The following is a 144,179-nucleotide window of genomic DNA, read 5'->3' as shown; positions in this document are numbered from 1 at the left end:
AAAGAGCGGCTAAGCTCTGCCCGCCTGCATCCAGACACAAAGGCAATGGAAAGCTGAGGCAGAAAGCCTGACCCGTAGCATCGATCGTGAGGGACTTCAAACAACTTAACATTATTCGATGACACCTCTACGATGCACAGAGGTTACCACGGATGACTTCAGAGTTTTATCTGTTCTCCGCTGCTTGTCGAGGGGTTTAAAGCACAGACCTTTAAATACAATGCTCCTGGTTTGAGTGTGGTTAAAAGACTTCATTACACATGTCACACGTCGATCCCCTCATTTCTCTACCGTCGATTGTACAATAAAGTTATATATTAGCCCCTCAAACACTTAACACAGATGCCATGTGACAGCATCGAGCCCTTTACAGGCGCTCATAGAAAACTGTACAGCCTTTCATTTGTCAGTGAAAGACATCAATGCAGTGCTACACATTCAAAATACAGTGTTCACCCTATTTTTAGTCTTTACCTGCTCAAAGCACTCATTTCTTTGTTATGTTTCCTTCTCACATGTTCATCGTCATGCCTCTCTTCCTTTGTTTAAAATCCCCTACACCCTCCATCTTTACTAACCCTGCGTAATCTTGGCTAATGATCCTAATGGGATCCCATCTAATTTGGGAGCCTGATCTCGACCCTGAACCCTGTGAGTTAGGAAACAACAGCTACCTCAATATTTAATAGAAGTGTGTGAGCGATAGTAAATAATAGTGTGGCATCAGCTGCTGTGTAGATTGTGCTTATGATGACGGGGTGAAGCTGTACCTCCAGCTCAGTGTGTAATAGAGGTTGCTGCAGTGTTAGAGGTCAACGACCCGAGGCCGGCTGTCAGACTGCAGCATCAGCACAGAACTCTCATCCCTCTGCAGTGCTACGGCATCGCTACTACTACTGTGCTGCTCTGATGCATGCACACTGCAGGTAAACAAGGAATGCCACTGGCAGAGAGAAGGCATGGAGACAGAGTGGAGGGAAAGGAAGGCCAAGGAGGTGATCAGAGGCAGGAGGACGATCAAATATAAAGAGAGGAATAAAGAGGGGAGGAGGGTGCATAGAGGATCGGAAGGTGGCACTGGCAGAACAATTGCTATGGTCCTTTAGCACCCAAGCTTTCTCTTAAGGGTCGGAAGGCTGGCGTCACAAGAGGGCAGAAACAAAGATTGGTCATATCGGGGGGAGAGGATATTTTTATTATCCTGTCATTAGCAGACGGAAATAGCAAAAAATAAAGAGGGAGATTGCAGGGGAAGCAAGAGACAGAGCTGAAGAAATGTGTACTCTTGTGTTGGAGAAAGAGAAAATGTGGGTGTAAAAGAGACAAGAATGAAGGTGTTGGGCAAGAGACAGAAGTCTCTGCATGTTTCTTACTGACCCTGTGTTATAAAATATAGAAGGAGCGGGAGAAAAACAAGATCTGACAGAAGGCTGCGAGTCAAGGCTTGGCCTTACCGTCAACGCTCAATAAAACGTCTGCACACACACACACACACACACACACACACACACACACAACATGAAACAAAGATGACAGGGGGCAACAACAGATATCAGTGGAATTGCGGAAACACAGCCCCGGCGTACGGTAAGTGCTTGTGTAAGAAAGTGAAACACGGTTTCCCCCGACCTCAGCAGTGCTCCTGACCAGTGACCAGGTCAGTGCTGAGCGGGACAGTACGTGTGTTTGTGTGTGAACTGGCCGGCTGTGACACAACATCAGCACAAACTGTCTAAAAATGGCCCCACATTCCTGAAGCGCAGTCCGGGTCCTCTCAATGCGTCCTCTCGGGGATGTCCCATAGAAAACAAGTCGACTGCAGTATGAACTGGCTTCAGCCAATTGAGGGCACAAGATGGCACTGTGTGCAAGAGTCAGCCCTTAAGTTGATTCACCAAATGCAGAAAAAACACAGTTCAAATCACTCTTTCATTCGCTAACTCATAATGGATTTGTATGCATATTTTTAATAGGGTTATTATGTCAATGTGGCCACGACCGGCTAAATGGTTGGACACTCCCTAAAGTTCATTACATGCTGATAGAGGAGCTGCTGAAACAGGCAGTGTCATCTTAAGCCACACACACACACACCACACACACACACACACACACACACACACACACGATGACGTCACTGACTGGCACCGGCAGCTGCCACTTACATGTATGCTTGTATAGGTGTGACGAGTGTGTCGCAGCGTTCCTCTACTTCTATCCTTGCGAGGACCAAATACAAAGTAGTCACAGGTTTAGGTAACAGGTTTGTGTTTAGAGTCGGCATTATAGTTGACTAGTTTAAAGGTTAGGGACATAATTTAGTTCGTGGAAAGATCTCAAAATGATCGCTGTGTGTGTGTGTTTCAGACAGGGATGTGAAGGTGTGGCACAGTGTTGAAAGTCCCCGATGCCCATGTGCAGTGAGAGGTCATCGTCACTGATCGTTTCAGAGATGTGGTCACCTGATCTGGTCACACACTCACACCGCTAAATGTCAGAGGACCTTTAAGACATGAACATACAGACGCACACCAGACTTACACATTCAGATGGTGCCTGCAGACATTTACATAGAAGTGTCCAATTTCCCCGTCGGACTCAGACTAAATTGGCGTCTTCCAAGAAGCACATGCATGCTGTGGATCCGGTTCTACCGCGCCGTCCTCCTGGCTTTGCATACAATGAAAGACGCATTTCATATCTGCAGATCATGAATGAATAATTCCCTCCATTTTCCATTTACCCCCATGGCCTAACAAATCTATTTTAACATAAATGTCACTCCTTCTTTGTGGTGCAGTGGGGCAGTGTCTGAAACTACATACAGTATGTAAGTGTGTGTGTGTCTATGTCAAACAGTAGGATCTTTAAAGCAAACAATGATTCATGCCATGACCTCATCAAAGTAAACACATGACATATCCTGCTCTGTAGAAAAAACACTGCCGGGTTCTTTGTTTGAACTTGGCAAAGAGTAAAAATGTGAATGAAACGTACAAAAAAAAGAGAAACTCCCCGAGTTCGCCCTCTGGGTACTCGGGAAAACAATCCACGCGGTGAGTCACCGACTAAGTTCTGGGATCTGCTGCGGCTGTCGAGACAGAGCACACGTGAAACTTTCATGTTCTTTCCTTTATTTTGAAATGATTTGTGGTAACTGGAGATGTCTGTGTCCGGAACAATACTATTACGAAAACTGTACGGGGTTTCCCAAAGTTCTTACCAGTGTCTTTGCCCGACGTCTGCCACCACTTTTCTTTTTTTCCACACAATCACAGGAATACACGCCCTTAAATCTTCAAACTCATCCTCGACTCACGGATCATGACAGCCTCAGCCTGCGTCATAAGTGGAATGGACGGGGATCTTCTATGTTGCATAAACGCATTAGTTGATCACGTGCAGTCTCCCCCTGTGCTCGGCAGCAGGGGACTCAGCCAATCCTCCCAATTAAGAGCACAGACAAGATCACAGATCCAGCAGCTGGATCTCTCCATCGCTACGACGTCATTATAGCCAACAACAACAATTGGGCTACTGTTCGTTAACAGTTGCAGATATACGAGAGTGGAATTACAGGTGTGAGACTGTTATCTTTAAGCTCATACAGTAAAACAACAGTTTATTGTTTAAAGTGCCGCACATCACAACTTCCCTCATTTTTCAAAATGATCATTTGCTTTTCAAATTGTTGTTGATTAATTTGCTGTCGATCTACTTATTGATTCATCCACTAATTGGTTTAAAGCTACATCAGTGTCATTGATTCACCACCCTTGGTTATTTTTTTACATCAATGATCAGTCCCTAACTGGCTGATAAGGATGCACCAACCCAATTCCCCCCCCCCCCCGTGCTGATTCTAGTATCGGCCAGTACAAAACTCTCTTACTCCCAAAATGTCTGGAACTCATAATTAGATTTTGTTAGCAGAACCACAAAAATGCTGACTCGCATCAACCTTCATGGCTCTATTTGTGTCCTCTCACACAGAAACTACAAAACTTGAAACATGCTCGTGAATTTAAATACGTCCGTTCCTCCACATTCTGCCATGTGACAGCTTGTACGAGTAACTTCTGTCACTGCGAGGAGGCTTGCTGTATTCTCTCCACTACTCTGGGTTCCATTGAGGTCTGTCCTCCATGCCTGCATACATGATGACGGGTGCTTCCCCAAGGCTGGCTGCCGGCAGTGAAAACCTCTGGTCCATCTGTCAGGGCCTGCCTGGCCGGCTGTCCTTGTCACAGCAGCAGGGATTAGCCAGGCTTAAGCCAAGAAACCGGCCTGCCCACCTGGTCGGGAAAGGCACGAGGAAGCCCCATCCCCGACTAAGCCTGTGCCATCCCTCTCCCAGCAGAGGTCCACCACCACCACCACCACCTAACCTACTGTATCCAGCTCTCCCTGACCCACATTAATAGAGAGCATTAATAAAGAGGTTATGGAGGGATGGAGCTGTGAAAGGGAGAAGAAAGAGGACACCGTTTTTGATTGCTGCTGCGCTGGTCATGGATGTTCATTCAGCTCAGTTAACTGAAGCGTTGGGAGCTTCTATGAAAGAGGGTGAGTGCAGCGCCTTGGGGGATGCAGGCTATTAGTGCTCAATGGGATGTGAGGCGGGAGGCAGCCAGGGAGGAGGCGGAGGCAGCAGCACAGCCATGAATACCCTCAGTGCTGCTCTCCCGCTTCCTGCATTCACTTCCCCAACAAAGAGCCACAATGGTGTCCTTTGCTGTCTTGGCTGGTTGAGGCGGCTCCTGGCGATGCTCAGAGCCATGTGGGGGGTAGAGAGGATAGTGTGTGTGTGTGTGTGTGTGTGTGTGTGTGTGTGAGGGGTTAGCTGGGAGCCGGCTTTAACATCGCACAGCCCGTCTGCACGTGCCCAGCCCGCGGCCTGCCAGTGGCCGCACAAAAGGGATGATGTCATGCTTAGCCAATAACAAAAGAGTCTGGGTCCGTTGGGCCCTCCTCTCTCACACGGATAGTTCCAGCTTTATCCAGCCGAGCATTAATCGCAAGCCTTATCCTCTTTGCTGGGGGTGGGGAATGGATAATAACAAACCAGCCACGGGGCAACACAAGATAGGGAGAGGAAGAAGGAATAAATGATGACGGCATGTCGTCGGTGGGGGGAAGCTGCAGGCTGTAGTTGTGGGAGACGGACAGACAGTCATGAGATCGAAAGTGAGAGAAATCAAGAGGAAGCACGACTCCATGGGGTGCCACAGCGTGAGCCCTGCCAACCACAGGGCCCCACACCGAGATGGACCCAATAGACCAAGCTTTGAAACACACTCAAGAACAACCAAAACCTCTCACACTTCACAGCTCTCCAGCTCCTGCTTTTGTTCCTGTTTCGGTCTAAATCCGTAGACTACCAGAGCGGGGTGATGCATCGTCACCACCCGAAAAATAAAAGCATTATCTAAAGCAAAACTGAATCTGTTGGTCGGGATGATCACACATTTCTGAGACGCAGGATCTCCCATGTGGCCTTCAGGCGTCGCAGCATCTGTGGTGTGCTGGTACCTGCGTAACTCAGGCTGGCAGAACACACCAATACAAGAGTTCTTACACAAGATCGTTGTCCAGCTAACAGTGGTACATTTTGGTGAGAAGAAAGTCATGCGGGTTTGACTGCCAGAAGCCAGGGCAATAAAGCTGAATTAAAACTAATTGGTATAACAGAGAGGCGGTGAGAAACAGCAGGCGCATGGGGACTCTCAGCCAATGTACCAATTATGCAAACGCTATTAGCTGAACCGCAGTTCATTTGACGTGAGAAAGTAACAATAATCCACAGTTCTCCTCCATTTAACCGTCTGACCATAAGGAAAGTGTCAGTCACCTACAAGTGTGAACTGTCATCCAGCAAGGAGTGCAAAGCAATAATCTGAAGCAATAATGTATAATTATTTGCCGTTTTGTGAGCAGGGCGTGTTTCTGGTGATTAAAGTTCTCTTGCTGAGCACCAAATGGAAATACAGAGTCAGTTTGTTCTCTGCAACTCCGGGGACTGGTGCCGTATCTAAAGGGCACGAAATGGTAGCAGGTCATGAACCACATTCATAAGTAGATTTGACAGACTGAGGTGTTGCAAGTCGGATTCCTGGCAACCAGGAAGTAAAACAACAAAAGCAATAAATACTGCCATTTAAAACCCAATGTGTCACACCCGACAAAGACATTTCAATCACCTGTTATGTGTCATCGGCCACTGTGAATCAGCGTTTTACAGCTTTGGGTGCACTGTGCTTAAAAAAATGAAATACCTAAAAATAACATTTGGTGAGTGAGTGCAGCCGGGAAGAAGAATCCCATCTATCACCTCCACAGCTTTGTTGATGAATTTGTCCCATCGTGAAAAACTGTTGGGTGAAGTATGCACGCCTACGAGGGCACAACATACATCGCGCACATAATCCCCCCCCCCCCCCAGGACAGGCCATGGAAAAAAGGCTGTCATATTCGGAGGAGAAGTCATGGAAAACAGGAGGATCCGATTTCAGGGCCACTGATAAGCAACAAACATACAGTACGCCCGCCTGCCCGCCAAATATAACCCCACTGATGTGCAGCAGGCTTGAGCTAGCACAGATGAGGCTAATCCGGATCCACGACAGCAAAGGCTGTTGGAAATGTTTGGAGATGTTGGCGAGGCAAAGTCTCTCCTCAACGCCCAACTTGTTCCAGCTACTGGACTTCCTTTCTGTCATATGCACGACACACACAACATGTCTGTACAACTTAAGAGAATACCCTGAACTTTAACCCTTGAACATAGAGCTGTAGACCAACATATTGCCCGTGTCTCTACGTCCATTTAAACAAAAAAGTCTCTTTGCTGTATTCCTGTTTTCATTCCCGTGCGGATTCTGCTACTGATGCCGAAACAAGCGAGATTATGCGGACGTGTCCAACGCTCTGTACTTTAAATGCACCATTTCAACTAACAACCCGCATTTGCAAGAAGAGTCACTTTATTTTTCTTTGTATGTCACAGGAAAAATGATTTAATCCCAAAAGTCTACGAGTAACCATGCCTTTTACAGTTGAATAATCAGATCCCTAACTGGGTCTTGTTGGTCTGGATAAAGAAAACACTGCATTAAAAAAAAAAGAGACATAAAAGGATAAACTCCATGTTGAACATTAAAAAAAAAGAGACATAAAAGGATAAAATCCATGTTGAACATTAAAAAAAAAGAGACATAAAAGGATAAACTCCATGTTTAACATTAAAAAAAAAGAGACATAAAAGGATAAAATCCATGTTGAAAAAAACAGTACAGCATTTTGGGAAATGCACATATTTGCATTTGAAGGATGAAGAGTTAGTTGAAGAGAATACGAACACTCAAGTACTCTCATGTCCATACGGTCATAACAGGGCTACAACCAGCAGCCAGTTAGCTTAGCTAAGAAAGACTGGGAACATGGGGAAACTCCGAAGCTCACAACTATTTGCCGGGATAATGTGGCAGATTATTAAAATGGTATCCAGTTTCTTGTCTTTATCAGCAAGCTGGAAGCTTTGAATCCCCCCCCCCCCCACACACAAAAAGCATCAACTGTCAGGTCTGCTCACCTTCACCTTGCTGTTGGGTTGCAGCAGCTCAGTGACGGACACCTTGTCCTGCTGCAGTCGCCTCTTCACCAGCTTGGAGCAGCACACGTTGACCGCGCCTTGCACGTGCGACGCATTGTACTCGGAAAAGGTTCTGCTGTCGATCACCAGCAAACGGCCCGTTCCTCTCTGGATGAGGCTCGCCAGGCGCTTGATGTCCATAGCGCTTCGCTTAGTCGGCCCTTTCTCGCCCGCCATGATGTAGGAGGGCCGGAGCGGTCACAGACACGGGTGGGGAGTAAGGGATGGGGCGTGGACGTAGAGCGGTGGATGAGAGACGAAGTGGTGGAGGAGGAGGAGGAGGTCAGTGGAGGAAGGCTACCACCGAAGCAGGTGCTGAGAGATCCATGGTGCCTGTAAAAGGAGGAGACAAAGAGAGAGGAAGAAGAAGAAAAGTCTGAGTTTTGAGATGCTGATGATCAGACATCACGGCCACCTCTCGTCCCGAGCTTCAGCCAACTCAGTGCAACAAATACAATCATTTAAACCCCACTGCTGCAAAGCAACAACGACAGAATTTGCGTATAAATTTCCAAAACCACAGTCAAGTGCACGTTGTATTTTTATGCATCGTATTATCTTTTACTGGCAGACTTCAAGCACCAAAAATAGCCACAATGCTAAAGATGAATATAAAAAGTTATTTAAAGGCTTCAAAGCCAACTGAATCATCCCCTGAGATGTATCAGTCCTGAGATGTGTAGAAATATCACACATCCAAACACAAAGCCTAGGACTTAAGATAGACACGGACATCAATAAAACGTGCGTGTGCGTCGGCATAAGTGTGTGTGAGGGCTGGTTGTTGTTGTTGATCGAGGGTCTCTCGGTAGCTCATGAAACAGGAAACTGAGGGCGTGAGATAAATTAAGCTAGGGGAATTCAGAGAGCAGGTCTGGACACAGGCAAGCGGCCCGTCTGACATCCTGTGTATGCGTGTGTGTGTTACAGAGAGCCATCCATAAACCTGATGAACTGCCTCCTCCTGTCTATTGCTAATCACTCTGATATTTAGACCTGCTCACGGTCACCACAGCGCTTGTACATTTAATGTGACACACACACACACACACACATGCAATTACTCATCAAGGTAGAGAGATCATTGGCTGCATGTGCAAAAGAGTGCTATGCTACACACGGTCGTTGCAAAAAACCAAAGTGCCATTTGTTTGAACATATCAACAGAAACCCTGTGTGGATCAAGGACCATTTCCTTGGTTAACCAGGTGTCATGCGACAAGTGAGAAGGTCAGAATGTGAATGCCGTCGTGTTGTTTTATTCATCTCGGAGGCACACGGCGTCATGAAAAAACGAATGGGCCTCCTCTCATTTACCCCAAAGCCTAAATGGAGGGTTAAACCGCGGTTGAAAAGGGAGAGTACGACATGATAGCAATGTGCAGACAGACAGCGAAGGGAGATGAAGTAGAAAAACACAAAACTACTTAACAGAAGAAACACACGATCAACTGAATAACACCAGCAGTATATATGCTCAAAAGAAATCACAGAGCGTGAAAAGACGGCGTGGAAATGGCATTATTTCTTTGGCAGGCAAAAAGAAATGTGTCACGTTATGCTAATAGAAACAGAAGAGACCGGTCTGTGTGAAGCAGAACAGTGGTGAGAAGGTGGGCGAGGAAACAGAGACGGAGAGAGAGTAAAGGGAGAGAAACGGCGTCCTCTGATCGGTAGTGTGTTGGGAAGACGTTCAGGCAGCTCTGCAACTCTTCACCTCTGTTCTGACACCACTGCTGTGGAGAGAGGGGGAGGGGGGGGGGGGGGGGGGGGGGAGATGAGGGCGGTGGGGGGGGAGATCGCTCCAGCCTAGCAACTCGGCCAGCTCAAGGTAAGGGAGGGGACAGTTGTGAAGATCGAGCGGGGAGGACAGAGATGAAGAGAAAGGAGACGCATAAAGGGAGAAGCTGAGCGACACACTGAGAAGCGAAAGAGGATCTTTTGCTTAAAAACACTCACAAACTAACCCGCAGACGACTGCACCAAACTTAAAGAGACGTGGACGCGGAGCGGGTCGTGTTGCAGTGCCATTCATAACGGCAGAAGGACGCGCATCATTCCTCCACGGATCACCGAGATATTCGCTTTCCGTCACCCACTGCCGAGGCCTGTATCTCCCACAGGCTGCTGGCCGAGCCTGAACATAGATGCACACATGCTGCTGCTGCTACCGCTTGGCAACCTGCCTGATGCAAGAGCAGCAGCAGCAGCAGCGAAGGCATGGCTGTGCAGACAAAAACAAGGCACACCAGACACATGTTGGACAAGACAAGAGAGTAAAGTCGGACAGTGAAGACTTCTTTTAAGAAAGCAACGCAGTTAATCCAGTTAACCTCATCTGCCCGTCTGTGTCACAGTGATGACTGGATGCGGATTTCTGCGTTAACACAATGCGTGACCTACAGCGACACAGCACACATGCAGACATTCCCTCACTTTTCCCCCAATGTGCACCCCCGGCAGCTATTCTGCAGCAACGCCAGTGCTCCCCTACTACAAACAGCCGCTTGCATGCTACATTACGACCTGCCCCATCACCTGTTATATCATACCTTTTATGGTGCGGAGCCCTTTTAGCCGAGGCAGCCAACAACACAGCTTCCAGGGGTGTGAATCTTTCTCTCTCTCTCTATTCTGTCCCCCCCCCCCCCCCCGCCGCTGAGCACATCTGACGCTGCATATGTCTAATGGCGACAGCTCGCCCCACCACCCGCCCCTCTCACTTTTTTCTCTCTGAATCCCTCCTTCCTCCTCGATCACTCTCCTTTCTTGCTCTTGTGCAGTGAACAGGGGGACGGGGAGGGGCGGAGTGCGCAGGTTTACATGTGCGGCGGTATAGTGAAAGGGAGAGAGAGACCGGTGCTCTGCATCCTCTACGCCACTAGGACGCTCTCATTGGGCCCAAGATGGGGAATAAAGAGCGGGGATAAGAGGAGGGAGTGAAGGAAAGAGAGAGAAAGGTGGAGACGGGAATCAGCATATGGAAAGGGAGGGGAAATAGAAATGTTACAAAGAGGGAGCGCAAACCTCAGTATGCTTACTCAGCATAACGACCACAAACACGACCCCCTTATGCAAAACCATCTTTCTTCCCCCCCCCCCCCCCCCCCACCACCCCAAATAGGAAAAGAACAAACAAGCCCTTCGCACTAAAATAGGCAGCAGCCAGGAGCTCGCTGTGAGGCTCTGGCTGAACAGAAGGAAAACAAGCAGAGAGGAGAGAAGGCAGAGAGACGGAGACAGCGTGTACAGGCCCGGAGCAGATTCTGTTGTTGCCATAGAAACAGCCCCGGTTGGTGAGCAAGGGGGTACGGGGAGGGTGATGGTGATGATGATGATGATGGGATGCTACTGGTGCTGATGGTGGATCAGGATGCAAGAGGGGGGAGGTTGGGGGGGGAGCTAAAACTGACAATGCTGCACACACACTTATGTAAATTCTCACAACTCGAGCTGTATGAACTGGCTCAAGAAACAACAATATACGAGTGCTTTTCCAAAAAAAACTCCGAAGACTTTAGGCGGACAAGGTTGTGTGCATCTTGAAGATGAAGCGATGCAGTTACACCTCGGCTCGGCAGAAGAAGCCGATCAACGGGTTCATTTTGAAGGATTTTTTAGTTTTTATGCTGTTGGGGAATTTTAAAATGTGAATTTACCTACGGTGACTCAGAGGGAATGGAACTACCAGTTGTGCATCATTAAACGCAAAAGAAGCTTACACATGTATCAACCCATACTACAAAAAAATTGCCATTCTCATGTCTAAGCTGCTATACTGAACAGGTGCGATACTTTTTCTTATTTACTTTGTTTCAACATCAACAGACTTCACTGTTACTCTCTGATAACAAAAGAGTGATAATGAAAGAAGCCTCTTTGTAATGAGTCAATAAAACAAAAAAAAATTGGGGAAGTAACTTTATCTCCATAAAACGGAGACACTTGCAAACAAGTGCAAAACGTCCGAAGACTTTCGGCCCTTCGTACAAAACAATGAGCGAAGCGTGACGATAGCCCAATAACGCCATACTGTGGATTGATTGCCATATCAGACATCGGTGAGAGAAGCAAACACAAAGAGAGCAACTGGAGGGCAACCAGCGCTGATGTAATACCATCCAGGTTATTCATTAACTCGCTGTATCACGTCACCTGTGGCCAGAGCCTGGAGTAGACCGATATAAAGCCGGCGCTTCGGTTTATACAATGGGAGACAGGAAATGTTTTGTTTAGACCACAAAGAATTACATCATCAGAGCACCTCACGCCCTTCACCCGTAACACAGGCTCTCTCTCTCATGAACGGAAAGCTTGCGTCTGCGTGTGTTTACGCACTTTCTTACATGCGACCACAGCAAGGGACTCCGCAGCCAACACCGTCAACACGGGGCTGCTGGAGGATTATAGGGCCGCCGGTTTACAGTGGAGAATTAAGTAACAAGAACAGATTGTGTTTGGGTGTGCTGGTATGCCTTCAAAGCACTGCTGGATTAGTTATTAGGCATCAGATATCTGGTCTGATAAGAGCATTTCTAACCCATTTCCTGACAGCTTTCGTTACATTCGCTGATTTCTAAGACTAAATTAGTCTTTGAAATAAAGGAAAATAACCTTAAATTGAGGGCTTTCAATTTAATCCTCTTGACTGATCTCATTTTCCTAAAACCCGAGTTGCTGTGTAAATATTGCCTGTTTTTTCTGAATAACTCAAGTATATTTAGTTTACTATCACATAAGAGAAAGAAAACCCAGAAAATCATCAAGTTGAGAAGCTGGAACTGTAATGTTTGGTTCGTTTCTAGAAAGAAAATCACAGTTAATGGATTATCAAAATGGCTGCAATTCAATTTTATGTCAATAGACTAATGGATAAAATCTACTTGAATGAACTGACTTGAAATTCAACTGCAAACCCTTATTTATGAATGCCTGTGTGTCTGATAGCAATATACCCCAGCAGCTGGATGTGAATAATAAATGTGTTGTTATAACAAAAAGCTTAGAGTGACAGGCCTGAAGTGAGCAACAAGGAAATGGGCTCCATGAGGGAAAAAAATAGTGTAACAAGAGAAGTGCTGTTACGGTGATCATGTAATTTGGACAAAATCAATTCCTGGTCAAAGCCATGTTGGAGCAGAAGCGTCATCATACTGTAAACAACATAACCTGGTTTAAAGCCTTCTGGTGACCTCTAATCAATACGCTCCCAGTAGGCTGCTGCAAACGGCCGGATCATATAACAAGCTGGGACTACATAGGAATCTAACATAACAACAATCACGATATAGATACTGATGAAAATAATACCAAGAATACCTGACATGAAATACACTGCCTATAAATAGCGTATAAATAAAAACGTGGAAAATCCACTCATCCTCAGATATTGAGATGGGGCGCACAAAGAGATACATGAGACATTGTGGCCCGTTTAATAACAATGATGGCCGGTAAGCGGTCATAGCGCACCATAATAAACCGACCTAGATTAGAAATAAGAATAGAACACAATGCGGACTAGCGGCCATTGCCTTTACAAACGTTGCACAATTAGCATCAAGCAATATTAAAATACACGTTTATGTGCAGGTTCACTGCGCGTTGTCTGAGTGGGAAACCTGCACTGTATTGTTGTGACGCGTGGATATGTCTGCATGCGAAAAATGAACCACGTACTCCATTGATCGGACGATGATGATTTTGAACAACAGCGCTCAAATTAAACAGGGAAATATATAAAACATGTATTCTACCTACCTTGAAATGGTCGGACGGTAAATGACCAGATGTTGGTCAAAATAGAAGAATCGATAACTTCAGCCTGGACGGGTTTAATTCCCATAATAAGACGGGAGCGCACATAAAGGGGGGAGTGCACGCTGACAGGCTCGCCGCAGCGGGGGGTGGGGGGCACGAGCACAGATAGCGAGCAACCACTGCTAACGTGAGCTAGCTCTGTGGGCAGCAACACACTATAGATAACAACACTTCTCGTTCATACGAATGCATACACACACGCACGCGCGCGCGCGCACACTCACCTCGGGCTCCACGCGGCTCCTGTGTATTCAACTGGCCTCCGTGTGTTAGGGGGGAGAGCCGCGGTGTCTTCATGGGGCTGGCCGGTGTTTACCTGGCTGTGTGGCGGGGGACAGTGCAGCTGACGGAGGGTGACACCGCCAGGAACAAACGAGACATGAAAGCGCGGTGACAGGCAGCAAACCTCCCCAGTAGTCGGTCAGCTCGTGGAGGGATAGATTCGCTTTGCTAGGTAATAGCTGTGCATGTGTGTGTTGGGGAGGAGGAGGGGGGGCTAGTTACAGAAGGTGCACTTTAGCACTTTCTTGAACTAAAGCGATGAGGTCATGGTTCAGTATAGAGAGCGGAAAAAAAGGAAAAAACTATGGGGTTGACGTCACCTCGAGCCAATCAGCGCAGGCGGCTCAGGGGAGAAGGCTCAGGGACCGGGTGACGTCAACGTTGTGATCCGCGGATTAAATGGACAGTTCGGTTTTTTTAAAGGAGACGCGCAATAACTCGTGCAGTCCACAGTCTATGGTGCAGTCACTGGGCTGCCATTACAAGAAGTCAGTCCCAGTGAGGAAAAAACAAAACAAGAATTACTACTAACATGAGATTGTCTTTCCAAGCAAATCAGCGTCATAATGTGCTGATTATTATATTATTTCATAACGATCCCTTACAGGAATGTTGCTTTGAGTTGTTTATTTGTTTCACACAGATTGCTACAAAAATATACAAAGGCTGACTTTGTGTTTTTATGTGGACACAATAAAGCCCGACTTTCTCACAGGTATTGCAACATTACACATGTTTTATAGGGATTTAAAGGCCGTACACACCCACACAGGTGTTTTCAATTACCCTGGCTGATTATACCTCTAATTAGGTGGAAATTGGGTGAGGCTATGCTGGGATTTACATTATGTCACTGTACTAAATATAAGTTTAGAGGTGTAATTTGTAACAACAGAACTAACAGGAGAGTGAGGGAGGATGCCAACAGAGCACAGTCTGTAGCTCACACGGCCCTGAGAAAAGCTCTAAGCAGGGAACATAAGTGAAAACACCTGTGTGGGTGTGTTGTCGGTATGTAGGGACTTTAAGAGACATCAAGAATATTAATAAAAACACATTCTGATCTTATATATGGTAACATAAATTTACTTATCCAAAGTATCACATTTGTACTAACCACTAATAAAACAGTTGAAATAAGTGGGTGTTTGAATTCAGTGTCATGAATGGACCTTTTCACTGCAGACATTTTGACATGTTTTAGTAGGAAAAGCACAGGTGATAATGATAACATCCATGATGGCTCAGTTCCATTGTCTGAGCTATTCCAGAGATCCAACATGCCTCAGTGGAATGCATACCGGTAATGCTACTAAGTGTTATCATTATAGTATTTAATACACCTGGGCTTTTCCTTACTATGACATATCAAAATGTCTGCCTTGAAAAAGGCCTAATCTCTTTTGTTTGATTGAAAGCCTTTGTTCTGTTGCTCTGCCAACTACACGTGTCAGTGAGCTCGCTGATGAATGCAGGATAAAAAAAAGCTACTGGCACTATGTGTAATTACATTGTATATACTGACACCAAGTGGTAGAAATATTTAACTGCACTCTGTGGTGCAGTAGTGGATATCACGTCTCCAGAACACAAAGCCAATATAGCTTTGTCATCAATCTTTAAATCTCAAAGCCATATTTCGATTACAAATTTCATTCATATTTTTTATTTATTACCACAGTAATCAGCTTCACTGGTGCTCCGGTTTAAAAGGAGCTTTGTGTCTCGTTGAGTGATTGAGAGTCACAGAGAGAGGAACACAGATTCATGAAAATCTACCTTTATTTGGATGCAAAAACTCACAACTTAAAGCGATACTGTAGCAGGGAAGATGAATACTGATTGCTGGTTGGTTGTATGTCTGATTGTTTGGCTATTTCGTCATCCCCATTTTGATCACCGGAGGAGGACCAGGTAGGTAAGCATAGAAAATAAGCACTCAAAATAATAGCTTTTTCAATCGAGTAGACTGGACATTATCAGAGGATTATGTCAAAAGTCTAACAAAAAATTGTAGCTTTTCTTATCCATCCCAGTCTTATTTTCCGGTACAAGTTAATTTTGGCAGTTTAATTTGCTAGTTTATTCGATGTCTGTTAATTGGTCCGAGCCCCACACAGTTAACTCCATCCTCTGATAATGTTCATGACTGTTGATTTGATGCATTGAGTCAAGATAGAAGTTGTTTTAATCAGATTTTTGTTAGAAAACTGTCTTCACTGTTTTAGCTGCCTTACACATAGCAATTATTTCTCGTGTTGTCAACTGAGAGGGGCCTATAGAGTCACAGATGGAATCGAGTGGGGACTGCGTAAAAACTCAGTCTGAGGTAAAATTTTCCAAGAAAAACAATAAAAACATTCACAGAAAGCAAAGCATATTAAAGCAAAGCCTAGAGGCGTAAAGTAATAATACTGAAGACTGAACATAATCTATTTATTTTCTTCACCGTAAGGTAACTTAGGTAGTTGTCACATTTTGTTCTGTCAAATCTTGCAATATAAACCGATGGTTTGATCCACAGTATGAGCTACATTCCATCATGGTGTAAACGGAAATATACACAAGGCATCTACTCGAAAGGATTGTATCAAAATGTTCTAAAAATATCTCTGGTTGGTGTCACAAAAGCAAACTGTATCAAAAGCATTGGCCGAGAGCAAGCAATATAATAGGCTGAAACCCTTTTACACAACAAAAAGCAGGACAACCAATCACGTCGCTTTGATTGTGGACCTATGGAGTCCCATACAGCACATGCAATCCATTAAACTCAACACAATCAAAACACAATACGGGAAAAAAAAGAACTTTTACAGCTGAACATCAGAGACAACCTCAGTTGGTCTATTGTGCTTCATACAGATTAGGTCTGGCCTGTCTACAACAATCATGGGCTTCTCGCTTCACGGATGTGTTCAAGCTACTGTTGAAAGCAGAGGCATCACGGAGCACCCGACTCCAAGGGCGATAATGATGGGAATATGACATTTGCAAGAAGATTAGCTTTATGTGACCGTACGTCATCAACACATGCATTTCATTTTCTTAATGCAACGTTTTGCTTCCCTGTGCATTACACTTCGCTGTGTGTACATGTCTACTGTAAACATCATGGGCCATGAGGACTGCACAGGCAGCGTGGTACAACTGTAATACTGTAGATTGCACATAAATCCTAATTATTTAATTAATAACCTATTTGTTATACATTCCTATGTTCCATAACATTGCACATGCCTTTAATGAACACTTAGCACCATGCAACCTGAAGATGAGGTGGCTCCTGAATGCATCAGAAGTTGAAACGGGCCTTCTATCATGTTTTTTTATTGTTGTTTTTTACATTGAAAGTGAGAGTCAATGAGAAAAGATGTAAGTTAACTTAAATTCCATGTGAAATTTTACATCTATATGGTGTTTAATAACAGGCTGGCATTTGATCATTTCTCCGTAGATTTGAATTATGCTGGCATCACTGCATGGGCCCTTATCATCGACACTATACTTTGGGAGACGGAACTTCAATTTCCTCCTTGCAAAGTGACACCGCTGCAGGTGAACTGATTATACTTCAGCTCCAGTTTAACCTTTTGATAACTGTAGATACAATATGTGAGGGGGCTAAATACTAAATGAGGCCTTGATGACTGAGACTCATTAACAGCAATATGATTGTTTTTTGTTTTAAACAGTGCAAATGAAAGGATGTCAGGAGTTGGCTTGGATTATTTTGGGGCCTAACTGTTACGACTCCCCAGGACTGTGTGGATCAATTAAGTGTCTGATTAGGAGTTGATCCCTGTCTTTGTTCTGCTCATGGACACACAGTACGCACATATTGTGTGTCAACCATTCAGTCCTGTCTGAACGAGCCTGTCTTGGGTGAAGGGATCTACAGGGTTGGAACTTGTTAAAGGGTGAGATTGAGATGATGCTAGGTACAGTGGTGCATACCACCGGAGGCGGTACAGTGTACAGTGGTGTGTCTCGGTCTGGGTGTGGCTGTAGCGCTCACTCTACTCCTCAGCAGCGTGAGGCAGCTGCTTCTCATACAGGCTGAGGACGTGATGCACAAACTGGTACTGCTCGCTTGTCTGGATCATCCCACCCCTGAGGAACATACACAGAAAGACACACACACACACACGCACACACACACACACACACACACACACACATACACACACACACACACACACACACACACACACACACACACACACACACACACACACACACACACACAGACAGAATGGTTGGTCAGTCGGTTCACCACATTGGTCCAGACTGAGATATCACTATTGTATATGTCTCAACTGTTAGATGGATTGCCATGACATAAGATAAAGCCATTTGAGTTCTCCACAGTACAAATTATTTTAACTTTGATGACCCATAACGTTAGCTCTATCACTATCATCAGGGAAACAGTTGAATTATTCCATAATTCTGCTTTATACCTGTAACATTCCTAACTTGTACTTTGTGTTCATTTTCAACAGCAAATGCTAGCATGCTAAACGTATGCCTGTTGAACATCAGCGGGTTAGCATTTTCGCTGTGAGCATGTTAGCAGGCTGACGGAAGCATTAAGCTCAGTGGCAGAAGCCAGTCTCACAAAGCAGGTAGCAGAGCTGTAGACTCTCATTCTTGTTTTTAGTACAGAGTACGGATAAAGTATAAGGTCAAAGTATGCTAGATCTTATGGCATTCTGTCTTTCAATTTCGTGTGAGACTATTTGTTTCTGAAGATAGTTTGTAGCTGTAGCTCAGAGCTTTGTATTTGGCTCTGTCTTGTAGTAAGGAGCAGTTCACCCAAATTTGAAAATTACTTTCTTGGTATTGTAATTCAAAACAGTGATGAAACCGACCATTCAACACAACGGACCAGGACATTTTGACTTGTCAAACACAGGTGTAAATTATAACACTGCAGTATAATGGCTGCATTCTACTTGGGTGTGCCTGGTTCAGAGCAAAGTTATTGTGCTTGTAAAATAGCTAGAATGTCTTACCGGGACTCTGGAATAAAGCCAGTTATTAGTTATTAGTTTCAGATGATTTTCTTGCTGTAATAAGTTCCAAAGTCTATTATGACCGAAAGATCTTGAAATGTTTTGTAGTTTAAAACAGTTAAGGCCACATTTGTCTCATTAATACTCTGGCTAACTTCAAGGGCTTTCTCATGACCACTTTACTCGGCTGGAAGAAAACGTTTAGAATTACGCTGCATATCGCAAGAAGGCTGTGGACACACTGGTTGAAACTTTCAATTTTGTTGTTGTATTGAAAATTAAGCTCACCACAACTTTCAAATCACAACTCGTGATTTGAAACCAGATCAACTGAATCTACGTAGACTGTAGGCTTTTTTTCCGACAACAGATTTAGATTTGATGCCAAGAACTAAAGAAAGACATGAGCATGGATAAGGGCTAAGAATATCTCACCTGTCCAGACGGAGCTGGCAGGTGGTTCTCAGGATGTCAACCACACCCTCAGTCCTCAGCTGCTTGCACAGGATGGAGGTGGCAATGAAGCAGCCAGTTCGACCAATTCCAGCACTGCGGATCAAAAGTTAGAGGGGTAAAGGGACACAGGAGAAAATGGATGGATTGGTGTATTGATTAGCACACCATTCATTTGATTAATGTCGAATCCTCCTCGGGGAAATCAGACAGCAGAGAAATGGAAGAAGACAAATGCTCTGCTCTGCCAAGTGGTTTCTATCATAAAAGTAAAAAGTGTTCCTCTAACATTAAGCTGGGCAATTTTCCCTATGCATGTATATTATTAAAATAGTGTTAACATAGGCCTTTTGACGCAGCCATGGGAACACATTTTAACTATGTATCTTTCCTTATATTTCAAACATGCCACTTTTGTACCTGCAGTGGACAATTATAGGGCCACTGGAGGGCGGGGCTTCCTCTCGGGCCCTTTCCACTTCCTGCACCAGTTCCAGAAGAGGTGGAGCCTTGTCTGGAGTCTTCTGATCAGGCCACGAGGTGTACCAGTACTGCTGCAGACTGCGCTCCTCTCCCCCACACTGGCACACACACACACACACACACACACACACACACACACACACACACACACACACACGCACACACGCGCGCTCACACACACATAAACATAAACACAGAGACGGGTATTCAGACAGAAACTGATGTGATCATGTTGCGTACACACGTAGACGAGACAGACACACTGAGAACGATTTCTGATCAGCCTGTTGCTCTGCATGCATACCCAAATTGTTACCTTGGTGTTAGTTCCTACGACAACAATGAATGCTTTTGAAGAAGAGGTTTTATAGTCTACTCCTCCCTTTCCCGTACTGTAAAATAATCGAATCCATCAACTTGCCGTTGCATTTTAAGTCACATTGGTAGTGTGGCTCGAAGAATGGCAATGTTGGCCTGTAGATCCACCTCTTTGTCCACACTCAAATCTCTCTTTTTCTAATTATGTGATGAATTGCCATGACATTTGTTCGAGACATTTATGGTCAATGATGAATCACAAGGACTCTGGTTATTCAGTGACCTTTCCTCTAGTGCCACCAGGTTTAAATTGTAGTTTTAAGTGAAATGTTTTGAACTTTTGGATGGATTGGCATGAAGTGTAGTACACACATTCATGTTCCCCTCAGGATGAATCCCTGAACTTTTCATCGGTACTGTCGTCTGGTCATAATTTGTCTTTGTCCAAAAGATGGCTAACCAGGCGACCACCTCCAGGTCTGAAAAGAAGCCAATGCAGAAGTGTCTTAAACTTGCGTGCTTTACAATGGACATCAGGGGGCGACTGCTCTGGCTGCAGAAACAAGTCAGATTGTTTCGAAGTCTAAGAAAATATTACCCTAATTCTCACTTGATTTATTACCTCAGTAAACATTATAAACATGAGATTATGGTCTGGTTTTCTAGTTTAAAGTCTTCTTCAATTCAGCATGATGCCAAAATAGTAATTTTGCAATTGGTTTGAATTCACACCTCAACTTGTTTTCACCAATGTTGTGCACTGTATTTGCCCTTTTTGTGAGTTATTGTAAACACTCTGTCTGTGTGTTACCTTTAAAGTAAACACCCTCAGACTGTAGTCATCCTCCTGGGTTACTGTGACGACAGTGATCTCGATGCCCTCGTGGGTCACAGTGTCCTCAGGCCAGTACTCTGCACATTTCTGCGAGACACAATGAACAGTCAAGTGGAAATGTTTACCCATCCGACTATCAACTTATCTTATCCGTTTATCGATTAATGCGTCCATCATCATCGTCGCCCTGCCTGACCTCGTTTTTCTCCTCCAGGTTGGTGATCATCACTATGATTGGGCTTCTCTCCTGCCACACCATCCTCCAGAAGTCCCCCACTGTGTTCACGGTGGGACCCTGGGTGGCAATGTAGGCACACTCCTCATCCCCATAACCCTGCAGAGCGACGCACGCACGCACACACACACACACACACACACACACACACACACACACACACACACACACACACACACACACACACACACACACACACACACACACACACACACACACACACAGAAACATGCCCAGTCTTATATACATATAATCAGTTACTACCAGTCGTCAGTAAGACACATTGAGAACACAAGATTTTATCCATGGAGCATGAATGAAGTGGCTACATCACAAAGCTGTGCACAAGAGCTTACAAATACACATATTTTCACTTACTTTGAGAGAATTAGCATTGATGTAAGTAGTGAGGAAATCGTCTTCATCCTGTGACTTCAAGATCACTCTGCTGTGTGTGTCTGGTTACCGTGAAGAAAGGGAGACAGATTTGTTGTAATTCAAAAAGATGACAGCAGAAGAAGATGCTGTGGTGCTGTGTCTCAGTGTGAATATCAATATTCTGGTGCACAGAGACAGACCTTTTACAAACGCATCCGAGCTAAATAGTTGATGAGCATGTGAAATTATTCAAGAGGAGCAGCACAAAAAAAAGCAGTTTTCACAATATTTACAGCCGCACAATCTCTTTTGCCGGCTGTTCCGACTCGTGTTGCAGCTGTACTCACTGGGTAAGATGGTTTTGTAGCGGTTCTTTCTCACCAGCCCTGGGTAGTTGTACTCCTTAGGGTCCACAAAGTTCATGGGAGTTTCCTGCCGATGGACACAGAACAATGGGTGCAATAACAATCAGTCCTTGCAGAAATGAAGGGGAAGTCCTAACGATGCCTTCTACTGTAAGATAACTATATCCAACATGAATTAAGTCATCCACTGGCCTTCATTGTGTGTGATGTGATTCTACGAACTACTTGTGTGTGGTCTTGAACGTGCATCTTTCTGCCTAGCAGACACTAGGATCCTCTGAGGGTTTTCGTATGCAAATATGCCTGTATCTATCCTTCCTTCGCCCACTAACACACAGTGTAAAAGCTTACGGGTGTGTGCAGAGCTCCGCTGGGTGTGTGTGTGTGTGTGTGTGTGTGTGTGTGTGTGCAGTAGTGGCTGTCTCTATGTGTGAGTGTCAGCGTACATCTTTTCCGGTGTTCATCCCTGTTAATTGAAAGCGAGTAGGTGGGTGAGCTGCTGTTGCTGCACCTACATAAAACTCAGCCTGCAGGCTTTGGTCATCTATGGCCCGTGTGTGTAGCATGGCAGGGGTCAAGGTGTTTGTTCCCTGCCGGAGGTACTCCTTGGCCGTCTGGTCTCTGGGGGAGAGCTGTCCTCCGTAGCCGTAGGGCTCAGTGCAGCCCGGTGAACACATGTCCAAGGTCAGGGAAACATTGGAGCCCCTCCTGTGTGACACATATTGAATCATACAAATGTATTTAGCTATACGGGTTTACCCATCTGCAACGTGCATTGTGGATTTAAAATCCAAGTATGCAACGTTTGTCTTCCAGATAACAATGGCAACAAATAAAACTAGTCACAATAAAACGTTTGTCCGTCAATTATTTCCAAAAATACTCCCAGCCCTCTGCCGCCCGCCCTAACCTCTCCTGAAGCCCCACTGGTGTGACGGTGAGGGTGGCGGCGTCTCCCTCCATCCTGGTGTCGGTGCCTATTTCAAAGACCGGCGTCTGGGGCTCAGGGTCCATGTCCAGCAGATCCTCCTGAGCGTCTGTCCACTCCGACAGGGTGAAGGAGGGCTGGCGGCTCACAGACTGACGCCGGTCACCAATGTCCCGCGACGCAGTTCCTGACGACCACAAGCCAGTGCCGTAACGCCACTTACACACCATGTGGACAACCTGCAGAGAGGTTAATGGAAGAAAGCAGTCAACGTGTATCCATTCATCAGCCAATAAACACATCAATCAAGCAGGAAACTGGCCAATCTGCAAATCGAGAAGTGGAAAATCCAGTCAATCTAGTTTCTTCCAAAGTCTTCATGGTTCTTTATGGTGAATTACAAAAATTCAACATCTACTATATTTCTCACATTCATGCGGAAATAAATGGGCAGGAATTGACTGGTTTCTCCAGCGTTTTACCATGATAACACAGATGGCCACGCCAATGCCTGCAGTTCCATAGACAATCCAGTTGTGCTCTTCGGTGTTCACAACCTCCCTCATCAACACGATGGACTGAGCAGTGCAGAGAGAAAAAGACAGGGGGAGAGGCAGTTAGACACAGACAACACTCGAGTCAGCATATCGTCAAGGTTTCTTTTTTGCACTCTCCGTCCAAAACAAACAGCTCTATCGGTGAGTTCCAGGACGGACACTTACGTCCATTCCAAAAATCGGGTGGCAGGGCAAGATGAAGCCAAGGTAGAAGTCAATGACCTGCAGGGCTTTGTAGATGGAAGAGAGAGGTCCATTTCCTTCCACCACAAAAAACACCCAGTACCCCTGGGAGGGAGAGAGGGAAGGCAGACTGTCACCGTGAACTCACCGGTCATTCATGCACTGGTAATCAGGCAGCGCTGTGGCTTCTCTCAGGTGAAAAGGAGCCGAGAAGAAAAGAATATCGGCCTATCGCGCAGGCACAAAGAATATGTAAACTGACCTCATGCAGAACTAGTGTCATAATCATTGCGGCGTTTAAAAAGCCCTAATTTGTAATATATTTATTACATATGGTAATGCAAGTGTCAAGTTCTAGCCCAAACATGGAGGTGCTTTGGTTGTCGACCAAAGCACCTTGGAGACAATGTAACAACGCACATGATAAGAAAATCTGTGAGGCAAAATAAGGGTCAAGAGAGAACACCTGGTGCTCAAGTAACTATTGCATTGCTAATGTTGCAGTTAAACTACTGTGGATTTTACGAGTCTGTGCTGAGCTGAAAACCAAAGCGTGTGCAGGAAGGTCATCATAATCGAATTTAAAGCTGACATTTGAGAAATACATCAGACAAGTAAAGATTTTCTCCACTGGTTTCAACTGACGGCCATTCGCATACCGTGACTTGGGAGATGGCGAACAGTGCAGCCCAGCAGTAGATCTCAATCACCAGCGCATACACCTTGTGCATAAACACTTCCTCTCCCTGTGGGCTTTGGCCCCCTGCAGGTCCATCTTTGCACTTTGGGAGCCTGTCTTTTTTAAGGGCTCTGTCGCCTATTTTATCAGTCTTGGTGGGCTCATCTAGCCAGACGGGGTCCTCGTCGGGCCTCAGGAAGATGGAGTCCTCAGTGTGGGATCGGGTGGAGCTGCTCAGCCGACGGGTCATGATACTCCTGTTAAATGAAGATCGTCCCAAAAAAACACTGTTAAAACAAGATAAATACAGTGTGTGCTTTAGTTGTTGCTTTAAAGGTGGTAAATTCAATATGCAGTCGCTCTGGAAGAGTAGCCCTGTGGTTCCCTTCCAGGTAAACGATGTTAGCTCTATCTGCACTGTTGCCTTTGTTTGCACCATTTGTGCTGTTAGCACCGTTGGCTGTTAGACGTCAGCGTAGCCATCGCCATGATGAGAGCTGTGTGGGGATGATCCATCAATCATTGATCTGCTCTTCATTTTTAAACAAGCACCTTTAACCCCTTATGAACACAAAAAGTCCACTGCGGGTAAAGTTGTTTTCTTTCTTTTTTCTTCACAGTTTTAGATTATAAGACATCCCGCGTGAATAAAATGAAGACATATCACACTTTTGTCTTTCATAAGCAATCACACTTTAATGCTTTTTGTCTTAGTTGCTTTACTACAGAAAAAAATTCAACCAAATTACGTATTGATTTCTAGTTCAATTACATGTTGCCTGTGTTTGTCAGGTTGTGTTTTAAATGAGCGTGGATATGACAGAGAGAGTTGTGTTTGTTCCACAGGCCTATTCAGATGTACAGCTAAGCGGCTTGGAGTGGCTCTCATCCCCGGATCCTCTTGTCTCCCTCAGATGGGACTCAATTGGGTGAATGTGTGTGTGCGTGTGTTTGAGAGAGAGAGAGAGCGAGAGAGAGGCGCTATTGTGGAGAGATGAGTCAGGGGTAGCGTGTTTACAGCCCTGTCCGTCGCCTTGGCAACAGAGTGGCTCTCATCCCTCTCATTCGTCCTGAGCATTATCATCTACTGACAACACACACACAAACACGCACGCACGCATGCACACACACACACACACACACACAAAAACGCACGCACACAATCACACGCACACACAATCACACACACACACAGTCTCTCTGTATCAGTCAGAAAGTGTATTCAAAGCCCTTTTCCGCCCTGCACTTTTGTCCTTCAACCATTAATAAAGGTGTTTTGTACATTTTGCTGATCACCACCACGTGGTGTGTGTGCGCGGCTGTGTGAATGCGGAGGCCGGTGAGAGTGGTGGTGTAGTGTTTTATCTGAATGTGTTGCTGATGGCTAAATTTGTCAGCAGTGAGTTTGGAAGTTGTTTTTTTTCTTCTTCAATTTAATCAACTAACAATGCAGACGAAAATGACTTTCCAGTTGGCTTACTGGGATATCAAAACACTGAACAGCCTGTCACATGACTCACCTATGATAGATGGCAGGGAACTGGTGGGAGTCAGATCACATGATCAAGATAAATCCTGTATCCCGTGGCAACCAGCCGTTGTCAGCCATTGTCTGGCAGAGTCAAATCTGAAGGACAGAAGACAACAGCCACACACTACATGTGTTGAAAACGTGAAAATAAAGAAAAGAGAAATATGTTACGGGTCATCTAAACACATACGGTAGAGACACCTTGGGACTCAAACTCAACTGGTTCAGGTTTTGAATCTTGTTCCATCAAAAGATGGATCTAAGTAGCACCCTTGTCAGCTCCCAGCTGTGGTTTCATGAGCGGAGGATGGTGATGTAAGGTGACACAGTATACTGTCAATATTTCTCCCCCTCTCTTTCTTTCTCTGCCTCTCCCTCCCTCCCTACGAGGCGGGGATGATTTGAGCCAGACTAAGCAGACACCCTCAGAAATACATTTAGATTGCTCCAGTTGAATCAGTATGCATGAAGTCAAGCCTTCTCTGCTCTCCTCTCCTCTCTCTCATCTCCCCTCCTCTGCTTCTGTGCCACTGGACCCTGTTGAACGAATGAGGTGAGCTCAGCGGAATATGAGACCACACCAGCAGCAGGAGATGAGTCTCAGTGTGTGTGTGTGTGGTGTGTTAGAGAGAGAGAGAGAGAGAGACAGTGCAGGTGTTGACCAGAGGGGAGCTGCTTTGAGTCCTTTTCTATCTCTCTTTGCTTGCTGCGAAGGTGGTTTTGAAGTGATGACGCCTGTTAGGCCGCCCTGTAGTCTTGGCAACGTGCATACATACAATGTACACACACACATATAACGTACACACACACATATAACGTACACACACACACACACACACACGCACACACGCACACATGGATTGTGTTGTATAAGAGGAGCTGAGAAAGTTCAGCTTGCTTCCGTTTTCAAACAATAGCTGGACGAGGAGATGAGTTGATGGCGGGATGAATGGGAGGAGAAGCAGCTCTCTTTATGTGTGAAGGTTGTCTGAGGCAATGACGCAGTGAGGTTGGCGTTTTGGTAACTGTGGCAACCAACATATACTGTAGCACACACACACACACACACTTTGGCAGACACACTGCATGAAAAATAAAAAGCACAAACATACATCTGCACTGGGAGAGCAGTGACAATATTCACGTTTGTCGAAAAGAAAATACCGTCCTCTCTTTGCTTTGATTCTTTGAGGTAAATATCTTTGTTGTTTCTGTTGCTCGCTTTGGCTGCTGAGTGATCGCTTGGTGAAATGTTTGGTACATTTTTCCAGGGCTGTAGCTCGGATTTTACAAATACTGAGGTCATGATTCACACCTTTTCACAAGACACCGGAACCAAACGTCTGACGTTTGGTTAACCATCGTATTTTACATCCCAACATGTGTCAAACTCTCTTCTCACTGACAGGAATTCTAGAATAAATACATTCTTATTTACATACATTTTATATAAAAAACTAAAATCAGTCCCCCAAGCACAGGAAACATTACTGAGGACATGACCTCAGTGTCCTCGATGGTAAATAAGGCCCTGCATTTGACCCTTCTTTCTCTTTTGTTTTTTATTTTATGTTTAAAATGTTGCCTGTCAGTTTCATGTATTTTAGCTGTAAGATGTTAACACTGACAAAAAAAAACCACAAACCAAGACTCACTTGTTTTTACAATCCATCAGACGGAAATATTCTACATGGAGCCTCATTTGACACACATTTGGTACCTTTGGAGACTTTGGGATCCCCACGAGAATTTAAGATAAAGTTCTGTGGGTTTGAACGATGATGATGATTCTTATAAACACCCATAACTGATAACAAACCGGCTCTTTTAACCTCAGACACAATGTCCCTGTCGATTGTTGGTGAGCTCACAATAAAGTTGGTATTCAAAATGACACAAAATCAGAGCGTGGCGGACAATACCAAGCTGCAGTAACGAGTCGTAGAGGGAGGCAGTTTGCCGTTACACCTTTGACAGTCTAATGACACGTAAACTCCAATTAGCCATAATCCAGTATTCTGGGAAAAATGTATTCATGTCAAATTTGTCATGAATCCTGACAACAGATTCAGCCTCACTCCTCACTGAAGGTCTACTGTCTTTGGGTCCTTACAAACACCACCCCCTCAGTCTTCAAATAGAGTATGTGTGTAGAGTTTCCATTGATCTGCGTCCATTCAAAGCACCCAACATCCAGCTGAGTCTGAACGGAGCCATACAATAAGCCCCAGCAGAACCACAGGACCAGGAAGCGCTGTCTGCTGGCAGCTGTGTAAAGCTCAGTTCCTGCAATTAGGAACAAGGGGAATTAACCTGGTTTATTTATTTTTTCTCTTTTGGTGACAGCTGGCTCGTGTTTTAATGGACATTCCTAAGGCTCCCATCAGCGTGTCCGTCTGGAAACATAATGTGTTCAAATCTGCTCCATCTTTATAAATGTGCAGGATTTGTTTGCACTTTGTCCCTGCCATTACAGCAGAACTCTCAGGCAGAGCAGCATTTCCTCTTTCCAGGTGAATCAAAAGCACGTCGAGGTTGAAGTATCGAGCGCGTTGTCGAGGTGCTGAATGTGGCAGGGAGACGGGGTAAGAGGAAGCTCTTACTGAAAGTGATGACGGGATGGTAACTTGAGAGAAAGTCACGAGGGCCAAGACCTGCCTTGTCAACCTTTCTCTGGCATACACACTCACACAGATAACATCCTGGTATATCAATACACACATAAGCTCACAATGACCTTAGAATGAAATACCTAGCAAGCCTGCAGCTTCCTCATGTACATCCCAGAGACAGATAATCAATCAGCTCTATTGTTTACATACACTCCTACAAATTCTCAGAGCAGCTCCAGGGCCATTTCAAAGATGCATTTTATTAACACACGTACAAACTTACAATGCAGCCCAAGCTATACTGTATGAATAATTGAAATGTGCTGCATAGGGAATTGATTCACAGGCTGCTGAAGATACATATGGATTCCCGGTGACAAAGGACTGTGTTACATGATTGCACTGTATCAAAACACCAGTGCAGGAATGGCATTCTCTGGCAGTCATTCATGTTGAGACAAAACACCGTTCATATCCCGTACATGGCTACGGAGAGCTAGAGGGACCACACAGTGCAGAGCTGGATGGATTAGTAATGAGTCACCCAGGGAGGTGGACTGTTGCATCCCGCTCTGGTAACTCCCACATTGTCACAGAGACATGATACAACACAGAGGAAATCAAGCTTCGAATAATAATAGATGAGAGAGGAAACACTCAGTGAGAGCAGCGCCAAAGAACCGACATGTTGGCAAATAATCAGTTTTGATAATGAGAAAATGAACACGCACATACAGAGGCTACATCACACATCCCTACCTAGTCACAGCCAGGGAAGCGCAGCAGCCATATGAACAGTGGGGGCTTTGCTGAGGAATTGGTATTCACCTCATGTCGCACAGCCACTGAGGGGGAATGAGGGAGAGACGGAGGGAGCAGACGAGGGCTGGAACAGTCACTCACCCAGAGCCCTAAGTCTGGTTAGGATAAGTCCTCTTACCTGGCTGAGCCCGTCTTCACATCGCCATCTGCTGCTCTGCTCCCGTTGAGCCAAAGACCAGGAGCCAAACACCAAGAACCACGGCAATCCCTTTACTGCTCCTCTGTCTGGGAGAAGAGGGAGCGTGTTTGCATGTAAGAAGGAGACAGACTGACAGCGAGAGGCAGAGGACGTGTGTGAGGGTAGGAAAGGCAGAATCTGAGAATGTGTGTTCGTGGGAGAAATAGAGGAATTAAAAAGTCTGAAGTGTTTTCTTTTGTTTGTATCCTGGAGGGGAGAGAGAGAGAGAGATCCACAGGCGGCAGCTTCGTCTAGGTATATGCAGCAAGAGGCTGTACGGTAGGTAGCCTTGGCAACAGAGCCAGAATGAGGGAGAGCGAGCGAGGGAGCTGGAGAGAGAGACAGAGAGAGAGCGAGTGTGAGAGAGAGACTCTGTGTGTCTGTATGTGTGTGTATTAATCACATTGTAGGCACATAAATCTGTTCACACAGCCACATTTCTGAGTCTCGCCTCCAAAGCATCGCTCCCACATGTTAAACAATTCAATTTTGGGGTTAAAGGACGAAGCTGGTGATATTCAACATTTCAATTTTTGTCAACAAATCCTGTAAAAACACCAAATCCAACGGCAAATGTATCCTACTAACAAGTTTTATTGTGTCACCAGTATCACAGCCCTCTATGCCATAGACCTCAATCCCACAAACTGTTCAAAACCACAACGCTGCACGGGGCGACATGTTTCCTTATTACCAGGAGTTTATTTCAAGTCAATCCCACATACACTGTTCTGCTGTCGTAAATACTCATTTATCCGCATCTGAAAATAGACTTTGGTCTTTACACTGGATTTGCTGACAATAATAAAGACAGAATGTCTCGAGCCTTATCTTTTAAGGTAAGTCCTTCTGTCTGTGTCCCCCTAAGTGACAAAAACACGTTTCTCACTCCTGAGCCCCCCGCCCACTCAGCGTCATTCTTTTTCCGGTCGCCATCATTTTTGTCGTCCCCATCATTTTTGTCGTGTGTGATACTCTGCCTCTCTCTCTCTCTCTCTCTCTCTCTCTCTCTCTCTCTCTCTGCCTCTCTCTCTCTCTCTCTCTCTCTCTCTCTCTCTCTCTCTGGCTCTCTCTCTCTCTCTCTCTCTCTCTCCCTCCTTCCTGTCTTGCCATATGTTAGCCTGTCCCTGTCAGCTCTCTGAACTGAGCAGCAGAAAACAGCCAACAGTCATCTGATCAACACAAATACTGGGAAACACAAACACTACGTCACTTCTTTTTTTTTTTTAATTCAAATTAGTTTCATTGACATGACCATATAGCATTGCCAAGTGTTGTGTAATGTTCACAATGTACTTACACGATAATTCTGAATGTAAGAATAAAAGACAATAAATGGTATTCACATCATGTATTGTACATCAGTGTACTACTGTATACATACTATAATTTAAGAAACATAAATCTTTGCAGACAAATAATTGAATGCTTAAATAATTAACTGAATGGCCACTATGGTGCAGTGGAAACAGGCCAGCTGTAAACATAACATATGATCACATCCAGCAGCAGACACAGAGCAACATTAGCATTCATTTGGAGTCGTGTTTCTGGTCACCTGGCAAGTGAGTCTGTTCTTCGTCTCCACCAACTCCTGAGGCAAGTATCTGACTCTGCAACATCATCCACAACGTTCAACAGCTTTGTTGGCTATTTGGTGGGCAGGTAGCGTACAGCAGGAGCAGGAGCTTCTTTTTTAGATTTTTTAAATGATCTCTTTTTTGATGATCATTATTTAGACCACTACTATTAAAGTCGATTGTTAAACTATCTCCTTCTATTGAACACACTCTCTGACTCTTTCTCTCTCCCTTTTGCCTTCACTATTTATGACCCAGAGTCCTCTCCTCTCCGTCCATATATCTCTCCCACACAGCCTGGCCTTCCCCCGCTCCAATCAACTAAATGAACTCCTCTGTCCTTCCTTATCTTCTCCTCCTCATCCCCTTTTAAAATGACCTCACACACACACACACACACACACACACGGTGAGTGTGAAAGAAAGAAATCATCTCACTTAATTAATAACACGGGAAAAAGAGGCTGATATCCGGCGGCCTTGAGCCGTCTGCTTCTCAGCTGAAACATCAAACTGTTACATCACTTCCTCATTTTCTCTCGCTGCTCTACAAACTGACACGATTTTACTGTAATGTGGTGTTAATGTAAATTCAAATTTAAAGCAACAGAATCGTTGTTACTTCCTGGAAAACTAGAGTAAATAAGTTACAGTACGCATATAATTTTACCAGCATCAAAATCACCAACACTGTCACAAAACAAAAACAAAAGATGATGATTACAATTTTTGGAAACTCAGTTAAATTCTTGGAGATGATGGAGGAGCAGCATTCCACTAGTGACAAATGGAGGCATCTAGTGGTCCTAATGGCTCACTGCCGGAGAGTTTAGCCAAGCGACGTTTAGACTTGAGAGTTTTTAACAGGTTAATTGAGCTCAAAGCGTTCCTGTCACTAAACCCCTGCCAACCTCAGATTTGAATGTGTCTCATCACATCACATCCAGGTGATGATGGCAGCTTGCAGCCTGCCTATCTGGAGTTATAAAACACAGTCTAACACAGACAGACAGGCCAATCTTGTTGCACATTTGCATTGAGAGTGAATCAGGGAGCTGATGACCGCAGTCTGCTGCAGTCGGCTTGTTTCCTGTAGACACATTGTGACACAGTGCTAGATCTGTGTGGAAACCATATTCACTGGAATGCTGAATGAAATATAGTGAGATATATTCAGTCAGTCAGGCTCAAACCAAACACAAATCATCACAAGTCATAAAATGTTAAAGAGAAAAAGTCCAGTCATTGTTACTGATACAATAATGGTGTCATTATACAGTAAGGTACAGAAATAACTATTTTAAATGAAAATCATTAGGAACTAATTAAAGCAGAACTGATTTTACACGTCAGGATCAATTTACTGATCTATTAATGGGGACGTGTTACTGAGCCTGAGGAACAGCTGTGTGGTCCAGTTGCACTCGAGAGAGTTTTCTAACATCTGAGACTATAATCCCTGATGTGCATCTAAGTTTGGGCCTGGAAACCACAAATGTACGTAGAACAGATAGCCTGTGTTGAAGAAGGTTGGGTGGCTGCCGGGGTTGGTGTGGTGGGGATTACGGCTGTCTTCTGGGGACCACGGTTCTGGGGCCATTTGTGGGAATGGGACCTGGCTCACACCTGTTGATGTCTCAGGGGTTTTGAGGGGTTTGGTCGCAATCTCTGTCTCTTTCTGCTCAGGTGGGCCTGGCCGTGGTGAGTTGCCAGGGCTTCTGGACACTCTGGAAAAGGTGGTGGAGAGGAGGACACTGAAGAAATTGAAGAAGCTGTTTAATTTGTTCATTTTGGAATACCTTTCATATTCCAGCATGATCTCATTCCCAGGGCTTCAGACATTTTGTCAAGGCCCCTGCCGTCTGAAACTGGCGCACGGCAATCAGGAGGGGTGACGCAACGCTACGCAAGCTGATGCAATGTATTGTCGGCTACATAACATACAACATTTTACTTAATTTGAACCCAGAGAACAATCTTTTAACTAAGATAACATAAGACAATCCTGAGTCCCACAGTGGGAAAAGTGATGCCAAGGGGTCCTGAGTCCTGACCATGCGTCCGTATGAATGATAACGGGTTGGGTATTAAGTAACTGTGGCACATGTTGATGATTCTCAGACCTTTACCCGGAAAAATATTTTTGCTTGTTCATACTGAATTGACAGTAAGTAAACACCTCCCAGTTCCTGTGTCGTTATGTAAAACACTTTGACATGTCTCTGTCGCCTGAGGACCAGAGATGGATGGAAAAGGTGACACATCTTAACCTACTGTAATATGCAATGAGAAAAAAACTATCACAGTTATAAAGGGGAGAACATAACATATTGTAATAAAGCCAGCAATAAAGCTAGAACAAAACGCGGTTGCATGTGTGTGATGACATGAGTGGATTAATAATAGGGTCAGTTTACCTTTTAATGTGATGCTGGATTGGAAATGACACGATAGTTTAAGTGTTTATCTGTGAATGAGTGTGAGTCTGTGTGTGCCGAACCATTCCAGTAGTGTGTAGAATTGTGCAGGTTTTGTTTCATGCCTCCTAGTCAACAATGCATGTGTTTGTGACAGCGAATGAAGAGAGTGAGTCTATCTGAGGCTAATCTGGGAAGAAGAAAATACAGAGAAATTCAGATGTCTTCAATCGAGTTTTTAAAGACGCGTGCAAAGATAATGTCTTTCCAGTGCATCTCCGCCCTCACTGCAGAGATCTGTCACTGTTGTTACAGTAAGTAACCCTCTTTCAACATTGAACAGATCCCATCGAGGGACTAGACTTCAGATGGGACAGTTTCAAACGCTAGACTAGCAGTCCTTGTTTACTCCAGCGTTCAGATCTAAACAACAAGCTCTGACAGCGAAGATGTAAACACGCATGTTCACGGGTCATAGCAGCAATTATGACCATTTGCTCCACATAAACAAACAAATGACAGACAGTTATGCAGATGGAGAGATTGAGAGCAGAGTCACAGTATATCCGGCTCTGATAGTTACTGTGAATATTTGTGCAAGCGTAATAAGAAACCTTCCCCAAAGGCTTTTCTGTGATACTGATCTGTGCTTCTGTAGTTCTGTGGAAGTAAGAGTCAGTAGAGTATGTTTAGTTTGTGAGATTGAAAAGAAAGAGAGAGGTGGAGGAAGTACAGAAGTACAGAGGAGTGAGTGATGGAGCAGCAGCAACATGAACACTACTGAGTGGTGGTTACCAACCCGAAACCCATAAAGTGAAGTTCATTCTTCAACCCATCAGAATACTCCAAAAGGGTTCATTTGAACAGAACTTGAACTGGATGCTATCTATCACTATTACTTTTTATAAAGCAATCATGTTTTCATACAGGTCAGTTTGATCAATCAAGAGAGAGGCAGAAGCTGGATTTTTCAACCACTTAATCGTGACATTTAGATCACTATTTTAACCATTCAACTGATGGCTTTAGCCCTAGCTATTTCAACCTTTTATTTTACTACATTATTATTAGTAAGCTGGTTAAACTGTTAAAACGTTCAGCTAACTATGACTGTTTATGCATTACTTTTAGCTAACAGTTAAGACTTTTTCGCTATCCTGCTAACTAGTTCAAATGCACTCCCAAACAGCTGACGATTTCAATTTCTTTCAAATTAGCTGCACTACAATTTGTCGAGTATCTTCTGGCACCTCTGGGATACAAGTGCCCCTTGTTGGGAGTCACTGCTGGAGACGAGATGGTTAATCGTGTTCATGTCTGTGCCGTAAAGTTTAAATGTTGTAAAACAGATCTGAACTTGTATACGTTCTTCGCCTGCCGACATAGCGCAAAAAAGAAAAAGAGCCTTGTTATTTTAACCATGACAAGGATTCTGCACGCATGCACTTGAGTCTGGATGGAAGCTTTCTCACAACTCTCCATAAAACTGGGTCACGGCCTCTTTATGCCATTATGTTTGTCTGGGTCTAAACATTCAGAGATGCATAAACCGTGATGAGTTTACAAGGTGGAGAAGATGAGAAACGCAATAAGAGATATAGGATTGATGGACAACATTTCTTCAGGGGGAAATAATAGTACAAAGCTGCAGTGGCGACTGGTCATTGGGGGCAGGTGGGTTATTATTAATTCTCAAAGCTTACTATCTGCGATAATTTATCATCTCTGAATGTAGAATTTTCCTAAATTGCATATAATTTGTGTTAGGATGTTGTCATCATGTTAAGTAGCCAGTATTAAGCTGCTTCAGACTGCGTTGTGTCTGCAGTAGGCCTACGGGGGCCTGTGGGGTCAGCCCCTCTTTTCCAATGCAGTATTGTACGTGGGAAAGTATGAAACGCATGCTCAGTCTGTCTCTGTATTTAATATCACTAATTTGATGACAAGTGGGGCTGACAGCCCGTAGCCCCCCTACAGCATCATTTCATGTTTCAAATTTGATGGCTATCTGTCGAAGCCAACACTAGCTTGGAATTGACTGCTCGGCAAGAAGAGGGAAGACTTTCTTACCGACCGCCAGCGAACTTGAGAAAATTAATGCAATGAATGAACCCTTAATTTGGAGGACGTTTAGAAACCATTACAGAGAGAGAGAGAGAGAGAGAGAGAGAGAGAGAGAGAGAGAGAGAGAGAGAGAGAGAGAGAGAGAGAGAGAGAGAGAGAGAGAGAGAGAGAGAGAGAGAGAGAGAGAGAGAGAGAGAGAGAGAGAAAGGGAAGAAAGAGAAGTTGAACTAGTTCACACACTTTTTCTGTAAGATATTAATAATAAGACCTGGCCACTCTGTCATATTGGTTCCCCACCATATTCTTTAAATATAAAAACGCCACTGCAAAGCTGTGATCTCCACTTGTATGTGTGTGCGTGTGTGTGTGTAGGTGTGTGTGTGTGTGTGTGTGCGTGTGTGTGTAAGTGTGTGTGTGTGTGTGTGCGTGTGTGTGTGCGTGCGTGTGTGTGTGTGTGTGTGTGCATGTGTGTGTAAAGTACTGCCTGAATCTGCAGTTCCTTAAATGTCACTTGGCAAAACGTTCTCTTGATACAAAGTATCAATACATTTTTTGAACAAGAATTGTGTTTTATTTCACTTGTTTTAGTTTGTGTCTGTGGTAATTTTGATAACTGTTCCACTGAGCAAATACTACTGTGAAGGAATAATAAAATACATATTTCTCAAATAATAATGAACTTCATGCCTCACCACATAGTTGCTTGGGTAGCATTTGTCTCAGCTCATTACAGTCAATGGTGGGGGTAACTACCTGCTCATGCTGCTCTTGTATCTGTCCCAGCTGGGTTATATTGCAACATTAGTCAACACTTTAACAGGTCTTTGTTCAAAGCTGTTACCAAAGCTACACAGCTTTAGGATGTATACTGTCATTGATTAGCAACAGTATTGCATGCATACATAGAGACAAATAATTAAATGGGTATTTCCTTGTTTCCCTTGGAACTCAAAGAGAAAAAGTATCTCAACTGGCAGCAAATTGCGTGAGCAAACATTTCATCTTTTTTCTATTTCAAGCCTTTTTTTAAGATCTATCAATTTATCACACAGCTGAGGAAAAGGTTGGCTTCACTTGGACTGGAACCATTTAAAAACATCCTCCCAGTTGTCCCAAACTGGGATAAAAGTCAAGAAAACATCGTGTGTATCTGATGTCCAGAGATTGTTTCAGCCCTTTTAGACATGAGATGACTCCGAATGGAATGGCTTAACTTTCTCAAGTTTAACGACGCCTAGAATTGTCCATATCAAAAACACTGCCAGCTTATATGCACATAAAGCATCTTTTGAGTCACTGATTTTAATTTGTATAAGTCCTTTTACAACCCAAACAACCAGCAATCATTTCAACTTAACAGTCACATACTGGAACATTTCTTTATCTCTGTTAAACACCTCTAGTTTGAGTTTGTGGCTGACAGCCAATAACTATTTTGGATTAATTAGGAAATTCCTCCATTGTCTTTATTATTTTGTCTGGAGCTAGAAATGCTTTGCTTTATTTCCTGCATGTAACTTCAACCGGGTCACTTCGTGTCTGCTAGTGCTGCTCTTTGAAGCTCTTTCCAGCTTACGCTGATAAAATGTGCAATCAAAATATACAGTCAATCATCATTTATACACCTGATTCGTCAGGCCTCTTTTCACTCCTTCCTTCTTTTCTGTTTGTTCTTTGATTTTTACAGCACATAACATGGAAGCATTGCCATTGAAGCGCCTTACAGTTACCAGCACTTACTGACACCATCGGCCTAAAATGTAACTCGTGGCTGTGATGTTTAAAAGTAACCTGAAAACATAATTTACATGGAAACAGGAAACATGTCTGTACATGAAAATATGTCTGATTTGCATTACCTCGTGTTAAGAGTTCGTCAACATCACACATGGGCGCTTGCACACCTTTATTTGTGGAGAAGAATGGAGAATGAAGGGATGTCAAATACGGGAAAGTAACCAACACAACAGTCATTTGCATTTTTATTTGCATTATGTAAATAAATTGCACACTTTTTGCATCTGTGTTTGCGCCTCACACTGTGGGCGAAGGGAATACAAACATGACGAACGTGTGCACCGATTCCAAATATAGCAGCCATGCAAACTTTATATCTTGGTAGCTGTTTGACCGTACTGAATGCTAAAGGGATAGTTCAACATTTTGGGCAACATAGTACACTCATGTTCTTGCTCCTTAGATGAGGGGGAGCCAGGATAGTCATATGCCACTGTTTCCAGTCTTTGTGCTAAGCTAACCTAGCTTCATATTTAGTGGACAAATATGAAGGTGGTATCAATCTTCTCATCTAACTCTAGGCAAGAAGACAAAAAAGACTGTTTGCAAATTTTCAAACTTTTCCTTAACATCATAATAATCGTCTGGGACCGGTCTACTTTCTGCTCCCAGAGTCAGAACTAAACATGGAGAAGCAGCGTTCAGTTCTTCTGCTCCACATATCTGGAACAAAGTCCCAGAAAGCTGCAGGTCTGCTGAGACCCTCAGCTCATTTAAATCAAGATTGAAGACCTTTCTGTTTGCTGCTGCCTTTAATTGAACCACATTCAATTAATATATTAATCAATTTCCTGCATTTCTGCATTTTACTACTGAATTTTATTTCTTACACTGTTTCTTTAATTGTTTTTAAATCTCATTTTCTTTTGCCTTGTGTTTTGATGCTTTTAATGGTTTTATGTGAAGCACTTTGAATTACCTTGTTGTTGAAATGTGCTATACAAATAAACTTGCCTTGCCTTGCCTTGCCTTAACATGGTTAGCACCTGCTCTAGTCTTATTCTCTAGGTATAACAACGTCCACCATTTGATCCAGACTGAAATATCTCAACAACTAACAAATGGAATATCACAGCATTTTGTCAAGACATCTATGGTCCCAACATCCTACTGAATTTAGCAATCCTCCGACTTTTCACCGACCTGATTGGTACCCATCTATCAAGCATCAATGATATTGGTGACAAGAGGTGCCTGCGAAGAGCTCAAAGGATATTAAAACACGACACCAACCCCAGCCATAGTCTGTTCACCCTGTCATCTGGCAAGAGGTACAGAAGTATCAGCTGCCCTACCACCAGATTTCAGAGCAGCTTCTTTCCTCAGGCTGTGAGACTCCCGAATTTATCCTCCATCCTCCACATATAATGTCGTTTTTTTTATTGACTGTGTGTGTTTTTCTCATGCACTTCGTGGCGCAACCCTGTTGTACAATGACATCTGATGCTTGATATACAAACAAGCTCTTTTTCACTTGGAGTCAACTGGAGTCAACAAGCGATGAGCGGTTCTCGAGACAACGCAAGCAGCCTTCTGAACAACCGCGGTTTGAACAGGCGCCCCACCCGACAACGTTGCAAGCAACAATAAAGGGAGCCGGGCATCGGCCTGCTCCGAACGGGAAAACCCTCGTATGTAAACTGCAACAGTCACTTTTAATAATGGAGGATCAACATGCCAGCTGGGACAAAAATGGCATTTTAGTGATTTTACAAAGACTCAACAATTAATGGCAAGGAATTCACAAATGTTCGTGTCATTTTATGACTGTGATGCTGTATTGATTATTGGGAATGAACATGAATTAACACAATCTCATGCATAACTGTGTGCGCCAGTCCATTAATTAATGTGAATAAATTACAACAAAGGCAAAACAGTGCATGGAAGAAAGTGACAGAGGGGATGGATTTAAGTGAGGATAAAACAAGCTTTTAAATACTTCAAATGTGGCTGAACATTGAGACAAATTAAAAAGAACAGTGGTGTAAAGGGAAGTTGTGAACAACGTTTTACAGCTACAGCGGACTAGAACCACAAACACACCCACCTCCACAACATGCCAGTATTTTACAGTGAAATCTTGTAAAGCATTAAGGTTGTGCAGATATTGACCATGTTATGTAGTCATGTTTTTATGTCAGACACAGGTTGGTGTATTTGACTATTTGAAGTAACCAGGGCAGAATAAAACCAGCACAAATGCTGAATACAGTCATGTAATACAAACCAAAACAGCTGAGTAGCATTGTCGGAAACCACGGTATTGCTTCAGTGCACTGGGGTTGTTGAGGTCTTAGTTTTAAAATGTGTGCATGTCAAGAATTCATGCAGATAACATGACATTCCTTTCAAGCTCCTGTGCCTGCACACTATCAGCATCATCTTACACATACAACTTGAAAGAGGAAAGTGGGGAGATATCGGGAGGCAAACATTAGACAAACAGAAATAACAACATACACTGTATATGCTAACAATAGCACAGCACTGCAGAAACACACAGACAAACATGCCGCAACAATCCCCAGAGGATTGCATAACATTTCCTCGGGAATGGTGGGTCATTGTGACCCGTTCACATCAACTCCATCTCCGTTAGACATCATCAGCAGGCCTCTTACAACAGCCATTACGAATCTGCCCGTCACAAAGCTGTGGCAGCGTCGGCATTCATGGTGCGATTTAAAGGTCAGGAAATCTCCCACTCAACAGAAGTATTAAGAGGTGTTAATGTGGCATGAACACATCTGAGCAATTCACAATAAGCTGTCCTGCTGCTTTGAAGTACTGGTAATTACATTGGTTTTCCAATTTTTGTGAAATGTAAAGTAACATTGTGCCCAAAATCTGTCTTTTGAGTATCGAGCGGTCATTTCTTACTAGAAAGGTTAATGTGTGCTGCGGAGGCAGTACTCGCTTGATTTGAGTGTGTTGAAATGGATTCACCTGTACCACCTTCCAGCCTTCAGGTGACCAAGAAAGCAAGAAGGAAGGGGGCCAGTTCCATCCAGCAGTAGAAACCAGGGAGAGACAAGTGACAGTGTGGTGCTCGCCCCTAGCTAATAGCCACCATCTTTCTGACGGCAGAATCGCGGCTCTGTGTCCGACCAATTTTGGAACTTTCTGAAACTGACCTTCACCACCACTTCATATGGTGATTGGTGAGAAAATAACCAGGGTTTGAACTTGTCTCTCAAACTATTTTTTGATTCTTCATGTCTTTGTAAAGTTCCCTGATCAATGACGGCAGGCTTTTTCCCAAACTTCCCAAACAGGTATAAATACTTTTGCCTTTAGAAGTGTTTATAAAGAAATACTTCAGCCCCAAAATTAGCATTTTTATATCAATTACTAACCCTGTGTCACCTGGAATTCTTTTCTCGCATGCCTTAAAAAAAGTAAAGGATTGCTGTATTGTCTTGGTAAGTGAACAGTTAAAGCTTGAACACAGTCTCATAAATTGAATTTAAAAAACAAATGTAAAATCTTTTTTTTTACAAAAGGTGACAAAGTGACAGCTTATGTGGAGGCTATTAGGCAAACAGGAGTTAAACATGGTGATGAGGGAAAGGAACACAAACATAATAATAATAATTTTAATGGCATATTTACCCTCAATCAGAGTTTATTTTCAGGTATCAATCATTGAATTGTCACCAGTTTCACAAAAAAAATGCTGTTTTTACAGCCAGCCATGAAGAGCTGTCTGTTATTTGCTGTTTCCTGTACAACGCTATGTGACCATGCTGATAAAAATGCTCTATAAATAAACTTAACATGACGAGCCCATATCATGCCCAGTCAAAACCCTTCTAATACATTGACGTGTCCTTTTAATAATAATAATAAAAATGCATTTTATTTGTACAGCACTTTAAAAGGTACTCAAAGACACTTTACATGCTAAAAAACGTGAAAGTAATTTTCGTCCTTGGGCAGTTTCTGAGTGTTTGATGATCAGGACATGTCTCCTGAAGTTCCTCTTAATGATACGAGCTCATACGAGCCCATTATTCCTTGCTTTACGGCCCTGCTTGTGTCAAGTCACTTCTTTGTTACAGTGAAACTAGACCAGTAACAAAAAAAGAAAGAAAAAAACATTTGCCTTGGCAGCTCGTCTCTGTGTGCCAATAATGAAAGGGACCCCTCGGACGCATTCCTCCACCCTGCGTGGCCCAGCTATGGCAAGAATGTGGGGGTGACTCTTTCTCATTTCTGCATGACCTGGCAGTCCCCTTCTCCTCACAGTCCACCGCTCAGGCCGCTGGAGGCTGCGACACATCGAAGCGCACAGATGATGAGAGGAGTGGCACGCTTCACTAAAACTTCCCGGAGTGACGCGCCTGGACGCCCGCTCCTCCCCGTTAAACACCGAGAAGAGAAAAAAAAGTTCCCCACTCTGACTTTTCATCATCCCGATGTGGCGAGAGTTTGACGCAGAGTCTTTTCAAGAGAGTTCGGTCATGACAGCGCTCAACTGTTAGAAAAGAAAACTTCCAATCTTTGTTTTGCCTCGAAGCGTGCAGGCACCATGAAGCCCGTGCTGCTCTCCAGCGTCCCTCTGTGGACTCTTCTGGTCTTCAGCGCCGTACTCAAGGTAAGAACGCTTTCAGACAATTACAATTTCAAGCAGAATTGAAGCAGGTATTGTGTTGTTCATGGCAACGGGACGCTTTGTTTGGATGACGAAGGTCAGTTTTACCACGCAGGTGTGACTGCACCTGTTGCGCAGTTTGCTGCTGTGCTGCACTTTAGTAAGTCAGGAGCGCAGCTCGGACTTATGTGCAAAGCTGATGCAAAAAAAAGAATCGCAACATCTACTAAAATAATTTCATCTTATGAATGTTTGAGAATGGCATGGCTCATAAGAATAATAATGGTCCTTTGAGGGTTTTAATTGCATTCAAAATGTACGTCAGCAAGTAATTAATACTGGAATGGAGAGGTTTAACAATGGTGGGCTGTGTCTTGGAAGACGTAGAGAGCACAAGTCTCACGATGTTGGATCCATTGGTGAAAAATAAATAGATTAAGTGAATTTCGTTATATTTGGAATCTCTTTGTTGGCCAGTTATTCATTCAGGATTGCACAGATCTGACCCGTTCAGTGCGGAGTGTGTTAAAAGGACAGTCATTAGACTGAGGCATCCAGCAGCCACAGACCCACCTGTCCTCGTCTCACTGGTCTTTCTGGAGAGAGACAGGGAGATAGAGGGTGAGAGAGGTTGAGAATGTGAGGCATGTGAGGATGTGTGTGGCTAACACAAAGGGGTCAGGAAAGGAATGAGGTGCAGTGTGCTCAGTGTCCCTGTCGCTCCTGCAGCCACAACTCTCACCAACAAACCAGTTTATTGGGTATGACTATCTGACTGGTCATTATGAAGACAGCATTGAGAACAATATAGACAAGTTCTAATGAAAGCTATTTTGAATAAACAGATGAGGCCTGGTGCTGCCAAATAGCTGATTACAATATTTCAAACCACAAATAATGATGCACTTTATTTTGCCTGTAGCCAAAGTGCATTAACACCAGAAAGCTCTTTTTGGGGATGCTCAGATCCAACTTTTTGTTTCCTAATGCAATCGATTTTACACTAAAGTCTAGACCTCACTTAGTGGACATATTTTGATATTGACAAAGAAGCTGTTTTTATTATGTATGAGTCACATCACCGCCAACACCTGATCCACTAAATAAGAACAGTATTGGCACCGAAATCGACACGGGGCCTCGGATTGGTGACAGTTATTTTGTAAATAGTCTAGATCGATTTTCTGGTGGCATTAACAATGTGGAGACTGTCCTTACAAGAAAAAAGATCAAAAACTCTTTCAGCTGGAGAAATGCAAGCGTCCTTTAATGACTGTCGTCTCTCTAAAGCAGAAGTGGTGGTACGTTTTTTTTAGCCGCAAAACCTCTAAGTGAGGAGCTGTGGGTGGATATTTATGACTAAAAAACGTAAAATGTTTGACTGTCTCGGGCACGGAGACCACACTTCGAGTAACTTCTCCTTCCAACGGTCAACCATGGCTTTCTATTCAACCACAATATTTACCTTAAAGGGACAGTTCACCCCAAACTGTAATACTATTTATCCATTTCGTTCATTCACAGACCTTGTTGTAAGAAGTTTCATCTTGAGTAACTGGGTCGTGATTTCTGGGAAGAGACATTGCTGTTGAGTTTTCAAAATGTATTTTTTTTTGCCAGTTTGCCACAACAAGCCGATTACATTGTAAAGAAGGCAGACTCTCTCCTGCTGATATCTCTATAAGTAACTCACACCACAACAATCTAGAATGATAAATAGCTCTACAGGTAACCAGAACTGCACCACGTAGGCACATTTAATTCTCCATTCTTTATTGTAGTAAAACTTGGCACTATTCATAATTTACTTCCTGTCAGCAGATTTGGGGCTCAAAGTCGAATTTAGTTTAACTATAAGTGCAAAAAATTCTTGTCCTGAACACGAACAAGACACGCGGCGGGCCTACGCGTGACTGTGTTTTTTTCAATTGGTCTATATTTTAAGCACGATCCTATATGTCTTTGTTCTGTTCAGGTTAGATTAAAATACTCATGCACTAATTCTAGAAAGCAATCCAATTTGAAGGTTTGAAATTAATATTTATTTTGCGTGAGAGTTCATTCTTCAACAAAAATGTGTTCAAGACCACTTGACAGAATAATCACGATGAAGACAGGGAAGTTGGACGCTCCAGAAAAAGCTGTTAAGAATCCCCGAGTCAGGATTTGTTTGTGTAATCACCTGGCGTGACAACTGGTTTAAATGAGGAAGTAAATGTGCAATGGCTCCTCAACTTCGACGAAGAGTTGCGCAGAGATGAACACAGGTGACACGATACATGCAAATGTGAACCTGCCACCACCACAGCATGGTTTTAATACTGTAAAGAGTGAGGCACGGGTACAGACTCTTGTGTTTTCTCAGATAACTGTAACCGCAACCTTCAGTATTATAGATCATTTTTGTATGTTTTGTACAATATGACAACACATTTTCAGAGGTGATTGATGAATGTTGTAAGAAGTTCTTTCACTGTAAATTGAAGATCACTGAGCCTGAAGTTGTGGTCAGAAGTCGTCAAGTTAAGAGACATGACAGTCAGGACTTTCTCGTTTAGGGACAAAACCTGCAGCATCTTGTCTTTTGATGAAATCAGAGATTAGAGACACTTGAAATCAGCCCTCCAGGATATTATTGAAGTGTGGTCTGCTTCTAGTGAAAAACATATGATTGTTTTCTTAATCTTCTCTTTTCCTTAAGTAATTTCCCCCTTTCCTCCTCCTTGCTTTGTATTTCTCTCTTTTCTGGTTCCTTTAGTGCAGTTCTCTTGCTCTTCCAATGTTTTCTCCTCTTACAGCGTTTGTGTGTTGACAACTGTCTTTGGTGGTCTCATGTTAACAAACTGTCCTGGGTCCGAGGGTCTGTCAGCTCAGAACTTAAGATGTGACTGTTGTGATGGGGCGTTACACATTTGTGCCCCTCTTAGGTCATGGAAACTAGTCCGGAAGGATGAGTTGTCGATGATAACTTCATAATATATCATATGTAACAGAGCAATTCAGGTACAACAGCATGTCTTTGCTTTCAAAAACAATATGTGTATATTTGTCATCATTCGGATTATTCTCGGTAGTCTAGAATGTATCAGATGTTAATAAATTCAGTTTAGTCAGATTAAAGCAAACAAATTAAACGTGGAAACATTGTGGCTAAAAGCACAAAGGAAGTTACAGTCGAAAAAGTGGAAGTCAGAGTATTAACTACCCGTCTAAAGTTCTATGTAAGTTTGGATCTTTGGTTTCATTTCAGTTCCCCTTTCGAAAAAATTTAATATTTTGACCTTATATTTATAGATAGATAGATAGATAGATAGATAGATAGATAGACTTTATTTCAGACTCGGGGTCCATGCAGACAGATCCATAAAAAGACAGACACAAACAATAAAAGTACATCGGCCTAACCCCAAATGGGGCTGACACACTTTTACCCCATTTTACTCTCATACTCTGGTGCTCATACCAGTAAGCCAGAATTCTCACTATGTATGTGGGGACACCACTTTGGCTCAGTTTAAAAAATAATTTACTATGATTAACACGATCAAAAGCTTTGGAGGCATCAATAAAACACATAAGAAGTGATGAGTTTTGACCTCTGTATTTGTTTGCAATTTCCTTTACACAAGTCAGTGCCATGTTTGGCTTTGAAGCCGAACTGGTTATCTGTGGAGGTGATGAAGTCCTGTATTCTGTCCAGCAGAATTCTTTCCAGGACTTTTGACAGGACGCTGGCCAAAGCAATGGGCCTGTAATTCTCTAGGCTACATACTTTACCAGCTTTGTTTCTAATGACTGGCACTAAGAGAACAGACAGCATTGAGTCTGGTAACAAGCCGTGAATCATGAAGCCAGTAAAACAAATAGCGAGGAGAGGAGCTAACCTCGGACTAGCATATTTAAGGTGTTCAGCAGTAATATGGTCTAAGCCACTTGCTTTGCCTTCAGACAGTTTGTTGATAGCTTGGTGCACCTCATATGATGTAAGTGCCATTGACTCATTACTCTCAGAACTGTCCACGCTGTACAAATCACTTTTGATGCAGTTCAATAAGGTGCTATAATGCTGTCGCCATAACTCAGCAATGTTGTCTGTTCCTGAGATTCCATCTATAGTGCATGGTAAAGATGTTTTACAGTTAAGAGCTCTCACTTCTTTCCAAAAATCAACTAGGTTGTTGCTTAGCAGCTTCTTGGCCATGGAGTCAGCCCTCATGGCTTGATCATTCTTCCAAATGAAGCGAATGACATACTTATATCTTGCATTGGTGAGCTTCTTCTACTCAAGCTCTGGTCCTTGTCTGGGTCTACCAGCTAGAGCCCATGAATTGATTATAAAGTTGTCAGAGAGGGATAAGCTTGTCTACAGCATGATGCTCATCAAAATGAAAAAATGAAGTCTAATTTTAGTCTAATATTTGTTGTGTGTCCACTCTGTATCTTATTTCTCTCTCTTTCTCCGTCTGTGGCCTACTGACAGCATGCAGGAATGAGAGAATGGTGATGTTGCTATCAGTGGGAGACATCTTGGAAAAATGGAAACGTGACGTTTCTTACAAGAACTGTCCCGTCTGTTAGCTACGGACTGATGACCACTGTCCCTCTGGCTAGCTGCTATGCTAATGCCTTGCACTAAAACGTGGATGACGTGTGCTGACTTCATGATGTCAACACAAGTATCCCTCTCCAAAATGTGCACTCACTGTATCCTTAGAAAGCTTGCATCCCATTCTCGATCTAAAAGGCAAAAGTCACAAGTCAAGTCCTGCTTTGTTGAATGCCGCACCATCCGCCCACTCCCAACACCCCTCCAACTGCACCAGGACAGTCCAGTTTCAAATTGACATCTGCAAACATGTTGCTGTCTACCAGGGTTGCGACTGGAAGCTTAGCGTGTACAAGATGAATTACAAAGAGTCACAGTTCCCCAGTCCATGTAAATGAGACACGGGCTCCTCTCTCGGGCTCAAAAGCCTTATTGTCAGCAGATAGCTATCATTCTATCAGTGGCCTCTGAGCGAGTCACGACCAGACAAGGCTGTTGTGGGGGTGGGAAAGTATTATATTTCTCTAGTTTGACTTGTCTCCCTATCACTCGGTCATACTGCCTCTCCAGATGGAGTGCGAGAGTGCTTCAAGTATGTTTTAAAGCCCCATTAGTACAACACGTCCATATTAAAGATCCGTGGCAGTGTTTTGTCATTTCCACCTCTATGTGCAGCAAAGGCAGTCTGTTAGTTGGTCCACCACTCCAGTCCAGACTGAAATTGCCATGAACTTTGGTACAGAGATTCATGGTCCCCGGGCGATGCATCGTAGTGACCTCCTGACGTTTCTCCTCAACAACTATTTGAAAGATTGCTCTTGAATTTGATACAGATATTTATGTTCCCCGCAGGTTAAACCAGTCATGCTGTGAAAGGTCAGTTTCTTTCACAATTTAAAGTTAGTAATTACACGCTTGAACGCAGCACAAAGAAGCCAGTCTGTAATAATACAAAACCCACAGTATGCTTTCTCTGCTCTTCCTTCCCTGCAGACGAGCACACATCACACCCCATGCTCCACTTTAACACATTTCCAACACCACACTGATCACACGTCTATGATCAGTGTGATGGCCCAGCCCTCCGTGTCCAGAATCGACGTATGCATTTATGCACATCTTCCTCCTGTTGGCATGGCCAGCAGCATTAGGAGGAAGCTCTGATGGCAAGTGCATTGTACTCTGATGGGTATCTGCAGCCAGCAGTTCTGTGCTCCGTGCAGTGCTGGGAACAGTAAATACCACGTCACTCATTTCCATAGCCTCAGATGTGGCCTCTGTGATAGCAGCAGCAGCACTGCAGCGTGGGAGGCGGATACTGTACCTGGAGACAAACACACTCATAGCTAAAGCAGCCATGCGCACAGTTTTTGGAGGCAGTGGATATTTTTAGACATGGCTTTTGCATTTGTTTTTTTATTTTCATGATTCATTTTCATATAGTGTACAACAGGAGGACGCTCATATTATATTTCTCTCGTGGAGCTTTGTGCCATTTGTATTCTCACAGACATGCTATGGATCTCAGATGCAATATGTTGTATACGGACAAAAAATAAATCAGAAGAAGACATCTAAAGGGATCATCTGCATGTAGAAAAAGAATAAATCAACAGTCGATGTGCTCCATTACAGGAACCTAGAAAAACAATTCTTTACCTGGTAAATTAGTTTTCCTATTAACTTACATGTATAGTTGCTGCAGTCTGTCAGTCTTAGCAAAAAAATGAACAACTAAAATATTGGAGACCAATATTCTAATAAATAACAATTCATTACATTTATATCTATGTATTTATTTGCCATATATTTTTTTTAAAGAGAGCGATGTTTAAGTCAAGCCTAATGTTTCATTACACATAATATTATTATCTCAGTCACTTCTGCATCGTGAGACATACAGCTTATTAAAAAAACACTGGTCTTGGACCAACACTCTGTATCGGTTTATACTCAAAGCTTCGGTATTCGTACAGGGATTGAAAAAATCGGATCGGTGAAATCCTTAATTATTAGTCATGTTTTTGTTTTTGTTTTTGTAATTTGAGAGATAAACTGCAGCACAGGTTTTCTTGTAGCCATGAAGCATCGGAAAGGTCGAAGGTGATGGGTTCATCTGACATTGATGTTGCATGACAGAATCATGTGTGGCCATACAGTAAAAGAAAAACTTTAATACATGACCAATTGTGTCTCTGCCTGACTGACAACTTTAAAACAAGCACATTATTCATGGCAATTGATAATGGAGAACAAACCCAAAGAGACAGAATGACGTGAGAGAGTTATATATGGAACAGTATGAGGAAGGAACAGTATAGTTTGTCTTGACTCTTGTCCTCCTATGTGACCTTAATGAGCTGGAGGCAAGAAATACAGCATAATACAACGTCCTTTATGGAGTTCAAATGTGTCATCAAGGGTCTCTGGGTGGGCACAGGAAGTGGCAGGAAGGAAGTTATGTTATAACCAAAGAACAGCAAGAAGGTCGCTCACAAGCGGAAGCAATGGACTTTAATAGAGAACGAGCTTCCAATTTATGAGAGGCTGACTGACAAAAAGTGAGAATCTTTCCAAAAAACCTCAACACATCATACTTGATGTTTGCATCAGATGAACTTCTGCATTTTGAAGTTAAAACGCTGAATGCACAGTCAAAGCTCAGTTATTTTTGTTCATATATTTTGTAAAGTCACTCTGTGATCTCAAATTACATTGTCTGACTCAAATTATGTTAAACATAGGAGACATGTTAGTTGAAAATATGCAATATGATTGATCAAATAGTATATAGGGTGAATTGTTTCGTGGCCTTGCACATCCACACAGGTGTTTTCAATCACTCCCATAATTAGACCTCCAGTCAGGTTGGAGTTGGGAGCTGTCAATCAAGCACAGTGCGTACACACCCACACAGTCTTGGGAACTGGAAACTACAAGTAGCCTACAGATTGTCTCTAACAGGATGCAACTGTTTCTTTAACTTCCAGTTCATTCTTTGAAAGCAGCTGAAAACTGTCCGACTTGACCCCAGTGTTCTTTCGACGCCCCCTGCTGCTACCGCCTGCTCTCGTCCGCTTCCCAGGCGAGGCGCAGTTCATCTCGAACGAGCCGAATATGTTGCAACAACCATTTTTTTCGATTACAATTCAAGTATATTCCCATGTGCTGTATCTATTATTCAACAATGATGGGAGAAGAAAACTCCGTCTGTGCCACACGGCCAGGCTATCTGATGGTGAAAAGAAACAAAACATCTCTCATACTGTTATCTGCTACAACTAAATCAAGTCGAGGACATGAGATGTCGTCATACCAATGCTGCAAGAGGAGAAAAGAAGAAATAAATATTGTGATGAGTCACTGTTACTGACATGCATGGGACGGATGAAAACACCTACTCCAAAAACCAGAAAAGGTCTAACAGAAAAAATCAATGAAAGAAGAAACAACAATAACAATAACAAACATTTCTCCATTTCTTCCCTGTGGCCCTTGTTTTGTGTTGCTAATCATCAAGACACACACACACATACACACCCTTTTTCTTCGTTTCAGATAACATGATTGTACAGAAAGTAGAGCTGCAGAGGAATCCACTTTCTCCACTCAGCAAGTCAACAAAGGCACCACCAGCAACTCCTCCACCTTGTGCAACTTTGCGTAATTCAAGGAGCAGAAACGATGCATTGTGCATTTCTTTCCCCCTCCTTCACGTTTTTTGTTCCAAATTATCTGACGATGAGGAGCTAAGGTTAAACAGGCTTATCCCTGAGCAAACAGCCTTTAAGGTGATTTCTTGATTGTTTTTGGGTCTGAGTGTTATTATGGAGGAAGGAACTGGGGCGTTATCAGCAGCAAAGGCAGACTGCTAGGAATGAAAGGGATTCAGAGAGTGGCAGGCCGGCTTGCCTTTAGGGTTGATGTAATGTTTATATTGTGGTCAGTACAGCCATTTCCTCCTCCTCCCCGTGCAGACGGGCCCAGTCAAAGGGCACAGATACAGTACACAGGGCGAAAGGGTCATTGGCTGAGTCGCAGCCAAGTGTCTTTCACGATGAACATTAAGTATAGCTCCTCAAGTGAGAGTCTAATGGAGTCTGAAGGACACATTCTGAGAACAAATCACGTACCTTGATATTTCCCACCAAATACCTCAATATCGATGTTGTAGGCTTGACCGTTGATGCTTTTACAAAATATTTACACAGTGAGATTTTTGATAAATGATCATGAGTAATGTGGATGTCATGACAAAGTGGATGAAGGCAAATATTAACAGCCTGGGAACGTCAGAAAATGACAGCACTTTAAAACCAGGAAAGACAGCACATGGCATATTAAGATCTCACAATATGCTACATCTAAAACGATATATAGTCACATATCACAACATCGATAATATTGATTTATTGCCCAGCGATACTTCCGACTATGTGTGTAATAACAATCTCTTTCTTTTAGTGGCGTCCATATAATAATAAACTGATATTACTCGTGATTTTACACACAGGCTATCTCTGACACCATAATGAATTCTAAGAGGTCTTGAGATGAGAGACAGACTAGAGCTTAAAGCAGGGACGGAAGATGTACAGATGGGTGGAGCTGAGTCCCAGTAGATGCATAAAAAAAATGACGTCCATTATCTGAACTTCGGTGATTCGAGGGCAGTACTTTCCAAATGGGACTTTGAGTTTGCGTTATTTCTGCTCTCTGAGTCAGTGCCAAGGCATAATGACTTGTTTTGTTTATTTAGTCAAGAGGGAAATAAGTGATTCTAGAGAAGAGAGCCAAGGGCAATAAAACATTTGGGAATCATAGCTCAGATAAATCATATCCCCAGAGGTCAGATTATCATGAATATTTGTCTGAAAACATGAGATTGTCATACTTGGCTTTCACACGCTGGTATGTGACCTTTACCATATTGTTGTGGAGCTTGAGGAGGTTTAGTTTGTCACATAGCAAACTGTTTTATATCCATTCCAGCAACAGCTGCTCTTCAGTTCAAACTTTGGCTAGTTGTGTGTGTTTACTAAGTGTATGTATACCACTAAATTAAAATGCCTTTCACCACACATACTATATATAAACACCTACCAAACACTAAATGTATCTGTCGTTGAGCTGAAGTGTTCATTCTTGACCTCGGAAACAACAGTTGAGAAAACAATCTCACCACGAAGTCCTATTGGTAACTGTTCTGGAGCTTTTGATCAGATCAAATGATCTTCATCAGTAGATGGAGTTTATGTTGTTGTCATGAAATTTTAGATCAATTGTTCAATTGTCCATGTTATATATAACATTTCAATATTTGCGTGAAAGCTGAGGTATTAAGGTAATAGTATCTGGTATTGAGTTACCAAAAGAAAAAACACTGTCTTATAACTCCTTAAAGTCAGTAATAAGCAAGTTCCACTTGATGTCAGCACCGTGATAATAACTTTAGTCAACCAATAACAGAGATTTTAACAAAATGTAATAAATAGCCATGTTCATTTAAAAAAAATAATAATACAATTGTGTTACATATATGTAAGACTTGAAAATGTCTGACTTTTGTGCCTTTTTTTCATAATTTCAACAAGTCATAGCAGGAAAAAAACAAGTTTAACAAACAACGTAACTGTAGTGTTCATGCGCTCCATTGAGAGTCTGTATTTCTCGGGCTGTGGTTTGTGCACACGGTCTCACTGGCATGGCTTTCTGTCACACCTGAATGGAATGCAGTCGTCATCAATATTCTATGTCACACCTGCGCTTTCTCCGTCATGATAAGTTCAAATGTATCCCCTGAAAAAGGGTCTGTTGTTGCTTTATTGGGTTCGCTAACATGTTAGCTAACATTACACATCCAGACAAGATGGAGACATATTACCATTCATTTGGAGTCATTCCTGACCACCTGATTAATGGAAGTCCAATATTTACTCTTCACTTTGCGTTGTTTTGGTCTCTACCAACACCTTAGAAAAGTATCTGGGTCTTGAGCTGCCACATGTTTATCCTTCTAAATACTGTAGCTAACATTACATCCTGCTAGCTAGCATAGCTTGTCTACTGTATCTGCAGTGTGTTGGTGGACATTTAGTACTTACACATACAACGTGTTGATAAAAACTTTAAACAAAGACCTCTGCTTGCTTTCATTGGAAATGGGCTTGAAGAGCGGGAAGAATAAACCATGATATGAAATCTGCAGGCCGCATCACCCGCACTAAGCTTATGACCAGGACCAAAATTATTATCTGTGGTTCATTAATGCAAGTGACCTCCGTCATTACAGACACTCATCTAAGCCATTTTGAATCATAACTGTATCTTAAATTAAAAGTGTTGTGTTTTTAAGTTTAACTGCTAGTTTAAACTACTTTTTTTAACCTGTTTTAAAAGAGGAAAATAGAGTGTTTAGTTATCAGACTTATTCTTTGTGTAAATATGAATCTGAGTGACTGAATACTGTTCTCCACAGCGTCGCTTATTTTAGCACATCATGTGCTGTTTACACAAGGTGACTCAACTGTAAATTTGGCAGATTTGTATTGTTGTAGGTCACATTTGCCTCTATTCACTCGATGTCATTATCCACAATAGTGCTATGATGATGCATGTATGTGTTAGCAGTTCTTGTTCAATGTTAAAATGTAGAAAAAGATGGATGAATTGTTAAAGATGCCACAACGAAACAAACCTAGTGTGTGTGTGTGTGTGTGTGTGTGTGTGTGTGTGTGTGTGTGTGTGTGTGTGTGTGTGTGTGTGTGTGTGTGTGTGCAAAAGCAATGATCCCACTCAAACAGTAACAGTAAATATGTTTGAAAAGTTTGATGGCATTTCACTTTTCTTCATCTCTGTAAAGCACTTCTTCTTTCTTTGTGAAGAAAATTGCTTTACGAATAAGGTTTTATTAAAAATATTATTTTATTTCTTAATCCTATTTTCTCATTCAATGCTGAATTTTGTTCTGAATCTAATTCCCTTTGAATTGAATGTTTAGCTTTTGACAGTTTTAAGTGACAGAGATTATAGATATAAATACATTTTAAGAATTTATTTTAAGTAAGAAATAATAACAAATAAATGAATAGAGAGGAGTTTGGATTTTGATGGATTTGTGAGTTTATCTAATGTGGCTATCTCAACCATCGATCTTCATCACTGTGGGGAAAAAACATCATCTCTGATGGGAAAGTGTAAATGTGTCACTAAATTGCACATAGTGACAAACACTCCCCGTTCACTCTCTCTAACAGGGCGATAGTGTGAAGCTCAGCCACACTGGCACCCTGTACAAACAGCAGAAGTACAGTCAGATATATACTTCCTCATACAGGCTCTTCCTCCTCTAAATGTACAAAAAACACCCGGCGTCACAGGAGCTTTTTCTTACTACCTGATAGTTTGAAGTAATGGTTGGTTGGTTGGTCGCGTTTTCAAGAGGACTTTCGTAAAAAAAATAAAACACACACCCACATGAATTATATTTAATTTAAATGTACTTTTGCTGATGATGACAGTATATTCTGTTCCACTGACGTTCTCAGACACTGGCAGCCTTCATCCAGATCCTCAAAGAGCACTGAACCCTTGAACTCGTCGTGCACCTCTGCGTGGCACCGCTGTACTTCAGAAAGAAGAATAGAGTTCCAGAGGACTGAAAGGAAAGGAAAGGGTCAGTGTTGTGAATAGAAAGAGAAAAGTTAAGGAGAGGACGCCGGTCTCCAGGGGCGGCTCGGTGAAAGGGGCAACATTTGAAGCAGAATAGACCTTTTCTTTCCCGGTTTCCTGGTCTGACCTTTTTTGAGTTTCGAGACCTATTTTACTCTGTTCTATTCTATATCAAATTTATAATTCTAATTTGCTTTCACTAGCATGACTTTAATTAAGTACAATGTTTTGCAACGCATGCTGTGTAAGATTTACAATGTAACTGCTTCTTATAGCTTATCAGGTACACCAAACTAAAACTAAGGCAGTCTAACACAACGGCCGTGTATTTAATCCTACCTTCATGATAGTTGTAGAAAGTGAACAGTCGATGAGTCAATATCATTGTGTTTAAAATAGACATATTTAATTTTAAGTACAACCTGATGTGATCTCGTGTGATGCAGGGCTGCTGTTAAGTCTACGCTGTCATCATCATCATCGGGAGTCAATCATTGGCCCTGGCGTTTATCTTTGTGGTGGAGAGAACGATGCAGGTTTGGGCAATGATGCCATGTGTTTAATGTTTAGCTGCGTGGTAAACAGACTGAAAGGCAACATGTCACTGAGCGACTCGGTGCTGCTTGAGTTTTGGCTGATAAGTAATGTGGAGTCAGAGCTGTGTGTTCAGTCCTGATATCAGGACACAGATGATAACCACGGTAGAAATACAGCGTTGGAGTTGTGTGGACATAGTTGTATGTCCGTGTACGTTATTGCATGATCTTATTTTTCAGAATGATTAGCGATGGTCGGGTATTACCAGGATCTACTTCCTTGTATGTACTAACTGACGCACCACAAACATTATCATTTCATCAGTTACATTTGGACTTTATCCTGTAATACTGAGCTTTTGTGTGTGTGTGTGTGTGTGTGTGTGTGTGTGTGTGTGTGTGTGTGTGTGTGTGTGTGTGTGTGTGTGTTGGTTTTTTCCCCCCATTGAAAAGGTGTCTTGATGAATAAACCAAAGCTTTTTTTTCTCTTCAGAGCGATATGAAATTCAAGTTAACAATTATTTATTAGAAGTTTAGATTTTGTAATTATTTTCACATGGTGGTTATTTTCCAGGCTGATTCCTGTAGCCTCTTTAGACTTGATGTACTTAAATTTGGGCCCACAAAATGAATCAATAATTAAGTGCGAGATATCTGTGTCTGTATGTACTTAAGTTTGGGAAATATAAGCATGTTTGACCCGTCACAAATGATTTAAATCAGGAAATATCCGATCGACATATGTTGAGGTTTGATATCCAGCTCTGAATCTACTGTAATTTATTTCCTGGGAGTGTGGAAAGGGTTTTGAAACCTTTATGTGGGGTTCATGTTCTTCACATGGTGTTTCACTGGAAGGGCCAGGTTACTAAAGACTGTAGTTTAAGAAACAGAGGAAACATCACCTGTTTATCAGTTCTATCAGTGGTTGCTAAATGTACTGATATCCTGTGACATTGAACAGGTGGTTGGGGTTCTAGTCGATGCTTTGAGGCTGTTTTAAACACAATGCTGACCTCTGCTGGTCATTTAATATTGTTTTCTCTGTCAACTCCACAGATCTCTCGAGCAGAATGTGTCAGTAAGTACGCATGTGCTGTTTCATTGTTTTGTTGTGTCAAATTTCTCTCTTTAAAGTAAAAATATATATATATTTTGTATTTGAAAGAGGCTTGTTAATTACATCATTCCTATCAATATGTCTGCAGAAATGTAGCTATTTTGAAATATTTGTGCTTATTTCTTATTGGGCTTCTTCTTCTGAATGTAGGTCCTGTATGTGGCAGCAATGACACATTAAATACAACAACAACAACAACAACAACAACAACAACAGTGGAATCCAGACCAAACTGCAACATCTCCATTGGGAACAATGTCTCTGGAATTGGTCGGATCACTGGTTTGATTCCTGGAGCAAGCTATGAAGTCTTCCTTGAGTGTTTGAACTGCTGCACAGTGGCCACCACGAGTAAGTGTGCTTTTTGTTGTTGTTGTTAAATCACTTACATTCCAGACCACAACCACGTCTACAACGATGCCTTTTATAATGCCGTATCAAATACAAAGATGCTAATACTGTGCAACACTAATGATGAGTGAAAAATGAATTCCTTTCCCCACAAACTTCTCTCTCGCTCACAGAGCCTGAAGTAGTCAGAAACCTCACTGTCACTGATGTCACAGCATCCTCTATATCTGTGACGTGGACTAAACCAGAGGGAACCAGCTCTTCCTATAGAGTGCAGTGGACTGATGGAGAACCGAATGAGACGACTGAAACATCCATGACGATCACTGGCCTGACTCCTGGGGTCAAGTTCACTATAGTGGTCACTGCAGTGGCAGCTGATAACCGTACTGAAGGAGAGAAAGCAAATGTTTCTCTGTCCACAAGTAAGTACACTTTTAGTTTTGGCTAACATTGTAAGATGGTCCATATGAGAGGGGAGTTGAAAGTATGAGGACATTGTGCTTTTACTTTGTAGTGGTATTTCTGCACTTTGTCAAGTAAGAAAAACATTCTGCTGCCATTGTTGTTTTCTTTGCATCTATCTCTATATATTACACAGTCGTACAGATTTTATTCGTAGAGAGTGGTTTGGTCCTCCGATCCCCTCTGTGCTCTTCTGTCATGAATCACACTCAAGTGTATGGTTTTCTACTTTGGTACAGAAAGCATTTTTTCATTGTCTCTCTAAATTTGTTTGTTTTTCTCCTTCATCTTGTGTTCATCCTGCGCTCACAGAGCCTGAAGTAGTCAGAAATATCACTGTCGGTAATATCACGACTAATAGAACAACTAACTGGAGCCACGCTAACCCTATTTAACATTACCAAATTAAACATGCACAGTTGTGATGAAAGTTGCTCAAGAGGTTTCCTATTTACACATTCCCATTGGTAAATGTAATGTAAGAACATGCTGGAAAGCTGGAAACAACCTGTGGTATTGTATGTATTCCCCTCATCTTGTGTTTTTCTTGCATTCACAGAACCGGCTGTGGTCAGGAATCTCTCCGTCATTAATGCCACAACATCGTCCTTGTTTCTGAATTGGACTGAACCTGATGGCAATGCTAGCTCTTACACAGTTCAGTGGACTGCAAGAGGACACACCATTAATGCCACCACCACTGAAACCTCTTTTACCATCAACCAGTTGATCCCTGGGATCCAGTATGAGATTAGAGTGGCTGCTGTAGCTGTAAATCAATCAAACGAAGGAGAAGGAACCTCAATAAGGTCTTTCACAAGTAGGTCAACCTTCAGGAAATCTCTTTTTCATGATGATTTAGGAAAGCATTGAGATTCAGCAAACATTTGGTATATAACACATTATAATGCAGTTGTAAACAGAAATAAGGACACTTTTACGTGTTTATTGATATACTGTTAACTTTACAGTATTTGTCAACAATTAAACCTCCTGTTATAATGACTAGATTATGAATATTATATTATTATATCATTATGTAACTCTTTTTTTTTACAAGTAAGATGATGAATCACACTTTTGTTCATGGCAGTGCTCGTAGTCTATTTGGTGCCTGATCCTTACTTCATACACTGTAAACTGAGAGGGAAACCATTACATCACCAGAAAGAGAATGAGAAAACAAAAAAAGAATCATTTTTAATACAACAACTGTTATCAATGTTTGGTGAGTTTTTTTAAAACGTCACAATTACACCAGTGATACAGATTTTACTGATAGAGAATGGTCCTCTCCTCTCCTCCTCTTTGCTTTAGGACCTGGTGAAATTGGGGAATCTACTGTGTCCACAAACACCTCCTCCATCTCTCTGAACTGGACCCCACCTCTGGGTGAGGTGTTCAAGTACAGGTTGGAGTGGCATAATGGTGGAGCGGTCATGAGCGTTTACACCAACAAAACCTTTGCCGTGCTCTCAGACCTAATCCCTGGCACGAGCTACACAATTTCAGTCATTGCCGTCGCCGGAGACAATCAGACAGAAGGACACCGTCACACGTTCACCTCAGTCACAAGTAATGAAATGTTGCTTTATTTTGCATTTCAGCTTTTTGACATTTGTAGCTTTTTGGAAGTGTAACTGTGCTCTTTTGTCATGAATCACACTCAAGTGTAGGTTTTGTATTTGCCAAAGTCCGTAGTGTTTTTAGTTTACTCTAAATTCGTTTGTTTTTCTCCTTCATCTTGTGTTCATCCTGCGCTCACAGAGCCTGAAGTAGTCAGAAATATCACTGTCGCTAATATCACGACTTCCTCGATATCTCTGATGTGGACTAAACCAGAGGGAAACAGCTCTTTCTATAGAGTTCAGTGGACTGATGGAAATGTAACTGACAGTGACAATGTGACTCAAACAAAAATTAACGTCACTGAGCTGACTGCTGGAGTGCTTTACCATTTTACTGTCATAGCAGTGGCTGGAGATCACAAAACAGAAAGTGAAGTTTCTGAGATTTTTCAGCATACAAGTAAGATGATGAATCACACTTTTGTTCATGGCAGTGCTCGTAGTCTATTTGGTGCCTGATCCTTACTTCATACACTGTAAACTGAGAGGGAAACCATTACATCACCAGAAAGAGAATGAGAAAACGAAAAAAATAATAATTTTTAATACAATAACTGTTATCAATGTTTGGTGAGTTTTTTAAAAACGTCACAATTACACCAGTGATACAGATTTTACTGATAGAGAATGGTCCTCTCCTCTCCTCCTCTTTGCTTTAGGACCTGGTGAAATTGGGGAATCTACTGTGTCCACAAGCACCTCCTCCATCTCTCTGAACTGGACCCCACCTCTGGGTGAGGTGTTCAAGTACAGGTTGGAGTGGCATAATGGTGGAGCGCTCATGAGCGTTTACACCAACAAAACCTTTGCCGTGCTCTCAGACCTAATCCCTGGCACGAGCTACACAATCTCAGTCATTGCCGTCGCCGGAGACAATCAGACAGAAGGACACCGTCACACGTTCACCTCAGTCACAAGTAATGAAATGTTGCTTTATTTTGCATTTCAGCTTTTTGACATTTGTAGCTTTTTGGAAGTGTAACTGTGCTCTTTTGTCATGAATCACACTCAAGTGTAGGTTTTGTATTTGCCAAAGTCCGTAGTGTTTTTAGTTTACTCTAAATTCGTTTGTTTTTCTCCTTCATCTTGTGTTCATCCTGCGCTCACAGAGCCTGAAGTCGTCAGAAATATTACTGTCGCTAATATCACGACTTCCTCGATATCTCTGATGTGGACTAAACCAGAGGGAAACAGCTCTTTCTATAGAGTTCAGTGGACTGATGGAAATGTAACTGACAGTGACAATGTGACTCAAACTAAAATTAACGTCACTGAGCTGACTGCTGGAGTGCTTTACCATTTTACTGTCATAGCAGTGGCTGGAGATCACAAAACAGAAAGTGAAGTTTCTGAGATTTTTCAGCATACAAGTAAGATGATGAATCACACTTTTGTTCATGGCAGTGCTCGTAGTCTATTTGGTGCCTGATCCTTACTTCATACACTGTAAACTGAGAGGGAAACCATTACATCACCAGAAAGAGAATGAGAAAACGAAAAAAAGAATAATTTTTAATACAATAACTGTTATCGATGTTTGGTGAGTTTTTTTAAAACGTCACAATTACACCAGTGATACAGATTTTACTGATAGAGAATGGTCCTCTCCTCTCCTCCTCTTTGCTTTAGGACCTGGTGAAATTGGGGAACCTACTGTGTCCACAAGCACCTCCTCCATCTCTCTGAACTGGACCCCACCTCTGGGTGAGGTGTTCAAGTACAGGTTGGAGTGGCATAATGGTGGAGCGCTCATGAGCGTTTACACCAACAAAACCTTTGCCGTGCTCTCAGACCTAATCCCTGGCACGAGCTACACAATCTCAGTCATTGCCGTCGCCGGAGACAATCAGACAGAAGGACACCGTCACACGTTCACCTCAGTCACAAGTAATGAAATGTTGCTTTATTTTGCATTTCAGCTTTTTGACATTTGTAGCTTTTTGGAAGTGTAACTGTGCTCTTTTGTCATGAATCACACTCAAGTGTAGGTTTTGTATTTGCCAAAGTCCGTAGTGTTTTTAGTTTACTCTAAATTCGTTTGTTTTTCTCCTTCATCTTGTGTTCATCCTGCGCTCACAGAGCCTGAAGTCGTCAGAAATATCACTGTCGCTAATATCACGACTTCCTCGATATCTCTGATGTGGACTAAACCAGAGGGAAACAGCTCTTTCTATAGAGTTCAGTGGACTGATGGAAATGTAACTGACAGTGACAATGTGACTCAAACTAAAATTAACGTCACTGAGCTGACTGCTGGAGTGCTTTACCATTTTACTGTCATAGCAGTGGCTGGAGATCACAAAACAGAAAGTGAAGTTTCTGAGATTTTTCAGCATACAAGTAAGATGATGAATCACACTTTTGTTCATGGCAGTGCTCGTAGTCTATTTGGTGCCTGATCCTTACTTCATACACTGTAAACTGAGAGGGAAACCATTACATCACCAGAAAGAGAATGAGAAAACGAAAAAAAGAATAATTTTTAATACAATAACTGTTATCGATGTTTGGTGAGTTTTTTTAAAACGTCACAATTACACCAGTGATACAGATTTTACTGATAGAGAATGGTCCTCTCCTCTCCTCCTCTTTGCTTTAGGACCTGGTGAAATTGGGGAACCTACTGTGTCCACAAGCACCTCCTCCATCTCTCTGAACTGGACCCCACCTCTGGGTGAGGTGTTCAAGTACAGGTTGGAGTGGCATAATGGTGGAGCGCTCATGAGCGTTTACACCAACAAAACCTTTGCCGTGCTCTCAGACCTAATCCCTGGCACGAGCTACACAATCTCAGTCATTGCCGTCGCCGGAGACAATCAGACAGAAGGACACCGTCACACGTTCACCTCAGTCACAAGTAATGAAATGTTGCTTTATTTTGCATTTCAGCTTTTTGACATTTGTAGCTTTTTGGAAGTGTAACTGTGCTCTTTTGTCATGAATCACACTCAAGTGTAGGTTTTGTATTTGCCAAAGTCCGTAGTGTTTTTAGTTGACTCTAAATTCGTTTGTTTTTCTCCTTCATCTTGTGTTCATCCTGCGCTCACAGAGCCTGAAGTAGTCAGAAATATCACTGTCGCTAATATCACGACTTCCTCGATATCTCTGATGTGGACTAAACCAGAGGGAAACAGCTCTTTCTATAGAGTACAGTGGACTAATGGAAATGTAACTGACAGTGACAATGTGACTCAAACAAAAATTAACGTCACTGAGCTGACTGCTGGAGTGCTTTACCATTTTACTGTCATAGCAGTGGCTGGAGATCACAAAACAGAAAGTGAAGTTTCTGAGATTTTTCACCACACAAGTAAGATGATGAATCACACTTTTGTTCATGGCAGTGCTCGTAGTCTATTTGGTGCCTGATCCTTACTTCATACACTGTAAACTGAGAGGGAAACCATTACATCACCAGAAAGAGAATGAGAAAACAAAAAAAGAATCATTTTTAATACAACAACTGTTATCAATGTTTGGTGAGTTTTTTTAAAACGTCACAATTACACCAGTGATACAGATTTTACTGATAGAGAATGGTCCTCTCCTCTCCTCCTCTTTGCTTTAGGACCTGGTGAAATTGGGGAATCTACTGTGTCCACAAACACCTCCTCCATCTCTCTGAACTGGACCCCACCTCTGGGTGAGGTGTTCAAGTACAGGTTGGAGTGGCATAATGGTGGAGCGCTCATGAGCGTTTACACCAACAAAACCTTTGCCGTGCTCTCAGACCTAATCCCTGGCACGAGCTACACAATCTCAGTCATTGCCGTCGCCGGAGACAATCAGACAGAAGGACACCGTCACACGTTCACCTCAGTCACAAGTAATGAAATGTTGCTTTATTTTGCATTTCAGCTTTTTGACATTTGTAGCTTTTTGGAAGTGTAACTGTGCTCTTTTGTCATGAATCACACTCAAGTGTAGGTTTTGTATTTGCCAAAGTCCGTAGTGTTTTTAGTTTACTCTAAATTCGTTTGTTTTTCTCCTTCATCTTGTGTTCATCCTGCGCTCACAGAGCCTGAAGTCGTCAGAAATATCACTGTCGCTAATATCACGACTTCCTCGATATCTCTGATGTGGACTAAACCAGAGGGAAACAGCTCTTTCTATAGAGTTCAGTGGACTGATGGAAATGTAACTGACAGTGACAATGTGACTCAAACTAAAATTAACGTCACTGAGCTGACTGCTGGAGTGCTTTACCATTTTACTGTCATAGCAGTGGCTGGAGATCACAAAACAGAAAGTGAAGTTTCTGAGATTTTTCACCACACAAGTAAGATGATGAATCACACTTTTGTTCATGGCAGTGCTCGTAGTCTATTTGGTGCCTGATCCTTACTTCATACACTGTAAACTGAGAGGGAAACCATTACATCACCAGAAAGAGAATGAGAAAACAAAAAAAAGAATAATTTTTAATACAACAACTGTTATCAATGTTTGGTGAGTTTTTTTAAAACGTCACAATTACACCAGTGATACAGATTTTACTGATAGAGAATGGTCCTCTCCTCTCCTCCTCTTTGCTTTAGGACCTGGTGAAATTGGGGAATCTACTGTGTCCACAAACACCTCCTCCATCTCTCTGAACTGGACCCCACCTCTGGGTGAGGTGTTCAAGTACAGGTTGGAGTGGCATAATGGTGGAGCGCTCATGAGCGTTTACACCAACAAAACCTTTGCCGTGCTCTCAGACCTAATCCCTGGCACGAGCTACACAATCTCAGTCATTGCCGTCGCCGGAGACAATCAGACAGAAGGACACCGTCACACGTTCACCTCAGTCACAAGTAATGAAATGTTGCTTTATTTTGCATTTCAGCTTTTTGACATTTGTAGCTTTTTGGAAGTGTAACTGTGCTCTTTTGTCATGAATCACACTCAAGTGTAGGTTTTGTATTTGCCAAAGTCCGTAGTGTTTTTAGTTGACTCTAAATTCGTTTGTTTTTCTCCTTCATCTTGTGTTCATCCTGCGCTCACAGAGCCTGAAGTCGTCAGAAATATCACTGTCGCTAATATCACGACTTCCTCGATATCTCTGATGTGGACTAAACCAGAGGGAAACAGCTCTTTCTATAGAGTACAGTGGACTAATGGAAATGTAACTGACAGTGACAATGTGACTCAAACAAAAATTAACGTCACTGAGCTGACTGCTGGAGTGCTTTACCATTTTACTGTCATAGCAGTGGCTGGAGATCACAAAACAGAAAGTGAAGTTTCTGAGATTTCTCAGCATACAAGTAAGATGATGAATCACACTTTTGTTCATGGCAGTGCTCGTAGTCTATTTGGTGCCTGATCCTTACTTCATACACTGTAAACTGAGAGGGAAACCATTACATCACCAGAAAGAGAATGAGAAAACGAAAAAAAGAATAATTTTTAATACAATAACTGTTATCGATGTTTGGTGAGTTTTTTTAAAACGTCACAATTACACCAGTGATACAGATTTTACTGATAGAGAATGGTCCTCTCCTCTCCTCCTCTTTGCTTTAGGACCTGGTGAAATTGGGGAACCTACTGTGTCCACAAGCACCTCCTCCATCTCTCTGAACTGGACCCCACCTCTGGGTGAGGTGTTCAAGTACAGGTTGGAGTGGCATAATGGTGGAGCGCTCATGAGCGTTTACACCAACAAAACCTTTGCCGTGCTCTCAGACCTAATCCCTGGCACGAGCTACACAATCTCAGTCATTGCAGTCGCCGGAGACAATCAGACAGAAGGACACCGTCACACGTTCACCTCAGTCACAAGTAATGAAATGTTGCTTTATTTTGCATTTCAGCTTTTTGACATTTGTAGCTTTTTGGAAGTGTAACTGTGCTCTTTTGTCATGAATCACACTCAAGTGTAGGTTTTGTATTTGCCAAAGTCCGTAGTGTTTTTAGTTTACTCTAAATTCGTTTGTTTTTCTCCTTCATCTTGTGTTCATCCTGCGCTCACAGAGCCTGAAGTCGTCAGAAATATCACTGTCGCTAATATCACGACTTCCTCGATATCTCTGATGTGGACTAAACCAGAGGGAAACAGCTCTTTCTATAGAGTTCAGTGGACTGATGGAAATGTAACTGACAGTGACAATGTGACTCAAACAAAAATTAACGTCACTGAGCTGACTGCTGGAGTGCTTTACCATTTTACTGTCATAGCAGTGGCTGGAGATCACAAAACAGAAAGTGAAGTTTCTGAGATTTTTCACCACACAAGTAAGATGATGAATCACACTTTTGTTCATGGCAGTGCTCGTAGTCTATTTGGTGCCTGATCCTTACTTCATACACTGTAAACTGAGAGGGAAACCATTACATCACCAGAAAGAGAATGAGAAAACAAAAAAAAGAATAATTTTTAATACAACAACTGTTATCAATGTTTGGTGAGTTTTTTTAAAACGTCACAATTACACCAGTGATACAGATTTTACTGATAGAGAATGGTCCTCTCCTCTCCTCCTCTTTGCTTTAGGACCTGGTGAAATTGGGGAACCTACTGTGTCCACAAGCACCTCCTCCATCTCTCTGAACTGGACCCCACCTCTGGGTGAGGTGTTCAAGTACAGGTTGGAGTGGCATAATGGTGGAGCGCTCATGAGCGTTTACACCAACAAAACCTTTGCCGTGCTCTCAGACCTAATCCCTGGCACGAGCTACACAATCTCAGTCATTGCCGTCGCCGGAGACAATCAGACAGAAGGACACCGTCACACGTTCACCTCAGTCACAAGTAATGAAATGTTGCTTTATTTTGCATTTCAGCTTTTTGACATTTGTAGCTTTTTGGAAGTGTAACTGTGCTCTTTTGTCATGAATCACACTCAAGTGTAGGTTTTGTATTTGCCAAAGTCCGTAGTGTTTTTAGTTTACTCTAAATTCGTTTGTTTTTCTCCTTCATCTTGTGTTCATCCTGCGCTCACAGAGCCTGAAGTCGTCAGAAATATCACTGTCGCTAATATCACGACTTCCTCGATATCTCTGATGTGGACTAAACCAGAGGGAAACAGCTCTTTCTATAGAGTTCAGTGGACTGATGGAAATGTAACTGACAGTGACAATGTGACTCAAACTAAAATTAACGTCACTGAGCTGACTGCTGGAGTGCTTTACCATTTTACTGTCATAGCAGTGGCTGGAGATCACAAAACAGAAAGTGAAGTTTCTGAGATTTTTCACCACACAAGTAAGATGATGAATCACACTTTTGTTCATGGCAGTGCTCGTAGTCTATTTGGTGCCTGATCCTTACTTCATACACTGTAAACTGAGAGGGAAACCATTACATCACCAGAAAGAGAATGAGAAAACAAAAAAAAGAATAATTTTTAATACAACAACTGTTATCAATGTTTGGTGAGTTTTTTTAAAACGTCACAATTACACCAGTGATACAGATTTTACTGATAGAGAATGGTCCTCTCCTCTCCTCCTCTTTGCTTTAGGACCTGGTGAAATTGGGGAATCTACTGTGTCCACAAACACCTCCTCCATCTCTCTGAACTGGACCCCACCTCTGGGTGAGGTGTTCAAGTACAGGTTGGAGTGGCATAATGGTGGAGCGCTCATGAGCGTTTACACCAACAAAACCTTTGCCGTGCTCTCAGACCTAATCCCTGGCACGAGCTACACAATCTCAGTCATTGCCGTCGCCGGAGACAATCAGACAGAAGGACACCGTCACACGTTCACCTCAGTCACAAGTAATGAAATGTTGCTTTATTTTGCATTTCAGCTTTTTGACATTTGTAGCTTTTTGGAAGTGTAACTGTGCTCTTTTGTCATGAATCACACTCAAGTGTAGGTTTTGTATTTGCCAAAGTCCGTAGTGTTTTTAGTTGACTCTAAATTCGTTTGTTTTTCTCCTTCATCTTGTGTTCATCCTGCGCTCACAGAGCCTGAAGTCGTCAGAAATATCACTGTCGCTAATATCACGACTTCCTCGATATCTCTGATGTGGACTAAACCAGAGGGAAACAGCTCTTTCTATAGAGTTCAGTGGACTGATGGAAATGTAACTGACAGTGACAATGTGACTCAAACTAAAATTAACGTCACTGAGCTGACTGCTGGAGTGCTTTACCATTTTACTGTCATAGCAGTGGCTGGAGATCACAAAACAGAAAGTGAAGTTTCTGAGATTTCTCAGCATACAAGTAAGATGATGAATCACACTTTTGTTCATGGCAGTGCTCGTAGTCTATTTGGTGCCTGATCCTTACTTCATACACTGTAAACTGAGAGGGAAACCATTACATCACCAGAAAGAGAATGAGAAAACGAAAAAAAGAATAATTTTTAATACAATAACTGTTATCGATGTTTGGTGAGTTTTTTTAAAACGTCACAATTACACCAGTGATACAGATTTTACTGATAGAGAATGGTCCTCTCCTCTCCTCCTCTTTGCTTTAGGACCTGGTGAAATTGGGGAACCTACTGTGTCCACAAGCACCTCCTCCATCTCTCTGAACTGGACCCCACCTCTGGGTGAGGTGTTCAAGTACAGGTTGGAGTGGCATAATGGTGGAGCGCCCATGAGCGTTTACACCAACAAAACCTTTGCCGTGCTCTCAGACCTAATCCCTGGCACGAGCTACACAATCTCAGTCATTGCCGTCGCCGGAGACAATCAGACAGAAGGACACCGTCACACGTTCTCCACATTCACAAGTAAGCCACGCTCACCCTATTTAACATTACCAAATTAAACATGCACAGTTGTGATGAAAGTTGCTCAAGAGGTTTCCTATTTACACATTCCCATTGGTAAATGTAATGTAAGAACATGCTGGAAAGCTGGAAACAACCTGTGGTATTGTATGTATTCCCCTCATCTTGTGTTTTTCTTGCATTCACAGAACCGGCTGTGGTCAGGAATCTCTCCGTCATTAATGCCACAACATCGTCCTTGTTTCTGAATTGGACTGAACCTGATGGCAATGCTAGCTCTTACACAGTTCAGTGGACTGCAAGAGGACACACCATTAATGCCACCACCACTGAAACCTCTTTTACCATCAACCAGTTGATCCCTGGGGTCCAGTATGAGATTAGAGTGGCTGCTGTAGCTGTAAATCAATCAAACGAAGGAGAAGGAACCTCAATAAGGTCTTTCACAAGTAGGTCAACTTTCAGGAAATCTCTTTTTCATGATGATTTAGGAAAGCATTGAGATTCAGCAAACATTTGGTATATAACACATTATAATGCAGTTGTAAACAGAAATAAGGACACTTTTACATGTTTATTGATATACTGTTAACTTTACAGTATTTGTCAACAATTAAACCTCCTGTTATAATGACTAGATTATGAATATTATATTATTATATCATTATGTAACTCTTTTTTTTACAATTTTGTCATTATCATGTGTTTATACACCAGTTTTCACTTGGGTGCTCACAGAAGGTTTTATAGTTGTTGACATTTACATTAATAAATAATTACATCTGTTTACAGCTTCATTATAACGTATTTCAACCATTTATCCTCTGTTTACTGTACCTATGAATGCTAAATAGGAGTACTTAAAGTTAAGTGTTTTTGGGACATTTAACCCATAATTGCAATGGGTTGGTCAGAAATGGTGTTCATAAAAGACAGCTAAAAAAATAAGTAGACAAACAATTATGATGCAAGTGGAGCTGCAATAATTAGTCAGTTAATTGATTAATTACTTGATCAACAGAAACTTAATTGAACAATTATTTTGATCATCAATACATTTTTTGAGACATTCTGCAAGCCCTTTTCTACGTTTGAGTTTTTAAATTGTATTTAATAATTTCAACGTTATTTGTTTATGTTCATGCCAATTTAAACACAAGATTGTTGAGAAATATAGTAGTCAATGGATCATGGCATTGGATTACTAATACATGTTGATGATGTTGCAAAATTCAAAGCAGATAAATGATAAATGTTTATTTTTATAAGCCATTTCTTAATATGACACATCATGAATGGATATTGTAGGGTTTCTTTCCACAATGCAAAGACAAGGAAACAAACCAGAGGGAAACAGCTCTTCTATAGAGTACAGTGGACTAATAGAACAACTAACTATTTACATCATCAACCATTACATCACCAGAAAGAGAATGAGAAAACAAAAAAAGAATCATTTTTAATACAATAACTGTTATCGATGTTTGGTGAGTTTTTTTAAAACGTCACAATTACACCAGTGATACAGATTTTACTGATAGAGAATGGTCCTCTCCTCTCCTCCTCTTTGCTTTAGGACCTGGTGAAATTGGGGAACCTACTGTGTCCACAAGCACCTCCTCCATCTCTCTGAACTGGACCCCACCTCTGGGTGAGGTGTTCAAGTACAGGTTGGAGTGGCATAATGGTGGAGCGCTCATGAGCGTTTACACCAACAAAACCTTTGCCGTGCTCTCAGACCTAATCCCTGGCACGAGCTACACAATCTCAGTCATTGCCGTCGCCGGAGACAATCAGACAGAAGGACACCGTCACACGTTCTCCACATTCACAAGTAATGAAATGTTGCTTTATTTTGCATCACAGCTTTACAGATTTTGTACTTTCCAAAGTTCGTCGTGTTTTTAGTTGACTCAAAGTTTGTTTGTTTTTCTCCTTCATCTTGTGTTCATCCTGCGCTCACAGAGCCTGAAGTAGTCAGAAATATCACTGTCGCTAATATCACGACTTCCTCGATATCTCTGATGTGGACTAAACCAGAGGGAAACAGCTCTTTCTATAGAGTTCAGTGGACTGATGGAAATGTAACTGACAGTGACAATGTGACTCAAACACATAAAACCATGACTGACCTGACTGCTGGTGTCAAGTATGAAATAACTGTTACTGCAGTGACAGATGAAGGCAGTACTGATGGACAGAGTACCACTGTTTATCAATACACAAGTAAGTAAGCATTTAAATGTGCTGAGGACACCTGGTACAGTCTGTGCTCGACCCGGGTTCATTCTTGTTGATGATGGTTCTTATACCGTGAGCATTGTGCATACATGTTTTACTTTTCTCATGTGTATCTAGTTCATTAACTTTTTGTTTTCCTATTTTGATGATTCGCTCTTTTCCTTCCTCTCCTCTCCTCCTCTTTGCTTTAGGACCTGGTGAAATTGGGGAACCTACTGTGTCCACAAGCACCTCCTCCATCTCTCTGAACTGGACCCCACCTCTGGGTGAGGTGTTCAAGTACAGGTTGGAGTGGCATAATGGTGGAGCGCCCATGAGCGTTTACACCAACAAAACCTTTGCCGTGCTCTCAGACCTAATCCCTGGCACGAGCTACACAATCTCAGTCATTGCCGTCGCCGGAGACAATCAGACAGAAGGACACCCTCACACGTTCACCTCAGTCACAAGTAAGCCACGCTAACCCTATTTAACATTACCAAATTAAACATGCACAGTTGTGATGAAAGTTGCTCAAGAGGTTTCCTATTTACACATTCCCATTGGTAAATGTAATGTAAGAACATGCTGGAAAGCTGGAAACAACCTGTGGTATTGTATGTATTCCCCTCATCTTGTGTTTTTCTTGCATTCACAGAACCGGCTGTGGTCAGGAATCTCTCCGTCATTAATGCCACAACATCGTCCTTGTTTCTGAATTGGACTGAACCTGATGGCAATGCTAGCTCTTACACAGTTCAGTGGACTGCAAGAGGACACACCATTAATGCCACCACCACTGAAACCTCTTTTACCATCAACCAGTTGATCCCTGGGGTCCAGTATGAGATTAGAGTGGCTGCTGTAGCTGTAAATCAATCAAACGAAGGAGAAGGAACCTCAATAAGGTCTTTCACAAGTAGGTCAACTTTCAGGAAATCTCTTTTTCATGATGATTTAGGAAAGCATTGAGATTCAGCAAACATTTGGTATATAACACATTATAATGCAGTTGTAAACAGAAATAAGGACTCTTTTACGTGTTTATTGATATACTGTTAACTTTACAGTATTTGTCAACAATTAAACCTCCTGTTATAATGACTAGATTATGAATATTACATTATTATATCATTATGTAACTCTTTTTTTTTACTATTTTGTCATTATCATGTGTTTATACACCAGTTTTCACTTGGGTGCTCACAGAAGGTTTTATAGTTGTTGACATTTACATTAATAAATAATTACATCTGTTTACAGCTTCATTATAATGTATTTCGACCATTTATCCTCTGTTTACTGTACCTATGAATGCTAAATAGGAGTACTTAAAGTTAAGTGTTTTTGGGACATTTAACCCATAATTGCAATGGGTTGGTCAGAAATGGTGTTCATAAAAGACAGCTAAAAAAATAAGTAGACAAACAATTATGATGCAAGTGGAGCTGCAATAATTAGTCAGTTAATTGATTAATTACTTGATCAACAGAAACTTAATTGAACAATTATTTTGATCATCAATTCATTTTTGGAGACATTCTGCAAGCCCTTTTCTACGTTTGAGTTTTTAAATTGTATTTAATAATTTCAACGTTATTTGTTTATGTTCATGCCAATTTAAACACAAGATTGTTGAGAAATATAGTAGTCAATGGATCATGGCATTGGATTACTAATACATGTTGATGATGTTGCAAAATTCAAAGCAGATCAATGATAAATGTTTATTTTTATAAGCCATTTCTTAATATGACACATCATGAATGGATATTGTAGGGTTTCTTTCCACAATGCAAAGACAAGGAAACAAACCAGAGGGAAACAGCTCTTCTATAGAGTACAGTGGACTAATAGAACAACTAACTATTTACATCATCAACCATTACATCACCAGAAAGAGAATGAGAAAACAAAAAAAGAATCATTTTTAATACAATAACTGTTATCGATGTTTGGTGAGTTTTTTTAAAACGTCACAATTACACCAGTGATACAGATTTTACTGATAGAGAATGGTCCTCTCCTCTCCTCCTCTTTGCTTTAGGACCTGGTGAAATTGGGGAACCTACTGTGTCCACAAACACCTCCTCCATCTCTCTGAACTGGACCCCACCTCTGGGTGAGGTGTTCAAGTACAGGTTGGAGTGGCATAATGGTGGAGCGCTCATGAGCGTTTACACCAACAAAACCTTTGCCGTGCTCTCAGACCTAATCCCTGGCACGAGCTACACAATCTCAGTCATTGCCGTCGCCGGAGACAATCAGACAGAAGGACACCCTCACACGTTCACCTCAGTCACAAGTAAGCCACGCTAACCCTATTTAACATTACCAAATTAAACATGCACAGTTGTGATGAAAGTTGCTCAAGAGGTTTCCTGTTGACACATTCCCATTGGTAAATGTAATGTAAGAACAACCCGTTGTATTGTATGTATTCCCCTCATCTTGTGTTTTTTGTTTTGTTGCAAAATTCAAAGCAGATAAATGATAAATGTTTATTTCTATAAGACATTTGTTAAGACACATCATGAATGGATATTGTACTTTTTCTTTCACAATGCAAAGACAAGGAACCAAACCCACCGTTTACTTCTTTATTTACAGGGCCTGAAAAGCCTCAGGACATTATGGTTACAGCACGAGGAACCAATTACCTGAACATCAGCTGGACTTTGCCTTCTGGGAGAGTTGATCGCTACGTGGTGACCATCTCAGATGAAAGACAGAATTATTTGGACAGCAACACCACAGCAGTCACCACAGCCTCCTTTACTGATTTACATCCTGGGAGATTATTTTTCATCAACGTGACCGCTGTAGCTGGGGACTTCGATAACATGTCGAATCAGTCTTCATTTGCCACCGGTAAGTTTAATACCCTTATTGTTATTGATGAATGATTGTGTTTTCACATCCGGTGCAGCTCGATGTAAGAGTTGTACTTCTACTAATATTTGCAATATAATGTAGTTTTTAAAAAAATGGTTTAAACCATTAAAACCTATCAGACATGAAAAACAACAGAAACACAAGTATAAGTGCGTGTCTGCCTGTTATTCCTTTTAGAGCCCACACCTCCTGGTTTCATCATCATCAGTCAGGGAACATATTCTCTTCATCTGAAGTGGGCGACTCCTGCTCTGATGGAAGGTGCTCCACACATCAGCTACCATATCACCTACCAGCCAGAAGGTGGCGAAGTGCAAACTACAAGTGCCTTGGTCAATACCACAGAGCTATCCGCTCTTTCGTCTGGAACTTCCTACAATATAACTGTAGAAACAGTTGGACCCCAGAATTTGCCGAGCACGGCCGTCCATAATTCTGCTTTCACCCGTAAGCACAATGGGGAGAAACTAAAAGATGTAACAGTGACAGGAGTGACACAATTCATGTTGTAGTTTTTCCAACATTTGCATAACAACCCTTTGTTTTACCGAGCCAGCGCCTGAGAATATTACCGTATAACATGTGTTATAAATATATCAAATTACTCATTTAATTGCTTTTTATTAACATTACCCTTGTTTGTCATTTTTCTAGTGCCCAACCCTGTGCTGAACCTTACTGCTAGCCCTAAGTCCACCACCTCAATAAAGGTGATATGGTCAGCCCCCCTGGATGCCAAGATGTATTACAAATACCTGGTTCAAACCTATCGTACTACGGGAGAACCGTTTAGCACAACAGTCAGCAATAACAGCACTGATGTCACCGAGCTGGAGCCAGGAACTCGATACGATATCAATGTCACGACGATGGCAGCAGAGGGAAGTGAATCCACGGTGGAACAGACATTCAGTTACACAAGTAAGGCCTTACATTTAAACATGAATTGATGGATGAAGCATAAATGGATTCTGCACTATCAGAGACATCATATATACTCAAAACAATTAAGGATACCACAAACATGTACAATAACCTTTTTCTATTCTGGTCTTTGGTCTTGCATAACCCTCTGTTGTATTTGCTACAGTGCCCAAAGCAGTGACCAACCTTACAGTGGAGGACGTGAACACAACGTCCATCCGGCTGGCGTGGCGCAGACAAAGTGATCATAAGCCTTCCTACTCCTACCTGGTGAAAGCTCTCCAGGACGCCACGGTGGTTCAGGATGAATCAACTGAGACTGAGACTTACACCTTCTACAATCTGACCCCTGGAAAATTGTACACTTTTGATGTGTTTACCGTCGTAGAAGGGGTCAAGTCCACAGTGGAAAGCACTCAAAGTCACGCAAGTACGACTTCAAAGCTTCTGAAATGTGTTTTTTTTTTAATATAAACATAAACATTGTCACAGGCTAGAGAGATGAACGTGCTTACTTGCAATCAGTCAAAAAGAAATACCAAAACACAGTCAATGCCACATTGAACAATGCTGGCAGCTTGTTTCCATATATTAGTTGAATGTGCAATAATTGGTCCAAAGTTAGTCAAGTAAAAGTGTTTTAAAGGACCAGATAACAGAATATCTTTAGAGCTGGTGGTACTACTCTTTTCTCCAGGTTTAGCCATGGTACAGTCCCCTCTTTCAAACAGTGCTTTGTGAAGAGTCAATAGAGTGCCCATTACAGCTATGCCACAAATAATGAAAGTGAAAAATACAGGTTTGAAAATATAAATTAGGATTTCTCTGTGCCATCACATTAACAACCAGAAGTAATTCTTTCTCGTGTAATTTATACTCAAATGTGTATTGCAATACAACTAACTGTGTGACAATTATTCTCTTAACCCTGTGTTTTTTGTCAAGTTCATTGTTCAGGCAGACCTAAACTAAGGATTTTCTGAATGTACATTACATAAAATTGAAATCGTTTTTTTTACAGAGCCTGAAGCAGTTTCTGGCATCATGGCCATAGGAAGCACAACTACCATGTCAGTGAGCTGGACACCAGCAGTTGGACAGACGGACTCCTACACTGCACTGCTGTACAGAGACAGTCACTTGGAAAACAGCACAGACCTGAGCAACGCTACTCTGAACAAAGAGTTTCCGGACCTGACACCAGGAGTGCTTTACTGTGTGGTGGTGGTCACCAAAAGTGGACCTTTAGAGAGCAGAGACTCAAGTGTTTGCAACGCAACTTGTGAGTTACATCAACATCATGGCCTATAAACCTGCATATTACACATACAATATACTGTGTATGCGCTGTATGTATTTTGACCAATATTTCTTTTTAGAAATGCCTGTCGTGTTTTAAAACAGCATTCCTTCTCCTGTTCAGTTCCCAACCCTCCCGGCCCCATCATGGTGGAGTCTCAGACTGTGAAGTCCATCAACTTCACCTGGTCCTCTCCAGAGGGCATGGACCATGATCAGTACAACTTCAGTGTGTCCAGCTTTAACGGTTCCTTTCTGATCCGAAACAACTGGTTCCTGCTGAATAACCTCCAGTCTGGAAGCTCCAGCAGTATCTCTGTCGTTACTGTCGGCGTGTTGAACTATGAGAGCACTGCCGTGACTGCAGAAAACTTTACCCGTGAGTTTGATTAACATGTACTTGATCACACCAGGGTTATTACTTTTATTATTTTTTTTATTTTTCTCAAGTTTGTCTTCGTGTTTGTTTGTACTTTATTTATTCATCTTTTTTACAAATGTTATGTTTGAGTTTTGTTGTTCATAATTATTGTTATAGTATTATTTTTGTGATACGGTGACCGTGACAGGTTCCAAAAAGATATTTTGTATATGTTTGCAAGCAGTAGTATTTGCCAACAAATATTAATGCTTTGTGAAATAAATACTACATTAACAGTTTCTTAATCTGTTTTAAGTAAAAATGCAGAATCAAAAAGGTTAACACAATACTTTAATTTTACTTTTACATTTTTGAACTCCTGTAATCTTATTTTTTATTTCTGATAGTAACCTTTGCACACAAACAATCTGACAGATTCTGACATTAATCGTGATTATTTAACTGCTTTATGAACCAGATGGGTTTTATTAAATCAAGAAAATTGACATATTGAGCACATAATAACTTATTATTGACTTCCAGATGCTTATTTTTTTTTAATGCTTATAGGGTTAACCCCTCATGCCACATTTATACTATTTTGCCCAAATCTGACACGTGAAACACATGCCTGTTCTGCATATTTAATGTGTCCCTCTTTCTAATTTTCTCAGGACCGTATGCTGTAACCATGCTGAGACAGACGGGAATCACCACAAATGCAGTGACCTTGGAGTGGGAACAGCCCGAGAACAAATCTCACTACTCATATCTTTTGGAGACCACAAATGGCTCCATTATTAAATCTGAAGTTGTCTTGCACAAACTCGACGCAACAATCACTGGACTTCTCTCTGGGAGCAACTACAGCTTCACTGTCACCACACAGACAGCAGATGGCACTCAGGCAGCTCCTGTGACAGTGTCCTATTTTACACGTACGTATATCTTACCCAAGATGTTGTCTCTACAATGGAAAAATGACCTAAAATATCCTCAAAATAAATGAGCACCTAAAGTGAATAACAATTAAACGTAACACATTGAATTTGTAATATTACTTTAGGTTTTAGCTGTATCTGTAGTATCCAGGAGTGCTGCATGTTTGAAAGATGGTTGCCTGATGTTGATCCAAACTCTTTCTGCTCTGTATGTAGGTCCATACAGTATCGGACGGTTGGAACCTGAAACCTTAAACACAACTGCTGTACGTCTGGTTTGGCCGAAACCACTGGAGTACAAGCGTGAATACACATATCGGGTAAAGACAACAGGCTGCGGCTCCCAAAACACAACCGTTGCAGAAGAAGTCGCAGAGATTTCCGCGCTCACCCCTGGGACCGACTGCACCTTCTGCGTTTTTGTCAGGGCGGCGGATGGCATCGAGGGGGAAGCAAACTGCACCTCGCAGTACACTGGTAAGTGTCATTTCTGTTTATTTCAAATTGTCAAGGTGGTTGATCGGCTTTAATCCTTCCTCCTCTGCACATTAACAGCGCCTGAGGCAGTGCAACCAAGCATCTCCAGCTGGGGCTCCAATAGTTCAATCCTGGTGTCATGGAACGAACCTCTTGGGAAAGTGGCGCACTATAAGGTTTATCTCAACAGCACGTCCACGGCTTCAGAGGGGGTCATGCTGGATCCTACCGATACCTCCTTTCTGTTTCACAACTTGTCCTCTGGAAGGGTTTACACTGCTGTGGTAATCACATTCAGTGGACCCTTCAATGCGTCATCTGACTTCATTACTAATGCAACCTGTAAGTATCACATTTAATGTATCAAACAACAACTAATTGCATATACTTTACAACATTTTTGAAGTTTTCCATAGCACACTGTAAAGTTGTTTTGGGTTATTTTTGGATTGCCTATTCTTCAGTCATCCATTGTTTTTTATTAAATTAACTTAACTTTGAAGCTTGTGTGACATTTGGAATCCACAACAGTGGATTTTTTCTTCTTCTAATCACTGTGTCATCACGTGGCACTGCAGCTGACACTCAAAGTTTGATGGTGCTTTCAAGGACCTGATGCACAATGACATGATAACCGTCGCTTCTCTGGCTTCACACAGGTTACACGGGACAATAATACAAGAAGAAAATGAAAATTTAATTAAATTTGCTCAGCTGTTATTGGCAAAACAAATCTTATGACTGTAAGTCAATATATTGTAACAGTGTGACAGTTTCACAAATGACTGCGGTTGCTCATCAGCAACCATCAGCCGACTGTTTGTCAGAGTTTCAATAATTGTACGTGGATGAAAACAAAGCTTCTCCCAAACGTTAACGGAATATTTACTGTGATGGTTTCCATGGTTAAGGGGAAATGAGGAAAACTGAACTGTTATTGTATGCTTTGGAAAATGACCTGCAGTACTGGGAAATCTTTTGTATACGTAATAGAAAACCTTTATTTTGGTTACTCTGGTGTTGAAGTGTACTTCCTCCCCTCCAGTCCCTAACCCTCCCGGGCCGATTGACGTCCTGACGCAGACGACCAGCTACATTGACATCAGGTGGAAGGAAGCACCTCTGATGACGGGTGCAACGTTCCACTACCAGTTGACCAAGTCATCACCCCAGGGAGACGAACACAACACTACCACCTACAACACCAGTCATACTTTCACCTCCCTGCTTTCTGGGACTTCCTACAACTTCTCCGTAGCAACAGTGGGTGCGATGGGTTTTAAGAGTGAGAAGGTTCAGATCAACATGGTCACTACAAGTAAGGGTTTTATTTATGTAACCGACATGCCAGCACTGTCATGTTTCACCTTTACTGTCTACTGACATTTACATCTCTCAAATGTCTTTTAAACAATCAGGACCGTTGAGTGTGAAGTCTCTTACGACTTCTACAGAAGAGAAGAGAATCACTGTCAAGTGGGTTGTACCTGATGAGTACAAGGACGGCTATCGTTACAATGTGACCTGGCAAAGCTCAGATGGGCCCATTGGTGATAGAATAGTAGAAGAAAATACGTATAATATTGTGGACCTGGTTCCTGGCAAACAATATAACAAAGGTGCTGCAAGATGGATTTACAACTGCACAAGTATGGTCAAAACAGCTGCATTATTTCATATAGACTTCAGATATTTTCAAATGATATTGTCCTATAACTGAGCACACAGGACAATTGGGGAACAATGCTGTCGTTCCCTGTTGTGATTTTCCTGAAAATCATTTTTGTTTGATGCTGCAGATGCAAGCCCGGTGAAAGACTTGGAATGTAAAAGTCCGAACACAACAAACGCTCATGTCATCCTGTCCTGGAATAAACCCATTGGCCAACACTCTGGCTTTAAGGTCACTGTAAACGATGGCGAGATCATCAACTCGACCTGCTGTAGTCATACCGTGTCCAACCTTCGTCACAACACTAAATACAATCTGGCAGTGGAGACTCAGAGCTGTGGACCACCCAGCACCCCTGTGTCTCTTGACTGCTGGACAGGCATCACAAGTAGGACCTTATGTTTCATGATCAATAGATTGACAAAACCGTTCCATGTAAATAATATGTATTTGAGTAAAAACTTGACAAAACCAAATCTTTTATTTTTCCTTTTCCCCCCTAAAGATCCACCCATTCCAGAGGAGTATGAGGCATTTGTGTTGGTGAGCTCCAGAACATACAACAAGTTCACCCTTCAGATCGAAAGCAGCCTGCTGAACAGCATCAATGGGCCAATCACACATATTGGGGTGCTGGTGACAAATGCTCTCCCTGGTTGGTTTCTTTTTCTCTTTTTAATGTCAGGGAGTGTTGTAATTATATCGTAAACCATTCGTGCTGAAGTGACGATGAGCTGTTCATTTGTTTCATACGATAAAGACATTAGAACTCATAACAAGAACCTTTCTGTCAAAAGCCAAATACAGTACTGCCTGTCCTTCCAGGTGACACTTCTAATTTCACAAAGTACGTGGGGAAAACGTATAAACAGTGGCAGGAAAAGGATACTCCAGTATACATGGCTACAGTTGTGGAGAACATCTTCCATTCACGCAGTGGAGTGAGTCATCAGGACGTAGTAATAGGAGACGAATCCAAATGGCAGGGCTACACTAATGGTGCTTTGATGGCCAATGGAAAATACCAGTAAGAACACCAACAATATTGTGAATGAATCTGTGTGCAGAAGCAAATAGCATGATTTCGTAACTCCTCGATGATATCATTGTAAGATATTCAGAGAGTAGGAACAGATACAATAAAAATACAAGTCAAAGTGTGATATGTGTGTAAATCTCTGAACTGATATGTTTAATCCTGCAGATATGCTATCGTGTTGTACACCGGTCTGACCCTTCAAAACGGCTTAGTGAATGGTGAAGTGTCACTGATGAGTATAACAAACTTCTATACTGCTGTTGCACTCCCACAGGACCCAGGTACCACATCATTCAGACCCTAAGGTGTTGCTATTAAATGCTCCCATAATGAGAGGAAAGGAGAACTGGCCTCTTTCTTTGTCTTCCTGTCTTAATCTTTGTCAACATTTTAGCGTTCATTGGCATTGCTGTCGGAGCAACATTGGGAATTTTTTGCATTCTCTTCATCATCCTCATTGGCTTCATTATCTACTGGAAAAGGTTCGTCATCGTCATCATTGATAGGAAATGACTTAGTTTCATAGTGTACACGACTCAACTCTAAACTCTTTGTTCGTGTACTTTAGGGTATCCAACAAAGAATCGTCAGACATCCAGATTCATTCCATGAGGTGAGGGTTTTTTTTAACATGTTATCATAAGTTTAAAGTAAATGGACGACAATTGTTTCCATAAAAGTTGGTCAACATTGTTTTTTTTCTCTTTCTTTCTCCAGAGCCAAAGTGTAAGTATAGTCATGAAGTATGATCAGATCTGTCAAGTGTTACACATTTTGACAAAAAAAGCACAACCCATGACTCTGTTCTGACCTCTGGTGTGCCTTTGAGCAGAAGTGTGGCTGTGAGGGTGGAGGAGTACGAGGCTTACTACAAGAAGCAGAGAGCGGACTCAAACTGTGGCTTTGCTGAAGAGTTTGAGGTAAAGCATCACCTTAATATTCAAGGGCTCCTGGTATATAATTTGGCCTTTTTATAGCAGGCAGTTATTGCTTGAAAATGTGTTTGATCATCATTAGGAGCTAAGTCAAAATAATGTAATATGTAATAAGACATAGATTTAATAATCATCTAATTAATAATTTGTCTGTGTAAATGTGATTTTTCTAATTTGTCTGATTGTGCATCCTTAGTAATATTAAGTTGCTCTTTTTTTTGGTACTTCATATGCACCAGATTTTGGGCATGAAGTGAGTTGTCCAATCTTTTTTTCCCTTTCTTTTAAAAGGACCTTAAGCTTGTTGGTACAGCTCAGTCGAAATCAAATGCCGAGAGACCGGAGAACAAATCCAAAAACCGCTACAACAACGTGCATCCATGTGAGCAACCTTGACCAATCCACCTGCTGCTTTCAACTCCAACACTCCCCACTCTTTAAACTACATCATCACTGCATCAACTGTCATTATCCCATTTCTAACTGGATTCCATTGTATCAAAATGATCACACACGGTCACACATCACTGCATCCATACCTTCATTTCATTTACCCTCTTTTCTCACCTCCTAGATGACTCCTCTAGGGTGAAACTCTCTATTATCCATGGGAGTCCATATGATGACTACATCAATGCTAACTACATGCCGGTGCGTACTGACACTCTTTAAAACAGCTCTCTGCCTCAGTCATTGCTTCACTATCAATAAACTCCCTTCTGAACAACATAACTGCTCATTATTTTTGCTTCACGCCTTAATGATACTCAAACTACACCACCTCCAACCAAAGGGACTTTTGAAACACTTGAGAACCTCCTAGAAAACTGGATGGACGTTTGTGTTATGTGTCTGGGTTTTTGTTTTATTTGACAGGGTTTCAACTCCAGGAAGGAGTATATTGCTGCTCAGGGTCCTTTGCCCACCACAGTCAACGAGTTCTGGAGGATGATCTGGGAGAAGAACGTACAGACTCTGGTCATGCTGACACGCTGTAATGAACAGGGACGAGTGAGTAGCAGTGACACACACACACACACACACCTTATGTCTTCCTTAGTGTTAGCCGCCATGCTGTTGTGAATGTCTCATCCTTAATGTGATCACTAACCATGAACGCATCCTTCATGTTCGAGAAATTGCATCAGCATCTGTTTGTCTCCCTCTTTAAGTGAAGATATTAATGTAAAGCAGTGACCTGCATACAAACATGTGAAAATACGATTATATCAAACGTATGATACAATTCCACATCTCACACTGTGTATTCTTAAACATTTTGAATGGGTTGAAGCAAAAAATAGCCAAGTCAATGCATTAAAGGTGTGTTTTTAAATATAACCTAGCAGTACGGCTGATTGACAGAAATACCAAAGTGTTGCCTTGCTGGTTTGAAAAGCTCTTAATATGATAAAACAAATTTTTCTCTTTAAAATGTACAGGTACTGTTAATAATACTGGTGTTTTAAAATGTAATGTAGCTTTCTATATTCTAATTATGAATTCTGAGTACTGTGAGTCTGTTACAACGAAAACAATTGTCTTTCGTTTCCAGGTGAAATGCGAGCAATACTGGGATCACGGCACCAAGCACTTTGAAAACATTACTGTGACAACAACCTCTGAAATAGAACTTGAAGACTGGACCATCAGGGACTTTGACATTAAAAATGTGAGTGGTGAGATGCTACATATGCCAACGAAAAAATATTTTTTGGGGGGAGGAAATATGAACACAGTGAAACGACATCACCTATCAGTGCTTATTTAACACCTTTAGTACAGCCAAACCAACTCTATAAGTTCACGAACAACGCCCTACTGAACCCTTTTAAAAATATGAGTGTGATGAAAAGGAACATTGTATTCAAAGGTGAATCCTTGCAACCGATAAATTGCAATGTAAAAACAGTATTACTTGTCAATAATAGTGAAATGTCTTTCTCTGAATGGACAGCCTGGTGTCTGTAAATTAATTGAAATATTGAAATCGTATACATTTTCAAGAATCCGTACACGTTGATTTCTTAGTCGCAGCTATTTTGAGTTTGTGTGGCTGTTTGTCCTTTAGGTAAAAACAGCAGAGACCCGTTCGGTACGTCACTTCCACTTCACAGCCTGGCCAGATCACGGAGTGCCACAAACCACAGAGCTCCTTATCAGCTTCAGACACTTGGTCAGAGAGCACATGGACCAATACTCCAGACACTCTCCTACTGTGGTCCACTGCAGGTCCGACACACACACACACACATACACATTTTTACCTTCAATTCTATACAACATCAATTATGATTCATCTGATATTCTTTCCCTCACCCCCTCCTTGTCTGTGCGTCTACGTTGTCTACACTCAGTGCTGGCGTTGGACGCACAGGTACCCTCATAGCCATCGACCGTTTGATCTTCCAGATTGAAAGGGAAAATATTGTGGACGTGTACGGCATCGTCCACGATCTGCGCATGCACCGGCCCCTTATGGTGCAGACAGAGGTGGGACACAGTCACATACGTTCTTATGTTACAATTGTCACACTGCACATGTTGTTTGAAATATGTGAAGAGTTCATAAAGCATGCTGCACCTCAGTGAACTTTTTATATTTGATATCCCTGCAGGACCAGTATGTGTTCTTAAACCAGTGTGCTGTGGACATCATCAGATCAAGAACTGGAACCAATGTGGATCTAATCTACCAAAACAGTGCTGCACTCTCTATTTACGAGAACATAGATCCAAAAACAGGGTTCCCCAAAGGCGGACCATACTATAATGCATAGGCCCGAGAAAACACTCCATACTATAATGCATAGGCCCGAGAAAACACTCAGGTCTTCTTCTTCTCTCTTTATGCTTCGCAAGAAAATGAGCAGACATTTGCAAAAGGAACGCTTTTAAGTGATTGCGCCATATTTATTTTTTATAACTGTCACGCTTTTTTTTTTTTTAAGAATATTGTAGCTTTCTGGATTCAAACCCTGAAAATGTTGAATGTTTGATAAAGAAGGGAGCTGTATATGGAGATACAACCGGGGACATAATCACTGACCAATAATATTTGGATTATTTGTAAACTTTGGTCAAATGTAAGATCTTTTTCTCTCTCTCTTATAACTGCAGGTTTTTGTATTGCTCAGTTTCTAGTTCGGCTTGTTTACTACTGTATATGACTTACAGATGATGAAGTTTTCTGCTCAGGTAATATGTTGGATGCTGTATAGATAATATTACAGACACGTTTGATAAAGAACATTTTTTAATTTTGAACCTTCGGATTTGCCTTGAACAAAACATTGCTGGTATGAATACTATGTGCCTTTTTAAAACCTGTATGAATACAATGTGCCTTTTTAAAACCTGTATGAATACTATGTGCCTTTTTAAAACCTGTATGAATACTATGTGCCTTTTTAAAACCTGTATGCTTCAGTGCCAGTAGGTGGCACTCCATTGTTTTAGTCTTAAACTGAAAAGGGCAAACAGGGACTGTTTTGATATTGCCATGTTACAGAAACCTTAAGTTTGTCAGAACGTCCAATCAATTATTTTTGAACCTCTTAAGCAAATTTGAAACGTGCAACGTCTTCTAATGAAGGAGTTTTGTTTGTTTGTTGCAGAGCCTTTTGTATGTGAATGCACTAGTGAATAATGCACTGGATGCATTTGTCTTTCTCTACACTTCTTTTAACTGTACAGATATTTTCGTATCCCGATTACATTCTGGCCAGTGCTTTGTGAAACTGTTTTGCTAACACTTTGCTCTTCGCCCAACATTCGTATTTTACAATTTTACTTACGGTAGGTCATTTCATTCTTTTGATAAAAGAGATGGAGCGCAAAAAACAAAAAGCTCAGGAACTTAAAACAATGACAGCCGAACGTTTTGCTGGGGAGGTATCCATACTGTACAAGTGTGTCCTTTGAAGAAGGTCACACGGCCCGTTGTTTTTGTTTTGTTCATGTCCTTCTCTACATTGTACATTCCTCAAAGAAACAACCATGTTATGTCACTTCCTGCCGCATATCTGGTCTGTCTGTGACATTGCAATCACCAGAGAAGCTCTGTTTTCAGCTTCTAAAGGGCAGCATTTTCCATGAGGCAGGCACGCTTTTGTTAAAAGGATATTTAATGTGTGGTTAGTCTGTAGATATTTTTGAACAATGTCAATTGAAAGCACTTAATGAAAACAGGCAAATAGTCACAAAGTTGTAGGATGTTTTTTAAATGCTTCATGAGATGCTTGCTGGTACAATGCAAATACATGTAAAATGAGACAGGATTGTCTACCCTTGAATCTGTAAAACTAAGATTAAAGATGTTGCTACGTTTTGACCCCACATTCGTGTACGGCTATGTGGTGTGTGGTTTGAATCAGTGTGTGAACCCTCTCATTGACGAGAACCCAACAAGCTTTTTACTCTCACCTCATGCAATCTTGTTTTTTGATAGTCATAAATGTTTGAAATTTGTGTTCACGTTGTAAGAAGCAAATGTGGATTTTTTTTCAAATTCTATAAAATGCGCTCTCAGCAATTTCTTTGCATCTTTAGTTAATCTTACAGGTTTTAAGTTAAGCGTTCTTCCATGGATTTACCAACACCTTCAGGGTGTTGGTATTGAGATGGTTGATAGATATAAATATGATATATTATTACCGTAATATGAATTTTAAGCATCACGTTGGAGCTCTTGCGAACAAACACAGTGGGTTTCTTACAAAGATTAAAGTTATGTTTCCCCCCATCCTCGTGTAAACGTCTGTCTTAGCGAGACTATGGTGATCATAGTCAACATAATCATAGTCATTTACAGATTTGGCCTGTAAGATACAAGGAGATATATTTTAAACTCAGGTTATAGGACTCATCACTGCACATTGTAAAATCTGGTATGTTCATTTGCTATGTGTAGGATGAAGAATTGGTACTTTTTAAGATAAAATACCATTCTATGTACTGCATAATTACTCAGATCGGCATTTGGAAAAGCTTTTGTATCTGGTTATAATTCACAGGGCCATCAAGCATTGATATTTAATATCACTGATCTGTCTCCATCTCTCAACGACAAGACACACTTCATTTAGCCTAATCCGTAACATGCTTATTTATTGTTGATTCAGAATACTAGGTTTATTTTATAAAGAGTAATTCAGCTCAATAACTTTTAGAAACTAAGCTGATTGCAAAAAAATCAAATTCAAGTGCAATTTTAACAGTCGACGAACTCCAGATTTCCCTTTTCCAGTTGGAATCACGTGGCCCGTAGTTAAGTGTGAGGAATATAAAACACATTAAGTCAGTATTCTGTGTCTCTGTTGATAGTTGCATGCAGTTTTCCTGTAATTAATTAACAATTTCCTGTATTTTAAGGTGTTACATTTTCGAGCTGGCTGAAAGTTAAAACCATTTTATGACAGTTTTCGACTCAAATGAATCCCTCTGTGTGAAATATGTGTCAGGTGTTCTGCAGCTCATTACCCATAATTGTAATCAGCTGGTACCGTTACATTTTACAACCATTTTGTTATGGAAGAGTTCAATATGTTAAACTTAACAGGACCAATACACCTTAACCGAAACATTGAGCAAATAATATGTTTATTTCAAAGAAATATAACAAATATATTTATTTCTTTAACTCTCGATAAAATCAATTCATAACGCTGCTTTTACATGTAGTCCAATCTGATGCTGATGTCACACAGCATATTGTATTCTCTGTGTTGTGTATCATTTTACAAGATACAATCATTAAAAACAAATCCTTGCACAATCGGTGTGACAGCTACACGAGACACTGCACGGCTGATGCCTTCGCTGTCAAATATAGTTTCTGAATTATTTCAGTCAAAAAGAAGCAAATAATAGAATATGCTGCATTCTGCAGAGGAGGACCGAGCTGGTACACCTCTGCATTATTCAGAGCAACTTTGAGGTTGTAGGTAGCTAAGTGCACCCTCAAAGGATGAATAAGTAATGCTTTCTGTTTTTCAGGGCAATCCTTTTCACACGGAGGGCACTCCTGGCATGGTGGTACTTTAACATTTTGTCAGCGGGTTGGCTCAGTAAGCTGAGCTGTAAACATTTTTCTCACTCAGTATCCTTATTTCATGTGTCTCTCAGATCAATACATTGGTTCTCAAAATAGATGTGGCATTTGAATGTCTTTTTCTTGCTGTGCTGTGCGTTGCACTTTAAAGGAATACAGAGAGACGTCAGAAATCCAACCTGCGAATAGAAAATCAAAATCGGACAAAAAATAACTGGCTGATCCAAATTGAATGATGTGTTCAACTGCGTATGTGCCAGTAGATCCACCATGATTGAGAAGATATTTCTTTTTTTAGTTTGCTGTCTTTTAAAACATAAAAAAACAGCCAACAATTAGGAATTGTGCCCAATTAAGTAGAACAACACACAACCACACATCTAGCAGGGTTCTTGCATCGACCTTCTTATCTGCAACAGTAAGGTGTAACCCATATGTTGATGCAACAGTAATAACAATCCAATCAGATAAGAAACGCTCAGACAGGGGCCATTGTGGTGCCCAACCACAGCTACATTACTGACTTTCCATATTTGTTGTGTTCTTTTTGGTTACTTTGAAAATAAATGCCCATTATTACTTTTAATCTTGTCTGGTCGACCATTTGTGTTGCAGCCTTTGCGCCGGGCTGTAACAGTATACATGACTTTTACTTCTAATGGAGTACTTTTACAATGTGTAGTGTTACATTTAATGTACATACAAATCTTTATTCTTTATGCACCATACAGCTCTTTATTCAAGATGTTTCTATCCAGTTTGAGGATTTAACATGTTGAATCATGATCTTGACAAGTTGTAAATACTCTACAACATCACAAACAATTGAGCTTAAATACTTCCGATGTGATAATAAATGTATGATAACGTTTTGCTCTTGTCGGTCACACACGCGCTTCATCTCCATGGTTAACGTCTACAGAAACACGCAGCAGGTGTCGTACGCTGCTGCCGCCACAGGTGTCGCCGTGGCTCCCTTGTGCAGCAGCAGCAGCAGCAGCAGCCAGATGAACCGCAGCAGCAGGATCCAGTCCGCTCCACACTCTCCATGTTGAAACTTCTCCTCCAGCCGACCACAACCGTCCCCCTCGATCCAGCCATCTCACACGGTCCCGTGCTATGACGCTGGACAGAGCAGGAGGCTCGGACACAACTGCATGAGCGACGCTCTGGTCCACACCGTGAGTTTAACGTTACATTTAGCGGCTCTCTTTACTACATGACGCCGACGCGTCGAGAGACACTGAACTCGCTATTTTTAGCGGACGGGGCTTGTGCTTCTTCAACTAACGTACGCTAGCTAGCGGAGCTCGGATAGCATTAACTGGTACATGTAGAAGGATTTTACGGTAATTTGAGTGTCGTAACGTCCCATTATTTGGAGGAATTTGGTCAGTGGCGATAGTAACGTTATCTGCGTCTGTGCGGCGTGCCGTGTGGTCGGGTAGTGGCACATCTTACAAGCTAGCTGCGTAAAGTAGACCCCCATCACCACGTAAAGTAGACCCTCATCACCACGTAAAGTAGACCCTCATCACCACGTAAAGTAAACCCCCATCACCACGTAAAGTAAACCCCCATCACCACGTAAAGTAGACCCTCATCACCACGTTAGCACACTGGACCCCATGCGGCTGCATCTCGGCTGTCACTTGTTTGAATGGCAACCGTGAAACGTAGCCGATGTCTCGGGTGCTCGTGTCAAGGAGCGCTACCACCCCCCCCCCCCCCCCCCCCCCCGTGGGTCTCCCTAATATTCATTGGTTTCACCATCCTGCCATCACCTGCTACAAGTGTAACGGAATTGGTAAAGTGGACCCATCACAAATGGATAACGTTAACTGTTATCCCATATAACAACAGGAATAATCATAGTGTTCAATGCTTCTTAAAGGAACCGTAGTACCGGTACATCGTCGAAATTCCATGCAGGGCGCGACGTGTAGGATGCAGTGTGTAGCGACATAGTGCAGCGTGCACATGACTCTAAAGCGTGGTGAGGCTGGTAGACATTTCAATGTAAATATTCAGGCCCAGACATCCCAGTTAAACTCCAGTTTCCGGTGTAATGCCAAAGCTGTAACCTTTGACATGTTCTTTACCAGCACATCATGATATGTCAACATCTGCAGAGACCTTTCTCAATTACTATTTAGAGCACTAGGTAATATTGATTTATTTGTGTGTGATAGACTATACAAAACTAAGCAAAAACAGCACTTACTAGAAAGTATGTGTTGTGATCAGAACTAGACTGATAAATTGGGCAATATTGTCTTATTGCAGACATATTGGTACTAGCGTATATGTCACTGGATAATTAACAAGACATTACAGTACAGAAATACCTGTAAATGTTCAAGGAAATTTAAATAAACGTGTCCATGACATAGCTTGCCTACCAGACAGTACTGAGGAATTCATTTTTCAACTTGATCAGCACATATCTAAGTCACAACAAAAAGAAAAGCTAATTTAAGGGATCCTCATTAAAAAATGTTTGTTCATTTTATGTGTTCATGAAAAAGAAAACAATCAACATCTTTATCATTATCCGATTTTTTAAACTCACAAATGCTATCATTGGTGTCGGCCGTACGTCCAGTATGGGTCAGACTGAACTTGTAGTATTCGACAGTCATTATCTCGTCAAGATATGTGGAGATTTAACGATGCCACTTGGCCTCATCCATCTCTGTCTATTCCCAGTGCCGATAAAGATAGAAGAGCTCATCATCTTTAATCGCGTGGTATTATGTGGAGTCGGGCTTTGCTGACGATGAGAATAGCACAGAAGTGCACTTTAGTTCATCGTTTTTAAAGGTTACTGGAATGTGTCACTCAAAATACAAAAAAAAAAAAAATAATAACAGCTCACAAGAAGGCTTTCCAAGCACAAGAGGAAATGATTACCGGGGTGCTGGAAGTGAAATGTCGGGTGATGTTTGGGAAAATTGCAGCTGACTGAGAAAAGACAGTTTAACAGTCGTCCTCTTGTTCCCCACTTTCTCTTTTTGTCAAAGCTCTGTCAAGTCCTTGCTTTGTTGTCTCAGTGTTTCTGCGATCTGTCTGTACTTTCAACTGACTCCATTTTCCAGAGTGGGTCATACGGAGCAACGAAGGCCGATATACAGTGTTATAGCACTCTCTGTCAGACTGGCACTGGACAAAGATTGATCTCAAATCGAATGAGCGTAATATGCCGGACTGCAAGTGGTGTCAATAGCGGGGATGGAAACGCATCAGGCTTTTGAAGGTGACTGGAATAGAAGTAGGTCATGAGATCAATACCGACAGTCTGCTCCTATTTGCATTCTTGGTTTTAATCAAGTCTGTGTTGCTTTAAATACTCCATGTCTAAAGCCATTAATCCTCCATAACCTAACAAATCAATGTCTATTACATTTTTCCTGAGCTTTTCCAACACGGGCTAGATTTTACGGTGATTGGGGGGGAAGTCCGAAGTCTGGTCAGACCACATGTGACTGTCTACCTTCTGCTAATCAGGTGGCGAAATTTAATGGTTTTGGTTCCCTAAGCCTATCAACTCGAGCTGTGGTTTTGCTCTGCCGTGAATGACAAATTGGGAGAGAGGAGCAGTGAATGAAGGGAAGAGGATGAAGGGCGGTGAGAAGGTGAAGAGCTGTTTGAGCTGTTACTGTGGGTGGCTAGTGCTGTTGTTGATTTTTTAAATCGTTGCTTTTTCTAGCAGCAACAGATGTCCCAACTTCCATGCTGTGCTCTGAGAAATACTCGATAGGAGAAGCAACCCGCTGGCTTGTGGTTTAAGACAATAACTGTAGTGTCTCTGGTTTGTGTCCAGCTGGGGACCGTTGTCACATGTCCCCCCCCCCCCATCATCTCCACTCTAGTCTCTAATATCCACTGTAAGAAGACATACATTGCCCAACCATTGGGGAATTTATTGCCAAATCTTTCTTCAAACCAGGTTGACTCTTACTTTACTGGACTTCCTGTTCTTTCAACAGGTTGGAGAATCACTGCTTTCTTTTTTAGCTCAGATGTTGTGTCAGAGCTGTAATGACGTTTATTTGTTCCTCTTTATGATTCAGATGCTTGTTTGACTAACTAAATGTATTCAAAGCTGACTGTTCTGAGTTGTTGTTGTTGTCGTCTAATCATATAAATTCTCCTGCTTTTGCAATATTCAACCTTGTGCTCTGTGTGTCTACCCTCTTCATGCACACTGCCATGGCCACTGATAATATCGAATCTCAAATGGCAATGATAAGTGAAGCTTTTTCAGAATTTCAAAGTACAAGGAGGAAATAATGTACCTAAGCAGGTAATATAGTCAAAGATAGTGTCACCTCACACTGTCAAAAAGCAGAAACTTGATTGTCCGCATGTGACAAGTGTAAAAAGTCATTTCCCCAGAGATACTGAGGCCTATAAACTAGTAGTTTGAATGTGACTGCTGTTAACAATGGAAGTGTTCTACTCCAGACTTTGATAAATGGCTTAATGTACTTCCAGTTCCCCTGAGATATAAATGCTTTCCCCGACGCCTACTGAGGGAAACTAGGTTAATACTGCTCCATATTGAATCTGCCTCCCTGCCTCCAGAGAGCAAAGGCACTTTTAGCATCCTCTATTGTGCCAAGATTCCCTTCTCCTTCTTTGGTCTCGCAGAGTGTTTTTGTCCAAAGTAACTAAACAGCTGTAAGTTGGCCTTTAGGTCTAAAAATAGGTCCCTTTCCCACAGAATGGAACCTCATCTGTATAAACACGATACAACAGTGCTGCCATGCTCATGGTTATGATATAACTGCATCATTAAATTCAACAAGAGTATACTACAGTATCAACTAGTGCATACGACACAGTGGAGCCAACATTTGAGGCATTATTTGTAGACATCACACTGTAAAAGTGACATTACATAACAGGACATATGAGCTTTTCTTATGACGCCAGCGTTGTAACACCCTGCAGTGTCTGTGGACAGTCGTCGTTTGTGCTCGTACCAGATTGATCTGGGGAAGCAGCTTTCCCTGTGCTTATTACAAAAGATGAACAGTTACTGTTAAAGACATCTGAAACCATATTTATGACTCTGACGCAAAAAGAGAAACATTTATCTCACAGTTCCTCATTCTTTGTCTCTTGCTTACCATATCCAACACCCCTCCCCCCCCCCCCACACACACACACACACACAGTTAGGGTTTGTGACTAACCTCCTGACCCCTTGACATGTGTCTAGGCTGCTGGGTAGCTGGTGAGTGTATTTATAGAGAAGGTTTAACGCCGTAGATCCGCGGCTCTTCTTTTAACACAGGCGGTGGCGGTTGGAGTGTTGTCTCACGGTAGCTAGCGCCTCTGCAATCGATATCCACCGCTCACTCATCTCCAGCTTAACGTATGGAGCTACTGCTTGTGTGTAAATGCTGCCAGCTTTACTCTGAACCCAAAAGATTCACACGCTGCATTAAGTTGACATGCTGAGAGGCAATTGAAACGCTCTCAATCTTGGCTCTTGCACCTTTTTAATGATGTTTGTATATGGTACACGCTTGTTTTGCGTACATGGAATAGCTACATTGCTGTGTTAATAGATGTTCTGAGAGTATTCAGACTGAGGGCTCTACTTTGTTCAGTTTTTTGCTAATTACTTACTTTACAAGTCGGCAACGGCACACATGTGTCCTTGTCACAATCTACATTTGTTTAGTTCTGAGCGGCTGGCCTTGCACAGGGACCTCGTCCAGTCCTTGAGAGTGATGGACGCTGTGGACGCCCTGTGTCAAGTGCTGATGATCTGCAGTTCCAGGGGATAAGCCGGAGTGTCTGTGTTGAGTTGACAGCTGGGATGTTGTCGGTTTTCGAGACACTTTTATTACATTGAGTGTTTTATTATGAGAGAGTTGATGCTGAGAGGCTTGATTACGTCATGGGCTTAATGTAAAAGCCTGTAAAAGCCCTCTTTGGATGGTCGTTATGGTGCTCTGTGAGGACAAATCTGTAGCCATCTTTTGCCTCAGAAAATGAAGACCCAAGTGTCAGCATCGTATTCCTGAGGCTGCGTAGCGTGTTTTCCTAATGGAGTAGTCAGGGGAGAGGAGAAAGTGACAAACGTGTTAAGCGATACTTGTGACTCTTAGTCGTTGCTGCCTTTGCCAAGAAAGCAAGAAACACCTCAAGCTTTAAAGAAAGACCTCAGGTTTCAGAGTATGGAGGGTTTCCATGACACGGGACCATCCTCTGACACTCACCCCCTGTATGTGACGGGGTTCTAACTTTGACTTTTACCCACAATTCTATTCCAACAGTGACCAAGTGTCACACAGGAAACAAATCAAAAAATGCTCGGGCACACTTCTTAAACAGTTGCTGCAGCCTTTATTTCACCGTGCGCCCGTCCTCCAGTGTTTGTGACTCCTTGCTTTGTGCATTTCAAACCCGCTTCCTCTCTTTTGTGCTCCGATAAACACGTCCTAGATAAACAGAAGTCCTTTAATGCCAGATTATGTTTTTGTTCATGCAGCACTGCTTCCAGTCTGTTGCTGTTTTTGGCATTTCATTTTCTTTTAGTGGTTGATCAGTGTCACCTTGAAATCAAGCTAATGGCTTTGGTTCAATAGTGGCTCCACGAGTCTTTTTGTAAACTGGGGGACATTATAAATGATTGTGTCTCTCTTTTATTTATTTATTTTTTTACTTCCTTGTTTGAACCAGACATACAAATATAAGGAATGTCCCCAAATGTGCAGAGGAATACCCATATGCTACGTATTTATTTTTCTGTGCACATGCACTGGTGCTGTAATTCTGAATGTTAGACCTTTAATGTAAATTGAGCTTGAACTTTCCCTTTAATAAACCTCAAAGCATTCAGTGAAATACCTTCTGTCTTGTCCGCCTGTGCACTGTCAGCGTCCTCTTTAGCACCACGACATTATCAGTTACAAATGAGTTTTTCACTGCGTGAGAACATGGACGTGTGGCGGGAGAGAGTGTGTGTGTGTAAAGTGTCGATTGCATGAATCTCACGGTCAATGCGTGACGGTTGGCAGCCTTGAACTTTTGTGCACCGACTCATGTCGAGCCGAGAATTCTGTGCACAGCTCAAAATTGACCGTGCATGTGTAAATGGTATTTCAAGCCCTGATATATGACGTGTAATCCAGTGCTCACCATATGTAAAATGTCAAGCAGTGGGAAGCACCACACCGGGAAGCGGATTATTGGTGGATCTGATTTGGTCCACGGCTTTTCTCGCGTCCTAGGTTGAACTCGGGTCAGACACTACCAGGCTTTGGTGTCTTTATCAGGGGCTGGAAGCTTAATTTAATGATATTGATGTTAAAATAGAAGGTATTTGGTGCTTATGTGAGGTTCAGTAGAACCACATCATACCTCTGTATCCTAGCTCTGTTGTCTCCTTGCAGACTATAACGCTCACCAGGCTGCTTCTCTGTTCTGCTTCAGGTCAGAATCATTCAATGAACAACCCGGCGATCACAGCCACAGTTCACTTGTGAAGATGAACTGCCACTCAAGGTTAATATTTTGGTAATTATTATACAGAATGTCAAGTACAACACTAATGTGACTTATTGCTTATGTTTACAACAAGATAGATTTTAATAGTCGTGCTTTAAGGCTCAGACAATACTTTAAAAGTCTTCTATGAAAGTAGCGTAGAGCAGTGCGTCATCACTAATAAACATGTAAATATTTCCAAAGCAAGCCGTTTCACCGGTGTGACACGATACAGACACGTTTTACATTTACCGAGTGTGTTAAACTGCAGGGAGAACTCACCCAGTTAAATGTAAAAGGCACTCCTCTACTGTGTTTGTTTACTTTGCATTACAACCTTTTTCTTAGTACAGATTTACAAATGGCCAGATTTCTTTATTTATTGTTAAAACAATACATTTCACACCAGTAACTTGGTAAAACAATTAACACAATTGAAGTGTAAAATGTTTTAATCCAGCAACAAATTGGTCAAAATTCAAACGGGGATTATAATTCCAGTAGATGATGTATTACTGTCGTATACAAACGGAATTGAATAGATACTATTGCCAACAATACCCGATTTAGACATTTTACTTCATATTTGGCTTTTAATCTACCTTCACTGCGGAGCCATGTGTGACTTGCTTCGGATTACAAATTAGATAAATAACCCGTGGAGAGAGAAGGAAGTGAAGTTTGTTTTAATCAGATGTTGCACCGTTTTAATCGGATGTTGTTTGAAATGAGATTGCCAAAGGATGTGAACATTTTGCACAACACTAATCAAACACTGTAGAAGGACAGATGTGAAAGTGCAAGGACTGTGTATAGTCCTGCGGCATAGCAGACCAATTGTTCAAATTGTTCTAAAAGCACCAAAATTGGCACACATGTAGATTAATATATTCTAAACATTTTTGGATATGGAGGCATTCAAGATTAGCCATGTGGAAGATATGGCGCCATTGTTCAAAATGGCCGCCATTTACCTTTTTTTTTTTACATAATTCCTTTTTTTACATCAGAATTAACATCAATAAGTGTTTAACAGATATTTAGATGAATCTTCTCAAAAATGGCTCCCAAACTTGCCGCCATTTTGTGGAAAAAGTAGACATTTGATGAAGATTTCAATACTTTATTTCAAAATTCAATTTTTTTTGCAAATTGCTGGCAAAATTGCAATGGAATGGTAGTCAAAATAATACACAGAGTACGGGGAGTTTACAGTATGGTCAAATTGTAGTTATATAGTCGACCAGAAGCCGTCTCTAGGCACAGTACTTACAGTTATACATTTATGGATAGATCTAATATAAATGAACAAATCTAAGTGGACACAATAAACAGTTGCCAATACAATAACTTTCAGTATTGTGTAATCCTGCAGTACATACATGTAATACAATAACGTAGATTTTGCCACACTATGATTCTGAACTTTTCAAATCTGGTCACCAGGATTATGAATGTCTACAGATCATAATGTTGGCTAACAAGTTTTCTGTCCTAATCTACTGGCATTCGCCTTCACAGAAACACAGACCAGTGCATTGCAGTGAAGCGTTCTTGCACTTGCAGCGTTTTCTGCAGCCTTTCTTGCATCCGCAAGACACCAGCTCATAGCAGGTCTTGGATGCCTCAGGGAGTGTGGTCCAGAGTGGTGTGTAGGGCCCATCATCACTCCGATGCCAGCCCCAGTCTGTTGGTGGAGGGAGCACGGGCTCTGGTACCAATGCCTGGCCCCAGACATGACCACCCTGAAGGGCAGATCTCTTCACATGCTGCTCCAGAGCAGCGTAGGTTGGCGGGATGTTCTGAACAGAGCTCTTCTTTGCAAAGAGCTTCTTTCTCGCCTTGTTGACGTCCTTGCATTTGCTTGTGTGGTCATACAGGAGTATTACAAACCTCTCGATGACATGCATTGTATCCTCTTGGATGCTTGTGGGTGCATTTGCCAGACTCAGCAGGGCATCAGTGAGTTCTGGCAGCGTGTTCCATGTTGCCCAGGCAGATTTCTTCCCATGTCCGACGAAGGCTGACACAGTATCACACCCTGTGATGGCATGAAACATTGGAAGAGCACATGTCTTCTCTGGACCAAGGGAGGAAGCTATTTCATGGGCTGCAATGTAGCGGTAGTTCTTGCCTGTCCCAAAGGCTACCCAGAGTTCGTCTCCAGCTGGTAGTTTCTGGACTACCATCACTGCTAGGACCACGACGTCAGTGTCTACTGTTCGAACCTGTATCTGGTGGTGACCATGTTGTGCAGCATGTGCTACATGTAGCATCATGCGAGTGTCTGCCTCTTCTTGGTTGCATGGTGCGAGTGAGTTGACGTCCTCTTGGTGTGGAACACAGATCACCTGCTCCCCATCAGTGACCACCAGTTCCTTGCCTTCTTCTTGAAAGGACTCTGCAAGCATGGTGGAGAGGTAGCTGAAGAGCTCCACTTTGTTGCCATCAACTCGCAGGAAACTTTGCCAATTTCCTGGTATAACTGCCGAGTCGACAACACGCCGACGTACTCCCTTTCCACGGTGTTCTCTGGTTGATGCCTTCAGGGAATCTGCTCTGTAGCTGTCCCACACAAGGTCAAGACGTGATACATGTTGGAGCTGTTGTACAACGTATGGGATGAACACTTGCTGTGCATATTCCTCGAACGTGTTGGCAGTACCCGGCTTCAACATCTGTACGATTACTGCTCCATCGAGGACAACAGCAGTGACAGTAGGCGCTTCAGACTGAGGCTCAGCATGGCCTTCAAGGCACACCAGCAAGTCACTCTTGCTCCCTAGGTACAGTCTCCCTCCGTCAGATAAAGCTGGAGGGCATTGCTGGTTTTCATGCCTGAAGAACTCTTCTAGATTCCCTTTACGGGTCTGGCAGCTGATATATAATCGTGCGAAGAGCGCAACATCATTCTTCAGAAATCAACACTCAACACTATACTATTACTGCAGCCGCCGTCACTGCCACCACCGCTGCCGCTGCAAAGTAAAACTCATTTTTCTTGTAAAATGGTAGCCATTCTATTTGGTAAGCACACAAGTATGTGTAATTGTACAATACTTTTCACCTCTAGCACACTTATCACCTCTAGCATCCACAAAAAGACAAATTATGGTACATATTCAATGACGCTAATGTTAAATAGCGGCCATTTTGAAAAATGGCCGCCAAATGTGCTACGGGGAGAATCTTGAATGCCTCCATATCCAAAATTGTTCAGAATGTATTAATCTACATGTGTGCCAATTTTGGTGCTTTTAGAACATTTTGAACAATTGGTTTCGTATTTTTTACTATGCCGCTGGACTAGTATCACATTCAGGTTTGGGGTTATTTTGAATAGATCAATAAAACCACGTGTCACAATGCCAGTCAGTTGTCAGTTTTGCCTCAGTGTAAAGCCACTACGATACTCCCAGTTGGAGCATATACTTCTTGCGTCATGGTAATATCCTCACCCTTCCTATTGTTTCCCTTTATCGAGCCAGAGACGCAGCTATAAATCAGTGGGCAGGATCTGGCCTGGTCCCCTCCTACGAGTCAGTTTTGGCTCTCTGCTGGGGAAGTTGGCCAGATCTCAGTGTTCAGATATAAATGTTACTCGGTTGCATGCTTGCAAAGCAGCATGAACAGCGCTGGTTGTACAATATGCGTGTGGCAGAGTTAAACTCATCGATAACCATAGTCTTCACTTGGGGGGCTAGTGGGGCTAATTGTTCCCCAGCTGTGTTTCATTTGGCCCCGTTACATGAAGCTACGAGTACAATTTGAGTGTAAAAGACTACGAGCCTCTGCAGGAGGTGATGGTGGTGTATATCAGCTGTCACAGGGCAGAGCGCTTTCTGCATGCCCGGCTCTGGGCGTCACAAAAAGTAAGTAATGCATCGAGGGAAATCCATGTTTTTGTTGTTGTTTTTTTTTGGTGAGCAATTGGTATGTTGTTTGACAGCGTTGTGACGGTAGAAAGGAATACAGGTCACATGTGGGGAATGCAACCTCACCGCAAATATTCTTGCACGTCTACATGGCATGCAGTTTGTTTTGTTGCGCTGTGAACTGGTCCCAAGAAGAGACTTCTGGTCTGAATGAGAAAATGTAGGACAGCTAGGAGTGTGTGTGTGTGTGTGTGTGTGTGTGTGTGTGTGTGTGTGTGTGTGTGTGTGTGTGTGTGTGTGTGTGTGTGTGTGTGTGTGTGTGTGTGTGTGTGTGTGTGTGTGTGTGTGTGTGGGGGGGGGGGGGGGGGGTGTGTGTGTGTGGGGGGGTGTGGGGGGGTGTGTGTGTGTTAGAAAGCGGTGTAGTTTTGGAGTCCTTCCATCCAAACCCTGCCACATTCTGGGTCACAGTGTCTTCAGCCACTTTTTACTCTTCGTACACGTTATCGTTCTTGTGCACGTCGTACAAATCCTCCTTTTGTGTCGGACAGAATGAATACGTAAATAGAACAAGTGCTCCTTTTGTTATTTTGAGGATGGCATGGCCCTTTTAGCCGATCTTGGATCATCACTTCCTCTTCTCCGTGTGTTTCTGTGTTTGGCTTACGCCCCCCCCCCCCCCCCCCCCCCCCCCCCTCTTTGTTTTTGCCCCTCAAGCGCTGTCAGCTCAGGGATTCTCTCTCAGTTCACTTCTTATTTCGGTTAGACGTACTCAAGTGCTTCCTCCTTTGCTCAGTGACAGGATTTAAAGGCACAGATTCCCGTCTCTGCTGCCCAACCCATTTTACTTTATGGTTTCTCATTGGATCATGAACTGGGACGTCATCAGCAGAGGTCCATGCCAAGGTTTTTATTTGTATGCCTCACAGATGCATAATGAATCTGCTATCTCAGGAACGGCTGGAGGGAATTTCTTCAATTGTCCACTACGGGGGGGAACGATTCTTAGATGCATCGCGATTCTCTCTGAAAGATTATGATCGTAAGTTTAAAACTCAATTCTCAACGGTATGATCGCCTGTAACAGTTCAGTGACACTGGCTTTCCATTATTAACCGCTGCACTGGAACGCAACAGAAGTAATTCACATGGGTCTTATTATTTAAGTGCGTAACAAGGCTAAATAAATACGAGCGGTGTTTTGGTGAGGGCGGCTGAGCTTGAGCACCCGAATATACATACAATCCGATCGGCACTCCCTGGCTTAAAAGCTAATGTATGGAAGCATTTCGCTTCTTCTTGACTACAACCAAACCAAAGCTAAAGTCAAGGAATGACTGAGGAAAGCAGGTAGGATGGTAGAAACACGCCATGGGTGGACAATCCATCACACAGAATCTTATGTGATCGTACCCGCACACTTTATCACTGCATGTACAGTTTCACCACGTTTCAGAGAAAGCGTTGTTTTTGTATCTGAAATGGTACAAAATGTTTGCTGCCCATAACAGGAGGATTTGGTTTAAGAGAAGTCTGTTATTCATTATGAATCAATACAAATATGCAGTGTTTTACAAATAGCAGATACTCACAGTGAGCAAAAATAAATTATGTGTAGAAACTGTTGATGCAGCAAGATGAAACGGTAATTGTTTTATAATCTCATCGTAGTCCTCTGAATGCAATCGTGAGGTGCCCCCCCCCCCCCCCCTGTCAAAGGTCAAGATCACAGTGACCTCAAGTCTGTCCCATTATCGTGATATCTCTGGAGAACATTTCTGCATATTTAGGTCACTGTGACCTCCCAAAACACAAACGCATATTTGGCCATAATTCAAGAATTCTTATGCTAAATGTGGCAATTTCACACGAACGTCGAGCAGGATAAAATGATGAAGGGACATTTTTGGCCATGGATGTACACTGCAACAGGATGTACACTGCAACAGGACTGGTTGTTTACATTTCATGGACACAGACTTCTAATCTGCAAATGTTGATTCATGTGTTTCTGTTGACTGAGTAAACACACACACTGAACAGAATCCTGTTTCTTTCCATGAAATAGGTGCTATCAGTTTTGCTCTTACTTTGGATGACCTATGATTTTTGGATGTGATGAAAGATAGTCCGCTAGAGTAGTTCACATCCACGTTAGCTGGAGACTGACTGTGACTGACTGTGACCGACTGAGAGTGGTGTGTGTGTGTGTGTGTGTGTTCAGGTGGAGAGACGTTAGCAGCTCCCTTGGGAGTGAGGCTCCACCCTCCCCCTTAACACAGTGGTGCGACCAGGAGGAGCATGGGAAGGACATACACCGTGAGCGAGGCGGGTTTTTCTGTCTGTTTGTACTGTGTGAGTTCAAGTGAAACCTTACTCTTACTTTTTGTATCTCCGAAGGTGAGACAGGCTGCTCCAACAAAGGCTTCTGGATGCGGTGTCTCCCGCGGCTCAGGTGAAAGGTAAGCTGAGCGCTCACCTGCAAGACCACTCTGTAATGCCTTAATAATGCATACACTTAGTGGAATTGGCTGGCCGATCTCTTCTAGCCTCAGTTAATCACATGGTTTGCATGTGCCATTCACATGTTGCAGTCCAAGGTTACGGTTAAAGTTTTCTGAACATTCTACTTTCAAAAGTACTTTCTACTCTGTGTTTTCACGAGGGAAAACTCACGATTTAAGCAGAAGAGAGAATTAGGGAAGTGAGAAGTAGATGTGCTTTCTGTTTATGCCAGTTTTTATTACATTTTACATGTATATGCTTTCTGCAGCTATTTGATCATAATGTCAGTTAGTGCTCAGAATTTGTGCTGTTTTTTGTGACTTTTTTTTTGTGTGTCAGCAATGAAAGCGGAGAAACGGTTTGACAGAACTGAGATCAGCAGCTTACAGGGTGTGTCCGATTCATTGGGTTTCGAAGGGAGTAAATGTTTAGGGTTGCACAAGGACAGTTGGCTCCAGAATGATACTTGAGATACGCAGAGCCCTTTAACAGGCAGTGTGCCTGGAGCACATGTTGATCTTTCATACAGTGGCAGAGGAAGTGTAATGACTAGTTGCTATTTTTCATTTCATTTACCCAGCTCACCGTTAAAGAAGGTTCCTTTTGGTCTTGTGGAATCACACCGATAGGGACACAGCTGTGGTCTATGCTTTTGGTGTCCTGAAGCTGTGTTTGCTTTGCTATTCCGTCCAGCCCTAAGACGGTAGAAAGCTGTACAGTCGTGAAAAAACCCCACTCGCCCGCTCATATCAGTCAGGAAGCGTTTGGATTCAGCCTTGCCCGAGCTGTTTATTTTGGCATGTGTCAGCAGCATGGAGACCTGTGCGATTTAACTGAAAATTACACATTAACCAGGCAAAATGACTCAACCTGTACCCAGCAGCCCACACCCAGGCTACTGTTGTCTCACTTTATTTTCTGCCTTAAAAGCCACACATCTGTTGTACTATGATGTTCAGATAATGGTTATAAATACTTTATAGTTGATGTTTCTGTCTACAGACTGACGAGTTGCATAATTCCCTTATCTGTTCTGCGTTCCATTAATGAAGCTTAGGATTGTGCACATGATTTAGTGTCTATTTACTGGGCGCAGAATTTAAAAGAATAATGTGGGTCAACACAGATGGAGGGTGTCTTACATTTTCTCAACATTTCCAAACTATCGTATCAGCAGTGAATCACTCTGTTGGTTTTTTTCCAGTTACCCCACACCAGCAGTACTGTGGTCACAATTTGGTTTCAACGGGTGGAAAGTGCAGAAAGCAGAACTTTGTCATATTCAGTGTCTCCACCAACTCAACCGTAAACTTATGTTCATCCTCTGTGGTTTATTGAATGAAAGACGTACCACTATATGAATACCAAAATGTCACCTTTATGTCCGTCTCTTTGTCTCACTGTCTTACATGTTGAAATAATAATGACCAAGCAGCCTTGATGGCACTTACTGAATGTTAATTTCATTTCAAAGACTGGTTTACCTGGTCTTTGACTTGCTGTGGAGAGGAATAACAACATGAATACAAATATAGAAGTTGTTGTCAATAGCAGAACTGCTCTCCTTTTTATATTTAGTCTCTCCTACGGCTCTAACATTTATCATTTGATCAACAGGTTACTTGATGTAGCATAGTTTAAAATGACGATTGACGGTGCAGTGACGGGACAATGAGATTCATTGTATGGGTCATATTCTGAATTTGCATAGGCCTACGTATTGTTACTTAATGTTAGCCTGGAGCAGGTTCATGATGCAGTAGTCATGCATTCAGTGTGTTGTCTTTTGATAATTAAACTAAAGGACAAGTCAGTCCAAACTGGTTGTCAGGCAGAACAGAATAAATAGAGTGCTATTAATGCTGAATAACAACTTCATTGTGTGTTGTAGAACTCAGTTCACAGAAGGATTAGAGTACCCAGCAGTCTCTTTTGATCAGCCAAGCAAAGTGTAATTGAATGAGATCAACACAAAGGGAGCCAGAGCAGGATTTATGTTTATTTATTGTCTTCCTGTTGGTTTGAGAGTGGCTTTATTCATCTTTGTGTTGGATCTGAGGCTCTTCCTGTGTAGAAACCAATCTGGACTTCCTGTTCTTTCTGAAACAGCATCATGATGGCAAAAGTAAAAATGTAGATCACCACCTTATCAGGGCGGCAGTTGAAGTCGATGTGGTGGAGTTCTCAAACTGTGGCAAATAATGTCATTTGGTTGTACTGAACCTTAAAAAGGCAACTGGTAAGTGGGCCTTTCTGTGTGGAGTTTGCATGTTCTCCTTGAGCCCGTTTTCCAAAGACATGCAGTTTAGGTTAACTGGCAGCTGCAAAAGTGAGCGTGAATGTTTGCGTGTCTTCATGTGTCAGCCCTGTGATCTTAAGGCTTATCTTTCAAAGAGTATAGCTTTAATCCTGAAATGTAAAGCAAAGTGGCATCTTTGGGAGAACTGTTACGATTTGTCAGGATCCATCTCAATTTCTCTCTACTCCAGTGAGCTGTGAACATGATAACCACTCAGGCTAGGATAAGCCCATGTCTCTGTCAGTGCAAAGCCTGGTAATTGCTCCCAGCTTCTATACAAGTGTCTGTCAGTGTGTGATTGATGCAGAGACAGAAAGAGGACGGGTGGTAAACAAGAAAGTGTGAGAAATTAGCATGCTGTGGGAAGGGTTGATTACAAATAAACCATATTCTAGTCCTATATCTAGTTTTCTATCCTCTGGTATGAGGGGGTGAGGGGGTGTTTTAGAGGCATTATTTAGAAAGTCAAAACTATGCTTTATCTCAGTCACATACCTGAGCGAGACATGCTATACAATGTTATTTTCAGGATATGTTGGGTTATTCAGGAACACCAACATTTGGCATGCAGGTGGTGCCATACAGGTAGGAGTGTAACGGTTCACAAAATTCACGGTTGGGTTCGATACAGTGGAGCCACGGTTCGGTACAGTAGAAAACTATAAATGCCAGAGAAATGTACTTGATTTTAAAATATATTTATTCATTACAACTAACATCATAAAGTTATTCTTTGACTTTGAACAATGATGGAACTATACCTGAGTGACCCATCTTCTGTGTCTTCTTAGCAACACATAAGCATAAAAAACAAAAACTGCTCCTTAATGTTATGGAGTATTGTTACTTACATCTTGCGTACATCTTGTATTGTTACTTACATCTTGCAAAAGAGATTTTTAATCTCAATGGGACTACCTGGTTAAATAAAGGTTTTTAAAATTATTTTTTTATTCAAACATATTCGGTTCGTCATGCGTACCGAACCGTGAGCCTCGTACCGAACGGTTCAATACGAATACGCGTATCGTTACACCCCTACATACAGGCTCTATGAAAAGAAACAGTTTGTGGGAAAAAGCTTTCATACATGAATTATAATCTACTTCAAGGGGCTAACGGACTCCCAAAGTTGGTCAAGCATTGAACAAAAAAAACCAAGTTGAATTTCTTTGGTAATTGATTTTACATGCAATTGGCAAACAATGGAATCTATACGGCCAACACTTTTAAAATGTAAACGGTTGATTTGGGGCGAAATTGTAAAAGACGTGTAGAATACAATATTTTTGATGAAATATTACAATTTCAAGCTTAGTTTCGGTTGAGTTCTCTGACGGAAGTGTTTCTCACACATGTGTTCGGGGCCCTGGGAAAGATGAAAATCTGCCGACTATGAACGTTTTTACAGCGTCTGTCTGTGATAAACGGTGTCGTTCTGCTGATTGTTTAAAGAAAACATACTTTTCTATCCCGCTGGCGGGTTCTGGGGTTAATTTAGCTCATGGGATGGCTTGTGACACGACTATCAAGTGACTGCTTGGACAAAGGGCAGAACTCGCACTCGTAGCAGATTGACCCAAGTCTTGCTGTGGCAGTATTCATTCATTTATCTTCGGTGTGAGAGCACGCAGCAGTCTAATGCACAGCGTCGGCCAAGTCTTTATTTCCTTTGGTAAGAGTTTCTGTTATCCCAGATGAGAGAGGCTTGAAGTTTGGTGAGAAGTGGTATGAAGATATCTTGTTCCCTCTGTCACCGCTTCTCACTGGGAACAATAGTTAGAGGAGGCCAGAGGCGGGTACAGCAGCTCAAGGATGTCGCCTGGTGAAGGTCTCTGTTTTCTGAAGATGGTTGCAGGTAATGCAGTTACAAGTCTAGCTTGATTTAAAATGTCTGCTCGTATGCTGCATGCATTAACATTAGCACTCTCGGTCTCTCCGCTCCTAAACCCTGAGCTTCCCATGTATGACTGTCCGACATCAGCATCGGCAACGAGGGCTGTGGCTCGGGAAGTTCGGGAAGGACTCAAAACTTACCAGGAACAATATCCTTCTGCTTATTTTTCCTACATCCTCTGCTTTGTTTCTCCAGTTTGCTCATTCATAAAGTTCTATAGCTGCAGTATAGGCTGATGTATTTTTCTCAAGTGTAATACTTCTGATTTTGGCTCCACAGTTTACCTGGCAAAGCGGTTTTATTTTTACAGCCAAAGTCATTTGTATTCAGTTTTTAAAATATGCAGTCAGTTTTCTAGCCAACAGCCAGCTGAGTTGACGGAAAGGTAGAAGCAGCAGGTTTGTGCAATCAGGAGATGTTATTGCAGAACTCATGACAAGCTTTGAGCAAAATGCCCCAATCAAGTTTTATTTAAGAAAATATGAGCCATGATTTATTCAGCTTTGGCAGCTGGTGATATTAAATGGTATATTACAGTCTGGGGAGTCTGTAATGTGCTCCTACCCTCGGCCTCCCGCTGAGCTGCTCTTTGATTCAGCATCATCAATTAAAGTAATTTATCCGACACCTTGTCATCCATGATCCCTTGCTTAAAGGCCTTCCTTCTGTCCAATCAGGACAGGCCGCCTCCAGGTCTCTGGCAGACATCTTCCTCCCGGCCCCTCATACCTCCTGTCTCTCGAGCAGAAAAAGAGACACTCACTCCCCTGAGTACCACACTTTGCCCAGCTTGTAGCCTGGGCTGGTTCAGACTCCATTTTCTGCTCCTTTTTTTTCTGTATCCATTTCTCTTTCTATGCAACCGCCACATCTTATGATTTCCTTTTCTGACACGGAGTCTTCAGCGCGATATGAAAAGGTCTCATCATGATGTAACACGGCCTTATAACCGCTGCAGCGACTTGAAGTAGAGCACGAGAAACAATTGAATTTGCATACCCTCATATATAATTCACGGTGCCACATAATGCATCAAATTGGTTGATGCTTTGCTTTTTCGGGCATTTGCTTTATCAGTTGTGGGAGTGGAAATATGAGAGTGGCATTTAGAGCTGGAGGGAAGCTAGATATGAAATCTCTCGATACTGTCGAACTCATATATTCTACTTTAATTTTTATATAACGATGAAAGGTTTTCTCATGCTTTGCCCTCAAGCAGCGACACAATGGAAACGGATTGATCGGTGTGGCCGATTAATTGGTGCGGATAGGATATTTTACAAACTATGGTTACAACTGGGCTCTGATGGTGGCCGATGGCTGCACAGTTGCCACCAGTCATTTGATCAACAAATTGGGGGGGGGGGGGGGGTGTTCGGGGTATCTGATTTTTCCTTCTCTGCACTTTTATTGTGTCGGCCTTTAACAATCCTCTGTCGTTTGACCTCTAATGGAAACTGAGGGTGGTCTTGTGAATACAAAGTAAATGTTGACCCCTGCCTCTTCCTTGATGCGGTTTGGTAGTAAGTGCCTTGCCTAAGGGCACTTTGTTAGAAAATACATTGGACCTCTCCCAATCAGATTTTCCCAGCCAGGCAGGAGATTCACATCATCAGCTTTGATGTTCCCAGCCCACTTTGTTTCGTTAAGCATGCTGCTTCATTTTCAATACTCCATCTCCGGTACCGTCTTCACAACCCACTTCTGATCTGTGCTACCTCACTAAAACAGGAGGAGGGAAGGTAGAAGGTCTATAAAAGCTGGAAGATAATTGGGTTACAATTAAGGGCCTGTCTGAATCTCTCAAAGTCACTGGGGTCACAATTGATGTCTTATCAGTAAGAAAAACTAGAAGAAAGAGCCCTTTGGGTAGTGCAACGCTTTTCTTTGACCCTCCCCTGACCCCCTGTAATCCTGACCTCTCCGTTGTCCCTGACCCTCTGGCCACACCACTTAAAAATATCCTGTGCAAAGGGCAGACCTCCAAGCAGTATTAATGTTGAATTTGGAAGTGACGAAAGTTGCACGGCACGTATCCAAAATAGCACACGCACACACACCCGACTCTCCCATCACAGTGCAGTACTAGTGTCATATTTTTGTATATTAAGGCCATAGTAATTGTCACATACACATGCAAATCAATGTAATGCCGGCGGCCTCTCAAAGTACGTCACTGAGGTCCTCCGGTGCTCCTGTGTGCGTGCATACGTGTGAATGTGTGTTTGTGTCTGCGTGTCGATGCATTTGTATGTAAACAGAGTTGCCACGCTTGGCACCATTTTTGGCACCGCTGTATTCATCAGCTCAGCCTGGCTAGGCCTGCCTAAGAGGAGTTCTCACACGGCCACCGCTGGCCTGTGTCCAAGCGTACAGACAACCAGCTGGCGCGGTCTTGTCTACCGGATCAAATGTGGTTCCAGTGTTTGGAACCATAGATGAGTTGTAGAGGTCTCACATTCGTCAAGCAAGGGCAACATGAGGAATCTAAACTTTGAAAGTGGTCTGTCAGTGAGAGGTGTCTCTTCTCTTCAAGATGACTAAAGATGTGTTGAGCGATTCATGGTACAAAAATGCTTCCGTTGAAATCTACAGTCTAAAATGAGTAATGAGGTTAGTGGCACCGCTGCTGTATCGTATGTTTGCAATGGAAATTTCACACACTGCAGTTCTTTTTTTGTACACTAGAGGCAGAGGAGCACAGAGGGAGAGATGTACTTGAAGGGATCCTTTGATACACTGAATTTGTTTTGGACCGTTGCTTGTGTTTTGATGGAGCCATATCTCTTGGTTAATCCTTGCTCCCCTACTTTTCACCCTGCCTGAACCACAATCTGAGCTCATGTCCCCACCCCCCCTTTGAAGGGAATCCTGTGTCTCGTTTCCAGGCTATATTTACGGTGATCTTTCCCTTCTCCCTGACAGAAGACTCTGTTCCCAGAGACCGGCTGTGTGTACGTAGGGAGGCTGTGTCTCCTGACAGTCTAACCCAAAACACAGTGAACAGTGGAGGCACTCTTCCCAAGTGACAAATCCTCAGCCTCTCTCCCTAACACTCAGGTCACAGCCGGGCAAGAACTCGGATAACCTCCGACAACTTGCCTGGACTACATACAAGCTGAACTACTCCATCAGAGGAGCGAGACCTTCAGAGAAAGTTAATAGTTGCTCATAGAATAGCTTCATAATGTCCAATTATTGACATTACTGCAGCAGCAGGGAGGGGCCTGCTGGGTAGGACAGGGTGGAGACTGTGGTTAAGCGGTGTATGTGTAGTGACGGTTTACCATGGTAATGGACCACTGCAGTCCCCACACAACAAGGGGCGTTTCCTATTTTAAGTAAGATTAAATGGGAAGTCCCGCAAGACTCAGAATAGAACGACTAAACCACACATCGTCCCACAGAGTGCCATAAAATTAGCCTCCTTTTTAAACTCAAACAGTTGACCTAGTTCTGCCTTCTTCGTGTCCTCTTAGACGTTGTAGTTACAGCTTTTCATTTGATTTGATTTAGATTTTCAGATGTTTGGAATTGTCGGTACTGACTCGGGTGTTTTAAAGAATGTTGTCAACCAGTAAATGAACACTGTGTTACTGGGAGGATCAATGTCTTGACATGAATTCTGTATTATGCCATGCACATCATGGGAAACACGGGGTCAAATGACCTATTATGTGCTTGTTTCAGTTAGTTTTAGTGCACATAGTATTTGTTTTATCACCCATCATTTTGATTATCCGTATCATTTGTGTTAAAGATAATAACTGTTGAAAGAGCATAATTATCATCTTCTGCTTCTCATCTTTTTCATTGTGTTTCTTAGCAATAGTTTGTTTTACAGGATGAGTCAAAGGTTGAAATGCAGTGCAAATGGAAGAACACATGCGTATATATCTTGCTTGTGTGCGCATCTCCCTCTCTCCCTCTGCTACAGTATGTTGCAATGTTCACGGTCGATGCACATACTGTACTTGGCGAAAGCCGATTTGTGTATATCTGGGTCATATGGCCATCCATTAGTCCTGCAGCCACTGGAGATTGGGGGCTAACAAGGCCGGGGGGTGCTGAAATGAGGACAGATGGAGTGATGGAGGGAGTGTCTGGACTTAATCTGTGCCATCATATTAGCAACAGCTGGCTTGTTGCTGGCTGTCAGAATTGCAAGGCTCTAACACACACACACAATGGAGTTGTCAAGGCAACATTTGTGTTTGGCTGTCACTGACACTGAGATTCTGATAGAGGGTTTAGTTTTTCGATCAAGAACGTTATACTTTTTAAAATCCATTTAAGGCTCTTGTCATAAGTCAGGTTGAGATTTTGGGGTAGGTGTTAAGAATGTATGTCCTTTTAATTTTTGTTCTATATATTTGTTCCCATTTGTGCACTATGTCAGAGAATAAATGATGTGACATGCGTGTACTTGGGCTGTCGGTGTCTGTTTAATCAGATGCCTTCACATTTTCTTTCTCAACCCAAAGTCATGATGTGAAAATGTTCACCCAGCCAACAGTATGGTTGCAAATTCAAATCTACCAGTCAGGGCAGAACTTGTTAAATTATTAATATGCACATGGTTGGGTTGTGATGTGATGTTGTTCCCCGTTTATGCTTTACATACAAAATAATGGTGAAATGAACCCCAATTCAAAGCCTACCTTTCCCTTGATGAACTGCTGCCGCTTTGTGTGAGACTTGTGTTGTGAACTGTTGTATTCTGTTTGCATCGGCATGGTATTACGTCGTTCTTTATTTTTAAATGTATTTTAAAATTGTAGTCCTACTAATGATCCCCATTTACCGGTACTAAATATATCAGTAATCTGACAACGTCTTTCTTTTCTTTAACTGTAAAGGAATACAATTACCATTTTTGTATGCCAATTACAGAACGCCTTTCCATGTATTCCATCACCTCTCCCAGCCTGAAGAGGCGTAATGTCGTCCCATATAGCGCTTGCCAGTGACATAACAAATGGCGGTGTGTTAGCTGAAGATGTGTAACCCAGACCATTTATATATATCGGCAACATTGTTGTCACCTGAGATGAGTTTTCCGCACAAGTACCTCACATCCTGTTGCAACAACAATCACCTTTATTACTTCTAGGCACAGGAGCTCCTTCTCACCATCCATCTCTTCCATATATTTCTTTACAGCATTGGAATTGTGTTGGGCCAAACTTATATGAAGCTATTGAAGCACGCATATCAAATCAAACGGCCTGAAAAAGGATTTGTAGACCGTAATCGAAAAAAAAAAAAACGACATCCTACTTGCAACCCTCCGCAGTGCTATGTATGCTATGTAGGGCCTAAACCAACCCACACAGAATGCATAGGCAGACAGCCGCAAGAGGGTGAATCATGCATTAGGGGGAATGACAGAAGGGACAGGGTGAAGGGCCAACATTAGTGCTAAATCAGGGAACTTGAACTCCACATGACATTTCCTGCCTTAAATAGCTTTAGCGTTGGCACATTGGGTGTCTGTGTATAATTTAGGATTACTGGCCATTGTGTAAACCAAAAGAAAAAATGTGAATTTATTGCAGCTACAAACAATCATGTTTAACCCACAGTAGCTCCCGTAGTGCTGCAATGAGATCTTTTCACTATTTCATGTACAAAGTTCGCATCGTAAATTCACCACTATTATCATAGTAGCGTCCTACAACCTTTGGTGCTACAACCAAACCCCAGCATGATACCATGTTCCCCGCTGCTGTAGTGTGCTGCGTATGTGTGGAGTACGCCGTCAATTGTTTAACCTGTGTCTTAGCCAGATTCTCGTACAATGTCTTCGGTTGAATTTAGCTTGGTTATGATGTTGTAATATAATAATACAAACTATCCAAGCTCACTATCAGCCACTACACCTGCAGCTCAGCCTTGTATGTCCCCTGAGAGATGATTAGTCAAGCATGCTAACAATATACAGGTTGGAACATGCCAACACCTGTTTTCTCTCACTCCTCCCAGTTGGTGTAATGATTACCAAAACAAAACGAGCATGCCCCATGTGACAGCGAGACAAGGTAACTGTGGGTCAGATTACTTTAGTTGTTGTTTTATCTGTCTTTCTCACAGTTCAAGGTTAATGTGTGACACAGGAATGTGTGTTATTGACTGGCCCGGTGCTGCTACCTTACTCTTATCTTTTCCACAAGTTGCTCCAATCACTGGGTAAATATTAGCTTAGCACATGTGTAGCATGGCAGTAGTAGAAGGAGTAAATTTTAGCCTAGCTTGGCAAAAGTTTGGCCTCGTGTACAGGAATTGTTGAGAGTTGAGCTTTAGCACGATTGCATGTAATGTTTCAGTGTTATTGGGTCAACCAAAGGGCGGAATGACTGACTGCCTATAGCTAACACAATAGTGCTTGGATTCCTGCTTGGGCTCTCATTGGACTGGTTCCTCTTATGTTTTCTCCTTTGGCAATAGATAAACTAATGTGACCCAAAAAACCTTGTATTATAACAGAGGTTCCTCTATTTCAGTCGTCTGCTAGCCAAGTCACACAAGGTAAAGCGCCACTAATTCATCTTTGATTTCCAACTTCTTGTCTGTATTTCCTGCTTGTGAATAATGCACACTCAATGCGTCCTGCTCCACTGCTGCTGCTGGGACTGGAGAGGAGCTTTTTCTCTCTCCTTTGGCGCTACATCGTGTGCATGTGTAATCCTCCCCACAGTCTACAGCAACAAGGCAAGCACACACTTCCAGCCACGTACGCCCGTCCACACGCTCACTTTCTACGCTGACGTCATTCAACAAACGCTATGCATACACTATTGGGATGGACTCCTTATATGCTCAAGTGACTGACTACAAACACATCCAAGCATGCGTGGACTCCACACCCATGCTCAGTCTAGACTGCGTAATATGCTCACACACACACACACTCCGCCCTGCAGCTGTGAGAACCAGCTGTGATTGGTTTGTCCCGTCTGTCTCCATGTCTGCCCACATCTTGGCCCGCCCTAAGGCCTGCACTGTAAGTGGTATTAATTCCCCATGTGTCTCCCTTGATACAGCTGGGCAGCCCATTGTGTTTACTATTTTGTAATGCTAAAGCTTCATGCTCTTTTCCATGCAGCCTGCACTGTACTACACATGCACTGCAGCGGTGGAATACTATTTATAGACCTGCCCCACAAGGACAAATAAGGCTCCTTTTCGTAAAGAATAAAGGTGCCTTTACCCTTTCATGTCTTGGTTGTTCATAGCTGCCTCTTTGAAAGGACAAAGGAGCAGAGGGCAGGAGGAAGAAATGCACAGAAGAGATTGCAAAATCAGAAATAAGAAGGGAGTCCGGAGACTGAGAGACTGAGTCACAGAGGCAGAGTGGAAAACGAAGGGAAGCAGGGAGTGTGGTGTGACGAGTATGGATGCGAGTGTGCTTGTGTATTTTTAATATGTGCTTGTAGAGGGAGGGTACCGTTTGTTAACTGCAAAGAGTCCTCCACCCTTTAATCCTTTGTCAATGCACAGGTTTTACTTCTATCGCTTACTAGTCGTGTACACTTTGAGAAACAGCACTCTCCTCACGCACCAGTGTAATCACAGTTGAATGATGTGGCAGAGTTAAATGATGAATCGGTCTGTGAAAACGTTCTATGAATGAATTGTATGTAACGCGGCGTTCTTGGGTGTTGTAATTGAGGGCTTGTAGGCCAGACTGCCCCGTAGGCTGGGAGTCAGAGGGTCTTGTCTACTGTATGTGTTGGTGCACTCAAAGAGAAACAAATGGGATGATGTTGATCCGAGTAGAGAACAGTGTTTTACCCTCGGCTCCGGTGGGCTGTGATCAGCCACCACCCTCTGCAGTTGTTAATGACATGCTGTGAATAGTTTGCCACTTGTCAATAGTCACCGAGCTCGGTACAGGAGAAAACGAGGCACAAGAGAGGCAGAGGAGCAAACTATCAGTGTCTCTTGGTATCAAAGAAGAAAAACATGTTTGTCATCAACATCACGTAGATTCACAGAAGACTTCCTGTCTACAGTTCAGTCTTTGTGCACTCTCTTATATACAGTATGCATACTCTATGCCTGTATGGTTTATTGATGTTCTTGGGCATGGTGGGCTGATTGTATGACTAATCCCCTCACTGCTGTATATGAACATGAAGCCACAGAGCCACAACTTGATCCTGCCCACATATGCAGTCGCTGCATTTGTCCCCTTTTGTGTGCTGAGATGTGCATCTCATTAGGAGACGGGATCCTTGAGGATATCAAGGGAATGACTGAAGAAGCAGCATTTTCGGGGGCGAAGCAGCAATCTTCTGGAGTGGAGCCTGTTGTTGCAGGCCGACAGGGAGGATGGAGGAGGACTGGCAATGGTGGTGGGGGTCAGATTGGACAGTGATTCTCTGTGAACAGAGCGACTGGACTTGGTTGGAGACGCTGTCTGTCATATACACTGACAATGTGCTGTCTGATCTGCTTGTCACTGCCACGCACAGCGCTATTATGTGGACAGGCTTGACGTGTCCTGGTACAGTAAGTCTTTGTTCGTGTTAGGGAGGAGAGAGTGTGGGGGTCCAAACAGACCGATAGATGTACACAAACCGAAGAGACGAGGATGGAGTTTAAGAGCTTAGTTAGTGATGCAGGGAGAGACAACAAGTAAGATTATGTTCAAAGGAAGAAGAGCTACAAAGACAGGATAAATGACTTCTACTGTTTAAAGTCGTAATGTTAGATGAACAAGCATGCAAACATCTAATCAAACAAAACCTTCCTCCTTCCTTTCCAAATCTTCCCCTCCACCCTTTCTCCCCCCTGCACTTCTCTGCCTGCAGAGGACGAGCAGGTTGACAGGATGAAGGAGGAGAATTTGTTCCATCGGAGGTTTTCTCTCTGCCCCAACGCCACCTCCCCCCCTACAATTGACCCTCGCACCCTCACCCGCAACTTGTCTTTTGGGGGAGACAACGACTTCTACAGCCTCAGCCCAGGTAAAAGACCAAGAGGGTCACAGCTGTCGAATGAAATGTGAATATAACAAATTATGATATTTCAGTGCCAGTGGATTCCAGTGTCTGTGACAGGATCTGGCCCTGTGCTGTACTTATTCCATACACATCAATAAACCTAAACTTCTGCTTATGATCTGGGTCTGCGACTGCCATGCTTTAATTGTCTGTCAGCGGGTTTATTCACGGAGTTCATTCGTATGTGACTGTGTGTTGTGGGTTCCCACCAGGCAGTGACACGGACGGGAACGGCCCCTCCATGCTGAGTCATGAACTTAGTCCTGCTCAATCCCCAGGCGGCCAGGTAAGAACACGCATCCTGATTGGGCAGCTCACTCTGACTCACTAGGTGAGCCCCTTTCCTTTTGTATGCCATGATGATTTATTTTCCTCTGATTGCTTGTCGGAGTATCAACCTGAAACATGTACAAGAACTTTTAAGTAGACAAAACTACATTGTTTCAAACTTTCAGTGCATTTAAGTCCTGACGCGGCACCAATGTACGTCCTATTAAACAAAATAGCCACGCAGTAGTCCTCTGATGTTACAGGGACTATAATAAATACAAATGTTGATCCCACTGTTCTGAATGCATGAGATTGCTTTTATGCCAATACACAGCCCCACAAAAAGATGTGTGATTTTACATATCAGGGCCATGGTGGGAACTGTGTCTTCAGCACCACAAAGCCATGTATTTGACCCAGACCTTTATTGTCCTGGTGCTGCCTGTGTGGTAGTAGCCCTAACAATCTGTTTCCATCCTTTCGTGACACTAATCAGTAGAGATCGATAAATGTTTCCAATAGCAACCGGGTAATCTCGTCTTGTGTTCTCTCCTCTTGTCGCTTTGCCTTTATACGCGGAATAATTCACTGGCGCAGCTGCATCTCTGGCCCTTTGCCCTTTCTTCAGTCCTGAAAGCCCTAATGGGACAAAAGGAGACTGAGTGCAGCCTTATGCTCGCATGATGTAATAGTGTACCACGCTTTTTAGAAAAGCTTCTTTTAACACAAATAGAAAAGACTAAACACGTGTTTGCTCACCAATTAATACGGTAAGTCATATTGATTCAGTGCATACAGAACCAGTTGTAATGCAAATATATATAGCGTGGGGAAACCGCAGTATAATTTACTGCTGAGACGCAAATCTCTATCTCCCTTTGATCTCTTGCCAAGGAAGTTTGTGGTCACAACACCAGAACTGCCTGCTAAATGAACTGAAAGGGCCACCCGCCTGCTTTATAGAAAGTTATAAATCAGATGAGCTACACGGCTAAGGGAACAATTACATTTTGCGTTCATAATGCAAGCCAGTCAACTTGTGGCAGTACATCACAACTGTAAATTGTTTGTCCAAAAGGGTTGTGCCCTTCTATTCTAAAATGTCGTCCCAAATGTTTGTTTTTGTTGTAGAATGTTGAGAGATTGTTAGATCTAGATGATGTAAACTAAATCTCCACAGAAGTTGCAACAGTTAACAGCATTTGTCTTTTAAATCTCCCTCCTCTTCATCCTCACTGACTGTCTCCTCCTCCCTCCTTCAGTCTGAGTCCAGGGTGTTTAATGGTGTCGAGAAGGACTGCCCCTCCCCCACAGAGAAGCTGGCCCGTAAGGAGTCTCTTAAGGTACACATCACTTCCTTACATGAGACGGTTGTGCAGAATGTTGAGCGTTATTGTGCAATTGGAAGAGTCACAAAGTGCATGTGATTTAGCTCTTCAGTCTAAACTCAGTGGGATAAATATACATGAGACATTTGGGAACCTTTTCTGTATTTTAAATGTGTACCCCTCTGTTTATTTCAAATGATCAACAATGAATCATGTTGATCATTAACCAAAGACAACGGCGTGATTGAGAGCGTTTGGTTAACTCTGCTGCCATCTAGTGTTTCTGTCAGAGCAGTCCCCCGACCAGCAACACTGATGACTCATTCATCTGTTTGTTTCTTTCCTGTTTCACAGCTCCAAAAGCAGAACTACAGACAAGAGAAGAAACGGGCAGCTCAGGAACTATTTAGTGCACTAAAGGATCCCAGTGTTGTCATCATGTCCAACTGGCTGAAGGTATGGGGGTGTTCGTTAGAGCTACTACATCGTGTAGAGACACACTATTCAGACTTTGTATCATCTGTCATTTATGCCTCTTGCTAGTTATCATCCTAGTTGTAACTTCCACATTTCTCGTTGCAAATAATCATGGAACAAAAGTATCTACAGCTCAGAATGTATTCACGTTTGGCCTGTTTTGCCCCAGATAAGCGGTAGACTGTGGATCACACAAGCGACATCATATTTCATGTGTTCCCATTCGTGTCTGACACTGAAATGTCCTCCTATCTCACCCGTTGGCCTCCGTTAGATCCGTGGCTCTTTAAAGAGTTGGACCAAGCTGTGGTGTGTACTGAAGCACGGAGTTCTTTTGATCTATAAGACCCCCAAAGCGGACCACTGGGTGGGCACCGTCCTGCTCGGTGCTTGCAAGCTGATCGAGAGACCCTCCAAGAAGGACGGCTTCTGCTTCAAGCTCTATCACCCACTGGACAAATCCATCTGGGCTTTCAAGGTCTGATATGTTTGTAATAACAGATGATCAACATGTCGACAGACTTCAGTCTGCCTCGCTCTTCATCACAGTGAGACAGACTAACATCGACCGTAAATGAACCTGTTCAGTCAATACTAGGATCATTCTACATTTTCTATACTTGGATGTTGGTTTTGATTAAGTCTGATTGTGTTTTTTGCAAAATACAAGAAGAGAAAATGGTCGAACCAGCATTGAAGCTGTACAGAAAGCGTTCTTTTGGTTGTCATGACTGGAGTTTATTTTTAAAAACTGATTTAGCAACGCGGAGTGAAAATGCACTGCAAGATTAAAACAAAAGCAATTTTATCTGTAATTATATTTAATTTCTGTTAATGTTGTAGCGCATGTTGACGCTCAGGTTTGTCGGTGCTTTCATTTCCACCTTTCACTTTGTTTCACCCAATAGTTTGCATTTTGTAGTGATAGTTACACAGTTTAGTGCTGCATTATGCTTTGAGAGAGCCATTTGCTTCTGTTGGTGCAACATGACTGAAAATGGCATGACGCGTGACTCACTGTTTCATCCATGTGCTCAGGGTCCCAAAGGAGAGAGCGTTGGCTCCATCACGCAGCCGCTACCCAGCAACTACCTGATCTTCAGAGCAGCATCTGAGTCCGACGGTGAGGCGTGTGTCTGGTCGTTGTTTTAGTTGGAAATGTACATTCTAGTGTATTTCTTTTTTTTACGAGCAGGATTCATGGAATGCGCTCCTTCCCGTCTCTCCAGGGCGGTGCTGGATGGATGCCTTGGAGCTGGCTCTCAGCTGCTCCAGCCTCTACAAGGTGACAGCCAAAGGTGGGAAAGAAGGAGATATAAGCTCACCGTCAGAGTCCTCCCATATACTCCACCTGCTGCAGTCTACTGCACTCACTGATGCAGAGCTGCTACAGTAAGTACTACACTCATACAGCTGCACACAGTTAAAGCGCCTCACACATCATTTATCTCCATCTTACATGTATTCGTTGTCATTGGATGATTTATGTTTCCTGTAATCAAACTCCAAGTTGTTGCACGGCAATTTACTCGCAAGACTGTTGGTAATTTTACCGGATGCATTTTTGCTGACTTATTTATGCAGTCTACACTTCAGTAAATTGGCTGAGTACTGTTTTTATCTTACTCATCTCGTCGGTGTTTATTTTTTGTGACTGACCCACTTCATGAATGTCTGTAACTCCATCCACACTTAAGGTGGCTATGGTTAGTGCCCGGCCAAGATTAGATCCCGGCCTGTCTGGTAATCGAGCACCTCAGGGTGGGCATACCCGACGACCCTTGTGTGATCTGTAGATTTATTCCACTGTCAGTAAGAATGGCAAGACCTTCAAAGATAGGTGGTGAAACTAAGCTGCCGCCTGCTCGTGGGGCTGCAGACCCAACAACACCAAAGAGGTTTAAGGCGGTCTCGCGTGTTCCACCAAAAATAGTGAGGAAAGCCGACGCTTCGGCTCTCAAGGTTGGCAGTCTTTCATCAGAGTTTGCTCAGATTAAAGAGATCCTGCTTAATATGCAGCCTGATAATAGATGGCCAGCTCCCTGGGGTGACTCCGCCACAAGGGACTCGCCTTGTCAAGAGGATGATGTACAATCAACTGCAGCGTCCTGCAGTTTGTTTACAGCTAAGGGGCACAACGATGATAGAGATACAACCTCCAGGGCATCTGATGCTTTTTCTCAGGGTTCTGGTGGTAGGTACATGGATCAGAGGCTGGCCATGCCACAATGAAGCCAGCTATTTGGAAAGCTTTAGCACGCCTAGGGCTGGCTGAAGCTCCTGTGGCAGCGGCTCCTTCGAGTGCTTTTCTCAGGCAGATGCCACAGCCCTCTCCCTTTTCAGTCCCTCCTTCTAAGCCCTATATTGAAGAGCTCCAGAAGTGCTGGTTAGACCCTAAATTGTTGACCCTAAAAATCATATTCATACCTTGACTGTAATGTTTGCCCAGTCGACCATCTTTCGACCATTGTTAAACATTTACACTTAGTCTTGAAAACCATCTCCTCTTGTAGCTACTGCAGCCTCTCTGCCTATTGTACCTCATTTATCCTAGAAAATACTGAACTCTGCAAATGGAATCTAAATTTAGCATGCTTCTGCTAAAATTAGCCACTGTTTTATTCAGCTTTATTAGTAAAGCCGAGCACATATGCTGTATATGTGTGATCCAAAAAGACAGAGGGAGGAGCTTCAGAGAATTAGCTGGGTTTTTTTGTGCTGTGTCATTTTTCATTGAGGAAATGTGGCATATGATGACATAGGAGCACTGTGACCCTTTTCTCCTGTGCTGGATCAGTGGGAGCATCGTGGGATTTTGCCTTAGTTTGTGCCTCTCAACTTCTGGGGTTTCTGTGGCTCTGAGGTGGAGCCTCTAAAGCAGGGGTGTCAAACTCATTTTCACTCCGGGCCACATCAGCATCATGGTCGCCCACAAAGGGCCGGTTGTAAATGTAACTACTCGTAACATATTGTTAAATAACTCTCTGCATTCACAGTTTAAAGTCTTCAATGAGCTCACAATACATTTCCATGTTAAATGTACAGTAACTAGTCAAAGAGCTGCTTCTAACTGTTTAAGTATCTCATAATTTGACTTTCTATTTCATAATTTTGACTTTCAATCTCATAATTTTGACTGTCAATCTCATCTTTTTGACTTTCAATCTCATCTTTTTGACTTTCAATCTCATAATTTTGACTTTCAATCTCATAATTTTGACTTTCAATCTCATAATTTTGACTTTCAATCTCATCTTTTTGACTTTCTATCTCAGAATTATGACTTTCTATCATAGTTATGACTTTCTATCTAATAACTTCGACTTTCTATCTCATAATTTCGACTATGGGGATATTTTTATTATTATTAGTCTAACTTAAAAAAAAAAAAAAGTTATTTATTTATTTATTTATTTTATTTTACTGGCGGATTCGCGGGCCACATAAAATGACGTGGCGGGCCGGGAGTTTGAGACCCCTGCTCTAAACGGAATATCTGCGGTTCGATCTCTGGCTCCTCTAGTCCACATGTCAAAGTGTCCTTGGGTAAGACACTGAATACCAAATGTGTGCGTGAATGTGCATTAGTTTAGGTCCTGATGGGAGTCTGAATGTGTGTGTGTGTGTGCTGACATTTAGAGTACAGCGCTTTGAGTGGTCGGAAGACTACCATTTATGAAGTGTATAAAGTAGCACCTTGTAAAACTGGTTAAAATGTGCTTTATTGTACAATGGAAAGAGTATTAATCATACTAGCAGGATAGAAGTCTTAGGGGTGTGGAGCTGTCTTCCAAACTGTGATTTACGCTGTTGAATGAGGTTTTTAAAGCCTTATACGCCTTTGATTTGACATTTATATTTTCTATAAAAAATGTCACAATACAGCTTCATTCGCTTCATTTTTAAATTGTATCCATATTCTGAAATAATTTCCTAAATAGTGACAATTAGAACAAGTAGTTATTACTCAGCTAACACCCATAGGTGGTGGCCAGTAGAAGTCCGGAATCATAGAAATGTGAATAAAAAAAAAAGAATAAGCTATGTAACTATCAGCCACACCACGTCTTATAATGCAATCTGCCGTTTGTTTTAATGCTTTATACATGTTACCTTTCTATTAGTTATCTTTTGCATTTCCTCTTGAACGTGGGCGTTGCTGCTTGTGTGCTGTTTACCTTGCACATTAGACATCCCCTCCTCCCCTCCTCCATGGCTGTACCCTCCCTCTGGACATCCATCCCAGCTCTCCCTCCTCTCCCGTTTCTCTCCCGGCCAGTCACAGCAGCCCCTGCAGTCACGTGACTGACAGAGGAGCAGGAAGATGAAGTAGAACGAGAGCCATACACCAGGCAGAAAGAGACGGCAGACACAGCCGTCGCAAGCCCGCCCACACACGTACATACAGACACATTGGGACACAGAAATATGCACACGCACACATCCAGGAAGCAGGTGTGCCAGAGTCTAGGAAACGAATGTGCACCTTTTTAGTGACTGGATCGAAAACATTCACACACACACACACGAAAGAGAGGAGATAAGGAAGGACGGCGCTTGTGTTTGGATTTGCTGGGGAAATCATCGTTGGCGTTGTGTTTCCTGAGGAAGAGTTTGTCTGTATGCTGTATGTCTTTGAGGTAAGGAAAGCCACCTCTGTACCAGGGCGTGTTTGGGTTATTAGATAACGTTACTGGTCGGTTAGTGATTCACAGAGTGCGCACGAGAATGTGACTGTGCTTGTCTGTCGAGCCCTCGGGCATTTTGAAAACCGAACTCCCTTCCATTGTGGGTTTGGGGAAAATAAGCTGTTTTATTGTTGTCTGTGAGCACGATCCCATAACTGAATGATAGCCCATGACACACTACATGTACCTTCATCTGACTCCCAATGTTTGACTGTGTCTGTTAAGATCCCAAGTGTGGAGGATCTGTGAACTGTCTGACGTCTTATGAGTAAGACCTGCTTTCATATGTGTGTCCGTCTGCTTGTGAGTCCCCTTGAGTATGTTCTTGGACACGTGCACCCACCAGAGTACACAGACATCCACTGTTTTGACTTGTAAAATGGCTGAAGGATTGGAACCATGATGTTCCCTATTATCTATCGATCCCCCCCCCCATCCCCCTTTCCGTCTCTCATTCTTGCTTTTCCTGTCTTTGGCTATTTAACAGCTGATGCGTGACTTTCTTCACCGTGTTTCCCTTTTTTTTCCCCTCAAACTGTTTTTCTGGTCGTCAGAGTGCTGACAGATCTGTGCTCTGGGTTTGATGTGTCCAAGACTAGAACGTTCCACATTGAGAAAATACAGGGTCAGCATCGGATCCAGTTCTCAACTGTGTGCGTGTGTGCGTGCAGCATATATGTGTGCATGTACTTAACATAAAAGTACATGCACACATCTACCCTGTTTGTTTACCCAGATTTTCTAGCGGTCACAGTCAGACCCAGTGAATGGGAGATGGATAAGGAGGAGATGTTGTTGTGGTTGTCTTGGCAACCAGACGGGTCACATAAACTGAATAGATCCAGGTCTGCCAGATTGCTGTCGTGGATCGTCTCTGACGCAGTGGTCTTACTCATCATAGCCGGGAGAAGGAGGAGGAGATTTGATTCCACGTTCAATCCACAGTGTGAGGCCATTCAGAGCCTTGAAGGTTCATCGCAGGTCATTTCAGTTTATGTTTGAACTGTTTGTAGATCGCCTTACTGGAGAAGCGATCAACAAAGCTTTGGCAGCACTGAAGTGAAATTGAATGAGATGTTTGTAATGTCATGTCACTTTACTCCTCTTTAATGTCTAATAACGGTCATTAACACTTCCTCAAGCTACTCTCAATTACATAACTCCTTGTAACGACTTGCTGACATCATGAGAGCTACACATGATACCACTTCAAATCTATTAAGATGCGACCTGTCGAAGATCAGCGCACAGTTTTTGTTTTTTTAGGGCATCTACCTCATTAAATCCTGTGATTATTCTTCATCTGTAATTTAGTACATGATCTACATGATAAGTTTGTAAGCAGTAGCAATAAAGCAGTTGCATAACACAGGGATTAATATTATAACCTTGGTGCTGTCTTCTCTTCTGTTTCTGTTAGGTTGAATGACAGTGCGCTGCTGGGCAATCACCACATGGAGCATGACGGCTTTTCGGACAAATCGGAGCGCGAGGCTCATGATGACTGGGACACCCCGGCCAATGAGAACGGTGGAAGGCTGACGGGGGAGAGTGACATGGACCAATCGGACGAGCTGTCCCCAGGGCCACAGGCCACAGCCTATGTAGAGCAAAGCACAGAGGAGATGGCTGAGGTGAGTGGCTGGTTTTACAGCTACCGTACTTTATGCAGCTCGCTCTGTCTTGTTTTGTTCGAGTTACAGTTCCCTCACAGTAGTTTTTACCTTTCATGTTCAAAATAGCAGCAAGAAAATGTAAAAATAAATGCATCTTTTTTGAATGTTTGCATGTTTTGAATGATCCAAGTATTCTGTCGGGTTGTGAAAGCACTGTTTTCTACTCCAGGCATCCTGTATCCACCATTGTTCAATTCAGCACCTTCTCTTACCTGCTCTGGTCCAATATTTAATTAAAACGTAACTGCTTTCCTTTGGGTAATTCTCTCTTTGCATGTCCCAGCTGCTCAACCCAGGTCTCTGACCGGAGAGCCATCAATGTGGCTATAGGTAACACTCATTATCCCTCATTAACCCTCATTACTTCAGGCTGGCGAGGCGTCGCAGGTGGAGACTGTATCAGAGGAGAACAAGAGTCTGATCTGGACCCTGCTGAAGCAGCTGCGGCCGGGCATGGACCTGTCCAAGGTGGTGCTGCCCACCTTCATCCTGGAGCCCCGCTCTTTCCTGGACAAGCTGTCTGACTATTACTACCACGCTGACCTGCTCTCACAGTCAGTATTTTAAAATCACTATACTTAGAGGTTAAAGTGGGCCGCAACGATCCGGAATGGCCCTCCGGTATGTGTGTGTGCAAAAGAGCGTGCACATTTTCCTTCAAAATGAGATGAAGCCTGTAATTATTATTTGTCAGATTTTCTTGTCATAATTGTGTCTCCTTCATCTTTTCTGCCACAGAGCTACACTGGAGGAGAGTGCGTATGGTCGGATCAAGCAGGTGTTGCGATGGTACTTGTCTGGCTTCTACAAGAAGCCCAAGGTAAGATTTGATTCATTATTGTCCCAGATGGCCCGTTCTCATCATAGTTGCCCAAATATAGGAAAACCCTGATTATAAGATGCAACACCTGTTCTGGGGTACAGAGTTTTTAAAGATGATGGGTTGGCAGCCATTGCATAATTAGCTCTCTAAGTATTTTTACATAAAGAATCCGACAGTTAATCAGTAAAAACAAAATAATGAAAACACTTATTTTTCAAATTAATTAATTAGTATTAATTAATAAAATACAGTAAATCTTAAATAACTAGCGAGGTGCACTTAGTAGAGTGCGCACACACACGCACGCAAGTGATTGCATGATTCTCATGGCGGAGATAATAACTATAGCGTAGTGGTCTGAAAGATCAGCAGTACCCAGAGGATTCAGCTGTTTGGTTCTCTACTGTCAGGCTCTCGGAAGCGCTTGTTTTGGGAGCACTAGGAGACGGACAGTCTTTGAATGTTAGCTTTTTTTTTTTTTTTTTTTAAGCGCTGCCCTTGTTGGTCTCACCACCTTCTAATATGAAATTCTCTAACACTGAATTTCTTTGCTGCTTGAGAAATCACTCTGTTCCGGGTCGATTTCTACAGTGAAGACGTCAGGAGACACTTCCCACTTGATTCCACTCGTTAGGAATTTATTTCCCCAGAGACGGCAAAACAGTCCACATAAGCCAGCAGCTAACGCCTCGAAATGAAGTTGGGCTTGCTCAACAGTTTCTGGGCGGACTACCTCTAGGAGGCTCACTGGAGATGGATGGGTAGACACTTGATCATTGTTAGGACATCTACAGGACTTTCTTCATGCAATGATGTACACTATTCTCTGCTGAATTATTGAGTCCAGACTATTGGTAATGTGTTCTTTGGTGATGCTTATGATCTGTGACTTAACTGTTTGAATCTCAGTTTGATCCTGTGATCATCTGCAATGTAACTGGTCCTCACCATCAGGTATCGGTGAAGTGTCCCTGTCTCAGAAGATGCTTACGTTGATACAAATGTGATTGTATGCGTTTGTATTCTCCAGGGTCTGAAGAAGCCTTACAACCCAATCTTGGGGGAAACGTTTCGCTGCTGCTGGCTTCATCCTGAAACCGACAGCTGCACTTTCTACATAGCTGAACAGGTGAAGCCAGATTCATAGCTAGAACGTGTAAATGCACAGGACATGATTCTTCCCTTGTGTGAAGTGTTTCACGGAGCACAAACCTGTGAAATGCAGCGAGTCTAAAATGAATATGTGCTCGGGGACATGACACCTCTTTTTCTCACACTGCTGCTCTAACCTCTCTCGTTCCCCTGCCAGGTGTCCCATCACCCGCCCATCTCTGCCTTTTATGTCTGCAATAGGAAGGATGGGTTTTCAATCAATGGCAGCATTCTGGCCAAATCCAAGTTCTATGGTACACCGCACACTACAATATGTAATCTGTTTGTCCAATGTAACCAATAGACATGCATTTAAAGTAATGCAAGGGCACAGCAATGTGGTCACGGGTGTGTATCGTTTAAAAAACATGACAATACAAGTACCGATCCCAGAGCCCTGCCGTGGTATAAATTAGGTTCTTCCCTCTCCTGCTGTTGTAGGTAACTCTCTGTCAGCTATTCTGGATGGCAAAGCCAGGCTGCTGTTCCTGGGCCGGGACGAGGAGTACGTCATCACCATGCCGTACGCTCACTGCAAAGGTACCTATTGTTGACCATCACCATTCATTGTCTCTCCGTGTCCTTGTTTCTATGGAAACATTGTCAGTAGGTTTCCCAAAATATGTGCCAATTTTTATTGCCATATATTGTTTAAACTTTCTAAACGGGAAGAAAAGGTAAATTTTGGTGTTGCTGTCCCGCTTAATCCTGTTATATTAATAACAATCCAATTTTCTTAATATGAAACGTACCGGTCACCGCTTCACTGTCCTCTTGAACACTATTGGATCCATTTGCCAGCTAATGACATGGTTGATATGTGTTATTTATAATGTGTTTGTCGTGCGAGGGGACAGAGTGGGGGGGGTGGGGGGGTGCCGTGAAGAGGCTTGATTACTCGCAGCTGAAACTGATCCTTGATTGTCTCTCTCGTATATGAACATTAGTAGGGCGCTCATCAGGCTCGTCTGTCGTCCTGCCCGTCGCCGTCATAAATCATAAACACGTTGGTTGTATAGATATATGAATGGCGATGGCATGGTAAAGGAGGCGAGGTTTGGTTTCAAGACGGGTCGCTTACTTCACTGCAGACCCCTCGCACTGAGAATAGTCTGCCGGCACTAGATCATCAATCATTTTCTCAGGGAATGGTGTGATTTATCTGCAGCTTCCAACAGGATTTAGTTATTCTCCTCATGCTGATGTGCTGTTGCTCTGATGCTGTAATACTGTGTCCGTGCCTCCTGTAGGGATCCTGTACGGCACTATGACACTGGAGCTGGGTGGGAAGGTTACCATTGAGTGTGAGAAAACCAAATGTTTCACAGAGCTGGAGTTCAAACTCAAGGTACATTTTTCAACAAGTAATATTTGTAAGCGTTGACTGGCGAGTTGTTTTTTCTTAGATTATGATCATTGCTTGATTAGTGCAACTCGATACTGTACAGTCTGAGGTGACAGCAGGTGAAGTGAAGGTGTTTACACTTTGACTGCAGCCTTTCCTTGGAGGCGCCTGCTCTGTGAATCAGATCAGCGGGAAGATCTACGTGGGAGAGGAGCTACTGGCCACCGTTGAAGGACACTGGGTGAGAACTTTTATCCAGTTACGTTCTGGAAATGAACAAAACCAATAAATGTTTTCCAGTGGGATGGGATGGGATGGGATGGGAGTGAAGCATTGTGTTGCCTTTGCTGAATTCAGGACAACGAGGTGTTCATTCATGAGAAGCGCTCGGCCCAGCAGGAGACGCTGTGGAACCCGAGCTCAGACATTCGCAGCAGCCGCCTCAAGAGACAAGTGGTCCAAATAGAGCAGCAGGGAGAGTTTGAGTCTGAAAGGTAAACCACAACTGCTTATTCCTCAAGATTATTCATACGTTTCCATTTATGTGTGTCAGTATGCCAATTTCAGTGAGCAAAACTGCTGCTGGGTTATGTGACGTTTACATGTAGAAGATACAAGTCATTTGATATGCTCCTGACAGACTCTGGCAGCATGTGACCAGTGCCATCATGGACCGGGACCAGCTGAGGGCCACCCAGGAGAAGTTTGTGCTGGAGGAGGCTCAGCGGGGAGAGGCCAAGGAAAGGGGAGACAAACCCTGGCTCTCACAACTATTCCATCAGGACCCAGTCACCTCCGAGTGGACCTACAGGCACATGGAGTATGAGCACACTCGCACCAGAATAAAACACAGGAGATGGCACACACTGTTCAGCCTTTCTAGTTTAGATTTTAGGTCAGTATAACAAGAATTGAGCTGGAGAGTAAGGAGAAGCAAACACGCGTTAACAATGACATGTTCAGGTTTGAATGGTACTGCATCCAAAGCTCATCGCGTTGTCCTGTTTGGCAGCACACGGCCGTGGGACCCTGAGCGCAGTCTGGTTCAGTTTGAGAAGGACGGAGTGGTTCAGACGCACGAGAGAAACCAGAGGCAACACAACGGGCTCTCCTACAGCCACAGCTGGGCCAGCCAACAGAAGGTTAGCCAGACCAGTCGCACACACCTCCAAGCTACAGCAACGTTGGTCTGTTATTGATGGGTGTGCCGCTGACATTTCATCAAAAGGAAAGCTGCACTGCTTCCTGTCAAGCCAGGCTGCACCTGATATTTAGGGGTTTGAAAAATCACGGACAGGCATGATCGGCCCCTTTCTTTCTCACTTGATATTTGCTGCAGTGATGCCCAGACAGCTAATCCACATCTTTGCTGCATCAGCTTGCATTTCATTGTCAATTTTGTCCGCAGCGACGTTTGAATAAGTTGCACTTAAGACTCTTCTACCTCCTCCCAGGCTGAGATGAATGGCAAACGGAGGAAGGCCAGCAGCCAGCCGTCCAGCTGCAGCCAGAACACTGAGAGCAGCAGCACCACACCGGAACCGACACACGAGTCCTCGGACAATGAAGGTGAGGCGCGCGCACACACATCCAAAACGACCGACATCTTAAACCGTGCTACACAAGTCTTATGTTCTCGCCTCTCATGTCCCCAGGATTCTCAAACCAGTGTGCACGGTGCAATAAAGAGGTGAAGGACATTGCCCTGATCGAGGCCTCCGTCACATCCATACAGAAGACGCAGCAGGACATCCAGCGGTAAACAACAAAACACATTTACATGCACACACACACACAGACACACACAAAGATGAAACATGTTTCCCAAATGAAAACAGTTGTTAACAGTCATGTTTAAGGCTAGTGAAAGACATTGTATGATATGCTTTCAAAACAGAATTAGAAACCTTATTAGCCACTGATGGATGAATAGAAAGTGGTGTCAGCGCATCTGTTACAAAAATATCCATAATTATATTATGATAAATCATTTCAGAGCTTGAAACAACCAGTTTTCCATTGTAGGAGGGTTGTTTTGTGTTTTATTGCGATTGTTTCTATTAAGTTCACGCTGACCCTCTCCTCTCTGTAGGAACCTGGTGGCTCTGAGTCGTCAGCTGACTCGTCGGACAGCAACAGACGACAGCGTGTCGCTAACGGGCCGCCACTGTCTCATCATCTGTGTCCTGCTCGTCTCCCAGCTCCTCCTCAACTTCGTTTTTACCTGAGCCCGCTCCTCGGGGAGGAGTTTCCCTCCGGCACTGATCTTGGCATCAGATCCCTCCGATAAAAAGCACAGACTACAATCAAGCGGATGAGGGCCGAGACCTCAGATCAGTGTTTGGAGGGCAACGTTGTCCCTTTTTGTTTCCTCTGATAGGGGAGGAGCATGGACAATAAAGCAATAAACACAGCCACAGCCACCGCCTGTCCGTCATCTGCAGAGAGGAACAGCACGCCCTCGTGTAGCCAGACTGAAATAGCACCGCACACACACACACACTTTGGACCGGAAATGAGGGATGAGAGACGAGCATGGCTGAACAGATTTTAAATAAAAAATATGAAGAATGATTTTGCAAAAAGAAATGACAGAGGATGTTTCACCATTCCTTAGTATCTTTTTTTATATTGCCCTGCAATACTGTTTCTCTGTTAGTGTGCCTGTATGTGTGTTGTGTGTTTCCTACACTACAGTAGGCCCTATTGGCGCAGGCAGATCACCGCTTGGACTTCTCCTACTCCCTTTCCCACTCCAGATTTGGGCCTTAAATGCTGAAGCAAAAAAAAAAAGGAAAAAGAAATGTAGAAGGAATATCTTCCAACAGTGCAATTCTGTGCGTTTTGTATCAATGTATGCTCAAATACACTCCGTCTCGTCTTTTAATGATGATGATTTTACCAAAACAGTATTTATAATCCGAAAGGACAAAGAGTACTTGTTTACAGGGAGCACTGTGTGTGTTAGTAGTGACACGTAGGAAGGAAGCAGAATGGGAACGAGGCAGGGCAGAGAGCCTTTTGTATTTGTGTGCCTGGAGTGCTGTAACAGAAGGGATAATAGCATAGCACTGCTTTTGGTCTAGACCACGACACTAGTGTGTACAATCAGTTACATAGAGAGGCAGCGTGTGGAGGGGAGGGATAGAGAGCGAGCGAGTGAAAATACACGAAAGATGATTTCTATACTTTGGCCGAACAGAAGGGGTTTGTTTGTGTGTGCATCTCGGTCCACACCACTTTCAAGTGTCTGTTTTAAGATGTAAACACTGAGTAATGAGTCGTTTTGTTTTTTCTTTTAATCAATTTGTAGATATTTGTCTGGAGGTCTGTGTTTCAAAGAGAGATTTCAGAATGTATTTATTGGGTGATTAACCTTGACTTTCCTAATCTAATTCAGCTTGGAGGACTGAGACCAGGGGGCCACAATAGCTCTCCCAGGGTTGTGTGAGTTTGTCACGTGTGTGAGTTTGTCACGTATGTGTGTGTGTGTGTGTGAGAGTATGAAGGAGCACGTGTGCGTGCGAGTAAGCCATTATGGTTGTGCTATACAAAACCAGATCTGTGATCTTGGTTTTCACTGGTTTTTAACCCTTGAATTTCCGTCTCCATTGCCAGTCCTGATCTACCCAATGGGAGAGAGTCAGAGAGCACAAGAAGGAAGTAGACTCTTTGAATGCTTTTATTTACACCTTCATTTGTTTGTTCTTTTCATTATTTTCCTGTTTTCTACTCTACTGCCATGTCATGGGGATTCTACATGCCAAATCTTTTTGTCATATTGAACGAAACTACAGTAAACATGAAGTTGCCCGATGTTTCCATTCATACTTGAGTACTGTAGCACTACAGTAAAACATTTTAACCCTGTCACTGCACTTGGTTGTCATTAATGTATTTTAGTATTAAAAAAAACAACAAATGTCCTCTGGTGTTCAAGACATCGAGAAATACTTCACAGCACAGAATCGTTTCTGCTGTAGTCAATATTGTCCAGCAGAGGGCGATGTTGGTGTGTGTGTGTGTGTGTGTGTGTGTGTGTGTGTGAACTGAGGACTGTTTAAAATCTACACCGCAGCAGTCGAGCTGAAACATCTTCCAGGTGTTGGTTACAAACAGTGGTGGGAAGTAACTTATACATTTACTCAAGTATGGTACTATTCTGTACAGTACGTGAGTAACTCAAGTTGCTATACTCGAGTACAGTATTGAGGTACTTTTACTTAAGTATTTCCATTAAATATTGTATGTTTCACTTAAGACCATTTATTTAGGAGTTGTGGTGATTAAGATTTTCATACGAAATGTATGATCAGTTTTTAAAATATGATCCTCCATTACAATTATGACATATGACAGTTTTTTTTACTTATGATTTTCTATACTTTGACAATATATTTTTAATCTGATAAACTAAACAGATTTTTTTTTTTTACTTATACCATGTAATTTGTGATTTGTGACACTTTTTATGACTTGCTATGTCATGACTTTTATCACATACTAAACTATTTTTTGCTGTTTTCAGGACACTTCTGGGGGCATTTTAAACCCTACGTGGGGCTTTAACGCTCAGCCAATAAGCAGGGTTAGTAGCCTGTTCTCATTTGGTCAAACAACGCCGAGGCTCAGTGTATGTGGCACTTTCAAGCGTCTCATACAAAGCGGTGGAGGACCGGTTATAACATCACCGTGTGTTTTCCGGTGCTTCTGTGTGAAGCACATGAAGCCTCCTTGCTGTCAGTCTCCCTGCTGTGTGACCGTTGTGAGACTTACCCTGGGCTGCATTCATTCAAAATCCAGCCAATTCCTGCAGGTTTGTGAGGAGTTGTGGATGTGTTTATTTTAATTTATGTGGGAAACTGCCACTCCTGTATTGTACCAAGGGTCAAAATGACATTAATACAGCCTGCAGCAATGCTACGTACTACACAAGTTAAATCGACACCATTAAAGCAAATGAATGAGTTCATAATTTGCTTAATGTTTTGCTCTTTGCAGGCATTTCCTGAAACAAGAGGATTGACCCCAAAACATTTCCTCACTGTGTCACCCTGGATATGCTCTTTGTGACAACCAGCAAATCCACATGTCTGCCATCTCTTTGTTAAATCTAAACATAATAAGAGTCACATGTTTTGTTTTCTATTGAAGCAGCAGAGTGGGCAGATTGGTAGCAGGGTAAAGATCAACGGGCAGTCTCATCCCACGTGGTTTGTTTCTATTCTACAGTTAGCTGGATCTTTGAGTGGGTGCACACTGGGCCATTGTGATGTCCGATTAAATGTGTAAGGCTGACGGAAGGACGGCGGTCCAAATTAGGCCAGAGGAGAGTGTGTGTGTTGATTTTCCAGGCAGGGAGCACTCCATCAAAGGAGGTTCCTTTCAGTTTGTGTGGGTGAGTTTGTAACCGTTTCCCTGCCCTGGATGCTTCTTTGTCTGTTTCCAAAGCGTGTTGGTGTCTGTTTACTTCTCCTGGCACTGGACGAGCCAGGGCTGTATACTGCTAACACGCAGCATCCCACACACTGCCAGTATCAATGAACACACTGAGGGAAATATTAAAACAACGCTGAGTCACATAAGTGGAAGAATATGACATCAGCCAGACTAAATTCATTTTTCAAACATTTCTCATCTCCAATGCTCCGGGAAAAATCATTTTTGGAAATATGTTTGCTTGTTTTGTTTTTGACTAACACGTGGTTAGCTTAGCAATAATTATCTTAGCTAAGCACAAATACAAGACGCAAAATCGGCTTACCAGCTCCTCTAAAGCTGATACAAAAACCAAAGTGTAACAAACGCACATTATGAGTCGATTATTTCTTTGCCAAATAGTCTGCCAAAAACTGATCCGCCCGTGGGACTGTGTGTCATCAGTTCCCTTTGTGCCTCTTGGCATGTAGGGCAGCAACACAAGTCTTCCACTCCTGTCTGTCCTGGGCGAGTCGCTGGATGGTGCCCCATGAGTGGTTTAGGCTCTGCATCTCCTCCACAGTTATTCTCCGTGTGTTTCTTGGTCGGCCTCTTTTTCTTTTCCCTTCTGGTGTCCAATGTAAGGCTGTTCTTGTGATATCAGCAAGATCTTTTCTCAACACATGTCTCATCCATCTCCATCTTCTCAGTGTGTGTGCAGCCTGTTAAAGCTGTATCGCCCAGTTTACATATGTCTACAGCTGCTTTTATCTGCAGCAAACAATAATACACACTGCACTGTATGTCGGTGGTGGTTAGAGCAAAGGTATGTCTTTTGAAAACTTTGTTTCTTGTAACCCAATAATCACAATCGTGGCCACAGAAGTGTTTATACATATATACAGCTTGTCATGACATATATGTGATGACAGGCAATACTATAGTGTTGTTTCCGATGTTTATGTGTTCAGCATGTCTAGTAGCCTGGTTTATAGTTGGAAAATAGACTAATTAACATGAGTTACGGGTGAGTTTTGTATAAAATAAAGAAATAATCCGTAAGCATTATTTTACCTGCCCTGTGCCGTATAACCAATCCAAGCTACACTCGGCTGCAGTCATGTTATACTCCAGACCAGCACATAACTCCTCAAAAAGCCACAAATGAACATTTTTACGTGTCAAGTTTGTGACCAGATGAACGAACAAGATATGTGATGTGTTGATGAGTTAGCTTTAAAGGTGCTGGTTGGCAGATTTTGTTAGCTTTGGACAGTGCCAGGCTAGTTGTTTCACAGCGGTTCCCCCCGAGGCTGCATTCTTTCCCCTCTGCTCACCGAGTTTGAGGTTCCATCACGAGAACAGTTTCTTCCCATCTGCAGTTGGGACTCAGACACTTTACACCCCGAAGGCAATTGCTTACAGTTGCACACCCTTGCACAACTTGTCTCTATTAATATACACTCGATAACACACTTGTTTAAAAAAAAGGCACTTGTTTGTTTGTTTCCCATATTTTATTGGACATATTATTTTTTCTTTATTTATTTTTAAATTATTTTTTAAATTAAGTTTATTGTTATGCACCAATCACCAAGCCAAATACCTTGTAAGTGTAACGTACTTGCCAATAAACCATTGCTGACCTGTTCAGTCTTTATGCTCGGTTCAGCTATCCTGCTGCTACTATAGCTGGAGCTTCAAATGTAACTTGCAGACATGGGAGCGGAATCAATATTTTCATCTAACTCTATACCCTCTCTCTCTCTCTCTCTCTCGCTCTCTCTCGCTCTCTCTCTCTCTCTCTCTCCGTCTCTCTCTCTCTCTCTACGTCTCTCTCTCTCTCTCTCTCTCTCTCTCTCTCCGTCTCTCTCTCTCTCTCTCTCTCTCCGTCTCTCTCTCTCTCTCTCTCTCTTCAATTTGAAACTGATGATATTATGCAATATGAGTAATCAAGATGTCTGAAAATAAATTACCGTAAATGGTTTTCTATAATGGGCATAAGTGTCTTTTCAGATCATTTTGAGTAGCTGTCATGGGTTTAAGCTTCGGCACAAAGCCATACTTAAAAGTAATCTTCTATGAGCCGTGGCCTCCTGCCCTCCTTTGTTTGTTTCTCTCCAGGTAAGCCAGTGAGAGGCCAGCTGTAACAAGGTGTGCCCTGCTTGTTTTGGCTCATGAGCCGCAAGAGTCAAGTTGGATGTTTGCGCTCTGATTTGTGCTTTGTTGCAGCTCAGGCCTGTCGAGATTATGCAAGAGGGAGGCAGAGACAGAGGATTTGTCTGGACTTGTCTTTCAGAGAACAGAGGAGAGGGAGGAGAACAGAGGGAGGGAGTCTGGCACTCTGGTGCACTCCGAGGCAATGTGTGTCATGTGTCTATTTCTTTATCTGTGCACAGGACCAAATGCTGTCCCGGCCGTACCTCAGGGGGTCGAGCGGGTCATGTTTTAATCACAAGGTTGGTGGTTTGATCCCCAATCCACATGTCAAAGTATCCGTGAGCGAGATACTGAACCCCTAATTGCTCCCTAGGCCAGTTACAACAGCCCACTGCATCCTAACTGCTTGGGATGGGTTGAATCCAGAGGTCAAATTGCATGTGTGTGACAATGGAAATACATTTTAATTTAACTCCACTTTGTAAACCAGTAAATCACTGCTGACATCTTTATTCTCACAGTCCTGAAATGTAGTTGAACTGCTTGGCAGGCTTAGGGTTAGGCTTCCAATAACTCTTCCTCTGACTTTCACATTGGAAAGTAACTAAATCGCCTTCAGTAACTGAAGTAGTGTAGCCTACTTAATTAACACGTACTTGTGCTTTACTTGAGTATTTCTTTTTTATGCTACTTTACACTTTTGACAAAACAGTCGTCACCCAAGGTCCATGTTTTCCGAAACGTTTGACCCTAACCCGTCATCTTAATCAGCAAATTAAGCTCCACATTGCCATGGAACCGTAGATGTTCTAACTTTCCATTATTCTGAGCACTTTAGGTCTTATCATTGGCTTTACATCTGAAGACGGTTCCACTCAAGGTCCACTTCATCTGGAGCTTTCGACTGATAGCAGAGCAGACCATGTTTTTTATTGAAGGACACGAGACAATATAAAGACAATACATATCTTTTCCCATTTTGATGGGTCAAAATGTACGACATGGAAGTCTCAATGTTGGTGTTACTTAATTGTGTACCCGCATGTTACATTTTACTTTTAATACACTGTTTTGATTTTAAAGTGTGGTATTGCCACTTTTACGTATAATCCCGACTACTTCTTCCACTACTGGATTTAGATCTTAGTAAGAAAACCCAATGAGTATTTTCGATGTTTTTAAGTCCTCCCAGTTGCTTTGATTTTGTTTTAATCTTCTCTTAAAGCCCTCAAGTTTACATTCTAACCTCATTCAGTTTTATGTAATTTAATCCAATGATTCATTTGGGATTTGTGACTACACTACTCTACACTTTCAGTGTGTGATAACCTGTCTGACGTTGTATATTTCATTAGTGTTAGTGAGCCTGACCAGCTCCTCTGTCTGAACCAAACTCAAACTTTTTTGTTTCATCTATCAACTCATTAAATTTGGCATTTGATTGTTCAAAGGGTGACTATTTATTTCCCTATAAACGGAGAACTCTTAAAGGCGAGTACCGATTTGTTGGGGAAGCTGCAGCAATTCCCTGCTCGTCTATTGCTGTGCCAACCGCCAACAGCATGTGATGTAATTGCGAGGAACAGGCTGCGGGGTGGTCCTCTTGTGCAGACAGGTAGACATGACCTGTTAAAACACAGACAGAGGAGGATTCAGAGACGATCTTCCTCCTTCTTTACCTCCCATGATAAAAACATTTACATCCACAGCTGTGGTGAAAAATCTCAAAAGCAGTGAGGTGTGATAATGAACAGTCTCTAAGTTCTAATGTAAGAGAATCACCATCAACCATTAATTACATGACACATACAGTGATTACCGGTTGTGCAGTGTCACACTTTGATTTGTTGCCGCGGCGCCGCCCGCCTGCTTTCCATGTGAAGCGACTGCTCCTGTCTGGTCTTGTCCCGGAGCACTCGGCCCATCCCACAGTTTAACTCGACAAACACACACTCGCTCAGAGGGGATTTATCACGACACGCCCCATCAACACTTCACCTTCTCCTCGGAAAAAAATAGGCCATCATGTCCTGTCTGGTCAAACACAACAATTTATGAACTGTGGAGTCACTAGAGAAGTGTTGTCTGACATATATGGCATGCGTGCAATTCTGCAGCCACAGAATGAAATATGACATCTAAAAATAGTTCTGTTGTGACAAGATTATGTTTGCGTTTGATCCTGTCCCTGTGTGTATATCTTGTTTACATATACGTTAAAAGCGACTGTTGACTGATCTCTACTTCCTGTCTGTGTCTCATTCTTTTGTCCTTTCAGCATTGGTCAGTTAGGTCAGGGAAGTGGGAATGTTCTGCTAACCCCCTGATTTACAATCATTCTTTCATGCCTCTTCTCATTACAGCCGTCAGTCAAACAGCTGCTCATGATCTGATGAACAGGAGAGTGAAAGCTGTGACAAGGGCTCACAGCTGGAGTGTACATGTGTGTGTGTGTGTGTGTGTGTGTGTGTGTGTGTGTGTGTGTGTGTGTGTGTGTGTGTGTGTGTGTGTGTGTGTGTGTGTGTGTGTGTGTGTGTGTGTGTGTGTGTGTGTGTGTGTGTGTGTGTGTGTGTGTGTGTGTTTGAAATCCTATACAGGCCTCATACTTGCTACCGGGATCATCGGCGGCATGAAGACAGAGATGTGACACAAGGAAGTTTGTTGCCAGCAGTTTGTTGTTGTTGTTTTGAACATACTCCAGAGAAAGAGACAATACAATAAGGAAGTTACAGACACTGACAAAACCACCAAATATCTTACTTAATAAACCAGAATTTCTTTGGGAGTTTACAAAACAAATGTGATCTATATCAAGCCACACACACACACACACACACACACACACACAGACATATAGGTCACTCGGGAAAGAAATTAAATTGCGTCGCACTTACAGACACAAGTACACACTGTACGTCCAGATTTTCTACCGTAGAAGCCTTTTGTTGCAGAGTCCACATTGTCTGCGGGGCGATCTTGACCCGAGTGAGAGAGACAAGAAGTGTGTTGATGTGTGTGTGCTGTTATCCATGTGTATGCATACTGTTTGTGGCCCGCTCGCTCAGCTCTTCCGTCCATAGGCCCGGATTCCAGCGGACCTCCCTGCTCTAATGTTGGAGGGGGCGTTGGGGGTGGGAGAGCAGGCTTTGAAGGAGGCTCCAGTGACTCATTACCCAACAATCCACCCGCTCTTCATGTCCTCTACACCCCCCAAACATCTCCATCCTCGCCCCAGCCCCTGCCCCTTGTCCTCTCGCACAGATAGCCGACACACAGCTCCGCGTGCACACCCACTTGACGACCGTTGACTGAAGAAAAGGCATTCTGTTTCAGTGCAACAGGGACTGTGTGGACCGAACCACTGTGAAAGACTTCTGTGTGTGTGTGTGTGTGTGTGTGTGTGTGTGTGTGTGTGTGTGTGTGTGTGTGTGTGTGTGTGTGTGTGTGTGGGGATGTCGTATTGTTATAAGTATGCATACATGCACATTCGCTGCACTAGCTCATCTAATATTTCTCAGTTTCAACAGCATGTGGAACAAGTTTTTTCTGAAAAGATCTCAGTTTTCAAATGTAATGTTCCAACCTGACATCCTATAATCTCTCCCTGCATCTCTCCTGCTGGAGTCATTTCTTCATGTTTCCTTGGGGGTTGCGTAAACCTACACCGCAAACCGCTGTTCCCACAGCTCACACTGGTCAAACCCCCACCCCGAACTGGTGTGAACACACATCTGCGTACCTCGTGGGGACAAAGCCAGACATCTGCGCCCATGTTTTTAGCAATTGGTCCAGGATGTGTGTATGATTTTAACATACTGCTGGGTGTCTGTGTGCAGAGCGTTCATTAAAGATGACATCCAGAGGACATGACATCATTTGGACTTCCTGTCTGGAGCTCAAAGAGCGGAATTACATTTACAAATGCCACACTGATCCACAAAACATTAGAATAATTTGCCTCTGCATTCGTGGGAAAATGTTTCCAATATACTTACATCGATTACATTTTGAAATGAATATGAAATGAAACGTGAAACAGTTCCTGTGGAACAGGATGGAGAACAAAGGGGGGCAGTGAGGCCGTTGACACAGCAAGGTGCATTGCATGGGAGAAGTCACACTTTGTGACTTGCAGCGCTTTCAGACCTGTTTTGCACATGGTCATTGCACACATTTTGCTCCCTTGTAAAAAGGACAGTTTTAGATGTGATTGAAGAAAAAAGTTTAGAAAAACCTTTTTCTAAATTGAGAGCTTCGATAGATCTACTAAATCTGGCGTATTTTCCTTTCTGGCATCACACTTATACAGCTGTGTGATGCCAGTAAGGATATTAAAGATTGAGGATGTTTTTTATGGATGAGGTCCCAGATTTCTATCGAGACAACAGGTGGTGGTGGACTCTGGGGAGGAGGGTTGCTGCGGCTTCCATCCCTCTGGAGCACTTTCTGTGTACTGATACCCCACCGCATGCAGCAGGTGCCTTTTTTTTAAACATTTCTTTCGCCTGAGTCTGCCACTGATCAGGCCCATGGTGCAGATCGTAGTCTGTGTAAAAGGCCTGTGTTTACATTGCTGAAGAGTGCTTGCACTGCATTTTGAGTGTGCTGTCTAAATTGATTAATGCTGACCTCCAATACAACCGTAGCCTATTTGGCAAAAGGTTGCCACTGTGCTCAGTCTCGGGGCAGCGTGAGGACAGAGAGGTCCATTGTGAGTTCCCCCTGCTCCTTGGGAAAGACCCTTGAGCCATGACAAACAGGATTTCCTCTGATTTCAGACGTTAGTCTTCCCACTTCCTTCTTCTATAGGGGGTTTATAAAGCAGCCACTTACATCGCTGTAATGTTGCATACATTCAGCTTTGGCCAGGAGCAGGTCTGAGGAGTATTAGTGAGTCTTGTAAGGTTTTTGAAGTGTGTAACAGACCTGTCTCACAGCAAACATTTTGACTTGTCATAAGATGAGGTGTAATTAATGACACATAAATGATGGGCCTGCTCGGTTCAAAGGCCCCTGGTATTGAACATGCGGCCTCAAAAGCCATCACAAAGGTAATCAGTTCCACCTGTGCCTTTCCTGCTATGCCACCCACCAATGTCTGCTGTGAGAAAGGCCAATGCAAGATGTTCAGCTAACTCAACCACAAAGCAAGAACCGCATGTATCTCCTTTATTTGGACTATCCCATTTCAGTACTGATCGTCAGCTGGATTTTAGAATTTAGTTCAAATCAAAACTAGTTCATTTTAAACGTTAACTGATGATCAACACCTACAGTCTGCTGACTGGACACTTGGCTACCATAACATTGCTAACGCTGGACAAGTTAATAGTCAAATAAGTATGTGTACTTGCTCTAATCAATATTTATATCGAGAATGGTTGAAATGGTTAAACAGATGACTATCGCTGTTACCATCTTGCCATTTTTCAGCTCATTGTTTTGGATTCACAGCCCGCAACTTTACTGTTATGGTTCACTGCCACAGCTCTCAGCAGTGCCCTTTATTTAACCATAGAAAGAAATAAAGATAAATCTTTTGTTTACTACGTGCTATACAGAAAACATAAAAATGTTAGCACATAGCTGGTGAACATAATGGAGCATTTAGCAGCTATAGAGCCAGATAATTCTCCCAGGAGCTGGAAGAGAAAACAGCTAAAAAAGGAGAGTGAATATAAGAACTACATTTGTAAATAAATGCTGATGGTGTTCCGTATCTGTTGGATGCATTTACTTTCATGGGTGCAGTATTATCATGACTGGTGAACCTGATGGCAAGAGCAATGAAAATACAACCAAAGTCGTAATAAACTTAAGTTTTCCTTCAGCAAGAAGAAAAGAATTGAGAGGAACACAAATGAAACTCTGCATTGTTGTGTATTTCTCTGTTTCCTTTGTTTCCGAGCTCCCTGCCCTTCAGCCAGCCATCCAGCCATCCGTCCGTTCACAGGTCAACCCACACAGCTCCTGGGTGGCTGCAGAGAGATCACATCACCTCGGCGAAGGTATGCAGAATTCGGAAACACAAGCCCTCACCCGGATCAACAGCGATTAAGCACCCTCTGCGGAGTCTTTGAACAATGCAGTCCTGTTGGGTCCTGCTATGATTGATGGAGACATTTGCTGTTGGGTCAATACCACACTGCTGAAGTGATCAGGGAGCTGGAGCCACGCAGCTCCAGCAATACATAGGATCTGGAAGAGTGCATTGTCTGAGAACCTGTTATCTTATAAAGGGACTTTCCAGCCTCCTCAGCCTTCTCCTTGTGGCCCTTTCACTCTGACAAAGGCAGTTTCAAACAGACAGCCTTAATGTCCCTGTTGTACACTTAATATCAAGTAGAATATAGCGTTTTCCAAATATTTCCCACAAAACTGTGTATGTGAAAGAAAGCTGTTTTTTAGCTTATTTTTGATTGTTTTCACTTAAATTATGTCACTAAAAATACCACATAATTATGTAATATTGACAGAATATTCTGGCTCGTGAGAAATAAAACCATTGATTGACAGTTAAGTAATTGACGTTTGTGGTTTCTTCCAAAGTAAAAGGTGATCTAGTGCACCTTTAATCCTTACTGTTTCGTACACAAAAAGCAAAAACTTCCCAAGCCATTTCCTGTAAGTAAAGACAGAGTGAAAGACAGATTGAATATCCTTCAGCAGACTGTTTGTTCAGGGCGCAGTATCCCTGCTGCATTGCCAGTTGATTAGATAGCACCTGGTATATTGTTGGCTTTGGTGTGTCTCGGGGGAATTCCTGCATCCATTTCTCTTCTTAAGCAAACTCTTCTTCTGTTTCTTGCAACATACTTTGCTCTGGAATTTTCCCTTCCTTCTTTTATGTGCTCATTTATCTTCCTTTTGTCTTTCACCCGCTTTCCTCTTGTGTAATATCTACGGTGAACGAATTTCCTCTCGCCCTGATAAAGGCTCTGGACCCAGGGCCATCGTTACAGGTTATTACAGGTTATTACAGCCATTCGTTTCACCTTCGGTTTCACGTCAGACGAAGTTCATCATGTTCCTGCCTTATTTGCTGCATCGACAATCTGATGTAACTTACTGTAATTCACGTGAGTGACATTCAGCTGCTGTGGAGCTATTAAGTGAAGAAATCACATGGCTGCCACACAGTGTATCCAGTGCTTTGCTGAGGAATTCCCTCTTTATTTCTTGTTTGTTCTGTTTATTCCCTAAAAACTGCTGCTGCCAGAAATGTAAAGCACATCACTTCAGGTGACATCAGCATGTGTAAAACATATCAAAGCATTGCATCTCAGTTGTATTACCGTATATAGAATTAACATGGAATCTAGAGTGATATGGGTTCAACTTTTCTCCAGATGTTGTACTGCACTGAGATGAAACTTTGCGCGCACACACACACACACACACACACACACACACACACAGTCTGCAGAGATAACCAAAACAGAAAGAAATGTTGAGGAATATTCAAGTTCTGAAAAATGTCTTTCATGAGACTTCCAGGCTGGGAAATGTGATGTTATTGTAATCTGTTCTTGGTCATCTCGTCACACACCCACTCGGGCAGGTGCTGGTAACTAAACCCCCCCTCAGGAGCCCAGATACAGCAGACTGTGATCAGACTCCAGACACCAGCATATTCCGCTCCCCTGCTCCCAGTCCCATCATCCTCTGTGATCCAGAACTTTCTGTTCAAGGATATGAATCCAGTGCAGCCACAGGGATAGTTTTGATCTTATTTGTTCAGGTTTTTGAGAATATTGTCTCTAGACTACTTCCTCCATTCATGTTAGAGCTTTGATTCTCTGCCCTGACCTGATTGGGCCCCATCTGCCGGTTTCAGGCAGAGTGTGGTTGTAATTTGTGTGACAAGTTTGTCTGCGATGCGACAGTTTTTGGGCTGTGCTGAACATTCGGTCAGAGAAGGCATACAGTATAATCGGGGATTGTGTCACATAATGTCTGTGAAAATATTTTGGTTGACTTTAGATTCATCTGTTTATTTATTTTCTTACTTACATACTTACATATTTACATCCATCCCAACATCATGGATGATGTGACGAGATGCTACGAAGGGGAGGTGAGACATATGATCAAATTTACCTCCAAACTACTTCTCTTACTATAACACTCGGACTCAAGTCACAAGTAGGAAATTGCAAGTTAAGCCAAGTTAAGCTACATGTGATTCAGATCTCTGAATGCTGTCCATTAAAATGACATTTTCACGTCATCAATTTATACGGTCAAAACTTGAATATCTTCACTTTAAACTCCAAGTCAAAGCTGTCCTTACTGTGTCCTTACTACGAGTCTAACGTGTGACTCCTACTCCATCTGACCGACTCCATCTGATCTTTGACTTCTTTCTCAGGCCGCAGAGCGCACATGTAGACATTCCTGACAGCGTCTCCCCTCTCTGTCTGAGGCTTCTCTCCGGACAGCTGGGTCTAAAGCAACATGATCCCCGCTCAGCGGTGCAGTCCCTGCCAACACTTTGTGTGTATATATACAGCATGTGTGTGTGAGGTTGTGCACATTCAATACACACACACATGTCTTAGATATGAGAGGGGCCGCATTGGTAAGATTCTCATCGAAAAACAGGCCGGCAAAGAGTGATTTGGGGAAATACCGCCTTACTCTGACATGTGTTGAGATTGCTTAAAATGTTGCAGACTTGTTTTTCTATATTTCTATCTTAGTAGTGGATGTGGTCTGGACATAGACAGCTATTAGGTTTCATCAGTAACTGAAAATGACGAGTCACAACTCTGATGACAAGAGGTTTTGAAAGTTGTTCAGTCCCAGTGTGTGTGTGTGTGACACTAGATGTACATTCAGAGTTGTGCCCTAGCTTCTGTGCATGAGAGGTGGGTTAGGTTTGTGACTGTCGCAGCCCGAGAGTGGGCAGATATGAGAGCTGAAGATGCGGATATGAGGAGTTCTTTCCCTGTGACTCAGCAGGCAGAAAAGGATGTTGAATTAAAAACAAACACTGTCATCGCGGCTACAGATGATTGGAAGAATGACGTACTTGTGGATAAGATTCGGGGGAAATTTGTCCAAATGTAACCGCAAGACCACCTCAGGGAATATGATGGCCGTTATTTGGATGGACGAATGATGAGTGGGAAGCAGCAGAGAGACACGGAGAGCTGGATTTTGATCAAGCACACATTCTTTTGGCCCGATTTTGACTGAAAATATTTACGGTATATACATCATGACTTTGTATTGTTTCCGCCATGGCCTAAGGGTGTATGTCTGTCTCTATATTTGCTCAGGTATGTGCTCAGGTATGCACTCACCTGAGCCATGCGTCACAAGGGGACATACCTGAAGAGGTACTTTCCTGTAAAACGAGCCGTGAATAGCACTGAGATAATCACATTCCTAAAAAAGACGAAAGACCAGGTGCACAGCTGTACTGTTTCAGCTCATCAGAAAATAATAACAGTAAGTTCCACAATTAATAGATCATGTCCGACACAGATCTGTTAGTAATCAGACTATCTCCCGGGGCCTTGCCTAATACCCTGGTAGCCTCTGCTGTTTGGGTTATTAGAGGTTTGTATTTACACAAAGCGCTAGTGTTGTGTCTTGCTGGCGTCAGATTGGATTCTGGCCGGAAAAGCCAGTGAGGAAATGACACAAGAGGTTGAAGTGAAACAAAGATAGAAGTTCCCACATGACAGGGGCTTACAGGAAGCAGAGTGATACCCTCATGAAGCGTGAGGAGGTGGACTGAGCCGTGACGCATACCTAAAGCGATCCCATAAATTACGCTGCGAAGTGAAGCGGTGCACACACGTCATCAGGCGGCGCTACCCTGACGTGCTATAGGCCGTTCGAAACGTCCAGACATGCTCTTAATGAGCTGTAAAACATCACACAAGGTTAGTGCATGTGATCGGGCCCCACTGGCAAACTCATGGCCGCCGCTGTTAGTTGCTAACAGTGCTAATTTGTGTGTAACTGTTGAATGTACACGACACCCAAATTCTCAGACACAAAACGGAGGCGATAACCAGTGTCCCCAGTTGTTCTTAGGGCCCTGCATGAGAAGAAAAACAACAGTTTACAGAACAAGATAAAACAAGACTTTTCTAAATGTCACAATTTGCTCCACAATAAGCATTAAAGCATGTTCCGTCCTGGCAACGCTCTGGTCTTCAGACAACACAGTGCTCTAAAGGACTGAGTCAGTTTTTCATGTCGAGGCAAACTACTCCACGAAGAGGACAACGTAAAAGATTCATGTCTGCATTTCAATAGTACCTTGACATATTGTAGAGTTATTGCCGCTTGTGTGGGAGTGAGACAAGTTTCTTCTGGCCACCGACCTTCACCTCACAACACCCTGCTCAGCTGTTACACCATACGCACTGCCTCAGCTTGTCCTCACTACAGCTCATGTTTACGATAAACGCCTCCGAATCAGACGTTCTGTCCCGCTCGGTTTAAAAACTGAAGATTAACTGAAGACGTGTATACATGTTCATCGCCCTGCACACACTTTTCTCACATCCTCTACTTATTGCATGTATCGTTTCCTCAAGAATGTAACAATGCATTCAGTGTTGCGCAGCCATGATCACGTCCACATAACGACGGCCTGTATGGAGTGATGACGCCAAGGCTACAAGTACGGCCTGAATGTGAGTAGTGCTGCGTCAGAGGATGTTTATGCAGCCTGAGATCAGTGAGGAAGACACGGTGTGCGTGTGTGTGTGTGTGTGTGTGTGTGACATTAAAGTGGTGCCAATTTGTGACACGCTATTTTTAGAAAGGAGGCCCGTCCGCTCGGGTAATACTCCTCAGATCAGTCGAACCCTTTGATGCGTTCATTGGAGTGCGATCCTACTTCAAAGCTGCACACACGGTTGGGATGGGACGGAAGGAGCGTGACTCCACCATACACTTCATTACAGCAGGCCAGAGATTCAGCTTTCTGTCACCTTTGACCTCTGGGCATTTGTGCTCTTAACACACTTCCACTCCACAGCATCTATGACCGGGGGTATTTATTTGTAGGGGGGCTCAGGCCAAAGAGGACACGTCTTTTTTTAAATGTCCACACAGTGTTCAGGATACACAGTGCTAGTGTTTTAGCTCTAACACTGCGGCTCAAAATCCACCACAGTATCAGAACAGCTGAGTTCTTTATTCCCATTCACAGAAAATATTTGTATTTTATTGTATGTGCACCTGTGAGTCATCTTGTAACTCTTGTTACATGTTACAACCAACCCCAGAGTTTAAAGTTTATTGTTGGTGTCTAATCTAACACACAGCCAATAATGACTAAATAACAGCTAATTTAGAATGACTTATTCTTTCACTTCAATTTTATTATCTCTCTTTTGTCGGCCTTGAATATGACTAAAGCCTTGCTCACTGGGTTGAGCAAATATAATTAAATAGGTGTGTACCTGGTGTCACATTATAGCCATTGAAAACGCCTTTATGTCATGATGACAGGGCAGTAAAGGACTTCCTGTGTGTTTTTCGCTTCCTTTTAAGGAACAGAGGCACCTGATAAGGTGATTGAAGAGGAGTCATCTGAATAACCAAAACAAAGTTCAGCTTTTGTGAAGCTCGTAGTCCAAAACACCACCAACAGAACACATGAAGTAACCACTTTTTAAATGGAACAGTGGCGACCTATGAACCTACCGCACCTCGGAAGCAGTTGAGGTGTGTTCAAAGTCACCACTTAGTCTTTTAAGTGTCCCGTGCTGGTGACTAAATCTGCTTATCAGTTATTATGACTCAAGCCTGAAACCTTCCACTTGACAATAAAGAGTCACATTCCACCTGACAGCAGAAAGGAAAGGGACTTTCCTGTCCTCCACTCCCTTTTTCTGTTGCATGTCTGGCATTTGCCAAGAAATGCTGTTGGTGAAAAGCGTTCCCACGTGTTAAATATACTGTTACTGACTCCATATGGCTGTAATGAGATACGAACAGACATCGACACCAAGTAGACATGGTTCTCGTTGAGACATGAAAAACAAAAAGTAGAGGAGAGGGCCGAGTTATGTTCAAAATGTACGATTTTTTTTATTCAAATAAATACACACTCAACACAATATAGAAATAGTAAATAATTTAAACAACACAAGCTGTTTGCCAGTAACAACATATCCTGGAAACAAATAAAT

At 42.7% G+C, this 144,179-nt stretch overlaps 5 protein-coding genes across 6 annotated transcripts in view; 2 read left to right on the top strand and 3 right to left on the bottom strand.

The window, feature by feature from the left end:
- dusp8a (dual specificity phosphatase 8a) overlaps positions 1 to 7,956 on the bottom strand; it is a 34,550-nt gene extending 26,594 nt beyond the window's left edge. The window contains exon 1 of the mRNA XM_079279310.1: positions 7,592 to 7,956. Within this exon, the coding sequence (XP_079135436.1) occupies positions 7,592 to 7,828 (237 nt within the window). The 5' untranslated portion in view covers positions 7,829 to 7,956. The remainder of the gene's footprint in view (positions 1 to 7,591) is intronic.
- A 9,378-nt stretch (positions 7,957 to 17,334) lies between these two features.
- Positions 17,335 to 24,435, bottom strand: LOC306793873 (tyrosine-protein phosphatase non-receptor type 5-like; the record flags this gene model as incomplete). The annotated part of the gene is made up of 12 exons (XM_079291668.1): positions 17,335 to 17,866; positions 19,207 to 19,320; positions 19,645 to 19,805; positions 20,837 to 20,947; positions 21,057 to 21,194; positions 21,474 to 21,553; positions 21,821 to 21,905; positions 22,354 to 22,546; positions 22,749 to 23,005; positions 23,249 to 23,344; positions 23,489 to 23,611; positions 24,166 to 24,435. The coding sequence occupies 12 exons, from the start codon at positions 24,433 to 24,435 to the stop codon at positions 17,773 to 17,775; spliced, it is 1,722 nt and encodes a 573-aa protein (XP_079147794.1). The 3' UTR covers positions 17,335 to 17,772.
- Positions 24,436 to 56,323: 31,888 nt separating this feature from the next.
- On the top strand, positions 56,324 to 83,869 carry LOC306784960 (receptor-type tyrosine-protein phosphatase beta-like; the record flags this gene model as incomplete). The annotated part of the gene is made up of 41 exons (XM_079279167.1): positions 56,324 to 56,432; positions 57,790 to 58,047; positions 58,760 to 59,017; positions 59,730 to 59,987; positions 60,700 to 60,957; positions 61,669 to 61,926; positions 62,639 to 62,896; positions 63,609 to 63,866; positions 64,579 to 64,836; positions 65,549 to 65,806; positions 66,519 to 66,776; positions 68,353 to 68,610; positions 69,209 to 69,466; positions 69,655 to 69,915; positions 71,044 to 71,301; positions 71,607 to 71,867; positions 72,069 to 72,338; positions 72,546 to 72,812; positions 72,982 to 73,245; positions 73,837 to 74,097; positions 74,239 to 74,493; positions 75,150 to 75,413; positions 75,633 to 75,893; positions 75,972 to 76,235; positions 76,939 to 77,211; positions 77,312 to 77,542; positions 77,693 to 77,953; positions 78,071 to 78,220; positions 78,391 to 78,592; positions 78,770 to 78,885; positions 78,999 to 79,086; positions 79,173 to 79,217; positions 79,434 to 79,524; positions 79,831 to 79,921; positions 80,114 to 80,190; positions 80,416 to 80,550; positions 81,095 to 81,211; positions 81,611 to 81,771; positions 81,897 to 82,032; positions 82,158 to 82,319; positions 82,353 to 83,869. The coding sequence occupies 40 exons, from the start codon at positions 56,324 to 56,326 to the stop codon at positions 82,317 to 82,319; spliced, it is 8,427 nt and encodes a 2,808-aa protein (XP_079135293.1). The 3' UTR covers positions 82,353 to 83,869.
- Positions 83,870 to 86,640: 2,771 nt separating this feature from the next.
- Positions 86,641 to 128,304, top strand: osbpl5 (oxysterol binding protein-like 5). 2 transcript variants are annotated; one of them, XM_079279296.1, is made up of 23 exons: positions 86,641 to 86,772; positions 99,370 to 99,431; positions 112,487 to 112,642; positions 112,891 to 112,964; positions 114,211 to 114,291; positions 114,631 to 114,732; positions 115,028 to 115,231; positions 115,792 to 115,876; positions 115,983 to 116,145; positions 120,862 to 121,075; positions 121,487 to 121,671; positions 121,856 to 121,937; positions 122,971 to 123,069; positions 123,250 to 123,346; positions 123,534 to 123,632; positions 124,343 to 124,440; positions 124,589 to 124,678; positions 124,795 to 124,931; positions 125,078 to 125,257; positions 125,450 to 125,579; positions 125,892 to 126,006; positions 126,093 to 126,195; positions 126,530 to 128,304. In XM_079279296.1, the coding sequence occupies exons 3-23, from the start codon at positions 112,507 to 112,509 to the stop codon at positions 126,663 to 126,665; spliced, it is 2,610 nt and encodes an 869-aa protein (XP_079135422.1). In that variant the 5' UTR covers positions 86,641 to 86,772; positions 99,370 to 99,431; positions 112,487 to 112,506; the 3' UTR covers positions 126,666 to 128,304. The 2 variants fall into 2 exon arrangements, 1 of the variants encoding a protein (XP_079135422.1); XR_013772391.1 differs by lacking the exons at positions 125,450 to 125,579; positions 126,530 to 128,304 and having other exon boundaries at positions 126,093 to 126,123.
- Positions 128,305 to 144,059: 15,755 nt separating this feature from the next.
- Positions 144,060 to 144,179, bottom strand: part of phlda2 (pleckstrin homology-like domain, family A, member 2) — a 1,005-nt gene continuing 885 nt past the window's right edge. Inside the window, exon 2 of the mRNA XM_079273798.1 lies at positions 144,060 to 144,179. This exon is cut by the window's right edge and continues 234 nt beyond it. The gene's annotated coding sequence lies outside the window, so the exon portion shown is untranslated.

This window comes from Melanostigma gelatinosum (assembly GCF_949748355.1).
Source record: "Melanostigma gelatinosum genome assembly, chromosome: 1".
Taxonomy (NCBI): Eukaryota; Metazoa; Chordata; class Actinopteri; order Perciformes; family Zoarcidae; genus Melanostigma; species Melanostigma gelatinosum.
Note: the sequence above shows the minus strand (reverse complement) of the source record. Positions and strands in the feature narration are given on the sequence as shown.

Bases quoted from the DNA above. Each gene is read 5' to 3' on its own strand.
- osbpl5 (XM_079279296.1), top strand. From the start codon at position 112,507: ATGAAGGAGGAGAATTTGTTCCATCGGAGGTTTTCTCTCTGCCCCAAC. The intron at 114,292-114,630 runs GTACACATCACT...CCTGTTTCACAG, and splicing joins CCCGTAAGGAGTCTCTTAAG to CTCCAAAAGCAGAACTACAG. The intron at 124,932-125,077 runs GTAAACCACAAC...TGCTCCTGACAG, and splicing joins GGAGAGTTTGAGTCTGAAAG to ACTCTGGCAGCATGTGACCA.